This window comes from Bactrocera tryoni, chromosome 1 (assembly GCF_016617805.1).
Source record: "Bactrocera tryoni isolate S06 chromosome 1, CSIRO_BtryS06_freeze2, whole genome shotgun sequence".
NCBI lineage: Eukaryota > Metazoa > Arthropoda > Insecta > Diptera > Tephritidae > Bactrocera > Bactrocera tryoni.
The window spans coordinates 54,282,753-54,426,931 of record NC_052499.1 but is presented as its reverse complement, the minus strand read 5'-3'; the positions used below and the strand labels follow the sequence as shown (position 1 = coordinate 54,426,931).

The 144,179-nt window shown below is 37.0% G+C and overlaps 2 protein-coding genes across 2 annotated transcripts; one reads left to right on the top strand and one right to left on the bottom strand.

Annotated features, from left to right (window-relative positions):
- The first annotated feature begins 62,203 nt into the window (after window positions 1-62,203).
- On the top strand, window positions 62,204-62,876 carry LOC120782198. The gene has a single exon (XM_040114344.1). The coding sequence runs from the start codon at window positions 62,313-62,315 to the stop codon at window positions 62,793-62,795; it is 483 nt and encodes a 160-aa protein (XP_039970278.1). The 5' UTR covers window positions 62,204-62,312; the 3' UTR covers window positions 62,796-62,876.
- A 6,704-nt stretch (window positions 62,877-69,580) lies between these two features.
- On the bottom strand, window positions 69,581-128,764 carry LOC120782302 (limbic system-associated membrane protein). The gene is made up of 9 exons (XM_040114512.1): window positions 128,631-128,764; window positions 104,826-105,026; window positions 103,362-103,483; window positions 91,610-91,760; window positions 89,714-89,811; window positions 86,950-87,071; window positions 81,721-81,901; window positions 73,500-73,673; window positions 69,581-72,975 (listed from the first exon to the last, which is right to left on the bottom strand). The coding sequence occupies exons 1-9, from the start codon at window positions 128,749-128,751 to the stop codon at window positions 72,742-72,744; spliced, it is 1,404 nt and encodes a 467-aa protein (XP_039970446.1). The 5' UTR covers window positions 128,752-128,764; the 3' UTR covers window positions 69,581-72,741.
- Window positions 128,765-144,179: the final 15,415 nt, after the last annotated feature.

Here is a 144,179-nt window from a genome sequence, read left to right as displayed (position 1 = left end):
TTTATTATTCAAATAGATGAAATATATACGCAGGTTTCAAAGGACTTCTCAAAATTTTTTTGTTGACAAATATGGCGGCTTTCCAAAAATAAAAGTCGTTTTTACTAAAAAAAATTACACCTAAAATTGGAAAAAAATATATTTTTTATCAAAAACTTTATTCCTTTTATCATTGCCTGACAAATATATGACCGAATGTCATGAAAAATTTCAAGTTGTTGGTGTATAGCCCTTTTGGAGAAATTTTCCTCACCGACTCCGAAAACAGCGCTTCGAAAAAACATTTTTAAAAGTTTGGCCACTGAAATTTTACTAAATACGCTTATATCTGACAAATTTTCCGGATCGATTTCTGGTGAATATTTTCAAAACTTTGTATAATCGATATAACGAGTTTTAAAAATTCACAAGTGAATGTAGCCACTCCGAGTAGAATTGGCAAAAATGTGAAGACAAAGCAAACTTACATTTAATGACCACCCTAATGGTAGGTTGCTCTAAATATTGTTGACCACTAAAAATTGCGTCTTCAAAACTGTGAAGTTAAGCAGAGATTTTCCTCTAAATAAATTTGAATTCTTAAATTTCGCACAATTTCTATGTCCTTACTCTTCAAAATTGCTGTCGCTTATAAGTTACAATAGAAATAATGGACCGCCAACGCCGCCGCATGTGCAATAAATTATGCAAATACAAGTGTTTGAAAAATACAAAACCCATTAGGTTAAAAGGAGTTGAGCATACAAGGAGACGACCTTTCTAATAGCTGACGCCGCCAATCATATATCATGACGGAAATTTATATAGTCATTAGTTTTGCCGATTGGCTAAAGTAACGGTAAGGCGCTTTTATAATATTTTTTGTTTGAATAAAAATATGTAAGCCGCCGACTCGCTCCAACTAAGACGCCGAGAGCTTGCTTTTGTTTCAGTAAAGCATATGTTAGGGACATAAACACACACACATGGACATGCTCATACTGTCACAAACACACATGCGTGGCCTTGCCATAGTTTTATGTTTTACGCATTTCGTGGCGCTCTTTCCGCCAATAAAATTGCCTACGACTCTGTTGATCTTCACTTGGAATCTCATAAACAGCAACACAACAAAATAAGAATAACAACACCAAAACAACAACAACAATAAACTATAATGTATGCAGGCAATTTTTAAGCGCCATTCAATGTGTGTTTTTATATGCCAGCCGTTTTCCGCCAATTTATTTACGCCATTTGGACCGTTTTTTATTGGCATATTTCGCATATTTTCGCAAGCAAATTGTATTGTGTTAAATGTTGACGCAATTAGGGTGATTTGTTTTGTTATCTGTGTTTTTGTCCGAGCGTGGAAGGATTTGCGTGCGAAAGCTGGGGTTAGTGATTTAATGGCTTTTCTGCTTTAAATAAATGCCCACGTTAGCTTTACGTGTGTACGTGTGTATATAAGTGTGTGAGAAATAAATTATAAAATGAAAATAACGAAAATTTAAATACAGTTTTTTTAAATTTGCCTACTTAAATCTTTATGCTCACGTTATGCATACAAGTATATGTAATATTATTGCAAAGGCTGCCAAATAATTTAGCAAAATTATTATTATTGAAAGTATTGGAATCATTATGGCCAGGTTAACTAAACAAACAGTGGAAAAATATTTTAGTTTTAAATCTAAGTTAATGAAAACAAGAAAATATGGCGCCTTCGGCTATATCAGTGGTTCCCAAACTTATTTTGTCTACTGCCCACTTTGAGAATAAATATTTTTTTAGAGCCCCCATTTTTTCACCTATTTAAAAACCACTATAACTTCAAATTAAATTAATTAATTATTGTGACCTATATATGTATATTAACGGAGAATTTTAAGCGAAACTTTTACTATAACCCGCAACTTGAAACCTGAGCGCAGTAGGTAACATAGTACAACGGCGCTTAGGTCTCAAGTTAACTCTTACGGGCTCCACCTGCCAATAAGAATGATTATTGAAACACAACTTTATAGTATTAAAACAGAGAATCTTTTATTAAAAATAAAACTAAAATAATTGATCCTTATATAAAAACTAATGTGAAGGATGTATCTGATGTTGTTTAATAAGTTTGTTAATATCAGGTTCCAATTTACTCAAGAGCAGTCACAAGTCACCACGTTCGGTAACAAGCAAACGATTTCTATTTTTAGTAAGCAGTGTTGTCACAGCACTAAATCCACGTTCACACAAATATGACGACGGGAATGCTATCAAGAATCGTTGAACGATTGACCACAATCCAGGGTACAATTGCTGGATCGGTTTTTGTAGCCAAAATTCTTGGTAACCATTTTTGAACTTGATTTTTATTTCCTCGTTTGTTGCCAATTCTATAAGTTCTTCGTCCAGCTGAGGTCACATTGCTGTGTTGACATTTGAAAACGGATCCAACACCCAGTCTGGTATTTCCATGTTCAAAAAGTCCTGGTATCGTTCGGTGAAGTCAATGTGGAGGTTTTCCAAATGTTGGCAGTAGGCAAGCAATTCGTCGTTACTGCGTGATACTGCAAAATTTGGAAAATTGTGAAACTCACGTCTGCCCAGATTCATTTTGTGTAGAAGCAGTTTGGCTGCGAAAGCAGCAACGACGTTTTTTGTTTTAATTAAATTTAGTATATCGCCTTGCAGTTGGTGATTCATGTCGTTGAACAATTTATACAGGTCTGTCATGTAAGCTATATCATTCTTTGATGTTATGAGCTTGTCTTGCAATTCTGTATCTTTAGTTTCCAAGAACTCTATAACAGAGTCAAACAGGTTGTAGAATCGAGTCAGACAATTGTCTCTTGATAGCCAAGGAACTTCAGTATGAAACAACAAACGGTTGAAATCGTCAATAGTAACACAAAGCTGATGAAATATTTCAATCATTCAAAGAGCTGTTGCGGATTTTATTGACTGCTTTGATGACATATTGCAGTGATTGAAATACAGTAGTTTTTCACTTAAGTTTCTAGAAACTAAATGTTGTCTATGAATAACGCAATGTACACCAAGGACATCTGGAATTTTATTTCTTAAGTACGCTATGAAGCCTTAATGGCACCCTGTCATAGCCGGAGCGCCATCCGTAGCAACTGAAATAATATTTTTCAAAGGAATCTCTTTCTTTTCCAATATATTGAATATGGTTTCGCCTTTTGTATCGGTCTCTAAATTTCTAGCAAATAATAGTTCTTTACATATTTTCTCATCTTTAATAAAACTCACGTAAGACAACTACAATGCTTCATTAGTTGGTAAAGTGGACTCATCGAACTGAATTGAAAATTGACTTGACCTCAGGTGATCGCACAATGATTCTTCAATGTTTTCAGCCATTTCATCAATTCGGTTTTTCACAGAATTATTACTCAAAGGAATTTTTCGGATAATATCTGCGGCCGGTTTATGAAGCACAGTAGTTATTACTTCATTTATTGCTGGCAATATTAACTTTTCTTCGATGTTATGTGGTTTGCCTTTTTGAGCAATTAACAAAGAGATATTGTACGAAGCTCGAAGTCCGCCGAAAATAGTTTTCCTACAGAGTATTATGATTCTTCTCTAGGTCTTGAAAATATGCGACATTCTTGTCTTTCTTATCTGGATGCATTTTATTCAAATGATCTTGCAGTCTTAAAGGCTTCATTGCTTCATTCGAAAATATTTTTAGACATAAGTAGAAGACACAAAGGCGATGATGGGTTCGTGGGATTTTCAATGAATCCGAATTTAATGTATTCCGCACAGTATTTCCGTTTCTTCTTTTTTACTTCCGACATTGTTTAGCTTTGAGAAATACGTTCAACTTCGCGAGTAGTGTAAAGGAGGCGAAAGTAATGCTCATCTATTACGCGCAAAACCACAAACGAATATAAAATAAATATTACATTGTTTATATAGGAATGCTTAAGCAGAACCCACCGACAGGAATAAAACAAACATGCATTAGCTCGTTTATCCCACTCGACGCTCAATCGTACACAACAAGTCCGAACAAGTATACAATGAACCAGCCGATTGATACGGGAATGCACAATTTGAGTTATTTAACAAAAACTTGTTTAAACATGATAGATATCTACGAGTACTAATAACTATTAAAATGCGAAAGTGTTAAATAGGACAGATATATGAACTACGCGGAGAGAAATATAGAACCGAGTTTGAGCAATCTTTTAATTCATATTAGTTGATGTTCACAAGTTGTTGTTGAGAGTTGAGAGCTCATGCAGTCGTTGTCTAAGAGGCCTCCTAGCTAAATAAAATTACAAATCACCCTCCAGGCCTCTACAAAACGCCCCCATTTTCTTTCTGGGTCTCTTACCGCCCCCCTTGACACCTGCAGAGCCCACAAGGGGGCGTTATCGCCCACTTTGGGAAAGACTGGGTTATATCGAAGCTAATGAGTGACTCAAGTAGAGATCCTCCTTTCTAACAGATCACGAGTCAGTCGTGTCAACCTGTCATGTCATTTTTGTTAAGTATTGTTTGGTATTTCATCATGGAAGGACCTACAGCTGAACAACATTTACAAATCCTACAACTCGCACTCGCACCACCATCACTCATCTTGAGACTCAGCATTCATTATTGGAAAATATTTCACCGAATGGACCGCGATCAGCACGCAATGATGGAAATTTAACAGCCGTGGCTGACAGTGTACGCGAAGACCGTGAAGAGTCGATTCGGTACCGTTCGCAGCAACTCGGATCGCCGTAGGAAACAACTTTTTATATGGAAATATTAAATTGAAAGGGTACAAAATACAGCCTGTGCCAAATACAGCCGGGGCTCTGGAAAAGTTCCAAGAAGATTCGACGTTTTCGAGTCAAATTTTCTTCTGCGATGAGACCTACTTCTGGCCAAATGGGTATGTAAACAGCAAACTTGCCACATTTGGAACCTGAAGAGATTCCAGTACAGCCATTTTGACAAGAAAAAACAATGGTTTGTTGTGGTTTATAGAACGGTGGAATTATCTACCCATATTTCTTCAAAAATAATGCCGGTGAGAACGTTACCGTCAATGGCGACCGTTAGTGCGACATGATATCCGACTATTCGGTGCCTGAGCTCGGTGACATTTGGTTTCAGCATGCTGGCACCACTTCCTACACAACGGATCAATCAATGGATTTATTGAGTGATTATTTCACTCCAGGATGAAGTGATATAACACAGTTAGTCTTTTTTCTGTGGGGATATATGTACTCGTATAAAGTCTAAAGTCTATGCGGACCATTCCGCATCGATTCATGCATTGAAGCTAAACATCACGCTTGTCAATCGCCAGTTAACAGTCGAAATGCTCGAACGAGTCATCGAAAATTGGACTCAACGGATCGACAATCCGCGAAAATTATTTGAAATAGATAATTTTCAAAAAACAAAATATATTTGAAATTTTTATGTTTTTCCTTTAAAAAAGTGGGTAACCTCGAAATGGATCACTCTCTATTATTACCCATTTCATAAAGAAATTATTTGTGACAAGAGCTTGATTCCGATTGTTTAGTTTGTAACCCAGCTATATATTATAGTCAACCGATCAGAATAATTTCTTCGGAAATTGCATCACTGCGTTAGGCAATAAGCCATGCTTAATTTCTTGATGATATAACGTCAAATAAATGAGTTTTCCGAAAAGAACTTGATTTGGATCGTTCAGTGTGTATGAGAGCTATATGCTATTATGATCCCATCAGGACAATTTCTTCAATTTTTGCACAGTGTGTTTTGGATAATAGTTCCACTCAAATTTCGTGAAGATATCTTGTTAAATGAAACAGTTTTTGACACAAGGATTTTGATCGTTTATTTTGTATCTAAAAAATTTCCTCAGTTATTGATTGTTACTTTCAACAGTAATTGATGCCAAATTTGATGCAGATATCTTTTCAAATAAAAAAGATTTCTTTCTTTTGCGTGCTCACTTTGAATGAGAGCTATATTCTATAGCAGTCCGATATCGGTGCTTCCAAAACATGAGCATTTGGAGCAGTGTTTGGAGATGAACCCGCTCCAAACACGTGGAAAAACTCAATAGTCGTTATGGCGTTCGTAATTTGGGATGCGCTTAGAATAATTTTTATCGATTACCTTGAGAGAGGAAAAAGAGTCAACAGTGACTATAACACAGCTTTATTGGACTGTTTGAAAAACGAAATCGCCGAAAACCCCCGCATTTGAAGAAAACGAAAGTGTTGTATCACCAAGCCAATTCATCGTGCCACAAGTCAGTGAAAATTATGGCAAACATCCATGAATTGGGCTTCGAATAGCTTCTACATCTACCGTATGCTCTAAATCGGACCCCTAGCGACTATTTCCTGTCCTCACTTCTCAAAGGGATACTCGCTGGGATGAAATTTTCGTCGAGTGAAGAGGTTTTCACCGAAACTGAACTGAACTGCCTAGTTTGAAACAGCGGACAAGTCGTTCACAAAAATCGTATCGAAAAAAAATTTGGGTTGCTATGGTAGGTCGGGAAATTGTTAGTTGTTTTGATATATGACATCCCAGTTTTACTGCATAACTAAAAAGTGCCTTTATGGAACATTTTCGTACCTATACCTATAATGAGGCGTTTCAAATAAAATTGAACCGTCAAACGATAGATTAAGCCGTAGTATCGACTCTCGCATCAAAACTAACGTAGAATCAGCAATTAAGGTGAAACCAAAATTTCTGTGTATAGACTATCGCTCCCTTATATATGACTCTGGGTCAGAATGAACACACAGCCACACAAAATTTGGTTGTTAGCCAGCCATTGACCCTTGAATTCGAAAGGTAGTCGATATTTTTAGTGATGCAAGAAGTATCGTAAGCATTACTTTTCAACATGATATTTAAAGTGAAATTTTCCAGAAAACACTCCAAAATAAGCTTTCACAAACATCTTAAAGCCTCATTCGCAATAAATATTTATAAACATTGGCGGGTCAAGGCTAAGCAGCGATCACTGTATAATTAGGTCACATAGCTCGAATCAATAGCCTGGACGCAGCTTCGAAACATAATATGAAATGATACCAGCAATCTGATACAGATATTTTAGTTGAGATACTTCTCTTAGCTTATTGTATTTGTTATGGATTGAGCTAAAAGAACAAAAAAAGGATACATATCATAGAAATCTTTATCCTGGAGCAGAGCTTAAATTTTAAACAAAACGATTTATACAGATATAAGTTCTAATTGCTTTGATCCCAAGTTTTAAATTAATCAGCTGAGTGTAAAGAACCAACAAATATTAACAGAGAGTTCCGGAGGGCATACAATATTTTTAGATGGAATTAAGGACTCAGAAGCCAACAGCTTATGTTGTTTAAAAATAGCAATTGAATGTTACTCTAACTAATAAGATAATCAGAAAGTCCAAATTACTTTAAAACGGCTCAACTCTGCCTTCAGTTTACACTATTTTTCACAGATAAAATCTGGAAGTCATTTCTTTCTCTGCCCTGCAAATTAATTTTTATAATCAATAATCTATAAAATTCTCTACACTTCTCTTTGCCTTTTATGGTGTTTAAATTCTTCCAATAAGTGCATTCTAAACTTTCAATACTTTCAACAGTTCTCTTTTTCGACAATCTCTAGTTTGCTCGGCCATCTTCAAAGTTATTGCAGCGTAAAATTGAATTAATTTCCATCAAACTTTGCGATTCATTTAAATGTGCACAAAATTATAATTGTAAAAGTTTCAGCTCATTTTCGCACGCACTCGGGCATAGTTTGACACTTTTGCATAGAAAATTCGGTGGTCGTTGCCACCGAAGTGCCTTCGGCATATTGGCCATTAATACAATATACTTATTTGCTTAAAAGTATTCGCTGGCTTTTAATTAGCTCATTATTTAGTTGGCCGTGGGTGATCCTATCATTCACCAACTTTCGCACAATTCATTTTCATTATTTCCATTATTCATATAAGCAATGTACGCCATTCTTCCTTTGTACTCCGCACTGAATTAATTATAAACTTTTTGTATATAAGTCTTGTTTGTTGTTTGTCGCTCTAAATCTCTAAATGGATGGCTAAAATTTGATATCGATATAAATTTGGTTGGTCGATTGTGTTTTTGTTTAAAGTAATGGAGTTTTGATTTAAAATTTGATTTTTATGAAGTGCAAGCTGGGAAAGCTGTAAGTTCATAGTTGTTTTATTAAACTTTAGCTAACCAAAACCAAAATTTTTTAGGTTAGAATGTAATTCGTATTTTCCAAATCTTCGAGTATTTCTTCAATGGTCTGAGTTTCCAAAATATGAAATTTAACACCAAGAACTTTCTAATTTTATGCCTGAAAAATTCTTGTTCCTTCTAGAATGGTCCCTTGGTGGCAGGGAGTTAGAGATGGCTAATATGGTCAAATATCCGGATCTCACGCTGGATTCCACACTTCAGTATTGTGGATCTGACAATAGTCAAAGCTACAAAAGGTCTCAAGGTGAGCAATGTGTAATAGCCTTTTTGGGATACCCTAGGACTGCAAGCCAAGGATTATCAAATGGATCTGCGCATTGAGTGCAATGCTTACGTGCCCGACTGCTGCATTAGAGATCATGCTGGAGCGCACATCGCTAGCAATCAATCAAACAGCTAAACATACAATGCTTGAAATGAAAACATAACAGTTTAGCAGAGGGAAGGTAATATCGTCTGACTGGAATTACGGTACGCATTACGAACTGACCGGTTATCAAATTAAGTGGTACACCGACGGCTCGAAAAAGTCAGAAGGAGTTGGTATAGGCGTCGCAAGACCGCGTACTACACTTTCCATATCCATGGAATGTTTTCCGAGAATCTTCCAAGCAAAAGTATTTGCAAAAAGTCCAACGCAACTATCGCAGTGAAAGTATCCTCATACTCAGCAATAGCCAAGCGACACTTAAAACGATCGCAGCTTATGCGATTAAATCGATACTGCTGCAGGTGTGCCTAGAACAGCTGAATAACCAATCAAGTCGCAGCTAAGTGTAACTAACACAGGTGCCAGACCACGGGGGTATAGCAGAAAATAAACTGTCTGACGAGCTTGTCCGCTCTGTAGCTGCTAATGTTATGGTTGGCCGGCAACCCCGTATTGCAGTTGCTTCACATGCAACAACCCCAAGGCATCTCACTACTTGTCTCATTTTACACTGGACAATGCAAGCTCAAGAAGAACCCATTTATTATGGATTATAGCCTCTTATGCAAACTGACTACGACATGGTGCCGGAAACAGCAATCTGCAATTGCAGGAAGAGCAGAGGTCGACACTGTTCAGAAAGATAGCGAATGGCACTCCAAAAACGAGCCGAAAAAAACAAGTCAAAGTCTACAAAACACAAGGTGATGCTAATCGGTTTCTTTAATTACTATGGTGTGGTTCTTCATGAATTTGTTTCAATTGAAAAATTATTGCAATGTTTGTATTGGCTCAGAAAGGGCACATTTATAAGGAGATAATAAAGAAGTTTATTAAAATAAGTGAAACAATTTTATTCATGAGACCAGATTAAATTTGAGTGGATGGTATGTCAGCGTAAAACCAGACCAGGAAAACTACAAAGTTTATTAGATGGCATTTCTGGAAGAATTTACTTATCTCTGGTCACTTCAGTGGTAGTCTTTTTAAAGTCATTTCAAGTTTTCAGCATCTATATTTAAAAGCTTACAAAAAAGTCGGCCTAACTAATATCGTTTTTTGATCGAGTATTACTTTTTGATATTCTCCAACAATTTTTCCAGCGACGAATCTGAAAGCGTCGAATATGACAGCTTAATGTTGTAAACTCGATACTGAGAGTTTACTATTCTTCTTCTTTTATTACTATTAAGTTTTATATCAAAAAGCTTCCTAATTTGGTTGACTCGGAGAATACACAGTACCATTCTAGATGTTGTCAAATCTGGGCAGCTATACCAATCAGAAGATTTGGTCCTGCCAACAAAGGTCCTTTGCACAAATTTTCTTAAACAACTTGATGTGGACATATGGTGTCTAAAGCTTGGCTTTATGTATTTTTATCTTTCGTTGCCACAATGTTTCTTATACCCAAAAAGAAACCTTCTTAATCGATTAGATTATTGCTGTAGGTGTTATCTAAACCCTCTTAGGTGTTGTAATCTAGAGTGTGGACCAGAAAATAAGCAGTTTTGACTGAATCAGACTATAAGAAAAGGGATTTTGGAATTGTTATTTTAAACAGGCTAGTGCCACTAAGGGACTAATTTACTCAATTCAAGGGCTGGTAATTTGACAATCTACCTGAACCTCTTTTTATAATTTCAGAATCCAAACTAGTATAGTTTTTAGAGTTTAACGTTGGAAGACGAGATGATTTACGTGTGTCATAAGGTTCGTGGCTGTCTTAATCATTAGTCTTTCTATAGCTCCCAAAATTCAAAGCTATGAGAGAGGCCGAAATGCGTGAGTAATAAGGGCTTGACAAGCTGTTCAACAGGGGTAACGCTCGAAACTTCTACGAAAATATGCGGCGACTAACAGCTCTGATGCCCAGAGCATACTGAGTGAAAATTTCTCCAACCTGATGAATGACAGTGAAAGCGCAACACCAGCAATTGGTGAAACCGACTTCCCAATCGATGATGATGAGCAGAAGTTCGAATAGTAACTACCCGCCTAAAGAACAACAAGGTGGCAGAGGACGACGGATTGCCGACTGAGCTATTCAAATACGGCGGCGAAGAACTGATAAGGAGCATGAATCAGCTTCTTTGTAAAATATGTGCGGACTAAAACATGGCCTTTTAATTTAAGTGTGTTCTGCTCAATCCACAAAAAGGATCCAGACTGCAAAATCTGAGCCAACTACCGTAGGCTAAGCCTTCTCAACATCGCATATTAAACCTTGTGTAAACTGACGTTGGACAATACCAAAAGCTCTGTCATGGTCGGAAAGGACCTCTTCGGGCCGTTCGATACTAAACGATCTTTCAGACAAGGCTACCTTTCGTGCGACTTCTTCAATATACTCTGGCGTACGCGATGACATCGATATCATTGGCCATAACAACCGCGTCGTTGGTTCTGCTTTCTCCAGGTTGGACAAAAAAGCGAAGCAAATGGGTATGGTGGTGAGCGACGAAATATCTTCTGTCATCAAACAAAGAGTAATCACATTCGCGACTCGACTGTTGACAGTCATACCTTCGAATTCGTCTATCTTGAAACCAGCTATAACATCACCAAAAAGGATAGTCTTGAAATCCAACGCAAAATAACTGAAACTAATCGTGATCGTTATCGTCTATAGTCTTCTCGTCTAAGATTTCGATGTTTTTCAGCTTTTACGAGCAGATATTTGGGCATATGATATTCAGCATCGTTAAAACGCCCGAGTTTCTACGCATCTTTAATGATACTCCAGTGAAAAGCACGAAAGCTCTCGTTTTGATGGAGTGGATCAAGCATCTGGAAGCAAATTAAAATAAGCAAGTGGAGTTGTAAACGTTTGGGTTGAAAAATCCGTATATTACCACAGAGAGTGAAGCAAATTTTTCCATTTGACAGTTTTCTGCATTGATTACGAAGATATAGGCTATTTTCTTGAAAGACATCACTTTACATATAAAAAAACAATAAACTCGATAACCTTATGCCTTTGAAGCGTTATCTCTGTACTGCTTTGTAATTTTCTTCGCCCTCCGAATAGTATTCTTCATTCTTAACTTTAGCAGCTACCTCCTCCCTTCGCGCGCACACACTGCCTTGTCTTGCTATTGAAATTCAAATGAGGCTTTACACTTTTTGCTGGTAATTCGAAGAAAGTGCACAACGAAAGTTGCCTGAATGCCATCTGCTGTGCCGTTAATGGGCTAAGACTGGTGAATGGAGGGTGTAAGCTCTTTTTTTTTGTTGAAATTTTCCGCGCAGCAGCCACCGAATTGTATTACAAGCGCTATTTTGCTCTTTCACTTTTACCTGATATTCGCTGTTGCTTAACAATTCCGTTTTGCATTTTCGCAACCGCACTATTGCCAACTATTTTGAATTTCTAATGTTTTGACTATCGTGCTTAACGCCGCAGTATATTCAGCATATTCTATGGCACCAGAGAAATCTTACAAAAATGCGCTTGGCGATTGAGAAATTCTTCGTGTTACTCGTTATTGTTTTTTTTTTACTCTCAAATACTTATACAACTTGCATAGAAATGGTATCTTGGAAAATATGCAATTTGATATTAAATTTCCACCCTCCCCACGCGCTATCATCCTACTTTGTTATGCAGCTTATACAAGTTTGCATTGAAAAAATAAAGTTCAGCTAAATAAAAGTTTATATCAACGCTTTGTTTGCTCACAACATGCTATTCGACGTGATTTAGAAGCCAACAAAAATAATCACGAAAAAATTTAAAAAAAGGAAACCGACATAAAATAATAATAACAAAGGACTTGAAGCTCGCTTGCAGGCGCACAAAAACTCTACGCAGCATTTCTCAACAATGAAAATCTAGGAGTAAAAGAACTGGCATTTTTACCTCGCATATTGTGCAAAAGTTACTCCAATCATCGTCATTGTGCTCGTATTGCTTCTGTTGGTGCTCCTTTGTTTTTGCTTACGGCAGCATGCGAGCCGCTCCAAATGCTCCAGCGCACTCGCCGCGCGCCGCAACGACCCTGACGCGGCAGTGACTCCATTCATTTCCATGTAATTGCTGTCAATTCCCCACATTTATCTCCGCAGTACACACACTTTGCTCCGACTCACCGTTCTCGAAGCTCGCTCCTACCTCCAGTTTTGTTTTGCCACCTTTTTCCAGTTTTTGCTCACCTTGTCTACTTAACGAAGTTGCGAATTGGCATGGCACTGCATTGTTCAGTTTCACCGCAAAGTTTCGTCAATGCGGGAATAACAATAAGGATAATAATCATAACTGTGACACGAAATGGATGCGCACAATAAGTGAAAATAGCATAAAAATTGAAATAAATTAGTATCCTGCGTCTACTTAAATATACACTTCTTTGCTGTAACTTTTTGCCAATTATTTACCTTTCCTCCCCACCGCTGTGTCACTGCTAGAGTAAACATAGACAAAAAATAAGTGAAGCTAATTAAAATGCAACATTTCAGTTGTTCCAGTCGAATTAAGTGCGCTTGCTGTGGTGGAGCGTGCGGTAACTTTCGTGGGAAAACGAGTTCGGTAATTCTGAGGTATGCAGCTGAGGGGTGGTTACAGATCATAATTTAGGAATTCAGGTTAGCCAAGTTGTACACCAAAAGTACAAAATCAAATTAGTGAATAGCTTACTAAAGTTCTACATTACATCTACCTAAAACAAATAAGTGACGTGTCGCTTGCTTTTGTTCCTCATACTATGAATTAACATCTTTTTTACGTCCCACATATGTGTCTTAGAGAGATCGAACATTTACCTATTTAGTCAGCCAAAATGTGTAATAATGAAGAACTTGAGTTGATAAATTACCGGCTGAGTTATTCAAATACAGCGGCGAAAACTGTATCACCCTCTTTGCAAAATATCGTTGGATGAAAGCATGCCGATTACTGGAACCTAAATGTGCTTATCTTAATACACAAAAAGGGGGATAAGCCTCCATAATATCCATAATACCGCATTATCGAGCATAGTGTGTGAAGTGCACCATCAACAAAATGATTGGAACTTATCAGTGTAGCTTTAGACCTAGAAAATCTACAATCGACTAGATTTTTACCATGCGTCAAGTCTTGGAAAATATCCGTGAAAGAATTATCGACTCATACCTTCTCTTCGTCGATTTGAAAGCGGCCTTCGACAACACGAAAAAGAACCGCGATGTCTGAATTTGGTATCCCCGCAAAACTAATATGACTGTGTCAGCTTCGAAATACAAAGCAGAATAACTCTTGCCAACAGGTGCTACTTCGAACTGAGTAGGCAATTGAGAAGTAAAGTCCTCTAGTCGCTGGCTAGGTCATGTTGACGAAAACACTCCGGCTCTGAAAGTATTCGACGCAGTACCCGCCGGGGTAAACAGAGGAACAGACCTCCGTAATTCGGCCAATAGAAAATCAGCGGTGATGACATTTTGAAAAATTCAAGTTTAACAGGACTTTTGACTTTGGCTTTCTTGATTATATTAATTTTTCCATTACAGTTGTGCGATATGTAAAAAATCTCAAATCATATTAATCACGATTATCTTTCCTCAAACCTAACAAAAAATAAAAGCCACAGTCTTTTTGTTAAGCCTGACTGTGAGGAATTAAAATCGCTCACGTTATTCGCGCAAAAGTCGTGTCACATTGTTAACCAACAGTAATTACAAGCTACATAGTATCTGGAGCCACCCATTCGTGAACACGCAAGCTGTGCTGCAGTGGCTGGAATGGCTTGTTGTCAAACAGTGTTTCTATTTCAAATATCCCACTCTCATCAACAAAAAAAGGACAGAAATAGCGCCGACCCTAGAAGCCCATTTAAGTGGCTAATAACTGGTTGTAATGCGACGCGTAAATTTTCACTTTTCAAATACAACTACACGACACCATGAAACCATAAATTAAAAAAGTCATCGCAATATGTGTAAACGCTTTTGCGCGTGCAGAGAGAACTACCATTGTATTACCGTCACTCGTAGTAGTTATTAATGTTATGCTTGCTGGAGTTAGTAGGTTTGAGAAAACAGTGACTTCGAGAAGGAAGAACTTTTTGTTGTAGAAACGGGCTAATTTTTATGGTAATCTATAAATGTAATAGATTGAAAATTAAAAAAAAAAATATTTCCGATTATAATCTGACTACAATGAAATGTTGTTAATGATATTGAAGATTTCATGATACCCGAAAATATTGACTTTAGACATCAATTTCTTCTTCCTTTAATCAGAAGCGAACTGAATTATGAGATTTATTTATATCTTCTGCCTTGAGATGTAAGTTTTTAGGAAGAAGTCCACGTCAGTTAGGTTAGGTAAGGTTGGGTTAGGTTGGGTCGTATCTTTAATCTTCGCTCAAAATGTGGCGATGAATTCCACTTTATCAATACAATAAGAGTAGCGCAGTTTGTTAGGATGAAATTGTAGACAAAAATGGTTTCGGAGATCCTGAGGTATTTTAAGTGATGGACAAACTAACCTTGGCTTCCCTTAATGCAAATTATAGTGGGGTTTTAAACTATTATGAAAATTTCTAATCATTTTAGGTTCTATCATAGATCGTCAGAAATGTTGCTATTTTTTTAACATTAAGTATTTGGAAAGGGCTTTAAACTACCGCAACTTTTTTTTAAAACCTTCGCTTTGCAACATCCTGCACTTTTTTGTTCTACATATATTGGTATGTGCTTCTCCTGGTCTTGACGGATGACTGGTTCTGGAGCATTTTGAAAGACTTGTTTGCCGTTTTTTGGAAATTGGTGCCAAGTGCATTGATTCATTGCTGTTACCGCCTTCCGTAGATGACTTTAGTGAGACCTTTAATGGTCTAACTTTTAAAATAAATAAGGACGCTTGGTGAATTGGACTTCTATAGTCACTCATAAATTAAAATGCAGATGATTTTTCTTTGCAACTCGTTTAACAGGCTTTCCTTCCCTCCAGGAAAAAAATATATTTAATAACGAAATTTTCCGTAATTTTCAATGGGAAGGTGATCCAATTCGTGTTTCCTAAAACACAAAACCTTGAAATTTAATGGGGTTTATTATCATTCAAACATCTCAGATGGTTCATCCGTTGAGTCCAGTTTTCGGTAACGGTTCGAGCATGAATGACACACGTGATATTTTGCTCCAAGGCTTGAATCGAAGCTGGAATGTCCGTATAGACTTTAAATTTTACATATCCCCATAGAAAGAAGTCTAAACGTGAAATTAACTGCTCAGCGAAGTGTTTTCTCAATAAATCCATTGATTGATGCGATGTGTGGGAAATGGCATCGTATTGTTGAAACCAAATCTTGTGAATCTCTTGAACCATTTGATTATTCGAAGTAACTTCAGTTCAAGGAAATTAATTGAAACAATTCTGAATCTTTAGAAATATGGATAAACAGAGCTTGGCAAATATTTCTGTTGCATTGTTTTCCACTGTCGATCCAAAGCTCAGAATTTATTCTTTCTCATCCTCCGAAGTTTTAAAAATGATCAAAAGTCACGAGCAATAAAGCCAACATCGTATTATCTTGAATTCGCAACCACTGAACCGCTTCTCCTTTCACTTAGTCAGCTAAGTCAGTTTACTAAGTCCTCGAATTTATCACAGTCCTTGCAATAATTATTGCGCTTTGTGTGAGGATTATTTAATTTTCAAGTTTTGTTTTGTGTAACTTTCACACAACTCAACAAATAACGAATGACACACACACCCAGACACATTCGTACACGCCTTCATAGTTTGTGCCAATTTTCATCGCCTGTTTGTGACTCATTTGTCGTAAAAGAGGAAAAGTGCTACACCGTTGGAGGCTTTACATGCTTTTATGCAACACTGGACGTGCATGTAAGTATGCGTGTGTGTGTTCATGTGCGTGTGTTTGTGGCGAAATTGCATGCGTTGCATTGTGTTGTTGAACAAAGTTCGCTTATCAGGCGAGAACATGAACTGGTGGAATTTCATTAGGCTTAGGTCATGTCAACCTAGTCGAATGGTCATATGTCACGTTTACCCCACGAACTATTGCCCCCTTGCTGTTACGAGGAAGTTCAAACTGCAATGAAGCATAGTTGAAGTTTAAATATTTCAAGTGAAAGGACTTTAGTACTTTTCGAAATCATAGTTGGACTGATTTAAATACTAAAGAACTATATGCCTTCAAATTGAACTCAAACTTTGAGAGATAATCCAGTCTAGGTATGTTTTTTGTTGTCGTAGAAAATCGAATCGTCTCAGGTAATGAGAAAAGAAGTAAAATTTGGCACTCAACTTAATAAAGAAAGAATATTTCATAAATATCCATATCTTCGTTCTAATCGGTTAAATTAGCTGGGGTAGCTATTTGCTATCGTGATCCGTTCTGAAAAACCACTCGTTGTAGACTTGGCGTTAACTAATGCTAAAATTTGTGAGAAATCATGTCAAATAAAAAAGTTTCCTTACATGAACTTGATTTTTATCGGCCAATTTGTATGGTCGATCTGAAGAATTTCTTCAGAGATTGCGCCACTGCTTTGGGCAATAACTCATGCCAAATTTCTTGAGGATATCTTCTCATATGAAACGTTTTCCATATAAGCTCTTAATTCCTATCATTCAGTTTGAATGACAGATATATGCCATAGTGGAGCGATATCGACAAATAAGTAGCTTCTTGAAGAACTAGTTCGCATATACACAGATGGACCTTGTTCAGAGTTAAACAATGCATAAAAGGATACTTCCTGTGTAATTTCTAAAATGAGAATACAATTTACTAGCTACATTAACTTGGCAAGGTACCACACCTGAACGACTTTCATTATTCTTCTGGCACGACACGAAGGAGCGGTATACAGAACTCTAAAAGGATATAAGTAAGCAAGAAAAGATGTTAGGATAAAGAGGAGAGAAAACACACAATTCCATGTCTGTAGGTTTCTACTTTACTTCTGCTACTCCAGAGCAGATAAATTGGATGACACTTATATCCCATATTCTGAAGCAGTCTCAACACATCTGCTTGATTGGATTACCAGTCATTGCGTTTCCACGGGTCTTATAAGCATCTTTCATATGTTTGCTTCTATGATCCTTCTATGATTAATTCAAATATAGAAGCATTGTGAAAACGATAATGTACTAGATTAAATAAAAACCCAAGGTCCTATACTGAAGACGTTTCCATCTCAACCCCCTTGAAATGCCAAACAACAAAATTAAAATCCTGAAGCATTATTAAAACGATATTGTAGTAGCCATAATGAAACACCAACCGCTCATACTGTTTATGCGACGCAGAAAAGAATGTTTGGTAGAAAAAGGAGCCCAAATTTTCATCTGCAGCCGAAAGTATTGAACTGAAAACCTGTTGTGGATCAGTTTATGAATTCAAAACTTCAAAAATTAGTAGCGACGGGCGCGAATCGCATAAAGTCCAAGTGGTTATAGTACAAATTATTTTTAATATGTTTCGTCATAGCCTTCTTCTCTTCTTCTTGTTATGATTACAACTCTACATATTCCCATATAATTCAAGTTTATTGGTTATACACTCGGTCACAAAACTTTCCGCAAATGCGTGCTAATTTTATGCCCAAATCAGTCTAATAAACAGAGAAACAATGTATAAAGCTCCATCAAAACGAACACAAAAAGAGCAAAAATCCTGAAACTAGTCGCTTTAACTGTACATACCACTTCTGTGGTGCAACTATAAATGAATTTTAGCATAAATTACTCGCAAAGGAATACACGGAAGTTCATTTATTTGTTTGGTTTTGCTTTTTAGTATAAAGGGTGGTTCAATTAGAACAACGAAGATTACAAAAAACAGGCTGAACCATTGCAACCACGTACGTAAAGGGATACGTAAAATATTTTTAGGTTTTTCATGCAGCATTTCAGATTAGCTTCTTTTTCCGAGAAGTGCGGAATTGACAATCATCTTTTGATGCAAAAGTTGGTTTGGAGATATTGTACTTAAAAATAATAACAAATCGTTAAAAAAGTTGAAAAGAGTTTCAGATGGCTGTTGATTTAGAGATCTTCTTGAAACTTAACAATAATCTCCTCTAGAAAGTGCATGCTCGAGCTACTCTCTTGTTTGACTCAATATAGTTTCGCAAACTTACGAAACGAGCGCCTCTGCCCTATTTTTTTTGTTTTGTGGAGAACTATCAGGCTCAATTAGCGATATTAGCAAAATAATACATATATAAATCAACTATATTAGGCTTTGGATCTGGCTGTTTGAGGATATTTCTGGTTAACGATACTCAAACACTCCTAAGTCCAACTCATCAGATGCTGTATGCACCATATAGTAGGACAGGAATGATGAGGTACTTCTAGAGTTTGGTCTTCGTCGATAATGAACTTTACTTTTCAACTGCCTCTTCAGTCCAAAGTAGCACCTGTTGGCAAGAGCGATCTTACTTTGGATTTTAAAGTTGATATTATTGTTGGTGTTGATGCTTTTTCCGAACGAATAGACGAAATTATCTGCGACTTCAATGCTATAACTATCAACAGAGACGAGCGCGCCAAGTCCCGAATGCAATGACTGTATATTTGATGATAGGAGATATTTCGTCTCGTGCTCGTTCAAAACCAGACCCATTTGCTTCGCTGCCATATCCATTCTGGAGAAAGCAGAACTAACGGCGCGATTGTTAAGGCCAATGATGTCAATATCATCAGCATACGCCAGCAGCTGTACACTCTTAAAGAAGATTGTACCTTCTCGGTTTAGTTCTGCAGCTCGAACTATTTTCTCCAGAAGAAGGTTCAAGAAGTTACACGAAAGAGAGTCGCCTTGTCTGAAACCTCGTTTGATATCGAATGGATCGGAGAGGTCCTTTCCGATCCTGACTGAGGAGGAAAAAAGCTTTGTGACTGTGTCGCTCGACGTAAGTACATATGTGAGCGTTGTTACCGACGAGAACAACAAAAATTAAATTAGGTTATTTTGGAAAACGGTAAGCTAGGCTGAATCGAGATAACTAACGCTCAAATATATAAAAGCTACGAGTTAGACATATCGCTTCTGCATTGGCCGTGGTCTCATTTCCAGCAACAATAGAAACTTAACATTACTGAAGAAAATGAGACAAATTTTGGAACAAAATACCAAGCTTAATTCAGTAATTACTCTCAATGGCAGCGGTGTTAAATGAAAAATTTGTATTTTGGAAACAAAAAAGCTTGCTACGCATTAAAAATTCAATTTAATGGGATACACATTTATCAGACTGCTTCGTTTTTGAGGTTAAGTCAGATCACTTGCCTTTCAAGCAAGCGTTCTTAAGAGTTTATAAAAAACTATAAGCGCATCTCGAGCATATTCATTTAACGAATTACCCATCTCCAATTTAAGCACCCTTTATTAATATCAAAATGTGGAAATAGTTGGTTTTTTAATCCGGCATTGTATAGATTGCATCATTTCTACAAATACACATTTAAATACTTATGTAAGTTGAATGTAATCACTCAAGTTTAAATTAACATTTCCCGCCGGCGATTATTTTAATTGAGGGACAACAAAGTCGGAGCGTAAAACGTCAAAAAAGGGACATGCACATCGTAGGCAACGAATTGCCAAGCATTTTTATTTGTACACACGGGAAGGTATATGCGTGCAACATTTCGAAATATTTAATAAATGCAATTTTTCATACTCGAAATGAGGCAAAGAAACAACAATAAAATAATAAATGAATCGAGCAGGGCACAGCGGTCCGCTGCAAATCCATACCAGAGCGCTGACAGGAGTTCAGTTGGTGCGCTGTACTCAAGGGCTTTGGAATTCCGAAAATTAGCATTTCATACAAATAACAAAGCATTTCGATTTTTATGCAAACAATTTGTAACGGCAAATAAAAACCGTGTCGTAAATAGGAAAAATGAAGAAAAAGTAAAAAATGAGCGCACGAAAAAACACGACTTTCACGAGTGATTCGCGTGTAACTCGCAGTAAGCTTCTTCTATGTACATATAGTATATACAATAAGTAGGTATGCTTTGCAAGCGTGTGGCATGCCTCATGTAGCGAGTCGAAAAATCAGTCAGCTTTCCTGCCGACAGCCACATGCAACCTGATGTCGCCAAGACACGAGCAACGAAATAATGCACAATTAATCACCGCAGCGCCGCGCCAGCGAACAGCCAGCGGCACGACTGCCAATGCAAAATGGTGGCGCACAGCTGTGTCAGCCGCCCGACTGCGTGAATAATTAAAATTTCAACTGCCGCAAAATAAGTGGATCCGAATTGGCTAATTCGGCCTTGGCGCCCAAAATGCGAAGTCCTTTCGTCTCTGGGGTGCCTTGGCTGGAGCGCGAAGCTGACAGCTTTTGGCTGCTGCTCAGCGACATCAACGAACAGAAGCAACAACAGTAATGTTGGCGTCAACAGGCGACTATTTGCACACTTAGCAGCCACTGACAGGCACTCTCAAGGTGCGCTCGCTGGTAAATAATTAAGTCGGGAAGTGTCCTATATACACGTTTATTCACTTGACAATTTGTCGGTTCGGTGTTCTTCGGTCACAATGCGCTCATCTTATCTAAATTGTGCCCAAATGCGATTTACATATATTAACTTAATAACGCTTCACAATGTTGTTATATAACACATGTACGATATGATAGTGATTTGCACAAGGGAGCAAGCAACTGAGTTGGGTAGAAACATTTGTAAAATTTGTACGACTGAGGAAGATAACGGTAAGTTTGTATATGTATAAGTCCAACCATACAAGTGTACATTGATAGTTGAACAGAGTGAGAGAAATGATCCATTTCGAGATTTCCTACTTCTTTAAAGAAAAAACACAGAAACTTTAAATTTAATGGGGAATGTTTATTTTCATTCGAAAGAACATGTTTTCATATTTATTTTTCGAAAATTATCTCTTTCAAATATTGGGCGCGGCTATAACTCAAATGGTCCATCCGTTGAGTTCAATTTTCGATGAATCGTTCTAGAATTTCGAATGCTAACTCGCGAATGACAGGCGTGATGTTCTGCTACAAGGCCTGGATTAAAGTGGGATTGTCCGCATAGACTTTAGACTTTAAATATCCCCCCACAAAAGTCTAACGTACTCAAGCGGCCCACAAACCACCCCATACCGTTGCTTTTCTGGAGAAAATAGCAGCTCTTTAATCTCTTCAGGTTTCTCTCCTTTCCACATGCGGAAATTTTGCTTATTTACAGGTACGTACCCACTGAGCTAGAAATGGGCCTCATGTTTGGAACTTTTCAAGAGCCCATAAAGCGAAGCGATGTCACTTGAGGAGGTCGAGCGACTTCAGTTCTTGTATTTTGCTGTATTTTACGTCAGTCCGAGTTGCTGCGAACGAATCGAATCGACTCTCCACGGTCTTCGTGTACACTCTCAGCTACGGCTGCTAAATTTTCTTCACTACGTGCTGGATGTGGTCTACTCGGTCAAATATTATACAATAATGAAGCTGGCACGTGATCTGCCAAAAAAGAGGCTATTGAACAAAATACCTTTACTTTGATTATCCGGTACTTCAATCCATATTCAATTGATGGAAAAAGAAGAACAATCACTTGTTCTCGCACTTTAACCATAAAAACTGTTCGCATTCCTTTAGAAAACAGAACAGATCGACTAAATCAGAGTCAGGACTTATTTGAGACAATCTCTTCATAATAGCCTACCAGCGGTCAATTGGTCATCTTCCGCGGCTTCTTCCGTGACACACTGTGAACGGTCATGAAAGTATCCTTTTCACTTTCCTTCTCCTGTAAAGACGTTAAGTCTCTTCAATGTTGTGAAAAGTGGTTAAAACTGCAGAGAAAGTGTACCAACACCCTCTTCGATGGAGAGCTTTGGATCTTCCAGCAATATTTCGCTACAGCACACAAGGCAAAAACCACACAGCAGTGTCTAATACCAATATTTATAGTTTGATAACTGTAGATAATTGGCCCTATTGAAGTCTAGGTTTGAATCTATTATATAACAGTTCGTTGACAGAGTTGGAAACCATGGTCTGTCGAGTACCAAATAAAAATTGTATTTTCATAGAGTATTTGGGTCGAACAGCTCAATATCCTCAATACCAATAGAAACAGTGCGTGCTACCATTGTACTTAAAAATAACCTGCTAACTCAAATCATATATAGAACTTGTGGAAGACTAAGAAGGAAACTGCAGCTTTGTAACTAAATTTCGGAAATAAGATTTGAAATTGAGAAAAACTTAATTATATATATATGGACTAATATATATTTGTTCCCTCTATAAGACCTATACGGTTGTTCCTCATACCATAATGAAGCTGGGAGGAAAAAGTAGGCAGGTAGAGATATTGGTAATAACTTCAAGGAATGCGCCACGCCAAGTTGCTAATGGGTTTAAAAATGTAATCAATCTCCCGAGAAACAAATTTCGGCTTGTAGCATTCTTCACTGGCCATTGTAAGCTTAAGAAGTCCTTATTTAACATGTGTTAAGTCTCTTAAGCAATCTGCCGGTTCTGCGATATTGAGCCGAAAGCTCCAGATTTCCTGTTGATAGACTGCATAACGGTCTACAAATGCAGGATTAAGGCGTCGAGATACATGTTTCGGAAGACGTATCACAACGTCTCAATAGCTCTTAGCAGTATATTGGAATTTATTAATGCGCTGGGGCTATGTGATTTCTTGTGACAGATAAAAGAGCACAATAGAAATTAACTCGGAGGGTAAACCTCATTTATCCATATATTTACCTTTTTGACCTAGATAATTTAATGAGACAAGCCAATATCCTTAGAGATAGCTTATATTACTATATGGAAACATTTTTTGCCTGACTGACGAGAAAATTTCTTTCATCTTACGAGTTCTGATGTTAACTAGAATACTGACAGTTTAGCGTTTTATGACATTTGAAACGTAATGATGATGGAACGTAAATACCTTCCATGTACACCAGACCTGAGCTGTCATACTAACATTTATGTTAGAAATACTTTTGGTCTTCCAGCGAGTCTTTCAACTACCAACTCATTGAATTGTTCTGGTCAGTGTCACAGTGATACGGAAAACAAGGAACCCATATTAAAACCATGCTCATCTGAAAGTAGACGAAAACCAAAACCACTATGTAATTGAAAAGAGCCACATATATACCATACGTATATACTCACTCACACCCTTACACAAGTAGGGCAACTACAATTATTCGTTCCAACTTAAAACAAAATAGCAATTTACATATTTTTTGTACAACAAGGAAGCAATAAATTTAGTTTTCGGGTTAAAAAAGCCAAAAATTTCACCATAAAGATTAACATGGCATGTCGAGAACAAAGCGAACAAAAGCAAAAGCAAAATGTCCACCATAAGATAAATGAAAAATTCTAATTATTTTCTTTAACGTACATTTTAGAATTTTTCACTGGCATTTTTGTTGTTTGTTGTAAGTTGTGTGTTGTGTCTTGTTTTTTATTTCGGTGCAACTTTGACTTGGCTGAACCATTGGCTATTTCGAGCTTATTACCAAGCGGCGCAAAAGGCGGAAACATTTTTCAAATTTCACTTAAAAAACAGGAGAGGAAAACAAGGAGAATTGTCGTCCGTCAACCTCCCTCCACCTCTACGAAAGCTGAATGAAATTATAAAGACTGGACAGGATGTGTAGGAGAAGCGACTACAAACGACGCAATAGCAACAAGATGGACGTACAACAGAGCAACAAAATGCCAGCAGCCACAACAGGCGGATGCAAAACAAAAGCTGTGAAACACACACACACATATATACACATATTCATTCGAGTATCGCGAGTGTGGACGCCGGCTAGTGACAGCGACAGCGACAACGGCTGGAACAGCAACTTGTCATGTTAAGTGGAAATTATGTGACTAAGCACATGCGAACGCCGCATCGGACAGCGGTTAGGCGTGGTGAAGGACGGTGAAGGGACTGTGGGGCAGATAAGAAGCGGTTTGGTGTCGCTATGGGTAAGCAGCTGCTCTGACTTCAAAGCGGACCAAACAAAGCGTATGAGATTGTACAAAGCACATGGCGGCGAGTGACCCGGTAAATTAAAATTGTAGCAACCGGACACAATGCGCCGAAATGTATACTAGCATTCTTGATAGTACATGTAGTCGCTCCCAAAATAGCAACTACAGCAGAATTGACCTTACTTGTGGTAGGGAGCATGCTGTAGGTAGAAGAAGATGCGCCAGTGCCAAAGCATCATAGACGCAGTTGAAACAGGGTTCTGAAGAAGGATGCTGCATTGCTGTAAGCAAAAAATCTAAGCTCATACGATCTTCATGTTGAATGTTGTGTTTTAACAGACGAAAGCACGACTATACTAATAACGATAAAGTATGTTATGCCGACCAATCGTAGAAACAAAGAATCAAGTTCCAAATTCTAGTTCTATTCAGTTCACCAACTGTTCATAACCTTAAAAACTTGTCGGTATTTGAGGGTCCCTATCAGCGTTATTTACAAAAAAAGTTATTCTGCTGTTCATTTGGGTTAAAAATATGTATATAAGTCCAGTGGTAAGTAGCTCGCAGTAGTTGTGATGCTTCTTCCATATTAAACTTGTTTAAGTGCTAGACCACAGCGAGGACCTCGGAAATTGCAAAACAGGTGAGCTTGCAAGAAAAGGCATCTATCTAAAATTATCCTGTCTTCGTACATTCGGATGCTGGATTTGTAGGATAGCGCGAGTTCAGCAAGTGTTTGTCACTTGCAGGATCGCGAAAGTTGTATGGGTCAGAGTGGAACATAAAAGATCCATTAAATTATTAGCCCTTAGCAAGGCTAACATTGGAGCAATGACAAGCGTCCTAACGGGACATTGTCTCATTGGCAGTCACGTGCTGAGGTCAAACATTGCAGAGTCTGCGACTTGGTAAAGTTGTAATGAGAAAGATGTGCTAGAAACATCTAGACAATTTCTCCCCCACTGTCCAGCTTTCGTCAAAATAAGGTTAAGAAATCTCGGTTATCATACTTTCTACGATGCCGGCGACTTGGCTAGAGTAGATATCAGCCAGCTCGATAATTTATGGCAGGCTCTAGACGCTTTGGAGGTACATATACGACACTCTTAAGATATCAACTGAACATGCATGGCTTTCACGAATATTGTTGTATAAGAAAGATATGTGCAAAGTGTGTGCCCGCGAGCTCACTTCCGACGAAAAGCAATGATGAGTTCATGATTCGGAGGAGTGTTTGGAGATGATAAAGCATAACAAACAAGCTTTTTTGCGTCAATATGTGAAAATAGCTCCATCTTTTCCCTCCGAAGAACAATACACAGACATCGGAGTGAACAGCACACGATGAACCTGCTCCAAAGCGTGGAAAAACGCAACAGCCGGCTGGTAAGGTTATGGAGTCTGTATTTTGGGATGTGAAAGAAGTAATTTTTATTGACTACCTGCGACTATTTCATGTTTTCAGATCTCAAAAGAATGTTCGATAAGAGAAAGAAGAAGAAAGGTCGGCATTTTCTTCTTGAACACTTTCATCGGATATTAAGATCTCACAAGCCTATGCCTGTCATCCATATGGTCTCACACTCATCTCGATTTTATATTAGTGCAATTATATTTTTTTCACCGAAAACTTACAATATTTTATCGATTCCTTACAGAAACCACGAAGAACTCAATGAGCCTTCCCATCATCGACTCACCTAAACTAAAACCAATTGGTGGACCCTGCATACTATGGGCAATTTCACTACAAGCAACGCGTTTTGGCTTTTGGTCCACGAAAACTATGATCCTTTCCCTCACGTGGGTATGACACACACATCAACATACATAGATAGATGGATAAATGAGCAAATGAGCTGGTCAAACAAGCGTTGTCTTAGAAGGAGCGACGCAATACTTAACCGCTGTGAATTAACAGTAGCGCCCAACTCTCGCCCTTCCCCAGCACTCAGCGTCGGAGGCAACGCATTAACGTCTAGCTTTTTACATTTCCCAGGCGAATGCGACCAGCTCGAGAGCCGTGCGGGGCCGCTATGATGATTTGGGCGTTTTCATGCAGATTTATGTGCGCATTTATGCATGTGTGCGTTGGCGCTGTGTTCTACATAAGTACATTTAAATGCGTATTTATGAGATTTTCCATACCAACGCGTGTGTGTTGGTGTGTGTGTGTGTGGCATATTGTTTGCGGCATTATTGTCCTGCCAGCGCATTGTGGCATAAGTGGCAGCGGCGACAATGACATGAAGCATAATGCTTCAGCGGCGTCAAACAGTAAGCGAATATGACAGTGAAAAATAACCCACGCAATACGTACTATTGTTGTTGTTGCTGTTACTGTTGTGAGCCTATAAAATCACTTTCAACTCGTCAGCGGTGGCAAGTGGCGCTTTTGCGTGTGTTGCGAAAATGCGGAAATGTAAAGAGCGGGAAATATACAAAAAGGGCGAAATGAAGAAAGGAAAGCTTTACTCGTATATGGCAAACATACAGTACGTCGTAAAACTGATCGCATTGAAACAATGTTCGCCCTGTAAGGGATGATATTTTTCTGCCGGGCTTAAACCTTGTTCCATTCGGAGTTATGTACTTGATGGGTTAGAACGGTCTAGAACGGAACGGTCTTTTCAAAAGTTTATATTTTTGGCTTAAAGTACACTTTAGAGTCATATAAAATTTATTTAATGAGTAAAATAGTTAAAGTAAATTTATGAGTGTAATTATACAAGAAAAAAGTTCCATTTTGTGTGCGGAATCAAATTCAAATTATTCAAAAAAAGTCGAGAACCCGTTGACGACGAAACACGTTCTGGACGGCCATCAACATCAACTGATGATCAACACGTCAAGAAAAAGAATTGGTGCTTGAGAATTGACGCTTAACAGTCAGAGATCTTACTGGTATCGTTGAAATATCGCAAGGATCAGTGAAAACCATTTTGAAAGATGGGTTCCGAAATCATAATATTTTTTCTAAAAACAGCTGCGCGTTCACGTATGTGAAACAATGCTATCCGCCTACCAGGAATTCATAAAAGGTATTATTACTGACTATGATCCTTGAATCTATGCTTACGACCCGGGAACAAACGATTAATCGCCCGAATATCGTGGAAATGGTCAGCCGAAGCCTAAAAAAACACGTCAAAAATCAAGATTATGTTGACAGTTTCCTTCGATTATCGAGTTTCGGTGCACTCCAAATTCCTTCCGACCGGCCAAACTGTCAATAACGATTATTACTTTGAGTGTTATGCGTCGTTTGTGCGAAGCTATTTGTAAAAATAAGCCAGAATTATTGGCCGACAACTTTTGTTTTTTTTTTCACCACGATAATGCCGCGTCGCATACTGCATTGATTCTTCCTGATTTTTTGTCAAATTTTGAACCAATATCGTGTTGCAACCACCGAATTCGCCTGATTTAGCTCCATGTGACTGCAGCAAACTCAAATGACCGCTCCGGATATACCGTTTTGAGTCAGTTAGACATTAAATGTGAATCGCTTTCGCAATGCTTTCTATACAGAAAGTCTTACTTTTTTTCTGTTCTGAATCATTCCTTCGGAGATTTTACCGAATCTTTAAATAATAATTTTCGCCAAATTTAATCATTTTATTTCGATCGTTTCGTTTTTATGTCAGCTTTTTGTTATAGTTGTCTGATCTGAACATTTTTTATACCCTGAACAGGGTATATTAAGTTTGTCACGAAGTTTGTAACACCCAGAAGGAATCGTCGGAGACCCTATAAAGTATATATATAAATGATCAGTATGTCGAGCTGAGTCGATTTAGCCATGTCCGTCTGTCTGTCCGTCTGTCCGTCTGTCTGTCTGTATATATACGAACTAGTCTCTCAGTTTTTAAGATATCGTTTTGAAATTTTGCAAACGTCATTTTCTCTTCAAGAAGCTGCTCATTTGTCGGAACGGCCGATATCGGGCCACTATAACATATAGCTGCCATACAAACTGAACGATCGGAATCAAGTTCTTGTAGGGAAAACTTTCACATTTGTCAAGATATATTCACGAAATTTGGTATATGTTATTTTCTAAGGCAACAATGTAATCTCCGAAGAAATTGTTCAGATCGGTTAACTATAGCGTATAGCTACCATACAAACTGAACGATCGGAATCAAGTTCTTGTATGGACAACTTTCACATTTGACAAGATATATTCACGAAACTTGATATATGTTATTTTCTAAGGTAACAATGTAATCTCTAAAAAACTTGTTTAGAACGGATTACTATAGCATATAGCTTCCATACAAACTGAACACATAGTTACTAACAGAAATGCACCTGTGAAGGGTATTTAGCTTCGGTGCAACCGAAGTTAACGTTTTTTTTTGTTTTTGGATATGGTGGCGCTGTCTCAAGTAAAAATCTTTGCCAAACTTTATCTTTTTCATACAAACATCAGGTTTCGATTATTCAATTTATATGGCGTCTTCTTTATAGAGTATACGATGCTACCTTTTGGGTATTATAAACTGCGTGGCACACTTCGTATACACGTTAGCATTATTTTCCGATTTAGTAAAAAATTTGATCATTTCAGGTCCATCATTTGTAAAAGAACATATAGTATTTTGTGCTTTTGGATAACAGTAATTCTTAGAATTGCCGCCGCCGTGTAGATCCTCTTGAAAAGCGTGATTCCGAAGATTAGTTAAATATCCGGTATTTTGAATTAGAATGTCAATTTCCATTTTTAATGCTCTCAAGTGCATGTGCAATGAAGCCTAAAGTAGGGAAATTCGATTCCTTATTAACCCTAAATGGGCCTAATTCAATGGCCTCCAGCCAATGGATTATGGAATTAAATCCACGTCAAACAACGCATTAGATCTATTAGATCCATCAGTTTATAGATTGCTCTTAATGTTATCCAAAAAAGTTTTATTCCAGAAGTTTTAAGCCAATTCACTGCTGCAGATGAGTATATATGCAAATATTTTTGGAGCCAAAACATCATTTTGAATTCAAGAACCTTCAAGAATTTGACTAAACTAGGTTAGCTTAGATTGTAGTATCTCTCGAGAAATCTAACTACAGAACTGGCTGTTTATTATTAAAATTCAAAAGGATAAACTGCAGAATCTCGTATAAGTCTCGGAACTCTGATTTAGTTGGTTTTGGAAGTTCACAATACTACTTTTGATCTCTACTCGATCAGAATGTATTTTGTTTTGCGTTACCATATACTTTTATTAGTCATTGACAGATTACTTCTTCTAGAGCAAGCTGCATATGATCAGACGAACTCTATTTCAAATGATCGAAACTTCGTCAAAGGTACCATTAGCAATTTACAAAAGATTTAGTGCCATACTTTACACAACTCGAAAATATATTAGTCCGAAGAGCTCATGCCGGAAAAGACAAATCCACAACTAGATATGATAATCTGTGTTATATTATGATATTGCCGCTGACTACTGGATATCCATCATTTAACGACTGAGCTTTAGAAGCTTTCGACCAAAGCATTAATCACAAATATAACATACATATATGTACATATATTACTATGAGCTGATTTCTTTCGCCTCTTAATTTAGAATTTTTTTAAACTCTTAATACGACGAAGATAGTTTGTAGTCGAATTTGATCTATAATTTCTATTCTCAGCCAGATCTTGCTAAATTTTTACACATTTTTTCTGCAAAGCACTGTAAATACTACTTATATACCCATGTATGTATATTGTACTTATGTATATATTTACATTACATACGTATTGCTTTCCTTTACATTCGCCCTCGCATCCTTCCTTCCTTCCCGGCTTACAACTGTTCGGAGTTGCGTCGGAGTCGCGTCGGCGTCTCACAGCTGCCGCTGCCGCAGAATTGTGGGTTAATATGATTTATGAAAATTGTCAGATTAACATATTTAAACATGGAATTACACAAACAACCAACCAACAACAATAATGCTCACATACTATATTGGACGGTGTGATATCAACAGTCTCAGCAGTTGCGCGGAGCATTGGCTCATTTGTCCATCAACGCAATGCGAACGCTTTAACTTGGTTATGTTGAATGGATGAGCCCAGTGTGGGTGGCGTAAAGGCATGTAAAAGCGCTGAGTGATGGCGTACACTATGATTTGTGTTGCGGCTCAAAAGCCACTTAACGTAAATGCGCCTGAGGATGGAGGTGTTACCCACAGTCGCGGGCCGACCAGGTGACACTTTTGTAACCAAATTCAATTTTTTCTTAACCTTTAATGGAGGTCGTCAGTCAACTCGCACTAAAAATATATTCTTTCCGGATTTTTACACTTGCACTTAGATTCTTTTATGTATATAACGTATATATATGTATATGCATATATGTATATCCTCGTCCCTTTTTGAGATTGTTACCGCTTTAATTTTTCGTTCGGGTTTTTTTCTGTTTGTCTCTTTTTTCAAACCTTACCCGCCTACTCGGTGTCCCCACATCAGTTGTGGGTTCAGACGTACACAGAGGTCAGCGGGAGTGCCGACTTGAGGTTACAATGTCACATGTCCTGTATACATTTCATATTATCATTGATGTGACATTTATTGTGGAGTCCCTTTGTGTCACATGAAAAACGACAGTTGTCATTACACTTCTTATTTATCCATAACACACACATACATGCGTACATTCACTGGCTTGTTGGCCTTTTTATGCTCTACTATTTACTGTTATGTAAATAGAGAAAAGTCAACGCAAGCCAAGTTGGAAGTGTCTCATGCGGAATGAATGCAGGTGTTTTTGGCAAACACAAACGTACGCATTTTAAGTACCGTTATTACCACATGCAACTTCACATACACATATTTGATTAGTTTAGATATTCCTATATACACATACAATATACTTAGTGTGTACATATATACTCATGTTTATTTAAATAAAATTTACCAAATATTGCCACAGTCGTAGTCCACAAACCGCACAAAGGACATCTTGTGTAATGTGTTATTAAATTTGTTTTCATTTGTGTGTTGATACGCAGTTATGTGTGTAAATATGTTGCTTGGCCGAAATAATTCATCAACTCTGTTGAACTTTTGTAAAAGTGTGATATCGGATTTCCTTTGTGTCAACAGATTTGGGTCAGAGATACTTAAATGCGTTTCATTTCATTTCAAATATGTATGTAGACATAGGCTGTCTTTAGAGTGTCATATTTTGTTAGTATGAAAATGTAATGATGACGCTATTTAGTGAGTAGCGATCAAAATTCACATAAATACTTCAGATATAAGATATATATAGAATAGAATATACGGAATCATTAAACATGTTGCAGAAGTATTATTAAGAGTTGTAGTGGCATACACCTTTCAGTGGAGGTCGTGTGATCATCGAATATTGGTCTCATGCGAGTCGTCAATCTACCTCCATTAATGGCAATAACATCGAAAAAGTTAAAATAACAATCCATAAAAATCGACGCATCATAAAGATAAGATAGGATCTGAACACCTCCTATAGTTGGACTCAGCATATTTTGGTTAATGATTCGGGAATGAAACGTGTCAATGCCACGCTTTTACCAAAAGACCTGAAAATTTTGCAAGCACTATATGGAGTAGAGGTCACAAAAGGTTAATGACAACGTAGCTAAGAACCCTACATGAAAACGCATTATTTGTGTTGAAAAGACCTGAGTTTATAAATATGAAATTTTCGAAACTGTCCAAAAAAATCTAGCTAATGACGCTCCAGAAATTACGTGATCAAATTAAATTAGAATTTGACATGCTTGTATAAGCTCAGAAGTATTTTTTGAAGCAGATAATAAATATGTTTGTTAAAATATGTGAAAATGTAATCAGTCCAGATTTAATTTGACGAGATAGTGTGATTCTCTTTTGACTGTATTAGTTTTATAAAACAACTAATTTTTATAAATATTCTCTTCGGCTCAATAGTAAAATACTTTTCCCGTTATTATCTCGACTAAGACAGTTGCCTTCGAAATATTCGCTCTTAGCAAGGAACATTGATTTCACGTACCTCCGCAAGATATAAGCTAACGCAGTGCAGTTATACGGCCTACTAGAACCAGACATGTAATTTGACATCTTTATCGCTTGTATTTATCTTGACAGTTGGTAAGGCAGTTATTTCTTTACGAAATTATATGCCTCCCTCTAACAGGTAAGTCAGCCTTAAGGCGGCCTTTAATAAATTGTCACAAACTCATAAGATATTTTATTTTTGCCTACAACTTTTATAAAACCCGTTAGATAATACATCAACTCACATTTACTTAGTATCAACAAATGTATTGTGACGCTTCGTTTTGTTGTTATCGTCAGTTGAATGCAGAAATTCAGTGTTAAAGTTCAGTTAATTCCAGCGCCGATTTTAAAATTTTCAAAGTTAAAATAAAAAGTGTTTAATCGAAATATTCATACGGAATAATTTTTTTTTAGAATAAGTAAGTTAATGTACTTTTTAATAAAAAATATAGAGTATTTAGAGTTTTAAGAACGCAAACATGACGAACGCTTCAGGGCGGCCTTGCCTGTTAACGCGAATTTTTATACTCTCGCAACAATGTTGCTAACGAGAGTATTATAGTTTTGTTCACATAACGGTTGTTTGTAAGTGCTAAAACTAAAAGAGTCAGATATAGGGTTATATATACCAAAGTGATCAGGGTGACGAGTAGAGTTGAAATCCGGATGTCTGTCTGTCCGTCCGTCTGTCCGTCCGTCCGTCCGTCCAAGCTGTAACTTGAGTAAAAATTGAGATATCTTGATGAAACTTGGTACACATATTTTTTGGCTCCATAAGAAGGTTAAGTTCGAAGATGGGCAAAATCGGCCCTCTGCCACGCCCACAAAATGGCGGAAACCGAAAACCTATAAAGTGTCATAACTAAGCCATAAATAAAAATATTAAAGTAAAATTTGGCACAAAGGATCGCATTAGGGAGGGGCATATTTGGACGTAATTTTTTTGGAAAAGTGGGCGTGGCCTCGCCCCCTACTAAGTTTTTTATACGTATCTCGGAAACTACTATAGCTATGTCAACCAAACTCTACAGAGTCGTTTTCTTCAGGCATTTTCATATACAGTTCAAAAATGGAAGAAATCGGATAATAACCACGCCCACCTCCCATACAAAGGTTATGTTGAAAATCACTAAAAGTGCGTTAACGGACTAATAAAAAACGTCAGAAACACTAAATTTTACGGAAGAAATTGCAGAAGGAAGCTGCACCCAGGCGTTTTTTAAAAATTGAAAATGGGCGTGGCCTCGCCCACTTATGGACCAAAAACCATATCTCAGGAACTACTAGACCGATTTCAATGAAATTCGGTATATAATATTTTCTTAACACCCTGATGACATGTACAAAATATAGGTGGAATCGGTTCACAACCACGCCTTCTTCCAATATAACGCTATTTTGAATTCCATCTGATGCCTTCTCTGTATAATACGAGTATAAACATTAGGAACCAATGATGATAGCGGAATAAAACTTTACAAAAATACCTTATTTGAAAAATATGTAAATGACGTATAATGAAATCTCGATTATCACTTTATCATGCGAGAGTATAAAATGTTCGGTGACACCCGAACTTAGCCCTTTCTTACTTGTTACTTATATTTTTTTAAGAAATGGAGGACAGGAATGGCAGAAAATTTAATCCAAGTAAACTTAGTGGTGAAGAGTTGTTCCAGTTAATGGAATCAGTTGAAATAGAGGAGGATTTTAATGGTTTTAACAGTGACGATGAATTGGACGACCGCGATTATATGCCTGACGAAATCTCTCCGGAAGATAAATATGCTATTTCAGCGTGTATTCGTAAAATGAATGAAGCAAGTGATTCATTTATACAACTCACCTATAAGTTATGTATAAGTTCAATTGATGATATACCTGTAGGATCAACAACGCTTACTAAAATACCTGAAGCATTTTCCTTTACCGCAGCAAGGTCATTGACAGCAATATATTTCAAAGCAGATAAAACACCTCGATCTCCATTACCAACCCTGGAAACTACTGGTCCGTTAGTCATTCCCTCTTCTGGTAGTTTTAAATACATTGGCGTATGTTTACCGTTATCCGAATTTGGAGAGCTACTGGGGTGAAAATGCTAAAAATGACGGTAAAACAGTTTTTGGCCATAAAAAGATATTTCTCTTTTAGAGATGAAAGCGAGAGGATTGGACAAGGTAAACCGGGATATGATCCATTGTTTCGTATCCGAAAATTATTAGTTGAACTCAACTCGATTCTGTTCCAAAGCCTGCTCGCTTTTGCGTCGATGAGCTAATGTGTAGCACGAAATTAAAACATCATCTTCTCAAGTATATGCCAAATAAGATACACAAGTGGGGAATTTGCGTATCGCTTCGAAGTTTATGGTATAACGGCGCTATCGATAACATCATTTTACCAGGTCAGCCGGATCCTGTGAGAGTGTAAGTGTCGTTGTACAATTATTACAAACAATACCTGATTTTGCTCATCACATTCTCTACTTCGACAATGTATATAAATCGTTACTTTTGTTTGTATATTTACGCGCAAGGTGCTTGGGCATGATACGAGCGAAGCGAATACCAAAATTCAAGCTTCCATAGGAGAAGGATGTAAAAAACGAAGAATGGTGCTACTCGATTGTGGTATGGTGTCGATGTTAACACGGTTTTGTGGAAAGACAACAAGTCAGCCCGATTACCAACAACTTACGTTGGCATTCAGTCATTTAAAAGAGAAAATGAAAACAAGCATTCGGCCAAAATTGCACGCTATGATCGAAAACAAAAGCAACATATTTAAGTAGATTGTCCCCAAAATATACGGAAATATAATATCCATATAGGGGAAGTAGACTTAATGGATGTACTTATGGGTCGTTACCATATCCACGCAAACAATCGAAATCTGCGACAAATACTTATACGTCTGCATTTAGAAAATGGCAAGAACAATCTATCAGCACAAGATGACAAGCTGTTAAAGTTGACTGAGTTTCGTGAAGAAATCGCGGTTGGTCTTGTCGTTTACAAACTCAATCGTTCTGCTGGTCGGCCAAGCTTGACAGCATCAACACCCGTAGAAAAGAAACTAAATGTGGGGAAAAGTGCAGAACATCCAGTCGCGGATATCGGATTTGATTGGTTTCCTAAAGATGGTGGAAATCGATCTTCGCTGTTTTTTAATATTTAGAAAAAAACTTCAACAATTTTTTTGTACAAAATTTATTATAAAACATAAAGAGTTGTACACTCACAATGAAACAATCTGAATAACAAAGAAAAATATTAATTTTTACTCGAATACTCTTCAGTCTTTGAATTTGTCTTATATCTTTTGGCTTATATCTTTCATAAAAATAGTCATAGAATTTAAAGATGCACTTTTCTAGCTTTGTCTAGCGACGTGTCACTCTCACAGTTACCCTATGCTTTGAATGTAGCAAATACTTTTATTTCTCCAAATTTTCAAAAATTGTATTTAAAAACTCCGAGCAAAAATTCCTGCAAATTGTGTCAAAAGTGTACAAGATATAGGGCGAAAATGGGTTTTTTCTATGTCTTTTAATAAGATGTCTTGTAAGTTTACTATCAATTTCCTCAAAACCGTATTGTCAGAGTTTTGGAACTTCAGAATTTCCGTGGCTTCTAGTTCCTAAATTTTATATAGTTAATATATAAGATATTTTGTAAAACTTCACTTTTGTTCGAATCACCTCATGAAACTTTCAGGTAAGTAGATAAAGGGGGGCGGCAGAACATCCTTGGCCCCGGGCGCCCGAAGTTGTAGCTACGCCACTGTTTGTAGTAAAGTGATGTAAGCAATTTCTTTTATAAATGGATAAGAATTTCGAGACAATTTTCAATCAATTTGCATCAAATCGGCATATTGATCGTCTATTGAGAATGCCGCCATGCTTTCGAAATGTTATCTTAGCAACAGATATTTCGGATTGTAGTGAAGGTCACTCATTATACCATACTCATTAACGACATTGACATAGATGAATCAACGATTGTGAGACTTTGAGAAAGTATAAAAATATATGTATAGTATATTTAGTAACAACCGAAATGGGTTGCTCCATATTTGACGAAACTTTTTGAATTAAATGAAGTTATAAAGCCTTCAAATAAAGACATGTGACTAAAGTTTTCTTTTTTTATACGGGTGACTCGCTTCTTTCTCTTAATTTGATTGTACCCTTCTTAGTTCAAAATAATATATGGCTTCTCTATTCTGTATGAATCATAGGAGTAATCTGATCAATCTAAATATGTTCTCTTTATCGATGTGATGGGAGTCTCCTATTCTATTCACGTATCCGTTAGCGGTCTCTGAAATACTTTTTGTTTTATTCTTGTTGTTATTTCTTGTCTATGTTGTTGTCGTTATTAATATAAATTCTGTGCAATTTAAAGGCTAAGATTCCATAAAAAATCAACACAGCAACTATGTAAGTAATGTTTAGAAAATACTAAACAACGTTGAGTGCTAAAACAATATCTATTTTGTCCGTTTATGTTTTGTGTCTTTAAATAAGTCCAACCTACGTTAATTCTTTAGTTTTGTATAATACCTCAGCCTTCTCTACCTTTAACTTACATAACCTCAGTAGAGAGATATTTAAAGCACTAAACGACTCTTTCTACAGTTATTTAGTTGCAAAGTAAAATTGTAAATCAAGTTTCTGGTCACATTTTCGAACCAAGGTGATAAATCAACGCACCTCTGTGGCATGTGTGAGTTGTTCACATAAGAGTGACATATTTCCATCACACAGTGATGTGGCTTGCATAGCAATAACGGTAAAATTGTGCGTGCGGCCACGTGATGTACACTTTGTTAGGAAATCAAGTTTAATGAATTTAAATGTGTTAGGTCTCTGTCTCTTGTGTTTCCATGTTATATTGGGTCTATTAAACAAATACAGCACATATTCACAACTAAATGAAAATGCTTGGGAAAATTGGGATCATTTATATACTATATGTGGAAGTAGTGCTGTTTTGGTAAATAGACGTATGAGACAGACACGCTTACGAACTTACGTATGTATGTAAGCTTGTCGGTATTCGGTTAAAAAGAAAGAAACATCAAGCAGCTTTGTCGACAATGCTGTTTATACCAATTTTATCTCTCTAAGCATTTATTTTATTTTATTTATCTTAGAACTCTCTTAGAGATGAATATATCTTTTCCTAAACTCTGCGACGAGATAAAATATGAGATCTCAGGATGCAATGTAATTAAGACGATTATTTCTAGAATTAAAAGTCGGTTCGTTCCTGCATATTCGAGAGGATTATAGAATCTGGTAGAGTGCGCCTTAATTGATATACAAAAAACATAGAATAACATATGTCGCAGCGGTGATGTGGCGTCCCATCGCTATGTTCGGGATGCAAGTAGAGGTACTTTCTTCAATAGCCTTTTTTTTACAGACCACGTATTGTTTGGCATTTTATAATGGAAAAACTCACCCATAAGCAACGTTGACAAATCGTTCAAATTTATTGCGCAAAAACATTTTCTGGATAACGTCCAGCACGCAGTGAAGTAAATGTGGTAGCCATAGCGGACGGAACATTTGGGCATTCCACGTCGATATCTTAAATTGAAAGCGTACAAAATAAAGCTTGTGCAAACACTGAATCCACTCGACTTTCTCAAGCGACATCGCTTCGCTTTATGGGCTCTTCAAAAGCTCCAAGAAGATCCGATGTTTCCAAGCCAAATTTTGTTTCTGGGTCAATAGATATGTAAACAAGCAAAATTTCCGCATTTGGGACGAAGAACAATCTGAAGAGCTTCAGAGCTGCTATTTCATCCAGAAAAAATAACGCTTTGGTGTGGCTTGTGAGCAAGTGAAATCATCGGTTCATATTTCTTTCAAAAACAAGAAAAAACGTTAACTTTGGCTGCACCGAAGCTGATATACCCTTCACAGGTGCATTTATTTTAGTAACTCTGTGTCCAGTTTGTATGAAAGCTATATGCTATAATAATCCGATCTTAACAATTTCTTCTGATATTACATTATTTCTGTAAACAATAACTCATACCAAATTTCGTGAAGATAACACGTCAAATGCGAAAGTTTTCCATACAAGCACTTGATTCCGATCGTTCGGTTTATATGACAGCTATACGCTATAGTAATCCGATCTGAACAATTTCTTCTGACATAACATTGGTGCCTTAGAAAATAATCTATAAGAAATTTCGTGAATACATATTGTCCAATGCAAAAGTTTTATTTACAAGAACTTTTTTCCGATCGTTCAGTTTGTATGGCAGCTATATGTTATAGTGGTCCGATATCGGAACTGCACAAATGAGCAGCTTTTTAAAGAGAAAATGAGGTTTACCACATTTCAAAACGATATCTTAAAAACTGAGGGACTAGTTCGTATATATACAGACAAACGGACGGACAGACAGACGGACATGGCTAAATCAACTCAGCTCAACATACTGATCATTTATATATATACCTTTTAGGATCTCCGACGCTTCCTTCTGGTTGTTACAAACTTCGTGACAAACTTAATATACCCTGTTCAGGGTATAATGAGGCCGGTAAAAGGTAACAGTCAATGGCGACAGTTATCGCTCCATAATAACCGACTATTTGATGACTGAAATTGAAGCTCTTGATCTCAACGAGTTTTCGTTTCAACAAGATGGCGCCACTTCCCACGCATAGGATCAATCGATTGATTTATTGAGAGAACACTTCGGTGAGCAGATAAAGTCAAGTTTTGGGCTGGTCGATTGGCCACCACTATAGTGTGATATCATATCGTTAGATTCTTTTTTTAGTTGAATGGGTATGTTTGTAAACAAAACTGTCGGATTTGAAGTGATAATAATATGCATTCTCAAGAATTTATCATTTGGTGTATTATATCGATGACTCCCGGTCTATATTTCTTCAAAAATGAAGGCATCTTTAACGACTTTTTCATGTCTGAATTGACTGATGTTGATGTTGACGACCATTGGTACCAACAATATGGCGCTACAGGCCACACAATCAATAGAAGGAACAGATAGAATATAGAAGAAAGCTTGTTGTAAGCGCATAATCTTGCATCGTGGGCCTGTGGTCTTCAAGACTGTACAATTTAACACAGCTGGATTATTTTTGTGAAGCTTCGTGAAGTCGCTTGGCTACGCATATGTATATCCTCGAGACGATTGACGATTTGAAAAGATATCAGATCATTCTAGCATATTGCTGCCATACTGACTGCCATTCTAACTGTCAAAATTAAGACAAAGATCGTTTTATACCCTTGTACGCTATAAGAAATGTACCTGAGAAGGGTATATTAGCTTTAAAGATACCGAAATTAACATTTTTTCTTATTTCTATTAATATAGCTCCCCTCTTTTTATGCATATAATTATCACGGAAGTTTTCAAAAAAATATATTCTCATATGTAATTAAAATTCACATTTTCATCCACATATTGAATAAAGCTTCAGCAGTTTTATAAGAAAACGTATAGAAAATTTCTGCAAAATTTTCATCTAACGCAATTATTAGCTCGAACATATTTTCCTTTTATTTGCATTTGTTCACAAAGAGTTCTGTGTTATCTATGAATGCAAATTTGGCAAAAGGGTAGTGAGAAAACGTGAAATTTGAGCGAATAATGGAACAATTCCACGCCCAGAATTTGGAATTTTTCTTTGGAAGTATTTCTATTGTTGTCAAGCCAGGGAAAAATTTTAATGATTGCGCTGCCAGTAGCCGATATTATTAGTGCATTCAGAATTTTCGATTTCATATTTATCGCAATTTGTGTTTGATAATCGAATAGCGTTTCTACAAAGATGTTGCTAAAACTAGCAACACTGCTTGATAGCAACAATAAAATAAAGTGAATGCACATTTTGCCAAGATAAAAAGTTACAATAACTTCTTTTGTCGGCTGTGCTGCGCAACTTTTCAAAGATATCTGAGTTTCAAAGTTGAGTTGGCGCGGCCTTTTTACTCATTAGTCATTAATTGCTGTGCTTCGATTACACCTCGTTCGCTCTTTGGCATTGGTGGAGTAATCATTAATCATTACTCTGATGCTCAATAACGTTTAAGAGAATACTCTTGTAGAAATCATATACTTAGGGCCTATTTGTTGTCTTTTTCCCGTAATATTTTTTATTTCGATTTTCCACATGATTAATTGCTGTGTAATGAGTTGAATTTTTAATAAATATTCATTCTGTTAGACAAATACGCTACATAAACAACCTAACTTTTTTATATATGTTAGACTTAAATGCATTTTGTATAACATTTGAAAGTTATTTTCTTGCAAATTAGTTCCATTAGACGAGCAAAACATTTGGAATAATCAACTAATGCAGCCATATACCAATGGATGGCTGAGATGTCATCATAAAATGCCCCTTTCATGTTGGTTTTTAATTTAAGTAATATAAAGTAGTCACATGGTGATAGATCAGGCGAATACGATTATGAGAGAAATGCGTTTTTTTTTATCAAAAACTCGTTCACTTTTTTGTTCGTAACATAATTCAGGTGGAACAAAACACACACAGACATTTTTCGTACTCAAATTTTCAGTTAAAATTCTAAAAACATCGATTTTACCCTTATTTAATTCCTCAGCCAACATTCTCGTGGTAAAATTTGCATATGTACATACCAATGATTTACCGTATGTTTTCCATCATCTCAGCGTGATTATTAATTACTGGACGAGCTGAACTTTGACCACGACAATTTTGAAATCATGTAAACTACGTCCAGTAATTGTCACCAGCACATTTTTTCATCAATTCGTTCAGTTCATCTAATTTTTTTTCAATTTCAATTAACACTCAATTAACACACAATTTTATATTGGAGCAAAGGGCATATCCACATTTTTGTGCGTAAAAATTTGCCGCTTTGAAACTAAAACCCATATTAAGGCTTTATTACTTGGAAACTATCACATTTAGATCACAATTCAAGTCACAAAATTGTGCATATTTGCGCTAAGAATAAGACTGCAAACTACTTAGTTAAAAAAAATAATCTCTCTCTTCTTTGTTGGTAGTGTTAGACAGTTACTTATGATTTGATTTTAGGGTAGTATCGACCCGAATTCATCTATTAACTATCATCGTGCCACATACTAAAAAAATATTCCCTGGGTTTCATTAAGATACCTTACATACAATCAGCAATCATATGGAGTAAAGGAAGCCAGATGTTCGAGAATTTTTATATTAGTTATATGGGGGCTAGGTCAAGTTTTCGCCCAATTGTATTTATTATAAGCACAAAGATATACTGTTCTGAGCAAAAATTGTCTGCAATTTTCATTGAGATATTGGCCGACACATCCAACATAAAGTCACCTGGAAGTTCAGTAATCTTTATACTACTGTGCCAAAAAATAAGGTGACATTTGAATTTAAACTGCGCGCGTCGAAGGATTTGGAGAATTATTTTTTTTTCAGGTTGGTAGTACTATCAGTCACATTTATGTCAAATTTCCTGTCAAAATATTAATTAGTGTTTGAGATACGTGTCGTTTTGTGAGCTGCTAAAATTGAGTTTTTCGTTTTTTGCGATGTCGAAATTTGTTGAGCAAAGAATTTGCATTAAATTTTGTTTATGGAATCAATTTTCAGCTGCGGATACGTTTAGAATGGTGCAGAAAGCCTTTGGTGATAAGGTTATGTCTAAAAAAAATGTTTACAAGTGGTATAGTGAGTTCGAAGCCGGCCGTGAACGTGTCGAAGACGAAGAGCGTCCAGGGCGACCATCAACCTCAACCGACGAAGCTCACGTTCAACAAATCAAAGATTTGGTATTGAAAAACCATCGATTAACTATTAGAGACCTTTCTGATGAAGTTGGCATATCGAAAGGCTCAGCCAATATCATTTTGAAGGATGTTTTGGGCCTCAAGCGCATCAAATCTCGACTGGTACCGAAAACATTGAAAAAGGCGTCGCGTTGAAGTGTGTGAAACGATGCTTTCCGACTACCAGGGTGTCAAGAAAGGCATTATAACTGGCGATGAGACTTGGATCTATGATTAAGACTCCGAAGCAACCGATCAATTGAGCAAATATCGTGCCAAAAGAGAGCCGAGACCAAAAAAATCGGGCCAAAGGCGCTCAAAAATCAAGGTCATGTTGACTTTTTTCTTCGATTATCGTGGTGTTGTGCATTATGAATTCCTTCCAACCGGTCAAACAGTCAACAAGGAATATTATTTGAACTTTATGCGTCGTTTGCGTAACGCTATTAGCCTAAAAAGACCGGAATTGTAGAAAAACAATTCGATAATGCACCATCCCATACTGCCCTCGTAATTCGTGATCATTTCGCCAAAAAGTCAACCCATATCGTTCCGCAACCACCGTATTCACCTGATCTGGCGCCATGCGAGTTCTGGCTGTTCACCAAGCTCAAAATACCACTCCGGGGACACCGCTTTTATACGATAGAGGAGATTCAAACCGCAGCGAAGACGGAACTGAAGGCCATCCCAGAAAGTGACTACAGCCAGTGTTTCGAAGATTGGAAAAACCGTTGGCATAAGTGCATTGCATCGGGAGGGGATTACTTTGAAGGGGGTGAAATTGATTTGGAAGAATAAATAAAGAATTTTCAAAATAAATACAATGTCACCTTTATTTTGATACATAGAGAAACTATTGCCAGGAAAGTATTCTCCCTGAATTTTATTAGTATAGCCCATTCATTGACCGACATTTTTGGTCAAAAGTCAACTATAGTTACTAGTATCCACATATTCGGTACCTTCGGGTCTTGAAGAGTTTTTGTTGGATTTGGAAAATTTTTGGTCACAAAGTGGTATATTTTAAAGGAATTATTAGTGCAAAGATTTAGCCTGTTATATCAAATGCTCCCTGGGCGGTGCTACGTTCATTGTCCAATTTTCACACCGGCTCTTACAAAGCCCTCTCATGGCATTGTGAAGGTAATATTTAATGTCTCTGGGGTATTTAGTTATTAATTCAACGCGCTTTTACTAGTTTTTAACGGTACCGTTAAATGGGGAGTGAGCGGGGTTATCTTCCGATTTAATCCATTTTTACACTATCGCTAGAAGTTCTGGTAGTATTTGTGCTGGGCGAATTTGGTTGTTGTAGCTTTAGTAGTTTCGGAGATATGTACCTACTTTCAACTTATTAGAGGGCAGAACCACGCCCACAAGTGCCCCTTGTAACTGCGATTCCTTATGCCAAATTACAGTTTTATATCTTAATTTAGTGCTTAGTTATGGCACTTTATAAGTTTTTGGTTAATGGTGTTTTGTGGACATGGGCATGGCAGGTCCAATTACGCCCATCTACGAAATCTGCCTTACATTTTTGCCAAAGAGCATGTGTAGTTGTATCAAGATATCTCAGTTTTTAGTCCAGCTACATCTTGCTTGGACGTACGGACACGTTTGAAAGAAAAAAAATTTTTTTTTTGGATTTATTGCAGCGCGTGAGACTGCCATAATCTCATTTTATAGCAAAACTTTTGTAAAGGTCATTGTTGCATACTTTTCGGCAATCAAACAAGTTTTTATGAAGAATTTCTTGGAAAATAATCCATGCCAACTTTCGCGAAGATACCACTTCAAATAAAAATCTTTCTCATACAAAGACTTGATTCCGAACAGACAATCAGGCATGGCTAAACGACTCAGCTCATCACGCTGATCGTTTATAAACATATACTTTTATATAGTTTTGGTTGAATAAAAAAAATTTTCGCATTAAAAAATTGCCAAATCAATTTACTCTGTTCGTACTACATCGAAAAGTCATAAAAAACTTTTCCAACAGCCTTTCGAGTAATCAACAAGCTAACATTGTAAGCCACGATTTCAACAATTTTTTCGAACTTTTCATTATTTATACAAAATATTAAAGTAAATTCGGACATCTACAATGGTTTTAATCACGCCAATGAAGGCGTGCGCAAAAAATTAGCAATGTGCTCAGCCCACTGAGGCGTATGCAAATTTCGGAAATAAAATTTATCGTCACATTGATAAGAAATTTTAATTAAACTGCAAACAAAAAAGTGAACATCGGTCGATGCGAACACATTCAATAGCGAAAATCAAGGCGGTGCTTAAAAGTGATGACACGGCGGCATGGCGCTGCGGCAAGCGGCAGACACGGCGATTAATTGAACAGCAGGCGCATCGCACGGTGTATATGAGTATTTATGTGTTGGTGGGCGTGTGTGTGTGTGGGAGAAGTTGCTGGCAGGCGTCACCTTTTGAATTCTCTTGATAGGTTGACGCTACCGCTGATGCAATTCATTGAATGGACTTCAATTTATCGAAAATTTCATATCGGCGCAGAGAAAGCGCAGACAATTACGGAGATTCAAGTCAAAAGCAGTGGACACATTGAGGCAAGCACACTGTTGCATTTAACGGCTGCAGCCTGTGGCAGCATCAGGTGAGTTCTTTGATTTAAATAAATTGGTTTATAGCTTAACGCACTTGTGCCTGTGTAGGTGTGGGTGTGCATGTACGCATGTTGATGTCGGGTTTTTGAAGCTTTAATTTTCTTTAATTAGTCGCTCTGCTACACATTAAGGGGCACACGGAGTGTGACAGCCTAAAAATATGGGACTCTAATACATATAATATTTTAGGAATGTAGAGAAACAATTTGAAGAAGAAATTACAATTTTTTCGATACGCACGCGTTCTTCAAAGGCGCTAAAAAAAGTTCTCTATCGCTGCAGTGATTTTGACTCATTGGTTATGTAAGCATAATTGCAGCATTTGGAACGAAGAGCAACCTGAAGGGATTCAAGAGCTGCCATTTCATCCTGAAAAAACAACGGTTTGGAGTGGTTTATAGGTTGGTAGAATCATCGGCCCGTATTTCTTCGAAAATGATACTGGTGAGACAGTAAACGTCAATGGTGGCCCTTATCGCGCCATGATAATCGACTATTTGATGCCTGAAATTGAAGCTAGTGATCTCGGCAACATTTGTCTTCAGCAAGACGGCGCCAATTCCCACACATGGCATCAATCGATGGATTTATTGAGAGAACGCTTCGGTGAGCAGACAATTTCATGTTTTGGACGGATCGATTGGCCACCAAGATAGTGTGATATCAAACCGTTAAACTTTTCTCTGTAGGGTTATGTAAAGCCTAAAGTCTATGCTGACAATTCCACTTCGATTTAGGTCTTGGAGCAAAACATTACGCGTGTTATTGGCTAGTTATCAGTGGAAATGCTGGAACGGCGGCCATCATTTGGAACAGATTATCTTCAGAAAATAAATTGCAAAAAATGTTATTTCGAATGATAATAAACCTTCTGCAATAAATTTAAAGCTTCTGTGTTTTTTTCTTTAAAAAAACATGGAACCTTAATTGGATCACCCTTCACCCACTTTTTGAAGTTTTTCAAACTCCTCCTTAATATATTTTTTTTCGATTAATGGCGTTTTTTAAGCCTGGCACTGGTTCGATTACGTCCATCTACGAACTCGTTCTTACCTACACAAGGAACTTGTGTGCCGAGTTTCATCAAGATATCTTATCTTGTACTCAAGCTTGCACGGATAGACGGACGAACAGACAGTCACCAAGGTTTCAGCTGACAAGTAATTCATCTCGAGTCTAAGAATTATCGAAATTGGATCATAGTACCCATATCAGATTTTTTATCAGCCAATCTGTGCGGCAAACTTATTACTGAAATTCGGAGAGAATATTTTATACATATATTAAAAATGTGTAAAATCAGGTCAATACTTCCAATAATCGCCATCTACGCAATATTAAGAATCTCGAACTTCTGATTCACTTTATACCGTTTATGCCGGTCAATAATATAAATGAGACATCTTAACTAAACACTGAGAGAATTTGTTCTTGTTGAAATACCAAAAATTTCTCCAAAGATTGTTGCTTTTAGTGTCAGCAATACCGGTAGTTTGTTTTCTAACAAAACGGTGAATGTTTAATGTTTTTTCCAGGAGCCACGTACGTGTCAAAATCATTACCTTGTCACCGATATATTTTTTCCGTTTATCAATTTTTTTCAACGTCGCAATATTGTCATTCGCAATATTAGTTTCCTATTTCATTTGACATTTCCGATTGCAAAATATCAATTGCTCTTTGAGCTCATTCGCCGAAAGGGTTGCCCCAAAGACAAGCGTGTGTGTTACACTCTCTGGTGCCAATATAAATGAGTATGACCAAAAGACATGCCAAGTCGGCGATAATAAAGCTGAAACACTTCAAGTAACTACTTCTTATTCGGACGATAAAAATTGACAGCAAAAAAAGGTATTCTCGATGATATAAGAAATGTCTAGCGAACAACACGAAATATTGACAAAACAAGGAAGAACAAGGCGACAAGACGCGGAAGACGCAAAAGACGAGTCTGTTTTTTGTCGCAAATCGCATGTCTTTCTCACATTTCATTTCAATGTCCTACGCCGGCTTGTGGTGGTGGCAACGGCGACGGCAGTCGGTCGGAGCTGTGAGTAAAATAAAGTGTTTGCAATTTTTGTCGCTCGTTCATTTGCAGCGCATTTCCGTTTGTGCTTGCCACAGTGTCTGACAACATTAAACTGCAATAAAACAAATAGCAATTTTGGCATCGATATCAATAAGAAATGCACTTCGGGATGCGGCGTGTGAGAGTGGAGTCGGAGAGCCGTCGGCTGGCAATGTCGGTGTCCTTTGACAGGTGTTTGTTGAAATTGTTTTCTGTTATTGACAATTTTCCATTTTCATACTCGCTATTGTTGTTGTTGTTGTTGTTGCGAACTCTATTACGCAATTGCTTTGGCTCGTGTGCATACATTTTAAGTGGCAATTCATATTCGTTCATACAGTTGTAGCTGCACTTCGAACTAAATGCGGAATTTAAAATTATGCAACAACTTGTTCGCAAAGGATTAAGATAAGCAGTAATTACAGTATATAACAAAGAGAAAACGTTAACCTCGGCAGCAGCCATCGGTCAATTTGTAAGGCAGGTATATGCTATAGCGGTTTCATCTCGACTCGTCTATTTTGGTAGAGATTGCATGGTCCCTTTGGACATACACAGTTTCAAATCGGGACTTCAAAAACTGAGGGACTACGAAAAGAACATTGTTTTCCACTAATTTTTTGAAGATTATCTCTTTCAAATGTTAGCCGCAGCTTCGTCTTAGATTGTTCCTCCGTTGAGTTCAATTTTCGATTACAGATTCAAATTACCAATCGAACTGGTGAATGACAAGCATGATGTTTTGCTCCAAAGCCTAAATCGAAGAAGGATTATCCGCATTGACTTTAGACTTAACATATCCCCACAGGAAAAAGTCTGACCGGGTGATGTCTCACGATCTTGGTGTCCAATCGACCGCCCCAAAATGAGAAATTATGTGCTCACCGAAGTGTTTTCTCAACAATCCCTCGATTGATCCGATGTGTGGGAGTTGGCGCCTTCTTGTTGAAACCAAATGTCCCCGAGATCACGAGCTTAAATTTTCGGCGGCAAATAGTCGGTCATCATGGCGCGATAACGGTCCCCATTGACGTTTACGTTCTCACCGGCATCATTTTTGAAGAAGTATCGACCGATGATTCCACCGTCCCACAAACCGCAAAAAACCCTAGTTTTTCTGGATGAAATGGCAGCTCTCTACGTTGCTCTTCGTCCGGAGAACGGTAGTTTTGCTTGTTTACATACCCATTCAGCCAGAAATGGGCCGTATTGCTGAAAAAAATTTAGTTCGAAAACGTCGGATATTCTTGGAACTTTTCAAGAGCCCATAGAGCGAAGTGATGTCGATTGGGAAGGACGAGCGGCTTCAGTTCTTGCACAGGGTATATTTTGTACCCTTTCAATTTAAGATCTCGTCGCAAAATGTGCCAAGTCATTCAATATGTCAGTCCGAGTTGCGAGCGGCGCCGAGTCGACTCTCTAGATTTATTAATTTGACCCAAAATTAGTGTTCCACCACTGTGTTCTATAAGCTGAGAGAATGAGAGAAAGATAGGTAGGGTGGATGTCTCACGACGCACCTAGGTCTTTAGGAAGCCCATTGTGAAACCATCGGGACAAAAATTCCCTCACTCTATTACGTCTTCTCTGACCCTCCCTATGCTCCTGACGAAGTTAGTCAACACACAAAGTTTTACAGACATCGCCAGGAAACCCCCTATACCGGTAGTTGCGACTATATTCGTATACAAAGCCTAGCATTCACAATACACAAGGGCTCTACAATAGGTATAGTATTTCCAGTCTACTGCTATGCCTGCCATTTAGTCAACATTCTGTTAGGAGTACTAGAGTTCCATTATTATTCCTTTTGAATTTGATTTGAATAGTCGGCATGTGCAGCCCATATTCCATTCATGCCACGTTTGCCTTCTTGTTGAGCCAGCTAGGGATTAACTCCACCGAGAGTCATCTGTGTCAGAAGCATATTTATCGATTAAATATCGACAAGTAATCGGAGTGTAATTGTAGGGTGAGACCTGTTCTGGCAGACTCATCTGCTTCACAGATACAAATAGGATGTTGATTCACTGAGGGATCAAGACATGTTAACAAATATTCTTCTACTACCCACTGATTAAATTATTCCTAGCTATATTAGAGAGCTTGTTGGCTGATTTTAGATGAAGTGTAACTATGTAACAAATAATATAGTCGTATTTCTCGCATAATCCTCTAAATAACTGCTTCGTAGGACACAAGGAAAGAACTCATCTTTGTATCAAAAAGGAGTTGCTGATAATCCATAAGACCACTTCACTTAGATTTGAAAAATCATGTTTGGAAAAGTTAATATTTTTGCCACTTCTGTATTGGAACTGAAAAAAAGTCAGCAGATGAATTCTTATGTATAAAAAAGTTAAAAATGACTGTAATAAAAAAAATTTGGGAAAAAAGTAAAATTGCAATAAAAATAAAACTTCAATTTGCAAGTAATTTATTCATTAAATTATACTAACAAAGTTTAATGATTGTATCCGATTTAAATTTATTGCGGCATATCAAATTTATTACCTTGCCAGATTAAGCAAACAAATTTGTGAATTAATTCGATGCAAATTAAGTGGAAAAGAAACAAATTTCCAATAAATAAAATAAAATAAAGCCAACAATTTGCGAAGCATAAATTGTGAAAGCCCATTCACGGCTGTATTATCCACCTACAAGCTCAATTATATATAGCCATGCGATTGAATGCAAGTTTATATAATGTATTTGACAAGCAGTTGATTGCAGCAAAGTGCGTATTTTTATTGCATAGGAGTTCGTAATATCGCAATGAAATGAAGCCTTTTAGTATCCTGGCTCTATGAGGGAAATAACTTCGACCAGTTCTAACCGACCGTATCTTTTCAAGGACTTTGACGGAGGCAAAAGCATATAAGTGAAATACTCTGAATAACCAAAAAAAAATCATGAGCTCCGAAATATTCTTGAGGTTTAACTGCTATGAATGGAAAAAATTGAGATTGAGAGAATTTGATTGATCAAACTTGGTATGTGGACACCACAGTACAAAAAAAATACGAGTTTGTAGATGGACTTAATCGAACAACTTCTATACCCACAACACGCCATTAACTGTAAATATTATAAGAACTCCTACCGACAGTGTGAAAATGTATAAATTCCGATGATAATAGATTAAATCGGATCGATACTACTCCAACTTCATATACTACTTTAATGATTTCCGTTTTCGAATAAACTTTATGCCGAATATGTCGGTCAGTGTATAAGTTATATATAGGATATGTCTGTATAAATTTGCTTGGATTTCTCTGGTTGACGATTTCCCTGGCTTTGATTTCTGCAAGCTGCAAGAGTATAAAATCTAAATCACCCCAATTTAGCCCTTCCTCACATTTTTTTTGTAATAAACCTTCTTTAGCTATTTTGACTTTTAATCATTATAGATATACTAGTTCTAATTTTGTAAAAAACCATATTCTTCTCATTCTATTATCGCCTGCTGTGACTTTAATAGCTCCGCTTGCTGGTGTTGTGCCTTCTTATACGAAAAATCATCAAATAATTTAAAATCGTTCCTGAGGTCGTCCGTGCATATTGATCCTTAATTTCATTTTCCTTAAAATGTCTATGGTTATGACTTTCATATGTGAATCGTGCTACTCAAGGACGGTCCGATAACTGAGCCTAACAAAGAAACACAAAATTTTTGAAAAAAATGGGGATTTACTTCATCGCATAGTCTTACTTAATTCGATACACTGAAACCGTGATACTTGGGTATCTTAAACTGATCTGAAAGAAAATAAGTTTTATAAAGGTAGAGATGTTCTCCTCATTCGTCTCTTAATTCTCCCCAGCGTTTAACTTCTTTAAGTTTGGCTGAAAAAAAGTATTATCATGACGCCGAATCTGAAGATTACACCTTATGGATCAGCAGTCTGTAGCCTACACCGATCAATTAACGCTTCTTTAGCTAAAAAAATAAAAAAATACTTCGACTAGTATTGAGTTTTCGGCTTCTTCGCAGCAGGTTCGTAAAGTTCTAATTTTCGCTAGTTATTTATATTCCGGTGTGTACCTGTTGATCCGACTTACCGAACGCCTCTCGTATCTTTTTATGTACTTATTTTCTAAAGTAGGACTGAGGGAAAGTTTCGGAGAACAGTAGTCTTTCGTCAAAATTGCAACTATTTAAAATGATTAAAATTTCCAAATTCGTAACTCAACGGGTTATCCAAGTAAAGGAACTTTTTCCAATCGCCTGTTTTTGACAGCGCATGAGTCGTGTCAAGCTGTCATATTTTTTTATACAGTATTGTTGGCATTTCATCGTGGAAAGACTTATGCCTCAACACTATTTACATATCGTTCAACTTTGCTACGAAATTTCACGTTCTGTAAAGAATGTGTTTCGGGCGCTTCGCTCAATTTATGGTCAACATAATCGGCTCACTGAGCGTACCATCACCCATCTTATGACTCCGCATTCAGTTCTGGACAGTATTCGATCGCATAAACTAAGTACGTACAGCTTGCAGTGAAGAGAATATAGCAGCTGAGAGTGTACATGAAGACCGTGGAGAGTCGCTTCGTAACAACTTGGACTGACGTGTGGAACGACTTTGCGCATTTTGCTTCGAGATCCCAAGCGACATCGTTCTATAAACTTTTGAAAATTTCGAAGAAGATCCGACGTTTTCGGACAAAACTTTTTTCAGCGATCAGGCCAATTTCTGGTTCAATGAGTGTGTAAACAAGCAAAATTTCCGGATTTAGGACGATGGGCAACCTGAAGAGATTCAAGAGCTGCCATTTCATCCAGAAAAAATAACGCTTTGGTGTGGTTTGTGAGCAAGTGAAATCATCGGTTCATATTTCTTTCAAAAATGATGCCTGTGAGAATGTAACCGCCAATGGCGACTGTTATCGCGCCATGATAGCTGGGTATTTGAAGCTGATGATCTCAGCGATATTTGGTTTCAACAAGAAGGCGCAAACTCACACACATCGGATCAATCGATGAGTTATTAAGAAAACACTTCGGTGAGCACATAATTTCTCGTTTTGGAGCGGTCGACTGGCCACCAAGATCCTGTGGTGTTACACCGTTAAACTTCTTCCTGTGGGGATATGTAAAGTCTAAAGTATATGCGGACAATCAAGCTTTCGACTCGTCATTCGCCAATTACCAGTCAAAATGCTCGAACGAGTTATCGAAAATTGGAGTCAACGAATGGACCAACATTTGAAAGAGACAATATTCAAACAATAAATTCAAATAATGTTCTTTCGAATGATAATAAACATTTCCCAATAGATTTGATGTTTGTGTGTTTTAAAAAGCAGGGAACCTCAAAGTGGATCACCCTTTATGTAAGCCCTTCTTTTGTACTAATGTGCGCATATTATTCGCCACACAGCCATTTATTGAATACGACGTAGAGTGCTCCACATTATGGTAAACCGTCTCTTTTGAGCCGCAAATCCGTGTCCGGCTGAATTGCAACAGCAATTGTTGTTAGACAACAACAAAGGCTTGCAGCTGTCAATGAAATTGGTTTAGAATACGCGAGCGAACTCATTTCCTCATTTACATATTTATTAAAAATCTACAATTTTTAATTGCACACACTGCTGTGGCTGCGGCCTGCTCGGCTCCGGGTGCTGTGCTGTTACTGCGGAGCATATGCTGGTAATCAACTCATTTGCATTACATTATGATAATAAAATTGACATTAACAATATATTACGCATAATTTGACGGCAACTAAACAAAATAACTGCCTAAATCTGATGTTTGCCGAAATATTTGATCTATTTTGAATTTCAATTCGATTTAAGCGCGCGAGTGTAGGGTCAGAAATAATGAAATATCATAAATTGTATTTGTCTATATAAACTACGCTGATGTGGTTGGCAGCATAAATTAAATTTCAATTTTATTTTTAATAATGCAAATTGCAGTGTTGGGGAATGTATTTTCATTTTTTTTTTTCAAATATTATTTAAATGATATTTCATATTATCCTTTTACAAATATTCTTCTTCTTCTAAATTAGCCTAGACACCGCTTACGCGATTATAGCCGAGTTAACAACAGTGCGCCAGTCGTTTCTTCTTTTCGCTACGTGGCGCCAATTGGATATTCCAAGCGAAGCCAGGTCCTTATTATCCTGGTCCTTTCAAAGGAGTGAAGGTCTTCCTCTCACTCTGCTTCCCTCGGAGGGTACGACATCGAATACTTTCAGAGCTGGAGTGTTTTCGTCCATTCGAACAACATGACCTAGCGAGGATAGCCGCTGTCTTCCAATTCGCTGAACTATGTCAATGTCGTTATACATCTCATACAGCTCATCGTTCCATCGAATGCGATATTCGCCGCGGCCAACGCGCAAAGGATCATAAATCATTCGCAGAACTTTTCTCTCGAAAACTCGCAACGTCAACTCATCAGTTGTTGTCATCGTAGAAAACTCAGCACCATATAGCATTACGGGATTAATGAGGGACTTATAGAGTTTGGTTTTTGTTTGTCGAGAGAGGAATTTACTTCTCAATTGCCTACTCAGTCCGAAGTAGCACCTGTTGACAAGAGTTATCCTGCGTTGGATTCCCGGCGGACATTGTTGGTGGTGTTTACACTGGTTCCTAAATAGACGAAATTATCTACAATTTCAGAGTTATGATATCAATATCATCGGCATACGCCAGCAGTTGTACACTCTTATAAAAGATTATATGCTCGATTAAGTTCTGCAGCTCTAATTATTTTCTCCAGCAGAAGATTGAACAAGTCACACGATAGGGAGTCGCCTTGTCGGAAACCTCGTTTGGTATCGAACGGCTCGGAGAAGTCCTTCCCGGTACTGACGGAGCTTTTAGTGTTGCTCAACGTCAGTTTACACAGCCGTGTTTTGCGAGGACACCAAATACAGACATCGCGGCATAAAGGCAGCTCCTTTTCGTGCTGTCGAAAGCAGCTTTGAAATCGACGAGGAGGTGGTGCGTGTCGAATCTAATTTCACGCGTCTTTCCCAAAATTTGGTGAATACCTGGTCGGTTGTTGATTTGCCAGGTCTAAAACCACACTGATAAGGTCCAATCAGTTTGTTGACGGTGGGCTTTAATCTTTCACACAATACGCTCGATAGAACCTTATACGCGATGTTGAGGAGGCTTATCCCAGGGTAGTTGACGAAGATTGTGGGGCCACCCTTTTTGTGGATTGGGCAGAGCACACTTAAACTCCAATCGTTGGGCATGGTATCGTCTGAAAGTATTTTACAAAGAAGCTGATGCGTGCTCCTTATTAGTTCTTCGCCGCCATGTTTGAATAGCTCGGCCGGCAATACATCGACCCCCGCCGCTTAGTTGTTCTTCAGGCGGGTGATTGCTATTTGAACTTCTTCATGGTCGGGCAATGGAGCGTCTGCTCAATCGTCATCGATTGAGGAATCGGGTTCGCCTTCTTCTGGCGTTGCGCGTTCACTGCCATTCAGCAGGCTGGAGAAGTGTTCCCTCCGTAATTTTAGTATGCTTTTGGGCGTCGATCACTACAACACCTTTGTCGTCCAGCTTGTCAAGCTCTTCATACTCACGCATTTCGGCCTCTTTCGTTTTCTGTCTGCAAATGCGTCTCGCTTCCCACTTCAACTTTCGGTATCCATCCTGTTTTCTCTCCGTTGTGACACGGCAGTCCTCATTGTACCAGCTGTTCGTGTGCGCTTTCCGAAAACCATTGGTTTCGGTTGTAGCTGTACGTAAGTTGTTTGAAATGCCGTCGCACTGTTCCCATATACCGAGTTATTGACGAGTGCTCTCAGAGAGCAGGAATGCAAGCCGGGTAGAAAATCGTTCTGCTGTCTGTTGTGATTGCAGCTTCTCGACGTCAAGCCTTTCTTCTGATAACTGATACCTTGAAAATTTTATTAATGTCTCAAACTGTAGCTATAGTATATTTTGTCTCGGTATTCAATCTCTCTGGTAATTTTCGACAGAAATGCCTTTTTAACTTATCTGTTCTCTCTATATGTATGTATATCATTCTCCCATTCTCACTATAAAATTCTTCTACTGATAATGCACTGTACTTTATGAAGTCTCAACACCAATTGATAGTACTATAGTAGTTATTTGTTATACTTTTCTATTAAATATATCTGGACATTCACATATGTATGTGATATCTGGTTAAGTTAGTGATTTTTAGCCCTTAATGCATTTAATTAGGTAATTTTCGGTCAAATTTCAATTGGTTAATTTCAAAATTATATATTTATTAATTTAGAAACAAACAGACATACACAAACATATCAAAAATGCCGCCCCCATAAGTCCAGGTGCCACGAACTGCGCTTTGTTGGCGCGCCTACAAAGCCTCTACTATAAAAGCAACAACAATTAGCGATTATTCGTTTGCAATTTACTGCGGTTACGCCGACATAATTTGATTATATGCGTACGCTTGGCAAATGCTTCGAATTAGCGTGCAGCTTTATGCAACCAAACACGCACACAGAGACAAATTTATTTAAATGATGGACTGCAGCTACACAAATATAGTTGCGCTAATCAAATTCAGTTAATTACGCGCAGAATATTGACCACAAAATACCAAATGCATTCGCTTGTTTATTGGCACGTTTTTATGGAAATCTGCATGCGGTTTCGCTTATCGCGCCGAGCAAGCAAAAATTACGGCATTAAGGTGATTGTTAACGGAGTGTTGAAAAGAAATTGTTAAATTATTGCAAAATTAGTGATTGTTTTTTAGGATAATGCTTAATTTTTCTACGATAATGTATCCACATGTGTACGTTTGGAATTATATTACGGCATGTCTGCAATGTGGAGTGGTCTCTAAACTGTAATGCCGATAAGATCACAAAAAAAGTAACAGTTACACAAATCCCAACACGATGTTAATGAGATGGGGTGCCCCTGCCTTCAATCCTTGGGGCGCTGAATCTATGGGCTTCAGCAATCAGCACGTTTGATCCGTACAAAGGACAGGCGTTTCTAGTTACTCAAGTTGGAACTATTCATGGCCACACGAAAAATCAGCATATTTAATAAGGAGTAGTCATGTGCAGAAGCTCACGCAAGTGAAGAAAGTTCTCTAAGCGCTATTCACTTCGGAGTGACCAGAAACATACATATGACTCAAGCAGCTCACGACTTCCGGTCTTCAGACCAATTATCCTCTGGGTAACAAAAAACCATTCGTTCGAAGACGACCTAAAGTGGCATTTACTGCACTGGACATTTAAGGTGAGCAAATTTAGTGATGAATTCTTGGTGTTAGAGAAATATAGTACGTTTTATCTATAGTGCCAGATTCCAGCATAAGAAAATTCATCAGGCTACCTGGCTATCTCCGGATCGAAAAGCCACTAGCCAGATCGATCATGTTGTGATAGAACGAAGATCCGAGGTCCTAACATCGACTCACTATCTTGTGGGAGCCATAATACGAACCCGCCTCTGTGCAGCAAAAAATGCACGTCAACAAGCACAAGGAAGGTTCGACAGTAAAAAGCTGCAATCACAACAGACAGCCGAACGATTTTCTACTCGGCTTGCCCTCCTGCTCTCTGAGAGCACTCACCAGCAACTCGGTATAAGGGAACTGTGGGACGGCATTTCATGCTCCTTACGAACAGCTATTGGTTTCCGGAAAAGGCAAAAGAACAGCTGCTCCGATGAGGACCGTCACCATCGACCACAACACGTGCGTCATGGCATAGATACCGAGAGTTGAAGAGGAAAGCGAGACGCATTTGCAGACAGAAAAAGAAACAGGCCGAAATGCATGAATACGAAGAGCTTGATCATCTGACCGACAAGGGTAATGCTCGAAAACTCTATGAAAAGATGCGGCGGCTAACAGAAGGTTTCAAGACCGGAGCATACTCTTGTAGAACACCCAGATGTGATCTAGTGACTGATGCCCAGAACCTAGTGAAAGGATAATTACAGGAGATGATGAACCCGATTTCCCAATCGATGGCGATGGATCATACGTTGCATTGCTCGACCAAGAAATAGTTCGAATACCAATTAAACGTCTGAAAAACAGTAAAGCGGCGGGGCCGATGGATTGCCGGCCGAGCTACTCAAATACGGCGGCGAAGAACTAATAAGGAGCATGTATCGCCTTCTTTGTAGAATATGGTGTGCTCTGTCAATCCTCCAAAAAGGGAGACCCCTCAATCGACGCTAAACTACAAAGGGATAATGCTCCTTAACATCGGATAAACAAGGTCTGTCGCAAAAGAAACAGAACTTTTAAATATAACTGTTTCAGGTGACGCCACCTATTGGTGGGTAAATGAAATAAAAAATGTGATCTCTTGTTGATATTTCGTAAAAGTTTTAAGACAATTGGATATCTACAATCGATGTTATCGATCAAAAAGAGACAGCAGATTTTGGTCATCGGTCGTAAAATGCAAAGAACTCTATTAAATTTTGTTTTAAACTCAAGAGCATTCCGAAAAATGACCTTAACCCTTGTGTTGCTACCCAAAAAAAATCACACTGTCTGCTGCCCAGGGTACCCGGGTACCCGTACGCAAATTGGTGCGTATAAGTGCGTTATACGTAAAAATAATCGAGTGCATTCTCTCAGGATCTATTTACTGACATCTTAGAAAGGTATTTCTGCTTGAAAGTACCATATAAATTATGTACAGACACCTACATAGTCCTAAATCAGCAATAAAACGCGCGCTGCTCTAATGTAAATTTCCCGATTCTGCGAAGGCCAGTTCCGTGGAATTCGAGTTGTGGGGAAACAGGGTTGTTCTTTGAATTGGTTTGTACTTCCGTTCGAGAGAGACGTTCGAGAATGCTGTAGAAACGAATATAAGCTCTATAGTTCAGTTTCTGTTATTGACCCGAAGAAGCCAGACGTATCGCTGTTTGGATAGTTCTTTAGCGTGTAATTGTATTTTATTTATATACGTCAGATAAATAAAAGGATGGATTAGTTATCGAAATCGCAGTTTTTGAGGTAACGTAAAAACAATAAATACACGATTTAGTTAGCACGATGAGTTTTTAATTTTATCGAAAATTTAATGCGAAAAATATGAATAAAATATTTTTTGATGCTATATGCAAGAATATACGAAAATACATTTTACATTACTGTATGTAGCCCACACTCATCGAAAAAAATTATTTTATTCGTATTTTTCGTATTCATATTGTTAAAACCCACCGTATATATTTGATATTATTCAAAATGTAATATTATTGTAAAACTCAAGTTTATTTTTATTTAGATTGAGCGAGGCTCAAAAAGAGGAGTATATCAGAAAATTGGATGAGGACGTTGACGCCGCGATCGACAGTGAAGATCCGTCAGACAGCGAGGACGACGATTGGTTTCCGGACGGTATTGAAGCGTCAGACACTGAAGATTACGAACAGGATGGAGCAGCTGGAATTGAAAAGGATACAAGTGATCGTGGAGCTCCAGAGGGTGAAGAAGAAGAGGATGATGACGACGATGAGGAAGAGGGCGACGACAATGAAGTAGCTGTATCGACTTCTAATGGTCGGTCAGACGGTTCAAGTGTTCCATCCAATACAAGTACAACATTTATGGCAAAAGATAAAACAGTTTGGAATAAAACCGCACGCCCAAATCATCAGATTCCTGCTAGAAATATTGTGAGGCAAAGAGCTGGACCTCATAGGAGTACGGAAATGTTATCAATCGCTCAAACATTAAAAAAAATTATCACGTTGGAAATGGTCGATATTATTGTTCGCTGCACGAATAAAAAAGCAGAAGCCGTGTATCGAGTTTACAAAAAATAACATCCAGAAAATGAACCTCGTGTATGGAAAAAAGTAACAGTGACAGAGATGTATTCCTTTTTTGGAGTATTGATATCTGCTGGTGCAAATAACTCAAACACAGATCATGTTAATGAAATTTGGAAGAAAAATGCTTATCCGTTATATCGTGCAACAATGGGACGAATGCGCTTTCAGTCGCTTTTACGGTTCATACGTTTCGATGATTATACAACACGCCCAGCTCGAGTAGCCAATGATGAAGCTGCTCCTATTTCGGATATATGGAAGATGCTGAATGCCAACTTACCTGCATTGTATCGACCAACGGAACACTTGACCATCGACGAACAGCTCTACCCTTTCAGAGGAAGAACTAAGTTTACTCAGTATATGCCATCCAAGCCTGCTAAATACGGTCTGAAAGTATTTTGGTTGTGCGATGCAAGTAATGCTTATCCACTGAAAGGGATTTGTATACAGGTAAAACAAGGTAATACTCGAGAAGTCAATCACAGAACGAGTTGTCAAAGACCTGGTCAGCGATTATAAAGGATCTTGCCGAAATATAACCATGGACAGATTTTTTTCACAACTTTACCTTTTGGCGGAGACTCATCTATGCAGGAAACTTACTATCGTCGGTACATTCAGAAAAAATAAGACGTTTATACCTCAAGAAATGAAACCGTCAAGGTCTAGAGAAGTACTGTCAACTCTTTTCGGATTTCATGAAAAAGTTAATATTCAAGCTCATACGTTCCAAAGAAAAACAAAGCTGTAATACTTCTTAGTACGATGCAATTACGGTTATGAAATTTCTGGATGGTGCTCACAAAAAACCAGAAATGATTTTGCTCTATAATCAAACAAAAGCTGGAGTTGACACCATTGCTGATCAAATGTGTTCGAGGTATTCCACTCAACGGCGAACGTGTAGATGGCCACTACTGGCTTCTCTTTTTCAATATCCTCGACGTTGCAGGTGTAGCTGCTCATGTCATCTATTATGGAAAATAACAGCATGCTTCGTAAGAAACGAACAGACGAAGACTTTTTCTTCGACAATTAAGTCAGAAGAGCAGTTAAATGCCGATGATCTGAAGATGCAGTGCGCCGAATCGGCAAATAATGGCGAAACCACTCTACTAAAAATTGCAGTCGAGAAAGTTTCCTTTGAAAGGCCAATAGTAGAGGTGGTACTCAGAAATGACCAACGTCGAGACGCCACTGGGAGAAAAGCTGTTATTGGATCTTGTTACATTTGTAACGAGCAGCCTATTCGCAAACGCCGAAAGACACGGAAATCCTGTGTTGAGTGCGATAAGCCCGTATGCGATCAGCATTCGGTGAACATTTCTAAATGTTTACATTGCAATAATTAATTTTTAATTTTTCTTAATTTTTTAATTAATTCTTAAAATATAATAATAATATTATTATTTTGCGACATGAAGTTACAAAAATTAATGAATGAAACGAAAAAAAAAAATGAAATGAATTTTTAGCTTTTTACATAGTGAAATATAAGTAATAATTTGAACAAAAAAATTGAAAAATTTTGAATGAAAAATCAATAAATAATTAGAAGTGAACATAATTTGTTATAGATAGCATATAAATACTTATTTACTCCTTTTAGATATAAAATAAAATTATAATCGTAATGTATTACACGAACTTCTATCGGGGTACCCGGGTGGCTGAAACGTGTTCTTATTTTAAAATGTAACATTTCCGAAGTTAGAAAACAATTTAAACTATGTAAAATGGGCAATTCGCTAGATAATCGATTAAACCATGGGGATCCAAGAGGATTTTAGCCTATCTTTTTTAGAAAAAATATTATTCAACAAAATACACTGCGGTGGGTACCCGGGTACCCGGGTGGCAACACAAGGGTTAAACAATCATTTGAAATGCTAATTGACCGGGCTAAACGCAGTATCGAAGCACAAGGAAACTACTTTGAATAAAAAAATATAACTTTTGAAAAATATTAATTTTTTTTTTTGACAGTACTGTTTCTTTTGCGACAGACCTTGTATGTAAGGTTCTATCGAGAGTATTGAGTGAAAGGTTAAACTCAAGAAACTGATTGGATCTTATCAGTTTGGCTTTTGGTCTGAAAAGAAAGTAGGTAAGAAGTAAAATCCTCTCCGGACGAACGGAAACCAAATTCTTCAAGTCACTCATCATCCTCGCCCTGTTATGTGGTGCAGAGGCATGGACGATGACAACATCTGCCGAAGATTTATGGTCCTTTGCGTATTGCCAATTCGTATAATTTTATTCTCCCAAATCGATGAAGCTATCTCATATTAATTTTGGTATTTAATATATGGCATTCAGAGGAATGCGTGGAGTGATTTTAGTTAAAAAATACATTGTGCTCAAAGCAACGCTAAGGAATATTTGTACCAATATTCTTCAAGATATACAAGTTTTTACTACGGTTAAGGCGTATCCAGAGAGACGATTTAATAAGTGGTCGCAAAAACCGACATCTGAAAATTAATCAATAGTAATTATGCTAGCCATTATAATAATTTTATAGAAATAAACTTAACTATAAGCCTTTCCCAATTTTCCTATGGGATACAAACAATTGTATGGTTAACAAAAAATAAATCGTTTGAAGCAGTGGTCGGCATTTCTTAGCACAATTGTGCAAACTAACTTCACACGTACGCTTACGCTCTATCGTTCAGTCGTTGTCGAGCCAGCAACGAATTAACATCACGCAAGACTATAGCGCAAAACCAAATATGCCCTGCAAGAAATATTTTATGATTCTAAATGCCTTTGGTGCCTTGCAATGGCTTTTATGTTCCAAGTATTTTAAAGATAATAGGGAATATATCCTTAAAAGACATTTTGTTAATTTTCATTATACTATTAATTATTTAGATTAGATGCTTAATTTTCATTCCAATTTCTCACTGGGCTACTTTTTTTTCGTGCTCACCAACACAGTGACAGATCCTCTCATGCCGACCACTGGTTTGAAGTTATCTTGGTGTTTAACCGATTTAAATGATATTGTTAAATATATGTATAAAAGCTTAATTCTTACTTTTTATTACTACATCACAAAATCCACCTTCTTTGCTCATACGCTCGCAGCATTAATCGTCTAATCTCGTCGCAAACTAATGGTCAAGGGTTATCGCGTTGAGCTTCGAGTACAGCTTGAGCTTACAGCTGCTGAAACATTTTTTCGCCTTCACGGCGTTCAGTAGCAAACGGAATATCAGCAAGATTAGTGAGCTAGCAAAGTTCTTGAAGAACTGAAAACTACTAGGTTATTTTAACAAATCTACAACAACATCTACCTCAGAAAACAAACAACATGCGTGGTTTATCGCTCTTGCACTTGGCCTTGGGTATTTTATTCTGTCTGCTTGCTGCAGATAAATTCGCTCTTGCATTACGCATCAACGTCCGTACTACTACACCGGCAACAACAACAGCTAATACTGAGGCAACTAGCACACCATCTTATCGACCCATCATTATCAACAACAACATACCAAACATCGATGCCAGCTGCATGGTGCGCTATAAGTGTACCGCGAAATTGAAGGGCGTAACAGTGGCGCCCAGACCTTGTACTAAATACTGTGTGAAATTCATTGAATGTCCGAATGCAGCGAAGGTTGCCGGTTCGGCTGGTCAGTGCTTCGAGCTGGATGAGGCCGCACTTCGCCAAAAATATGAGGGCGCAACGAAGCAGGGCAGTACAGTGCCGCTAATGGAGGTGGCTATGATAGATTTTCCTTGCCGTCCTGGTTTTTTGCCAGATGACTTGGGCCGCTGCCGTGAAGTATGGTGAAACGTTTTAACCAGTGTTTGTTTGAATTTTTTTAATGTCCCCAAAATAAAGCCTTGATATGTTTTTGTGGTGAAAAAAATATCAGTTCTGTTTTAATTTTAAATCGAAGTGCTTACATACGAACATAACAGATTATTTTCTGCTTCTTGTTGTTCATCAGGAGGTTGGTCGAGTCTTATCGCGTCTGCATGTTCAAAAAAACTCAAAAACAAACTGTTTGTTCGAAAAACCCAAACAAAATTCATGATTCTCATAGAGGAAAAGGGAGGACACAAATTGATTAAGACGAAGAAAAGTGTCTAATAAAGCTTGAAATAATACTTCAGACATTCAAAAATATATATAATTTTTGGAATTTTGAAAGAAAAAATAAAATTTCAATAACTTAGTGCACAGTTTATTAAGTAAAGAAATCTCACTCTGATATTTATGGTACTCAACAGTCAATGATATGAGAAAACCTTTAAAGGAAGGACGTCGAAATAAGCAGATGATAGATACATAAGCTTCACACGATGTACAAGGTTCAAGTCCAACAGACTTGTTAGCCAGTAACTTAACAGTTTAAACTAAAGCTTGTTCAGTCCGATTGAAACAATTCTTCAACACGCGCTTTTAATGTATTCTTTCTAGTGTCGAACTCCTTTTATATCTATGTTGATTCTTGAACAGAAGAAAACATAAATTCACGTTTGCGAAGACATACTGGAGAGCATATTTATACCATATTTAGAGCGAAATAGATGATATGATAGTGTGATAAACTAGGGGTAATGTCTTATTAAATTCAATTTTATAATAAATAAAACAGAAAAATCATCGACTTCGACCACAGCAAAGTTATAATATTCTACACATGTATATTTCTTATAGAAAAAGGCTATGAAAGACACCCTGATTGATTGATCGGCTATATGCTATAGTTGTTCAATCTGAAAAATTTGTTCACAAAAAAAAATATATTAAAAAATATATTTTTTTTTGTACCACAGGACTTGTGGTATTTCTCGAATTCATCGAAAAAATAGTCATAAAGCAATTCAGACAATAAGAACTGAGAAGAAGAAAGAAGAAAACAACAAAATATTAAATTGAATCCATAGTAATATAGTTGATGTTGGAATGGTTATCAAATCCTTGTTAGGGTGGTAAGGCTCATATAACACAGTACAACAGCTATGACCTTTTAAATTTTTTCGCTTATGTAGTTGTAACATTTTGGCAAAAAAAAAAAAACTTCGTTCTTGCCAAAATGTTACAACTAAGCGAAAAAACATCAAGATAAGGAAAAAATGTAAAAGGTCATAAAAAAAAACTTACACATACAAACGAAAACCCTTTGAGGGTTTTACTATACTGACCTAGTACCATCACTCTGACTTCGAATGTCTCACCCCCCAGACAATAATCCCAAAAATGTTCCACAGTGTAATTTGTCATCGAGAGCTTCAAACGGTAGGCCCAGGAAACTTGCTGTTTCGACGTGGGGTCGGACCATAGGGAGAGGGGTATCAGATGTGTAGGGTTAGCTGGGCAGGAAAAGAGGTGTTTAGAGTTATTCTGGTACTTGTTACGTACTGGACATATATTTGGTATGCCGGGGTCGATTCTGTATGAGTTTAAGCTGCTCTCTCGATTCTCGCGATCTCGTTGTCTGCAGCGGGTGGTAGTTTGTGAATGATGTATATACTGATCGTTTTCGCGCGATTATTTTTTACAGATTTCGTTGTGGATTAACTCAGCAAGAGTGCATTAATGAACTAAATTGAATTTTTGGCGATGAAGCTGTTCTACCAAATATGTCTTTGACATCGGGAAGGTTGATAAATCTTGGACTTACGCCTAACAAGGAGAATGGAGTCATGTGTAGAAGTTCACGCAAGTGAGGGCAGTTCTCAATTCAAGCTCCTTACGGACAGCTACAAATTGGTTTTTGGAAAAGGCAAAAGAACAGCTGCTCCGATGAGGAGTGCCGTGGCGCAGCGGAGAGAAACAGACTGCCTGCCTCGGAACGTTACGATCGACCACAACACGTGCGGGATGGGATAGATACCGAGAGTTGAAAAAGGAAGCGAGGCGCATTTGCAGACAGAAAAAGCAACAGACCGAAATGCGTGAGTATGAAGAGCTTGACAAGTTGGCCGACAGGGTGGCGGGGAACAGATGCGGCGGCTTACAAAATGTTTCAAGACCGGAGCATACTCTTGTAGAACCCCCAAAGGTTATCTATTGATCGACGCCCAAAGCAGATATACTAAAATTACAGAGGGAACACTTCTTCAGCCTACTGAATGGCAGTGAAAGTACAGCGTCAGGAGATGGCAAACCCGATTCCCCAGTAGATGACGATGGAGCAGACGTTCCATTGCCCGACCATGAAGAAGTTCGAATAGCAATTACCCGACTGAAGAACAACTAAGCGGCGGGGGCCGATGTATTGCCGGCCGAGCTATTCAATCAATCTATATCAGCTTCTTTGCAAAATATGGTCGGACGAAAGGATGTCCAGCGATTGGAATTTAAGTGTGCTCTGCCCAATCCACAAAAAGGGAGACCCCACAACTAACGAGCGATAAGCCTCCTCAACATCGCGTATAAGGTTCTATCGAACTTATTGTGTGAAAGATTACAGCGCACCGTCAACAAAGTGATTGGAAAATCAATAACCCACCAGATATTCACTATGAGCCTTGGAAAAGACCCATGAAAAGAGAATCGACACGCACCATCTTCTCGTCGATTTTAAAGCTGCGTTGCCTCTATGCCGCTATGTCTGAATTTAGTATCCCTGCAAAACTAATGTGGCTGAGCAATGCCAAAAGCTCCATCAGGATCAGGAAGGACCCTTCTGAACCGTTCGATACCAAACGAGGTTTCAGACAAGGCGACTCTCTAACATGCGACTTCTTCAATCTGTTGCTGGAGAAAATAATTCGAGCTGTAGAACTTAATCGAGCAGGTACAATCGGGACTTCTATTTGGTTTTGTTGTAACGTTTGCGTGAGAACATCCATCGGAAATGGCCGGAATTGTGGAAGAACAATTCATGGACTTTAAACGATGATAGTGCGCCATCGTGTAATTTTTTATTCTTCCTCGAACTGAAATTGCCGCTCTATTTAACTCGTTTTTAGGCGACCGAGGAGATATAACAAAATTCGCTGAAGAAGTTGAAGGTCATCCGAAAAAGAGCTTATGAAAAGTTTTTGAGGACTGGAAAATTTTTGGCATAAGTGTGTTACATCTGAGCATCTGAAGGGGATTACTTTGAAGGCGACAAAATGAAAATTGATGAATAATTAAATATTTCTGTGAACTTATAAACCTGCTATTACCTAAAAGTCTGTGTCCGATAATATACAGCAATCATAGATGATAATGTAATCGTCTGGCATACGCTGTGTGCGACAAAAGCTTTTAATCGCACTAATTTCACCAACTATTAATACACTAACCGAATGATTAATTACCGTAAAGATCTACGTACAACAAATAAATAAAGAAGCCACTTTTCATTTACATCTATTGTGTTCTTTTATTTATGTATTTATTCATCATTTATACATACATATATATTTTTATATATATACATATACTGTATATAGTATATATCTTTAGTTTTTTTTTTATCCGTAATCATGCTTACTTACACATACACATACATATTTATGCAATAATAGTATTAATTATAATAATAACACAATAATTTTAATATTTAAATGTAATTACTTGACTCACTTCGTGTTGTTCTTATTAAGTAATTAATTAAATCTCTTTTCATTACATTTAATCAATCATTTCTGTATATTTGGTTCGTTTGTTTGGTTGCTGGTGCTTCTAATGGCGTCACACATGTATTTATATACATAACTTTGTATTTTATATATTGTTGCCATATTTCATTTACTTATAAAATGCAGTAATTACGCGCCATATAATTATGCAAATATTAGTGTAATTACATTTCACCGCGTGTGTGTTATTACTCGGCTTTTTTCGGGTGGGGTCTCAGTGTGTATAAAGGGGGAGTGTGCATGTGTGTGTGTTTTTAAAGATGTATGCGCGTCTATTTCACTGCAAAATTAAGGTTGATAATTTAAATAAATGTTATTTACAGTTTGTTCGGTTTTGTTGTAATGTAAGTTAAGTGACTGCTGAGTGTAATAACTGGCAAAAATAAATGCTAAAGAAAAGAGCAGATTATAATTAAAATAATTTCATTTTACTTTATTTCATTAAATTTTTTTTCCTTAATTTTATGTCATTTTATTTAAATTTGTTAAATTTAATTTTACTTTTATTTGTTTTTTAATTTTAATTAATATTATCTATATTATTAATTTTATTTTAATTTTATTTCAAAAATTTTAAAATAATTAATGAATTAAATTAATTTTATTTTAAATAAAAATACTAAAATTTTTAAAAATTATATGTAATATTTTATTAATTAATTAGTTAATTAAATATTAATTTTAATTAAAAAAATTAAAATTAATCTAATTAATTGATTAAATATTTTTATTAAGTTTTTTTATTAAGTTATGTTAGATTCAATGGCTGATCCAGGGATCGTACTTGTACTAATATATGGAAATCTTTCTGAAACTACCTAAATAGAATCCCTGTTTCTGATCTTAAAGGTCAGCTAAGCATCTAGTGGTCATAACAAATTTGCTCAAGGCTTTAATTTCTAATGTCATCAGCTTGGTGGGATGTCTAAAAGCCAGAGCTCCGTAGTCTTTCAGCCTTGTTTTCGTGGTACAATAAGGAACATATGTTGAGATGGTTAGCAAATAGCACGCACGATCTCTTGCGTTTGATCTTGAGCTAAAGGGATCTTACGGCAGCGGTTGTGCCGACGGTAGCACAGTGCTGGCCAAACTCCCGTGAAGTTCAGCTACTTAGTAGTAGAACACGCGAGATGAATACAGCATCAAAACGTTTATATTCTACTGCTAGCGGCACTACGACGCCTTCTTTGCAGAATGGCACTAAGTGCCATGGTTGTTGTGGAGCTAAGCATAACACACATGCTGATAGCGTTCGAGTTTCCTAGCAAATGTAGTTTCTTCCACAGCCACCATTCCACCACACAAAGTTACCATAGAACATAATAGTTTTACTGTGGTGTTGTAGAGCCAAAGGAGTACTTTCGGTGTGTGACTCCACCTTTTGCCAATGACTCCAGCAGTACTACTTGCTCATTCTTCGATATTAGGCTTACACGAAGGCTTCCTATCTAGGACGAGCGCTAAATAGTTCACAGGATCTGCAGTATGAAGGGGGATGTTTACCAAGCATAGAACTGGTGCTTCCAGGATCTCATATCTGCTACTAAAGTTACCTTGCTAGTGGGTTATTGTTGAGTCCACGACGCTGGAATACCCCTGCGATCACTTGTACACAGTGCACAAGCAGTTTCCTTTGACCGCAAGTGCTCATCGTCCTCAATTTTTTCATTTTATTAAATGATTTTTTTATTTTTTTAATAATTTTATGTTTTAATTTATTTTTAATTTTATTTTTAAGATGTTTAGTTTTATTTACTATTTTGTATATGATTTTATTTCACCTTTTTAATTTTTATTTATAAATTTTAATTAATTAATTTATATTACTAAATTATTTTATTTTAGTCTTGACACAAAACACGCCCACATTTTTTTAATCTTATATTTTTAATTATTTATTTTTCTTTATAATATTTAATTTTTTAAATTTCTTTTATTTTCTTTTTTTCAAACTTTTGTATTTTAATTTATTTCTTAATTTAATTTAATTTTTATACTTGTTCGTTTTATATTACTTTTTTGTTTTCATTTTATTTAATTTCATTTTACTTTATTTTATTTATCTTAGTTTTATTTTATTTTGTTTTATTTTTTTATTTTATTTTAGTTTGTTTTATTTTATTTTATTTTATTTTTTATTTTATTTTATTTTATTTTATTTTATTTTTTTTTATTTTATTTATATATTATTTTTTTACGTTAGTTTAATTATTGAAATAAAAATGTATTTACTTTAATTTCTTATTTATTTTTTAACTTCATTTCACATAATAAATTTTATCTTATTACATTTAAATTAATTTAATTAAAAGTCAATATAAATCCAAACTAATTTTAAATACATAAAAAGTAACAAAAAAGTGCACGTTAGTTTCAAAATAAAAATCCTAGTAAAATATTCTAACCTATAATTTCAAAATAATATTGAAGCATATGCTAGCGAATAATTATTTTATTTATATTTACTTATACAGTTTTTAAAAAAATTTATAAACAAATGAAAATTATCTGATATAAATTTTTTGCATAAAGTTTCATTATTCATGATTTTTTTTAATGAAATATTAACGTCAACTAATTGCTGCTAGAATTTTTGTTCACTTCGGCATTAATTACGTGAAATTACTTTTTCCCACGCGTGTGCTTACATTTATGATTAATTTTTTATACAAATTTGTCTATGTTTAATTAATAATTTTTTCGTCTTTGGTTTCTTTACTTTGTCTATGTTCACATTCACTATTCTAATCTGCGTTTATTACAATTTCAATATTTATAATTTCGTGTTGTTGTCTTTGCGAGATTTCTAAAGTGCTTTTTTATCAAAGTGAAAGGATTTTTTCTATTTTCACGCATTACTTTAGTTCATTTTGCATATGCGTTGTCATGGGCCTAAGCAAAAACACACACCACAGTTGCAATATTCGCTTGATTTCATTTGATAAAGCGACTTTGTTTTGCGCTAAACTTTGGTTGTTGTTCTTTTTGTTGTTTTTTTTTTTTTGGTCAATAAGTATGTGTCAAAACTCACATAAAAGCGCTGCTTTTTGCGCTTTTCTGATTTTCTGTTTTTGCTTTCTGTTGTTGTAAAGTTGCTTGTGTTTGCTTATAATTACATATTTACCGTTTCTTTTGCATACATATATGTATGCGCGTGTGTTAATTACTTACAAACTAGCCGCAATATACAATAATACATTAATAATTATGAGCGTTGAATGGCTCCAAATGTGCCGCCATCGCCGTTACTACATACATAAATAAATATAATATTTATTATTTCCATTTAATATTTTTTTGGTTTTTATTATAAAACTATTTTTTTTTGCTTTTATTTACGCTGACTTAAAATGCTATTTACAGTGTTTATTCAAATAAATTACGAATGTGTTGAGTAAAAACTATTTCAAAGTTCATTAAATTTGCGTCTACAAGCGGAAAATGCTCCTTTTGCTACTTTTATCATTAAAACTCTGTTTGCTGGTGGTACGCTTTTTATCTAACTCCATGCACACACAGGCACACGCCATCATTTATGTGTGTCTTTGGTTGCGTGTGCGTCGAGTATTTCGGTTTCATTTCACTAATATTTCTATTTCTATATATGTATATGTAAGTGGTGTTCTTTTAATCGTAAAAAGTCGTGTGCATGTGTGCGGAAATTGAAATTCCCAATTCTATTTGAATAATCTCAGTGACCTTAACTCTATGGAATATGTTTTATTTTAAAATTTATTTTATTTACATACAAGTTTCTACTATCTAATCTTTTTTATTACTTAAATCAACACTCTGTATTTACAATTTACGTTGCATACTTCCAGGCCTTTCAGACCGCTGCTTAATTGAGTCAATTAGCATTTTTCTGTTATGTCTTTTAGTGTAGACAATTTGGTAATTGCCTGAATGGAAAAAATTTCAGATTTTATTCTCCCCAAATAGTTGCTCCAATGCATAAGCCTTGAACTTTGGCTAGAAGTAGGTCTGTAACTAGAATATAGATAATTTCGAGCAAAATCACGAAGGTCGTTACAAATTACGGAGCGTAAAAACTTAAGAATCCAAGACGACACATCTGAAGACAGTTATCCAGATTTCGTAAGTCCTCTTGAAAAATACCAAGAGGTAAACTGTTTAGTGCCCAACATGAATATATCAACAGACCGTCAGTCAACACTGCTTTGCCCGTTGTCATTGTTAGAGAGAGCGCTTATCCACAAAAAATTTTCTGTAGTAGTCACCTTTCTCGAAATCAAGGGGATTTTCAACAATATGCGGCCAGCGGCTGTGGTTAAAATCGCAAGCAAATCTATAGCAGTCTCAAGTCTTAATTGCGACAGAACGGTTGTAGTGAAGTGGGATAGTGGAAAGACATACCCGAAGGTTAACTGGGGCATCGCAATGGGCAGGGTACTTTCCCTAATGCTTTGGATCTTGGTGAATGTTCTTATGGTTAAAGTGAAATATGTCAATGCCATCCGAGAGCGAACGGAAGGGTATCTCAGTGTGATACTCAACTGGGCAAATAGAAGCGGCTTAGCTGTCAGCCCAAGTAAATCTGAAATTACTAAGGGAAATAGCTCTCCCCTTTTTTGGAAGGTCACGTCTTCAAACTATTGATAAGTTGTGGGACTTATTCTTGATAAAAAGAGACCAATTTTTAAGGAGAGCGTAAAGAAGGCAACGATTGCTTATTCTGCTGTAGAGGAGCCAAAGAGCAAGGGTGGGAACTCCCACCAATGGTCGTGTTTGGCTCTACGAAAGCGTAGTCAAGTAAATGATGTTTTATGGTGAAGAAGCTTGAACTTGTTCAAAACGCTGCTATGGTCCGGCTTCTCTAGTGACCTGCAGACAACAGAAATAATTGATCATTTTACATATGGACCCTCTTAGACAATACCGGCAGCGAGTTTTCTAACAATCTTAGCTTTAGGCAACTGGACGTCTGTAGTACTTTTCAGGTAGAAGTGACTACTATTAAAGTGGCGGTAGACATAGTGGATCGAAGTGCAGCTACATTCAGGGAGGTTAGCATTCGCTCTGACAGTAGAACGGCAATACTAGCGTTGTGCGCTCAAAGCCAGTCAAGGAATGTTTTTCCTCACTAGAAGTAGCATCTAACGCTTTAATCATCAGACTGGTTTCGATACCCGGTCATAGTGGAAACGCTTCCAGCTGTAAAGCCGCTACCGCAGAGGGTGCCCTTCCCACATTGCTCGCATCGGGATTGTTTAAAAAACTCTTAATTGTATCTCAAGGCTTTCTTTGATGATAATAAACTCGCCATTGCATTGAAACTATTTTGTCTGTGTTGTTTATGCTTTGGGCGGAGCTATCTAAAAATTAGTTTGACTGACTCCTTAAGAGAACGAAAATATATTTTTCAACACCAAATCTTATCTTCTACTGTCATCTTCTGCGACAAATAGAATATAAAGTCATATGTATATGGTATTCCAACTTCTATAGGAATATAAATCTATAAAGGTAGACACAAATATTGTTGATTTCAAATATAAAAAGTTTGCTCTTGATCTCTACCCATTACAGGCAGCATGCCCAATTAAGTCAATTAGCAAATTCTCTACACTGTTGCATTAGTTGGTGATTGACGCAAAAAATCTGTAGTCTGAAATGCCTCATCAATATCATTTTCACTGAAAGTATTTTATACATGTATTTAAATATATTTTGTTAATTCAATAATGAAAACCGTAGGCCGATAGTAGTTGCTTGTTAATGAACCCTTTGACATAAATTTCACTTTAGCTCCTGCTGTTGGTTGCCACACCTCTCGCAAAAATAATCATTGAACAAATTAATTAAAGGGCTCTTGACTCGCAACGATAACATAATTGCGGTTTTAAATTTAATATTTTTTTCTGCTGATACTTTCAATCATTTGCGGTTTTTCTGCTTATCGCAATAAATTTGTTTCCTTACTTTATCTTAATCTACATTTTCCACGTTTTTGGTATCTTTCTGCTTCAACTTTTTGTTGTTTTTTTTTTACTTGACCCTTTGCTTATCACTTAAATTGAAAATAAATAATCAACAAAAGCATCGAATTACATTTCTTACGTTAAATTAATTTGCCGCCCACGAAGCTGCACACATTCTCATTAAGACGCGCGCGTGTTCGTTTCGCTCGCTTATCCCACGTTGAGGCAAATTTGTCGCTGATGCCTGCGCTGCAGCAGACAACTCGCCGCAATGGCGAAGAGCGCACACCATGCCATGGTTCGGCTATGCGCGAGCGTTGGCAATTGCGTGCTGCCAGTGGCGGCGGCATTGCTGCGCGACTTGGAGCTGGCCACCACTTCAGCGTCCTCCGGCGGTATGTCCATGGTATTGCTGGCGACGATAAATTGAAAGATATCGCTGACCTGCAATCACAAACGAAAAAAGAGTAATGAAGTAAATGGACCACGCGTGAGTAAAACTGAAATAATTAATCGCTGCTCTATAAGAAAAGTAGTGAAGTGAAGTGTGCCGAGAAGAAGATTTCCACACAGCGCTCGGAAAAGTCCCTCGCTACGCTTTGCGGCATGGCAACTGAGATTTGTTGCGCTGCGAGTCGAAGGCGGTGCTCGTTCTGGCGCTAGTCGAAAGATTGAGATAAAGTATTTGAGTGAAGTTTACGATGTGCGTAAATAAAATTTATGCTTTGTTAGCAGCTGCGTTGCGGTCAGACAGTCCACGGTAGGGTGGGATCTCTGATGGAGAAGCGCATAGCTTAGTAAAGGAAATGGTGGGCGGGACATAAGGAATATGAGTAGTCTACGGCAGCTGAGTGCTAGTACTTCACTCTTTAGTGCATATACAGTTATTTATTTGCTCTCCATATATACATACATATGTATCGTTATAAAGTACGCATATAGTATGTTTGTATGTGTATTGTGCCTACCTCATTCCAACCGTAGCTATTTTTCGCCTGCACTATCGCTTCGTAGTAAGCGCCCGGATGTAGATTCTTTATGGTATAAGACATGATGTGTGTAAGTGGCTCCGATGCGGGACGATGTTCAGGTGTCAGTATGAAGTCATGCCATCTTCCTGGCTGTTGGAATGTGTCATTCATCTGCAAAGAGTTGAGAGATAAAATGTGAAATCTTATTACATACATGTACATCTAGAAGTGTGTGGAGGTAAAGTTAAAATTTTATTTATTATTCCTAGAAGATGGCGTACTTGTATGTACATATATTTCACACATTAGGGTTGTCCGCAAAATTTAATAATTTTCGGACTTCGTAAGATCACAGATTTTCATATAAAATTTTAGCAAGTGAAATGTACATATTTTCTTCCTAGATTAGTAACCACCCTAATGTATATTAATCCAGAAAATACTGAATTTTACTCTACTGTAGCTTGGAATACCCAATGTGTCCAAGCCACAAAAGCTAATATTATAGTGAAATAAATGAGCTGACTCTGAAGTCCTCGTATAAATTCGCAGAAAAAATTAGATTTTTTCATTAAAAATTGAGATTTAGGAACCACGCTGCATTCTTCTGAACATAGTAGTTTATTCTAGTTTTTTTTCTTTTGTTTCGGAATCTATATGTGAGAAAAATACTACGAATCGCTCGTTTACAATACAAGCTTCTTTTGGATTGGCTCTGTATCTTTTAATATTGTTTTTGAGCGAAAGTTTGTTCGTATTTTTCGAAATAGATGCCTTTTGAAGACAATCGGTATAGGTCTGAGGTCTTTCAGAGCTGAAGGTTATTCAGAAATTCTAAAGAAACAGCGTAAGTACATTCTGGGTTGGGCGCAGTTAGGAACACAATTCCTCTAAGCTGGCCTAGAATAGCTTTTTCAAAGACTGTTTGAAGCAATGTACCCTAGAAGAACACCTTAAGCCTTGGAACACTAGCAACACAGGACATATCATAAACTTTTTTTGGGGTTGTTTTGATGGGGGTTGACTAAAAACATCTTCTAGACTAAAGAACCCTTATTAGTAATGTAGGGGTCATCACAGGTCAACTAACCTTAAGATACCACCTTTAGATTCTGCGAAAGCACCCCAGCAGGAACTACTTAGAGACGAGTTCATTATGCTCCTTAATTGGGAGCTTACGTGCCTCACTATGCAGCTTTTCGACTGGAGACATCAAGAGGCATCCTGTCGTAGTTCGGAGAAAAGTAATCTGATATGTTTGCATCTTTCTCGTCTGAGTTTCACCGCATTTAAGCGACCATATTGGTGCGGAGTAGTTAAGGACCGGTCGGCCGATTATCTTGTATGTTACCAACAACGTTTTTTTTTTGTCTTTTCCCCATGTTCTGTCGATTAGCGACTTCAGGATTTTGGTGCAGCTATGTACTTTGGCAATAATCGCGGTCGCATGAGGAGTAAGGAAGGACAGGCAGAAGAAATTCACACCTAAAATTTTAGGGTTTCTGATAGTCGGATTATTAACGCCATCGACTGAAATATTTGGGTCAATTATGTATTCATTCGTCCAGCTTGTGAATATGATCGCTGTGGACTTAATGTGGGAGACTTACTTAGTACGTTTGAACACATATCATCGTTTCCACTGCGCGACATAATTATCAAACAATCATGATAGAAATTCCCTTAGGTGGTTGCGGGAGTTTCGATATGTAGAAGTTAAACAGTAACTGAGAGAGGACACCATCCTCTTGTTTAACTCTTCTCAGTTTGGAGTTCTTACCTTCGAGTTTTTACCTCGAAAAAGTAGGGATGATTGATGAACGCTCAGTTAGATCACAGTCCACATGTTCAGTCCTAGAGGGAGCGTAGATTTTTCGATGTCCTCAAGTAACGTTGTGTGATTGACTATGTCAAAGGCTTTTGACAATTCCAACGCTATGAGGATCGTCCTCTCGCAGGATGGTTTTTGGTTAAGGCCATGAACTATCTGTTCGCTAAGTGCTGTGCACTTTTCGGAAGCCATGCTGGTGGTTTGCTAGTTTAGAGTACAAGCTGAAGGAGTGAGTTTTGAGTCAGAATGCACTGTGAGAGCTTCATGGATCATAAATCCTTCCGAATTACTAGAAACTAATCTTTCTTTAAAAGCAAAAATTTGCGCAAAAGCCGTTTCCAGGTATAAATGTTTTTTATTTCAGTCTTTAAAGAGTATAATATTCAGTTAATTTTGCTCTCAAAACAAAGGTAGGGCAAATTAAATTTCAGAAAGTAAACAGTATTTGATTTATTTGTATTACTGGCGACCTTAACAGCTATTTGGTAGCCCCATTATTTAAAAAAATGTAATTAATATTACAGTAGTGAGAAATTTATTTTTAAACAATTTTTTTACTTTGTTCGCTAGCGCGTAAAGTCCTCGGGCAGCTGTCAACGATGGAAAAAATACACACACCGTCACGCTGCCCTGAATAATTGTCGAGCATTAATGAAGTATGTGATTAAAATTGTATTAAAACAGCGCCTGTGAGCTTAAATGCAAACATGCACACACACGCACACTCATGCGAAAATAAATTGCACACGAGTGCAAGCGATTTTGTGCCAGTAATATCTCAGCAACAAAGCAAATGAGATTTTACGCAATCGGCGAAAACTGCAAGCGTTCCTTGCATATACATATGTGTGTGTGTGTGAGTGCCTGAGTGCGAACGAAGCACCTGTGTGTGCGTACACCGGTGAAAATTGCACTTAATTATGGAAAATAAAAAAAATATCAACAACATATATGTATATATATAGGATATTTTGCCAATGGTGTTGTTTTTTTTTTGCTTTTGCACACGGCAATATGAAAATTAATAACAAGATGTAAAAGAAATTAATGAGATTTTCTTTTCAAAAAGTGTGGCAGCACACATATAATGTTGTTTGCGGCATGTTACACAAACCTACAAACCTATAAAACTGCTTATATAGCTATATGCATATAAGAATGTATGTATGTAGGCGCGTGCTGATTGGAAAATCGTAAAAGAGTTGCAGTGTAATTACAAAAACACAAACATGCTCACATTTACATGTATTTTTTATTAAAATTCGCTTTAAATAACCACCGTATCAATAGAAATCACGCACGCACACAATTACAGATACTGCAACAACCTGTAAGTGCGTTGTAAATCTTCCAGCAGCTTCTTAATACTTCAGCTTCTGCTCATTAGTTGGCGGTATTGCTGATTTCTTCAATTAAAAACTTGCCTGTCATCGATGTATTTACCTCAATTAACGGTATTTTAGTAACGTATAAAGCAATCGAAATCTACGACTTCATTAGTTTAAGCAAAATCTAACGGTTCAATGTCTGCTTTTTATCGGTAAAATTATTATCAATTTCTTTGCGATTTTAATGAGACTTCATTAACGAATTTCATGCAATGCATTGGCATCAGCTGAATATTGCTTTCAAAGAATCCACTTCGAGTGTGTCAACTTCAATTCTAAGTAAGTACTGTTGCCACAAATATTTAACGGTACTTAAAACGCATAATCGGACTCAAAATTTATGCAACTACTGTGAGGGAGTGGTTTCGGTACTTGTAAATAGTATAATTAATTAATGCTTAATTAATGAGAAATTCTCATATTTCTACTCAATAATTGATTAATCACTATTGCTTGTCAAGTCAAATATAATAGAAATGTGATAGAAATCTTCACTTGACATAATGAAGCTTCGAGAGCATTCGAAATGTATTTTGCAAAAACTTGTATTAAAATTTTCTGTCATAAGCTTGTGTTGAAAGCTTATCTAAAGTAGTTGAATGAGAGCTTTTTAGAAGCTTTTCAAAATATATTTGCCAATTAACTTAATTTAAGAGTTCTTTAAAGCGTCTGTCCGATCCTCAAGCTGGATAACAGTCAAATGCTGTCTGATCAAATTTTACTCGGACTGGTATATTTTAAAGCTTCGAAAGTATTTCAAGTAAATTTTGGAAAAGCTTGTGTTAAAAGGTGATCTAAAGAAGCTTAATGAGAGCTTTTTAGAACCTTTTCAAAATTTATTTGCCATTTCACTAAATTTAAGAATTCTCTAAAGCGTCTGTCTTATCCCTAAGCTGGATAATAGTAAAATGCAGTTGATCAAATTTGATTTGGACTTGGAAACTCTCGTTCCTTCAAACAGCGCAAACCAAATGGATACAAAAACTTTAATCACAATTTTCCAATAAGTGCCAAGGTTAGGTTAATCTGGCAGGCCAATGAGCCACTCATAGACCAGTTTTGGTTCTTTGTGATATCAGATAGAATTCAATTAGTAGTCCATAAGAAGTAGTTATCCTTTAAGATGTCTGCGGTTGACGGAAATATTAACAAAATCTGTGGCCTCACTATCGAAACCTCCTCCACAGTACCCCAGATGTTTCCAGCGTTGTCTTGCCAATGCAGGACAAGTGCACAAGAGATTATCCATTGTTTCTCTGGTGTCTTGAATTGAACATTTTCTGCAGCCTTCTCCATCTGTCAGACACATTCTGCGGGCGTGTGTCGTCACCAGACCAATCATGGTCCTACAACCTCTTCCACCGAGTGCCAATAGGTATTTCGTGTACTTCCGATCTACCTCTTTGTATATGCCTTTGGCAGTTTTGCATCCAAGTAGCACGTTCCATGGCGTTTTGCTTTTCTTTACCATGCTACTGTCCAGATCGGTGTTTAGACAATGCATGGGTTGCCCAATGTTGATCACGTTTTCGGGTGTTAGCCGAACACCATTCTTGAGAATCTTGACTTCTATTTCATTGCCCTCTACGGCTTTGTGACCTGGCACCCATTAGAAGTGAAATTTCTTGCTTCTGTCAACATCTTCTACTGCTGCCATGCTTCTCAAGGCACTTTTGGCCGATATGCCATACGAGGCCTTGATTGCTGTTGGGCTGTCTACGTAGATGTTGACTCTGGAATTGCCTGCAGGTGTATTAGAGGCCATGTCCGCAGCTTTCCCTATATCAAAGACCTCAGCTTAAAATATACTTCAGTAATCCGTCAACTTAAAAGCCTAACATTAGACAGTATATCCTCGCCCAAACTCCATCTTCGATTTTCGAGCTATAAGTATAAATGTTCAAAGTATTGCGCATAGCTAAGCGCCAAGTTCGTTGACGACGCGCAAAGTTTGTCTGACGATTTTTACCACGGAAAATTAAATGATCAACGAATTAGCATAAAATTTTGTGTTTCCAATGGAAACACAGTGTATGAAAATCATCGTATTGGCATCAGAGAGTTAGCAGATGATCTCAACGTTGCTTATAAGACGTCTGAACACATTTTCGTTAATATTTTGGGTATAAGGCGAGCCAACTCTACCTTTGTCTCAAAAGTGCTGAACCTTTTGAAAAATTATTTCGAATAGAGGTCGCAAAGAGTTGCCAGACATCGTAGCTGAGAGACGTAGCGAATGAGCCGAAATCGAAAAAATCACGTCAAAATCTGTCAGAAATCATCGTTTTCTTGGATTACCGCTGTGTGGTTCATCATGAATTCTGTACACAGAGTCAAAGAGTGGAGAGAGTATGTATACTACTTGGACATTTTGAAACGTTTGCCACCCAAGACCCGATTTGGGGACAAAAAATTCTTGGATTATTTACCTCGTTAGAGCACCGTCACATTCTCTAGTATTATTGCGACTAGCCTTTTGACCAAACACGAAGCAAGAGTCATTGCTCAGCCAACGCTTTCGTCCCACTTGGCTCCCTGTGAGTTTTTTTGTGTTCTCGAAATGGAAAAGCTCGCTGCGGGGAACGCACCTTGAGTCCATTGAAAACATCAAAAGTCATTTGCTGAACTCACTGAAGCCATCCCATCCCAGCCGAGATTTATGGCAACTGTACAGAAAATAGAAATAATCGGTGGTTTGGTCCGAGAGGAACCAATTTTGTTGGCGGTAATGAAGATTTGTATAAAAATATGTGAAAAGTAATTTTTTTTCAGTCCGGGTCAAGTTTGATCAGTTGTTAGATGTAAGAAATGCGAAATACAACATATTATTTACAACAACTTTATTTTGATCATGCAGTTGGTATGTAAGTTATATGCAATAGCGTGCCGTTCTGAAAGCTATGCCCGTCTGTCTGTCGGTATATACGCGAACTAGTCACGCAATTTGTGAGACAACGATCTGAAAATTTTCACACGTGCTTTCTCTCCCAAGGAGCTGTTCATTTGTAGCTACCGTCGATATCAGACCACTATAGCATATAGCTTCCATACAAGTTGAACAATCGGAATCACGTGCTTGAATGAAAAGTTTGAGTTTGTGCAGATATCTTCATATACTTGTATATGTACCATACAAACTCACCGATCAAAATCGCGGTATTGTAAGGAACTGTTTGTGCTTGTGAAGGATGCAACCGAAGTTAATGTATTTTCTTGTTTTAATTAATTTTTCGACAGGTGGCAAGGCTTCAACAAAAAAAAATTAAAATAAAGCATTCCTAAACATATTGACTAAAATTCCCTTAGATTAGCACTCGTTTTGAAATTGTAGCCCGGGAAATATTTTCCTAGGTGGCACCACTATTTTTGTATTTTATATTACTGTGTTTTCAGAAACCGTATTTGTACTTTCTCAAGGATATCTCACAGTAGTAATTAGTACAGTCAGTCTTAAACTTTCCTCACAAGAAAAACGTTGCATAATTTGTCTGTCAATATAAAGAGCCGATTTTTAATTGATAAAGTAAATGTTTTATATCTAAATGAAGTATGATTTTTATATACGTAGCAAGGCTTCCTAATTCACATGCGTACTTAACCTAAATTTTTACTCCGACAAATATTTTTGTCACCCGCTGTTACAGTGCGGATATATTTTGATGGTAAAAAAATTACAATTTGCTAAACAAATACCATTACCCATTTAATTACTAACATAAATCTGCATAATAAATAAACACTCAAAACCAGCTTACGGTTAGGAGAACTACACACTTATACACCACACGGACCAAAACGTGCATATGTTTTAGAGCGGGTCATTTTATAGGGAGCCAAAGGATCGAAAAAATCGAATATGCGCGAAATGTACTACGGATCATTCTGAACAACTTTGCAAAAGGAACTATGGGTCTAATACCGCTTTTGGGCCAGCGAAGATACATATTTAGGGATCATACAAATTTGTTTGTAAGTTTTTGAGATAGCCGAATAAATTTGAAACTCTAGACATATTTTGACATTCTATTGATAGTTTGTTGAAACATCAAAGAACTATATCATTTATCTTCTATACAGCCGATTATGTAGATTTTTTAAACTTCGCTTAAAAAAACGCTCGAAACCGATTTTAGAGTCATAGTCTCTTAAGAAAGTTGTTTAGAATGATCCACAGAAGACATATGTGATATTTTCTTTTTTTTTGGAATCTTTGTATTTAAAAAACGACCCGCTCTAACGTGCACTTACACACGCATCCATTCATATGCACTTAAGCGCCGTGCCGGCTTGGATCGAGGTAAAACTAAGCTATGCCATAAAATGCTATAAAAATGAAATCGAAAAATAACTGTACTGTGGTTAAGCGCAATATTTGTTTTAACAAAAGCATAACGGAAAAAATTACATAAGGAAAAGACAAAAAGTAATAATGAAAAAAATAAAACTGCGCAACTAGAAAAGCATTTCAAACGTTCGCCATTTTTCGACATTTTTCGGACAGTTTTCTCTTTACAATTTTTTTGTGTTTTTTATCTTTTTTTGATTTGCTCTTTTTTTTGTCTTTTTTATCGAACCAATAAAATATTGAGAAATAAATGGGTCAACGGTGTCGCTGTCAATGCTTTCGGTTTTTTGGCGAATTGCAGCTGCAATATTTGCAATTTACAGTTACCCATTTAAAATGGCTGTATGAGAGTGTGTTTGTGTATGTGTGTAAATGCTAGCATACTAGTCGCTTTTCTTTATCTCTACTCGGAATTTATTTATTTGCACTAAAAATACTCACACACACGCACACGCAGGCAAATATTGCAACAATTTCACTTTAGTTGCACTCTTCTATGCTGACCATTGCGCGTTTGTTTACATTTTGTTGGGTGCCTCATGTTTTATATTTTACATTTTTCACCTTTTTATAATTCGATTTTTAGCTAGTTTCGTTTATTCAACATTCATTTCATATACATACAAATACACACAAGTACATAGAGATACTCACCAATACACGCCGATAGAGCAGACGCACCTCCTGCAGCGGCGGATAGCTATCTATTTTCCATGTCAGATTGTAGCTGTCCGATGAGCGACCCCATTTCGGTGAGTAGAATTCAGCTGGGCCCGGGCGCCCAGACAGCTCCATGTACTTGCGCGAGCGTCCGAGTGAGTTATCGGCTACACAGCTGCAATGTAATTGGTATTTATTATTTATTTGTTATTTGTTATTGTTGTGAGTGTTGAGTGGATTAAAAGTAAAAAATAAAACGGTGCGCTGAAGCGAGGAATTAAGCACAGCGCATACAATATGTAACTAATGTTAATAAATTTCAAGTACATTCATATATACACACAGATATATACATACAGATACATATGTATGGCTTCATGAAGCAAAATATTTTATACCATGTGGTCTAGTCCTTCAAGTTTCGAGATATCGATCCGAACTCTCGCCCACCTAGTTTTGTTGTCAAAAAGCTGCTTTTTTGTCGATACTACCGTTATTGGACCTCCATAGCATGTAGCTGTCATAAAACTGACCGAACAAAAGCCAGATCTTGTATGGAGCAAAGTGTATTCAACAAAGTGAACTAAGTATATGACATTTAATTTTTCTTTACGCTTATTTGACATGAATGTTGTCATTGGCTTAACCCTTACATTTATTCAAAAATTCAAATTCGGAAATTCAGAAGTAAGCTAATTTCAAAACGAAAAACAATACTTTTTTAAATAACTGAATAAATTGCCGAATACTTGTTGCCTATGCAAAACAACTCATGGAAGCAACTTACCAATGATTTGTGCTCCAACTGACAAATCGCAACGGAAGGAATGGGAAAAAGTATGTGGCGTACAACTCAGTTTGTCATCGAGAATATGTGGGCTACATTTTAAGGCGGAGGAAATAAAAGAATCTCCCCTTAAAAGAAGACGACTAAGCCCCGATGCAGTACCCTCATTAAACTTACTTCCCAATCTTCAAGAAAAAAAGTAAGAAACCCTCATATTTTGATAAATAGAAATTTTACGTTTTTACTATTGATTAGGTCTCAAGACAAACTTGTTTACGCGAAAATTTTAACAACTGATCGGAAGCTATACATGCTGTGCTATAGTTTTTGTGGTAAGGAGTTTCTGGTGTGGAATTGGTATAAATTTCTGGTGCACATGAACGAGAACCACGCGTTTTTTAATAATACTCTTGCCAACGCAGCTGTTCAAACCGAGTAAGTTATTTTTGGTTGTCTAGTTTAAACAAGGCCATGCATCAAACCCTCTTTAACCTGTAGAGGAAAATTGCCTTGCAAAGTATCACATGAACATACTTGTATAATGAACATCATTTGAAAATATAACGCACAAACACTGATTATTTTACCTACATATGGTAAGATATCGTGGTGCCATGCGTTTGTATTAATACTCCTCGTTGTATAATGTGAATATACTTTGGGATGTCTTTAGACTAACTTTTAATGTGATATGGCTAATACGTTTACATGTAGGGGTAATCATTTGTCGGAACCGATTAAATAAAATGACAGTAACAAATAGCTCCCTTACAACATGTCATACATTTTGCGTTATATTTTCACCTTCTAAACAACTAATTGATCATACAAAACATGGTACTTATTATATGTTCATGAAAAGTATAAAGCCTATTAACAAATAAATTGGTTGTCTCTATTTCTATTACGTTTATATTTATCATATATATATATGTAAAGCAAGTGGTTTCATATTGTTCAAGATCAAAAAAAAAAAAACACACGGGTTAATATAAACAAATACATGAATTGTTTACTATTTTATTGTCAAATAAGCGTAAGTCAAATACTTAGTTCACTTTGTTGAATACACTTTGGTATGGAGAACTTTTTTATTTGACAACATATCTTCACGAAATTTGGCAAGAATTATTACCTATAACAACAGTACAATCTCCGAAAACATTATTTAGATTCGATCGTTGTTGCATATAGCTAGTTATATAGTGACCGATCACGAATCATGTTCTTATATGGAAACTTCTTTATTTGTGTAGGCTATTACAGCTTCTGTTCAAGCGCAGTTAACGTTTTTTCTTTTCTTTTTTAGCTGTCAGCCTTATTAATGTTTTTGGGGCAGTAATGGCGGCGTCAGGTGTGTGTGTAAATATGAAAATGTGCTTTTTATTTCATTTTATTTATTTACACGTGGAAAAAGGTCACCGGTTGCCTTAATAAATTATGGTCGGTAAATTGTTTTTGGCCACATTAAAGTTGTTGGCCTTTACTGGTTAATAATATATTGTATATTCCACAAAAGCAGAGATAAAATAAAATTAATAAGTTTTTCCCAAAGCAAACTACATTTTAAATACTTTTTTTTTTATAAAAAATTTCGTTTTGGCATCTAAAGTGTGCAAAGTGAGTGGAATTTTAAGGTTATATATTTTTTTGTTTACAACTTTGAGTAGAAAATCAGCAGTGACTTTATTTCTGAGTATTTCTTTGAATTTTATGACCGCCGTCGCATTTTTCTCCGTCGCCATTTCCTCGAACAAAGCATGATAAATTTAGCCACCAAAGAGAGAACGGCATTGAGAGAATTGTAATACGACTTTAATAAAGATACATGAATTCTAAGTCTAGCACTTTCGACCTTTAAAGAATATATGTACATACATATATGTATATTCAAATTGTCTATGTCTATCTCATACGGTGGCCTCTATCACAAGGAGATATGTTCATTTATCATCGGGAGATAATTTTTTCATATGAATAAAAGACGAGATATCTTCAAAAATTTTGCTTAGCTTCTTGTCGATGAAAATATCACAGTTTCCGAAGAAATTGCTCTAGATCGCATTTCTATAGAATATAGATACATATATTCGTTCGAATACAAGTTGATTGGTCGAAAGCAGATGCTTGAATGGAAAAATTTTCAGTTGACGAGATATTTCCACGAACTTTATTGTCCAAAGCCAATGATCAATCTACGAGAAATTATTCAGATCGATTCACTATAGCGTATAGCGCTCATATAAACTGACGATCAAAATTCTTGAAGGGAATCTTTAGTATTTGTGAATGGTGTTCTTGCTTCGGCGTAGGACAATTTAATTTTTTTGTTATTTTTGTGACATTTTTGGTAAGAAAAAGCTTAATGTTTCAGGAATTATATGTCTGGAGATATAACTTAATACTATCTTCTGTACTTGGATACTGGTTTTCGTAGTTGAAAGTTCTGACTCATGGCTGTCATGATTTTTATATTATTTAAAGGAGGAGTGGAAGAGTGTTATATGGTCTAAATATTCATGAAATGTTTTGTATGTGCCATGGTATTTAATTGCAGAGTGACATTTTTTCTCACTTTAGTATATCTTGAACGAAATTAATCTAGGACCTAGGACATAATGCTCCTACATATATTGGCTTTCAAAAATCATTACCGTTAACAGAAATTAATACCACAATCCATCAACTACAATATACTTTACATCAGACTTTTGCGAATATCTAAGTGAAATGAAACCCTCTCTTCTTGAAACTGAAGAATTTAAAAAAATAAACATACTTTTACATTCGTATATCACTTTTTAATGAAAAATCAGTTTCTGAAAGCTAGTCACAACACAGCTGGATGTTTGAATACACTATACAAAATGCTTGGCTGAGCGGCTAGATGGCGCTGCCGGCTGTTCAATGACTTCATGAGCTTAACTGCTATTCTGTATGCTATGTATATTTGTAATTTGGCAAAAACGGTTAATTGTGAGCCAATATTCACTCACTTCAATATTACTTAAACTTTTCTGTCCGCTTCTAACCTCTGCAGGCGCGCCTATATACACATGTGTTAAATGTGGTATATCGATATACTCGTTCACATGTATCAGCGTTCTTACAAACTCTTACAACTTTGCTATATTCCAGTTCATATGTGCACATATTTAAGTTCTTAATTAATTTATTGCCTTCCTCATGAACTTATCGACCAGCAGTGGACTGCACTGCTGGGTACTCAGCCAAAGGTTTACACATTCACAACTAAAAACTAATTTCATAGCGAAATGTAATTTCCTTTTTGATTTGGCACAGACAGTCACAGCAGACGCCATCCCCTCCTCCAGCTGCTCAAATGACAGCGCAGTCAAATCACAGACAACAGATAACGAAAAACGCCCGCTCACATGCGCACAGGTACACATATGTGAAGAATTAGGCTTATATATACATATCCATATATATGTGTTATTATATGTGCATATATAAGCTAACATACACACCCTGTATACGTCAATCAGCGCATTGGCGTGTCAGAGATTTAACTTGAACTTCACATCACTTCACTAATCTCGATGCCGTCGTCGTAGTCGTCGTGGTCTAACTTTCATGCGAAATGCTCAACAGCAGCCAATATGGCAACTTCCGTTGGACTTTCAACTTTTTTGCTTTATTGTTCGTACGATTTGTGTGTTTCTTTTCCATTATTTTCAACACTTTTTTTCGCCACGATTTTGTCTTTCGTTATTATGCTTCAGAGGCAGACAGTTTGACATTGATGTGAAAAAGTTGCTGCCCACACATGCATGACATGAGCACACACACACACACACCAAGAGATGAGTACACATATGTACATATGTACATGCAATACCATACTCGTGGTGTCACCTGGCGGCATTGACTTGCGCTGACGTGCGGCAAGTAAATGGAAAGTCAGATGACGGTATCCATGATTTGGCTGCGAAAACTTTGTCCTCCTGTACGGTGAACAAAGGCGGGCAAGACACACAAAAAACAAAACCTAAAACCACCGCAAGCAAACGCAACAAAAATGTATCGAACAAAACAAAAAAGTACTAACTCGATTGACTAAATCAGCGCCGTAAGCGGTAACAAGCAAATAAGCGGGCGGACCAGAGCATGAGCAAAGATTTGTTGCAAAGCAGAGAGGCAACGTGGCACTGCCAGCGCCAGTGGCTAGTGGCTACAGTTTAGTTGTTTTATTTCCTCCTGTCTGTGTCCGCTTTCGTACTTGCATGTTGAGTCAAAACTGTTATAACAAGTCTGGCTTTGTCTCACTCGCTCTTCGCATCAATTTCGTTTTTTTTTTTTATTTTCTTGATTTTGTTTTTATTTTTCTTGATTTTTTTTCTTTATTTTTTTTTCCTCCTGCTTTTATTTACTTTTCCATTTATTTATACGAGTTTGTCCAACTCATCACTCACCTGTAGTTGCCGAAGTCCTCCTGCTGTATGTGTCGTATGGTGAGCGTATGTCGGTTGCCTCTTGTTGACATAATTCGCCTATCGGTCGTTTGTATCGGAAATGAGTTTTGGTACCAGGACACCTGCAATCGAGCGAAAGAAACAAAAAAGTTAGATTAGAAGAAATGTTCAAGCACAATTAGTTTATACTTGTATGGTTGTGTAAAAGTTAGGTTAGAAAAGAGAGAGAAAATATATTGAGAGTAAACTTGCGTCTATTATATTAGTATTAGTGATTTACTCATATAAAATTAAGGAGCAAAATTAAATTTACTATATCCATTTAAAAAGTTCCACAGCCTCTTAGAATATATTATGTCTAGCTCAAAAAAAGTGAGTACTTTTTAAGCAGGTTCTGAGAAATCAACAGCCGCAAAGCAAAAAAAAATATGTTGGAGAATTTCGGCCCCAATACCTTCAAGTTACACCCAATCCACTCACACACACTTATACATATGGTGCATATGACTTGGTGTGCTGAAGCAAAACAGACTAATGATATTAAGCTCGTAAAGGTAATTGACGTGTAAGGAAGAAGTTTTAATGGAAAACTGTTGAATATACAAAAACAAAAAAACTTCGAAAATATGGTTTTCTCGAAAACTTGAACCCTTAGCGAAGATATATGCTCAAATATTTATGAAAGTGTGTACGCTATATTTGTTTGAACTGAAGCTATACGAAAGAACTTTAATAGAATTTTATTCAGCAGTTAATGAAGTCTGACTACTTTAGAATAAAATATTGGCTATGTATAATATTTTGTTGCTGTTATTGTTTTACGTATCTAAATTTCTACTAAAGTTGGGAAATTTGGTGATTCTATTGAACTGCATATCCAAAAGTAGCAAGACATTTGGCAAAGATTAGACAGAAGGGATGAGATTTTGGATAAGGGAAATGTAGGATAAAAGCAATGAAGGAAAACCCACCTTTTCCTTACCGTTATGCATTATTTGGAACAACTTGAATAGAGGATAGGGCACAATAGAGATGAGAACAAATTAATCCATCATGTTTTGTTTAAGCGAATGGTAGGTTAGGTTTGGGGCAGTAAAAAATTGCTTGTGTAGTATTTTTAAATTCTTTTCCCACCAGCTCGGTTGGATGTCTAAAAGTGTGAGTTTCAAAATGCTTATGATTATCAAGAAGGAAGTGTCGAAATGCTTTCAACTCGTCAGCATCTCTAGCTGGAAATCAGTACGATTTTCAACTTTACAGCGTGGACTCCGATAGGGCTGTGTCCTATTAGAATCCCCAGACTTTAGTGCGACTACGCTTATTGACAATAGAGAGTTCACTGGATCTCTAACACTTTATTTTGGGTCAAGAGGATTTTGTGACCGCGCTTGTACTGATGGTAGCACAGCGCTGGCCAAACTCCTGTGAAGCTCAACTATCTAGTAAAAGAAACACGATAAGAGTGGAGCTCCAACGCCGTATCATTCTAATAACAGCCTGGTTAGTGTACCTCCCCTTGTCAGTTCTTCAGCTCTACAGTTACTTGCGATTCCGGTGTAGTCTGGCACCCACACTAGTCGTATGCCATTGATAACGAGATTAGACATTACTTAACCAGCCTGGAATGCAGGGTTAGTGAGTACAAATCTAGTATCGTCACCCTGTTATCAGATCAAAATAGTCACTTCTCTGCAGGAGGCTGCGCTCCGTTGTAGTAACCTAGTTTAATGACAGCAGCCGTAGATTGAACAACATTACAATAGTCAGAAAGTCTGAAACTAAAGTGAGAGTTGCTGACAATATAGAACTACACCAAACTTCGCGCCCATGTTTAGACTCATCCGTAAAGAAGTTTCTGAGTTTGTTTTTTTCAGATATTAGATTTAAATTCAAATTATGTTTATTTTAATATTAGCATTGACTAACCTAATATGAAATGTGTATAAGTATAATTGGGTGGCTCAAGGCGTATGAGTAACATTTTAGCTTAGTTTGAAGAGTCCAGTCTTGTGAAAACGGGATTTGCTACTCTTATTTGAGTAATATGATAAAAAAGTACTGAATTTTGTATAATTTAGTATTTAAAAATCTGTTGTTTGAAGTAGAGTTTGCAGTAAGTGCCACATTAAGAAGCGAAAGTGTACTTAAAATTGTGCAAAAATCTCAAAAATTTGAAATTTATTTCATTTGTTCGATTTTTCATGTGTATAGTAATGGAATAACACAAAGAATTTAATAAAATATACTTTTCATATCATACAATTTAGTTAATTTTGCGTAAGCTATACATAGGTACACCATGTCGTATGCGTAATATTATCGTTAAGGACATAAGCGAATTTTGTGAATAGTAAAGCAAATAAAAATATTCTACAAATATTTGTACATAAATATTACAGAAAAATATATAATACCCAAACAATATACATATTTATACACAGTTTTCGAAGTGACAATGAAATTGAGAAGTATGCTTACTACGATTGGCCTGTATAAATTCGGCGCTAGCAAGGTAGTTTATATAAAACGCGTTTAATTTACCTCACATAACTGTATATAATTTAGAAAAATTATAGATAATTTTTAAAATAATATTATACAATATAAGCCTAATTTGATACTACCACATGTATGCATTAAAAATTGGGTGCCTCTGCGTATGAGTAACATTTAATTATTGCATTTTAAATAGTTTTAAATGAGAAAATATGCATAATAATCTAAAAATCCACAAAAATGTAGAGCAATATAGCTTCAAACTCACCGTGGCCACCGGATCAGCGTAAACTATGCACACCAGCTTTGCTTCGAAGCCCTCACCGGAATGTATCCATGACTTCTCCACTTGTATGTCCGGTGGATCTGCAAGAAAAGTCAAAAGTAAACACTTTTAAGTGCTTAAATATTACAACATAAATAACATAATTGTCTACATAATGAAAGAAATGTAATAATTGTAAAATTATCTGCGCATTTTCGCCAAACCAAGCGTCAAGCACGCGCACTATACAACTATATAGCCGTATTACTCGTAAAAAGGGCGCAATAAGAGGACGTAAGAAATCATTTATCTGCACACGAGAGACTCGTTAAGTGTGGAAATTGCAACGTGCGCTTATATAATACTTTTCATGCAACAAAAAGCAGTAATATTTTCAGCATTTCTTATAATATGAAGCACTGCATGCAATTGCCGTTGTAACCGTGTAAAAAAGCGGTATAAAGAAAGCTAGCTGGCGTTATGTAGGAAAATATGTACTGTTCGCATGCGAGAATTCATGAAATTTCCAACTGATTTATCAAATATAAGTTTCCACTTTTCAATTTGAATGAGGCATGCAGCGTAACGAATTGTTCGCCGGAATGCATGAGAGCGAAGCCATGAGCGCGATATGTGGCGTTGAGAGGCAAAGTGAACATACACACATACACGCAGACATTTACATTTCTTGCTTTATGTGTAATATATATTTTTACAAGCCTTTATGCTACGCTTTTATTCCGTTTTTTTTTTTGTTGCCCCCGCCAACTCAGCGCGCAAACGACCTGCTGGCTTTTTAGCATTTTCGTTTGCGCTTTGGTGTTTTTGCACTTTACGGAAAGTTATTTGCATATCGCACAATGCTGCCACTTAAAATTTTTTTTTAGCTATTTCGGCACTCGCCCTCAACGGCGGGTCCTTCGCCCACGTTGCAACACATTCTTAGAAGAACATTTTCATTCCACTGAGGTCTTAAGTGTGTTGTGCGTGGGAAAATGTATCAACCTCATACATACATTCAAACCCATATGTGTTTTCTATGCGTCTGCTTCGACTACTTCTTCTCATTCCGCTTCTCGTTTGCATCTTTTTGCGTTGCCTTAAATTATTTGTACATTTATCTTTCGAAGCGCATAATCATTCCCGAAAGTCGCAGTAGTTGTAGCACACAGTGCAAAAAACAACAAAAAGTGAATTTTGAAAGTCTCAACGCGCTTTTGATGAATGGAAAAATGTCGGTAACGAAATGAAGTGAAGACGGCGAACTTAACTGCGCACAGAACTAAATCGAGTTGCGGCAGTGGATTTGGTTGCTTGCTGCGAGGAGTAGACTTTAATATTTTTCTCTTCTTGGCATATGAAATTTTGTTGCAAATATGCGCAGAAGACAGTTTTCTTGTCTCGAATTCAATGAAGTTGTTTTTGCCTGTATCTTGTGCTACTTTTAAGATAATTAAGGAATTGAACGTTTTTTTTAAAGAATTTGAGGGAGTTCAGTTAATGTAGCTAGCAAAATCTTGTAATCGTTGTCAAGGTATCGGTTCTTGTAATCGGAGAGTCAAGTCATCGGTTTGTATACTTATATACCGTTCGCCGTTCTTTTAAATTTTTTCTATGAAATAGCTGTATAAATGTATGTGACTTTTAACTTTATGGTAAAATATGCCGAATGCTTAGTAATTTTCGAGATCTTGGTTTTAATTTTATCTGACATAATTTTCAGAACTAAATATTATAATCAAAATAATTTGTGAATGTCTAGTTTCTTTGAACTTGCGGCGTTCATATTTGATTCGTACACTCAATCATTAAAAGTAAGTATTTTAACACATTCCAAATTTCCACTTGAATGCCTCATTTAATCTATGATGGGAAAGCAAATTACTGAAATTCACTTACATAAAACATCCAAGCGCATATCGACTGTAACCGGTTCACCGACTCCATTGTCTGCGGTGCATTGATATACTCCAGCCTGTTGACGCTCGAGTTTCTCCAGTGTCAGAATTGGACCGTCGCCAATGCGAGCTGATGATTTGCCAGCGCCACTCTATGAAAGTGCAAACAAATGAAAAGTGATTTACTTTCGTTGTATAATCAAAGATTTATTATATGTAAATAAATATATATGTATATTTGCTAAAAAAATATTGTGTTTTCGAGATAAATTTAAACACCCAAGATTATTGGTGTTCATATACTAGTACAAGTTTGTACTGTCACTTTCATTCTTACTACGTATGTATAATGCCAGGAAGGATTATATACTTCATATTTATGAACAAGTTGTACACACGAAGCGCCTATAAGGACCGCTGTGAATTAAGAAATGCAGAAGTAGACCCATGGATGCCGATCTGAACAATTTCTTCCGATATTACATTATTTTTACAAACCATAACTCATACTAAATTTAGTGAATATATCTTGTCAAATGCAAAAGTTTTCCATACAAGAACTTGATTCCGATCGTTCAGTTTGTATGGCAGCTATATGCTATAGTGGTCCGATGTCGGCAGTCCCAATAACAGAGCAGCTTCTTAAAGAGAAAATGAGGTTTACAAAATTTCAAAACGATATCTTAAGAACTGAGGGACAGTTCGTATATATACAGACAGACGGACAGACAGACGGACATGGTTAAATCGACTCCGCTCAACATACTGATCATTTATATATATATATATATTTATACATACTTTATAGCGTCTCCGACGCTTCGTTACAAACTTCGTGGCAAACTTAATATACCCTGTTCAGGGTATAAAGGCATGAAAAGATCACAGTTCCATGCCTCCATACTTAAAGGAGATCTTTTAGTCTACAAAAATTATTTAAGAATGCTGAAAGGTTTAGTAATTTGATTAAAAAAATATTTTCTTTTTTGGGACTTTCATCAGACATCAGTCTTCGGTATTTTCGACAATACCCAATTGTTATATCTATAAGCGCATATATGTTGAAGTATTTTGAATAAAGAACAATGTGGACCTTATGATAGAATGTATAGTTAGAACGTATCTCGATAAAACAAAATTTCTGGGTATCCATAGCAGTTGAGTCAATATAACCTGCATGGAGACGGATGCTCATTCGACCGAGGGACAATTTTACGACATTTCTTTAATTAATGGGTAATATGTTTGATGCCTACTAAAACAAAAACAATATTAAGATGTTTATGATTAGGTAAAAATTTTATTTATTTATTTATTTATTTTTATGAACTATAATTATAAATAATTACATTACATTTAGCAAGGTAACTAGTAACTAAGACTATCGGCCTGACTTATTACTAAAAGATTTTATATTTTTTTATAAAATGCTCTAGAATAAGATAATATTAAAAAATAAGTATCGAAGTAAATAAATGATTACACAAGGTACAAAAGGTTACTTTGGTAAATTAAGTTAAAGATTTTTTTTATGTTTTCAATATCTAAGGCCTTTAACATATTTGTGTGCAATTGATTTCCAAATATATTGACACGCGCATTATTATATTTTATACACTCATCGAGGATATGTTTTATGAACAGTGCGCAGTTGCACGCTGCACAATAAGGTGGCGGTTCCCCTTTTAACAAATATTCGTGCGTTAACTTTGTGTGACGCAGTCGTAATCTGGTGATAATACGAAGTTGATCTGCCGTCGCTGAGACCGGGAGCGTTGGCTTGATGTGATTTTGACTGTAAACTTTGTATCCATGTTGATACGTTTGCCAGTTAGTCGCAGTTAGTTTCCTAATGTGGTTGTTTATTTCTCGAATGATGACTTTTTTTACCAAAGGCTCGAAGTATATACAGGGTGTCTGGTAGACTTCTTTAGGTGAGATATCTGCATATTCGGTTCCGATGATGCCACAATGGCCGGTTACCCACATGATTTTTATTTTTGAAGAATGTTGTATCAACAGATCTCTTGAACTTTCAATAAGAGGCTCTTTATTGTGTGGGTTTTGCAGCGCAGCGACGGACGACTTGCTGTCAGAGCAGATTATGTATTTTCCCTTAGTTGTTGTAGAGTGCATAATAGCATGGAACGAGTATATGGCGATTAATTCAGCCCCGAAAACCGAGCTGTGCGGGAAAAGCAGTCCCGTCTTGATAACCTTCCCTTTCTCAGGTACTACTGCAAAAGACGTCGATTGACTTGTTTTGAAGCCATCCGTAAATAAGAATTTCCAGCTTTTTCTCTCTGAGTTGCTTTTCAATTCCAAAAAAGTTTTTTGATATATTGTGGGGCTCGTTGATTGTTTAGGGTAGTCTAAAAGTTTCGAGATAAAAACGGATGGAGGGAGCATCCACTGAGGAAATTTTGTTGATTTAGTAAGCATAGGATTGTAAAGGATGTTGGCTTCCTTCTCGTTCTGTTATGCATGATATATAGCTGAAGGTGTCTTCATCCGACGTCTTCGATTAGGTGAAAATATTATCGTAGATTGCAGTAGTCGAGTATACTAGGTATCATTATTATTATAAAAAGATTTTAAATTTCAGAATTCAAGCACGAGGCAGCTTACTTCAGTCTCAGTATGAACCAATTCACCTAAGGGACTATTATCAAATATTTGCCATTTTATGACCTATCGAATTAGTTAATATATTTCCATTATGAAAATTTTAAGAGTTACTACTGCATTTTGGACAGTATCGAAATATCAATGTTATATTAAATAACAATTTTTAATTCGGTAATAGGAAAAAAAGGTAAGAAAGGGCTGTTCGAGTGCAACCGAACATTTCATATACTTGTAACTTGGCAGGACCAAAGCCTTAAGGTGCAAAACGTCAAACAGAAAATTGGAATACAACAACCTCATATGTACATTTTTTTTTGAATAACGAAAATAATTACTGCTTATAATTTATATGTATATGAGAATTTGAGTAATTTATAGACCAATTTCACATATTTTTGGCACTAAACTATCGTATATCCAACATTATACGTGGAGATAATTTTGACGTAAGTTTCAAGATATTATATTAGGTATACAAGTATATGAGATACTATCGGTAAGATTTTATCTATATTTTTCCAAAATCGCATGCAATTTAAAGTCCACGGACTAATAAAATGCTACAAAGGTTTCATCAAGGTTCCTTACATACAATCACCAATCATATGGGGTAAAGTCAGCCAGATGTTAGATGATCCTGATATTAGATATATGTATGCTGGCTAGATCAAGTTTTCGCCCAATTTTATCCAACTTAGGCCCAAAAATGCACTGTTATAAGTAAAACAAACTCTCTCAATTGCATGAAGATAAATAACATATTGGCCGAGATATGCGGTTCGAAAATCTTTATTGTAGGCATATGGGAGCTAAGGGAAAAAATTGAACCGATTTAACCCATTTTTGGCACATATACATACTATTATCCGGAAATAATTATCCTGCATTTCAATTATACTATATATCTCATACATCTCCTGTCCAGGAGTATGTGATTTCAGCAAAAAGTGGGTGGTGCCACGTCCATCGTTCAAATTTGACTTAAACACGACGAGTTGGAGATCGCTGCTATAAGAGATACTGGACAACGCAGCTTCTATGTTCATCAAACTCATCATTTCTGAAAACGAAAAAATTAAGCGACGACGAAAAGTGATACTAAGGTCATTTCAGCCAAGGCATACAAGTGTAAGAAAAGTTGAGTTAAGCGTTGGCATGCTCCTATCGGCTCAAGAGTCTATTTCGAAGGCGATAAAAAAGATTTGTTTGAAAATGCGTGAAAATGCAGCATTGGTCAAATTTGACCCCGTAGATAGCATATAGCCGCCGATGGTGAGGATGACTGGAATAACATATCCTTATAAATGAAAAGAAAACCGGCATATGACTGAATATATTATCTTGTATTTGGCAATACATTAGGGCTGAGTGTAACACTTCGACAAAGACGGTGAAAAATTAATAAGAAATTGGAATATGAAACATTATTAGTTGGGGAAAAAAGAAACTGGAAAAAATTAAAGAGAAAGGAAGGTTGAAAAGGATCATTTATTTTCTTGCGCAGCATTCGATATAAAATTAGTTTATCACTAAAAAATCACCCTTTATATGTATACTAAATTATATTATACATATATAGCCACCTGAGGAAGGGCGAACACTAAATCCTGTTGAAAGCGCCAGAGAACTGACAATGCACATTCTCGCACACGCTTCCAGCTGCTGAAATGCTAAACTCAGCAAGACTGTCAACCAGTTCACCTTGCCTTTCACCACACACCTGCCAAGCCACGCCACACTACTACACATGTACATTGATAGACATTAGGGGTATATTATATGCAAGTGGACGTGCATGGCGAGGCTCTCGAGCAAGTCTTGAGATGGACGACAGCTTATCGCTGCGTTGACGTGGAATGAATGCAAATAAATCGAAAGGAACTACCGTTGGCGGAAAAGTAAAAATAGCATAGCCTCAAACAACATGTGGCATGCCACAAATGCTGCAGAGACTTAGTGGTGTTGGTGGAGTATAACGCCCCTTACTGGTTGCATGTTTGTTGAAAACTGCTGCTTCGCTATTGATTGAATGTGTGTGTGTGTGGAAGTATTTGCATAAAGAAATACATATGTGTGTGAGTTTGTGTTTGAGCAAAGCATATTGCAACGCCACGCTGCTGCACTTCATCACCTATCCTCTGTGAAGGCGAAATATAGACGAAAAATTAGAAAATCAGTAATCCACAACAGCTGTCGCTGGCAAGTGCTCCACTACACACACAACCAAATGTTCAAATGTGTGTATGTGTGAGTGTGTACGTTCTTTCATTGTTTCCTGCTCCTTGGACTCACATTAATTACAATTTGGCAGCTGCTTTATTTATTGTTGTTGCACAAACTGCTGCTGCCACTGTTAGAGAGCTGTTGCCAGTATTTTTCACTTATTTCTCACCTCCTCCACAACGCCCTCCTGCACAGCTATTTGTCTTGAGTTTTCGGTCTAGTTGTTTGTCGCTTACTAACCTCAGCTCAGGTGAGTGCAACGTTTTGTCCGGCCACATTGCCGAGCATACATCATTTGCCACAGCCACAAGTCAGCTGGTGCTATGACTGTGTTCTCGTGCGTGTTTTTGTGTGATTGTTGTTGCAATATTTGCCTCGACTTCTTTGCTGTCGTTTTGCGAACGTGGCAAAGTGTATGACATATTGACTTCATTGACATTTCTGAACCAGTTTATGCCTGACAGTGATTTAGTGTACTAAGTGCGGCATTATATCGTTGTATTGGTAAACAATATGCTTGTGTGTTAGCCGGTACTTTGCGCTCTTTGTGGTTCTGTAGCGATCTACATACATACATGTCCACATAGTATGAGTTGGCAGGCACACAACTTCTATGTGAGTTTCACTTTGAGTCAGCTGTAATGGAGTTGGCATTTTTCTCTGATAGCTTGACAAAGCAAAACGATGAACTGTGCCAAATTGAAAAATTTCTTAGGCGCATGCAAAGGGCGAAAGCACAAGGTTGCATATGTGACTACACAGAATATTAAGTATAAACTCAGTTTTGCTGCTGGTTTCAAATAGCTCAAGCTTTATTATTGCGATTTTGGGGTATTACACTATTCAACAAATCTAAAGAAAGAATTTGGGACTTTAGTGCAAAATTGTCTGTGGGGTGTTTTGATTTCGAATTTGAATTCAAAAATGTTCAATCACGTACAGCTATTTTTGTCATTTTAGTAAATTTTTGTGGTTTGATCTCTACACCTCTTGACAACAACACAAATAATCCTACGTGTTTGGAAATTTTTATTGTCATTTTCGGGGACTCTTCTGCTAGTATAATAATATAAACCAAAACAATATTCTTTAGTAGCGATAAACAAAAAATATGTCTCGAGTTTACGTAATGTAACTTAACTTAATTTAGCTTTACTTAACTTAACCAAACTAAACTTAACTTTAATTAACTTATTTTCACTAACTTGACTTAACTTATTTTAACTTAGTTTAATTTAACTAGACTTAACTTAACTTATTTTAACTTAATTTAATTTAACTAGACTTAACTTAACTTAACTGAACTGAACTTAACTTAACTTAACTTAACTTAACTTAACTTAACTTAACTTAACTTAACTTAACTTAACTTAACTTAACTTAACTTAACTTAACTTAACTTAACTTAACTTAACTTAACTGAACTGAACTGAACTTAACTTAACTTAACTTAACTTAACTTAACTTAACTTAACTTAACTTAACTTAACTTAACTTAACTTAACTTAACTTCACTTAACTGAACTGCACTGAAATCAACTCTATTAAACTTAACTTAACTTAACTTAACTTAACTTCATTTAACTTAACTGTACTGAACTAAACTTAAATTAATTTAACATAATTTGACTTATTTGGACCTAACTTAAATTAACTTAACTCTTAGCTCCAAGTTAGAAAAAATCTTATTTCCAGCTTGTATTCACTAAATTAACAGAGCAACACTCACCACACTACGAGCATGACTACTTGACCTTGTTAATGAACTCGAGCTAAATAGACAATGCCACCGAAAGAAAGAAGTAAAGAAGATCAAAGGTCTTTGATCAAAACCTCCAACGGCAAAATCACATATACCCTATTCAGGGTACAATTAGCATCCAATAATACATACATCTCCCTTAAACATAGTGGTCATGTCCAATAATTTCCACAAACGAGTATTTTCCATTTCCGTTACATGATTGGTTTTCTCCAACAGCAATCGAATCTTTATTTCAAGAAGTGCAACAAATTTTATACATAAGTATATGAGTAGGAAGGATCATATATGTACACATGTGGCTTTTTTTGGAATGAAGTTTCGATTGAGCAACGTCAAAACAGCAAAACACAAAAGGCTAATATTGAAATGTACCCAGCCGACCTTTGCTCATTCAAAACGAGAACACAAAATTCTTTGAGTCAATACAATTTCAATGTCGTTGCACATTGCCCAGACGTATAATTCCTCAACTATGAACAGCTATGCACTGCTATTCATTGTCCATGGTCCAATTTCCAAGATTCGATTGCAATGCAATAGTTTTATCTACGTTTCATTTGAACGCAATGAATCGTTTGTGTTTTGTGTTGTCGTTTTCAGGTTTGATTTAATTGAAATTACACAGTGAAGTCTTGTGTGGTTTCTGGTAAAAGTGACTGACTTTCCGATTGTAGCACTTCTACAGAAATGTGATGCTTTCTTTACGCCTTTGTGTACTCATTTGCTCAGTGCTAATGAGTGTGCGGCAATATGAGAGCTTATGATTTGTCTAAAGGGAGTATTGTGTAGACTCCGTCACTTCTAGCGGAGTTGACATTGAAGTGTTAAAGGAAAGTTTACTTTTAGACTGCCGCGTGAAGTGTTTAAAGCACAGTCTTACCATAATTGCGGTAATTATGAAAATTTAAATAATATTATATTAAGAAATCTTGTGCAAGTGTAAGGTTGATACTCTTCGTCGATTTCAAACTTGCTTTTGACAGCATGAAATGAAGCTGTTTTTATGCCGCTATGTCTGAATTTGGTATCCGCTCAAAATTAATATGGCTTACACAACTACTGACGTTGAGCAATACCAAAAGCTCCGTCAGAATCGGGAACTAGCTCTTCAAGCCATTCGATACCAAGCGGGGTTTCAGATAAGGAGAATTCTATTGGTGTAGAAAATAATACGAGATGCAAAGGTAAATAGAGAATGTACAATCTTCTAAAAGAGTGTACAGCTGCTAACATCAGCCGTTGATATTGATTACATTGGCCTCAACAACCGCGCCGCTAGTTCTGCTTTCGCCAGACTGGATAATTAAGCAAAGCAAATGGGTCTGGCAGTGAACGAGGGCAAGACGAAATATGTCCAAACAATTGCCGCACTCGCCACTTGGCTCTCACGTCACTGTTGACAGTCATAACTTCGAAGTTGTAGATAATTTCGTCTATCTTGGAACCAGCAACAACAATGTCAGTCTCGAAATCCAACGCAGGATAACTCTTGCCAACAGGTGCTACTTCGGACTGAGTAGGCAATTGAGAAGTAAAATCTTTTCTCGACGAACAAAAACCAAACACTTAAGTCACTCATTATTCCCGTTCTGCTATATGGTGCAGAAGCATGGACAATGACATCATCTGATAAGTCGAGAGAAAGGTTCTGCGAAAGATTAATGGACCTTTGTGCATTGGCCACGGCGAATATTGCATTCGATGGAACGATGAGCCGTTCGAGATTTACGATGACATTGACGAAAAGATTAGGTGGGGAAGCAACTGGCTTCGCTTGGAATCTCCAATTGGCGCTCTCGTAAATCCCATCGAATAGCTCATCGAAGATTTTATTTTAATAAGTGAAATCTCAGTAGGGCTATGCTGGCTGTTATAGGATTAGTAGGCTTAACTAAAATGATTATAAGGAATGCAGTCAAGTTGACAATCCTATCCATTTCTGAATATCTGATAATCGATTTTGGTTGTTGAAAATGTATAAATCGAAGATTCATTTATTAAAAAATATTTTCTGAAATTTTAAAGTTTATCCGGGAAATTGTTTCGCGCTTTTCTTAAAATCCTGCTCTCAAAGTCGGTGAGAAAAAGTTCTCCCAAAAGGCTGAACAGATTTGCTCAATATTTACACACAACCTTCTAGATATACATATTTGTCAGGTAATGGTCGAAGTAATAGTTCGATTTTAAGGGCTTATATACAGTTAGAATTTTAAAAAAATCTATTAATTTTATTTTATTTTCTGCACTGTGAAGTGTAAACTTTTTGCCAAAAAGCGACTGTTTTCTTTGGGGAGTAACCTTTTTGTCAAAACTCAAAATTGTGACTAGCCCTTCGATCTACATATTATGATCTACGGGATCAAAGGAACTCAAACTTTTCAAAATGAAACACCCATTAATAAAATACTTTATAGTCAAATCCAGAGTAAGTAATTCATATTTTTTCAACTACACATACAACATGTTAGTTTCCAAGCAAGACCACTCTACTTGTATTATGCGATAATGCCTCAAGCAAGTTTCAGAGAAAGGATTGAGAGGAATCCTTAATCCAACACCCATTCTAATCAAAGCAGATTTCTCAAGCTAAACTTCAAACAGAATTACACGTGAACTGAAATTTAGTGCAATTTTAAAAATGCGCATTCAACACCATTTTACAGCGTAAGCCCCTTAAATCCCCAAAGCCCTTGCAGAAAGGACTTGCAAATACATTGTTGTAACAAAAGCGTTCATATGCAATTTACAAGCATTAATGCACAACCATGGAAAACCAAATCGCATAATTATAACGATCTCTCCAACACACTCACGCCCACACACACACGCACTCACGGTCAAAACGCACTCAACCCAAGCCAGCCCACATATGCAAACTTCAATTCAAGCACGCATAAAACCCATCAAGGATTTGCGGTTGTCTTTATTATTGTTTTGCGTGTCTCGGCTATAGTGAAGCTTAGGACCTCAGTGGCTTGGACCAAGCACACTCGAAGAGCAACACATGCATACTCATATAAATTTTACGTTATACATGTATGAGTGTCTGTATGTATGAGTGTGTGTATATAGTGAGATGCGGCAAGACCGAGGCGTTTATGTATGCCGACCACATTAATATATGCATAAGCCTGCAAACAGGGACATATAAAACACACATACACACACACACACAACCAGAAGTTTGCACTAATGCATGTAGCATAATATATAGGTGCTCATATCTGGCAGTTGTTGCTTCCAGGAACTGCAATCCCGATAGAAATTACAATATTATTTTGGGCGTGTGTGTCAGACACGCACACACATACCTACACACATATATATGTGGCTCAGTGTGTAGCACATGCCTGTGTGTTAGTAATTTCGTATGCCACAATATTGATGTCCTTGTTGTTGCCTCAAGTGCGATAGTTACTAGTAGTGTGCTTTGTTTTTGTATTTGATGTGAGTATATGTGTGTGTGTGTGTGTGACCGTTTAACTGGCAGTGCACTTGTGTGTTTGTGGTCATTCGACGTTTGCTTACACACGTAAAATGCTTAAGTGATTACGTTATTACATTGTCTTTTGGTTGTGAACTAAGTCAACAGTGTCCTACTTGAGTGTTCATAGCACAGCACATAAGCGCACACACACGTACGCACCTCTATATAAGTAAATGCCCAACAATATATGTTCTTTTGTGGCATTTAGAGCGCAGTAAATTCAATGAAATCATTGAGGTGCATTAGTTCGGGTTGAGTGCGCCATTTAGTAACCGTTATATTTGTTACCTCGTAGTTATTGATACCACTGTCCTTTTTATGGACTTATTTTCGATTTTTTTTTTAAATAAAAAGTAGCATATAATTTCCGTCTTTTCTGTTTTCTAAATTATAAAGATTAATAAGAAGCACTAAAAACTTGCTATGGGTATAGGGTATGCTCTATTTTATTTTAATACCTTGATTCAATTAGGGTATATTGAGTTTGCTACGGATTTTGTACCACTACGAAGAATCCTTTGGAGACCCGATAAAATTCATGTATTTATGATCAGCATGACGAGCTGAATCGATTTAGCTATCTCTCTGTATATGTGAGAACTAGTCACTCAGTTAGATACTGTTCTGAAGTCTTGCACACGTCTTTTTCTCCCCAAGAAGCTGTCATGTGTCGGACCACTAAAGCATATAGCCACACAAACTGACCTGTCAAAGCCAAGAAAGAAGTCTTTTGTATGTTTGAAAGGTATTAAATCCTCAGTGCAACCGCAATTCACATTTTTCTTGTTTTATGTGAATATGGAATAATTTGAAACAAAAAGTAAGAACGGATGTAACCGAACATTTTATACTCCTGTTGCTTAGAAAGATGTCTTCACAAAGAATATGTTCCCAGAATTTCTGTACTAGGCCTAACAGATTGACCGTTATATTCGATAAAAAATCAGTTTAAGGCACTGGGATCCACATATGTACATCTTTGGTGTTTGGTTAATTGAAAATTAATAGTTCGATTTCTACAATTTTCGATTTTAAGATGAAATATCTTGATTGCTCTATTTTGGAAAAGTTTTCACCTCACAACTTGATATTTGATTTGTATGCTGTATTTAATTTGCTGCCCAAACTCTTTTCATTTACGAGATATATACAAAAAAATGGAAGTTTCGTGGAAAAATCAGGCTTAGAGCCCCGTACTACCTCGCCGGTGTGAGTTTCGACTTTGTAGCAATCAGCACTTTTGTAGAGTGTTCAATTCTGCGGAATATGTGCCTAAGGTCAAAGCGATGCCATAAAATGCCTCTGAGCTATAGAAATTTAAAGATAAAGATGTCGTGTATTTTCAATGGGAAACTTTTACATGACTTGGTCCAGTCCTTAGTGTTAATATCAAGGGCTCAAATTCTCAGGCAATTTTTTTTAGGGTATTTCCAAGGAAATTTCAGAATGGGATTGAAAAAAATTAATAGTTCAAAAAAAAAATACCCTAATATATATAGATACATAGTGGATTCGGCAACTTAGAATTATATAGCACGATATTATAAAGCTTGATATAACTTCTTAGAGAATTTAAGCAATTTACATGCAAATATATAGTTATGTTATTTCAACTGGAAAAGATTTTGAGAACTAAAATATTTCACTTACCTTCTTTGTCCAATAAATTGATGGTACGGGATTTCCAGAGCCTTTGCACTCCAAAGTGATTGGGCCACCCTTGCGTGCTTGCAATTGGCCGGAGGTGGGTATAGCGCGTACGCTCGGTGGAACTAAAAAGGATAAATGAACCAAAATTATCTATGCTGTAAGACAAGATATTATTACATATATTAATTTAATTTAGCTAAAAGATTTTTGCAACCTCCACAACGTATTTTTTTTATGGTATAACAACCAAATTCGCTCATGGCAATATTTTTTGGTACCCATAACCACTTTGTGAAAATATAGTGCGTTCAATCTATAAATAAATTCACCATAGATATAAAATTTTACATCCGAGTTGGTAGCAGAGAGCTTTTCAGGAGCTTGTATCAAGTTTGGACTATAGGCATGGCACGGACCGTCGGGATCTACTCGACCGATTTTAACGAAATTCGGTAGTCAATACTTTTCTGACATTCCTACAAGTTCGAAAATAGGCAAAATCATTCAAAAACCACGCCTACCGCCCATAAAACACAACTTTAAATTCCATCTGATTCTTTGACTTACCATTGTACAAATCAAAAAATGGAACAATATAAAACTTTTCACAAAAAATAAGCCTTCACATGCCACCAGTTCTTATGGCAAACATTTCTGGAAAATATCGATACAATAATTTAGCGATTCAGAGTAAATCCTTTTCTGATAATAGGATGTCTTTACGTTAAAAATGGGTTGAACCGGAGCAATAACTACCTTAGCCCCCATATTGCTTATACGTTGATTATGGTATGTAAGGTACCTTAATGAAACTCACAGGGCATATATTTCTGTTAATAATAAATAGCAATCCAAAACTTTGATAAAATCTGTTCAATAGGCGTAGCATTCTATTCTATTTCGTGTCATTTTACTATCGAAAGGTCAACTTAATTTCAAAAAATTATTTAATTAACTTTAAAGAAACTCAACAACGAACATTTTGTCATTTCCAAATAAATTTTCTCATTAGTTAATTTTGGTAGAAATTAAATGCGCAAAAAAATTGTTTAATACTAGTATCTTCTTCGAAATAAATATTAGCTTGTAGCCTCCAATGGCAATATTCTTTGTTAAGGTCAAGCCGAACCACAAAAACGAATTGCTTTTCACTCGCTTGTTTATGTGTGCGATGGCATTAGAGATAGCACTACAGCAACAAGAAATTACTTGAGCACACTACAACAATGGGCAATTGTATGTTGTTGCGACAGATTGCTCACTACACAATTCTCGCATGCGATATAATGGCATTGTTGTTGCTAATATTGCCACAGGGCATAATGTTCACAACCACTACTTCTTTATGTGTGTATTATGTATGTATATGTATATATGTATATTTGTAAGTATGTATTTATGTATGTGTGTAAGTGTTAGTGTGTGGCGCATAAGTAAGTGGCCGGCCATTGTGCGCTGACTTACCCAATATTTCCACAGTGTGCACTTGATCACGATTTATTTTGTCACTGATTTGACATACATAATCCCCAGCATCTTGTGGCTCTAAATCTGATATCTCTAAATTATAACCGTCTATCAGTCTTATGCGCTCATCCCTTGTCACCATTATATTGGAGGCAGTGAGCACGTTGATGCCGCGTCGCCACAACAAAACGAAATTTCCTGTAATGATACGAAAAATAAGAGCAAAAACACACACGAAATTGAGTGAATAAGTAAAGACATTGTTATTAGATATATATATATATTAGGGTTGTACTTAAATGTATCCAGTTAATATTTTATTTTAAATAAAACTTATGTAGTAATACTTATATCAAAATACTTACAGCTTTGTACAAAATAATAATAATAAGCACCATGAATATATGTATAAATAAATAGTTTATTTGAATTAGGGTGGTACTTAAATTTAGTTGAGAATAATTGAAAATATTGCAAACAAAGCAATTACAGTACATTTTGAATTTCCAACATGAAATGTAAGACTAGGGCCCTGGTCCACAATCATTACAAATTTATACTTCAAAAATGTAATCTTCGCAAAGCTGACAGAGAAGTAAAGACTTGATAAACGTAAATTCAACTTTGAATTGCATACCTAATTAATATTAATGTTGGAAAAAGCGTGCTTTGTAAGAGGCGCAGAACTTTTATTTCACATAAGAGACAAACTAAAGGTCCACCGCGTCGACATTGTCGACCCGCCACTCAACCAAGACGAGGTAAAAACTGCTTTTAAGTCGGCAGTAAAGAGCTGGAAAGTCGCTTGTTCTAGCTGCAAAGCATTATTTCGTCGGATTAATACAGCCACAATGGTTGAAATGCGAATATACTCTGCCCTATTCGCTAATTATGACAGGATCAGCCTTCTAAATAGCACATCTAATGTTCCTTAAACAGTATTATGAGAAAAACTCAAGCCAATTGTAAATAAACTGATTGGACCTTATCAGTTTGGCTTTAGACATGGCCAATCCACCAAAGGCCACAATACGTCAAGTCCTGGAGAAAACCCTTGAAAAAAAGACAGATCCACTTTTTGTAGATTTTAGCCGCTTTCGCCTGCACTGATAGGAGCTGCCTATTTTAACCTTGTCTAAATTTGGTATCTCTGCGAACTCATACGGTTATTCAGAATGACGCTGAGCACCACCAACAACTCCATCAAAATCGGGGAAAGACCTCTCAGAGCCGTTCGATTCCATATGAGCTTTCAAACATCGCCCTACCCTCACGTGCATTTTTTTCAAAATAATGCTGAAAAAAGTGATAGGTACCGCTAACCTGATCCGCATTGACACTGTCTGCGCAGAGACATGGACGGTGACGACCCGAGACGAGAAAACACTTAGATCAATTGAGAGAACTGTACTTCGCCAGATATTTGAAGCCGAAGATGGAACCATGAACTGTATGAGAACTACAGCGACATGGATATAGATAAGTGCATAAAAATCCAACGAATGCAGGATAGATCATATTGTTCGCATGAAAAAAGATGATCCGTTGAAATGCCCGTACGACTCGAAACCCATAGTTGGTCAGTGGAAGCAAGGGCATCGTCAAATTCAATAGATGACCACTGGCGTGACCTCGCAAAGGCCATCTATCCTTGGCTAACTGGCTAACTTTCGTGTTCTCGGCCTAGACCGACCCACGGTTGTAGTGCCAAAGAAGAAGAAAAAGTTTTTATTGCGTAATTTTCATAGTATACTGAACATAACTGTCAAACATTATTTTAACAACCAGTTTCACAGCTGCCCCTCTTGGAAATTGTATACGTCTAAAAAAACACCCTATATGAGTATATATACAAGAACCTATACATATTCTTAGAAAAATATGTTTATTTATGTAAATAAGAATCTAAATGATCACAGTCTACAAGTGAGGCTTACTAACCGCCTCGCGTTCATATAAAAAAAAATTTGTTGTCGAAGGAAAGGCAAAAAATGTTTTTGTAGAAGTAACAGGCGTCTCTACTCGAGTGCACACCAAAAAGGCCAAAGCAAATTTAAGCAGCCACAAAAGCTCATTCATAAATAAAAAGCGAGCACACACAGTCAAAACGGAAGTATGATAAATTCGCGCATTAGCAGGGGGCGGCAAGGAGGGTGGATAAATGAAATGTTGAAATATGCCCATTGAAAAGTGACGTTGATGAGCGCGCATGGTGTACAAAAGCGCTAAAGAAAAGTTGTTTTCAAATTGTTGCTACATTATGACTTCCTCACCGCAGCAATGTAGCCCTGCCTCGCAGTTCCGCTTCACTCTGCCACCCATCAACATGCCATAAGTAACGGTTTAACTGTCGCTTTGCTGAATTGCACTTGCTTTTAGTTTTCTTCTTTGACAAAAATATGCTTTTGCTCCGACTGCTTGACAAACTAACCGCGATTGTGGTTTGTAAATATGTTTCACACATGTGTTTTCAGCGCTATTTGTGTGTATGTGTAAGTGTGCGTATGAGTGTAAATAAAGTTCTCATGTGTGGACGTGGTTTATGAAAGGAAAATTGTCGCATAAACACAAATGTTGATTTGCTGATGTTTATTGGTGTGTGTTTACTTTGCAGAAAGGAGATGATTTATGCAAATTTATGAATGACAAGAGCACCTGTTAGGCTCAAAAAAGTATTTTTCGTTATCATATTCCTTTATACGTTCAACTTTAATGTTTTGCTTTGATTTGTGGTTGCTTCTTGAATAAAATATGCAGATATTTGAGGCTCGCATTAAAGTTGGTGTTTAATGTGCTGCACTTTAGGCTGTATCTTTATCAATTTTCTAACTTGCTCACATTTGAATAGAAGAAAAGTGGGTTGATAAGCATATATAGTATTATTAAAGGGTGTTTTATTAGATATTTGGCTTTTGAGCACCAATAAAAAGCATATTTCTCTAAATGATCGTAAAAGATTTGATATTTTATTTGATATACCATTGAGTTTCAACGATGTAATATATTTTGGTTTACAAGAAGAAAGAAAAAGAGACTATCAAAAAGCGTTGTCACTTATTTCTAAAAGGAATAAATGTTATACAAACGTTAACTACTTGGGGCTGTAAGCCAAACATTCTATGATGGTTAATCACCATGTTAGTCAGACCAATCATACAAGTATATGAAATACCATCATGTCGTATTATGCCTTGAGCTGATTCTGGACTTCACTCCATTCCATATCGTTGCGGAGATATTAGCAAAGAGATCTATTTTAGTTCTACTGTCATTAAAACAAATTAAGAACATGACAATAGGCGCTCATAAACAGAGTATGATTTCCTAGAGAGAAGATTACCAAAATAATTTGAGAAGGGAACCAAAGTCCCACTGGGCAGCAAATGTAAATAACAGGACTCCATCTTCGAAGAGTTTTTTCGTTATTTTTACGTTTTCAAATTGAGGTCTATGGCTGCTCTCCTGAGGTTATGCTAAAGAAAAACTAACAGAAGAAAGAATTGCCATAGTTAAGCGGATGGTACGGGAGTGCATAAGAATCAACAAGGTTGCCACTGAAAGTAACATCGTACTGGAATGGATCCCTGCGCATAGTGGCATCAATGGAAATGAACTAGCTGAGTTTCTGGCGAAAGAAGCTGCGGCAACCAGTCCAATAGGATCAGAACCGTTTTTTGCTGTGGAATATGGAGAACGTTAAGAAATACCTATCGCTAGAGTTATGTAGCTTAGACTGAGTATGAAAAAGCGATATAATTTGTCAACTAAACCCTCCAAAACTCTAAAGAAATTGAATGTGAAATTTATAAATATATGAGGAGGTAGTTATATGACCTATTAATAATGACCTGCCTATTAAAAGAGGACTAAGCATTGTTAAAATAATATCTTGACAAAAAAAACATGATTTTACTGGATTTTTCAGACGAATATAATTTCGTAATCCACGGACAATAATTTCCTACTGCGTTTTGCCGAACCCTCTGAGCCATCCTTAAAGAACTATTAGTAAGCATTAAATTGGATGAAAGTAAAAATTAAGCACTCTATGTTGTATGCATTTTACATAACCTCAATTATTTTCCTGTATTGGACAGGAAGTAATAGATAGATAGATTGATTTTGGATGTTCCCTCTGCTTCCAAATCCTCTAAAATATCTATAAGTGAAGCCCAAATATTCAATAACTACACCAATAATTATTCGAATTACACTATTATTGCATATGTGTAACAAAAATCAGTCTAAATTTTGGAAAGGCAGATTAATTATTTATTTAAAAGTATTTTAGAAAACACAGCTCCTCTCGAACTTACTACATCACTTAGGATCAATTAAAGTTTACTGCCAAAAGAAACTAAACCTCCATTATTGCAAGCCCTCTTAATCTCCGAATTTTCAAATAAATATTTTATTACCCGAATATGAAATCGTTAGTTTAAGCCGCTTTAAGTGGCAAGTATATAATTTTATTAAGTCGTATTTAGGTTGTGACCGTCGAATAAAGTGCTTAAAGTGTTTAGCAAGGAATAAAGCAACCTTTTTGAATCACCTGCTGGCAAAAAATCGACAATACGGCAATACAAGTGGAAGTCATAAAAAATTATATGCAAAAAATGTGCTGTGACCGCAAAAGGGAGGCACGAATGCACAGAAGAACAACTGACAGACGCACAACACTTGTACAACAACAACATATTTCCAGCTCAATGAGCAGCAGAAAAAGATTGGTAGGTGAAGGCAGAGAAACAATGTGGCAGCGCCCAGTTTGGCTTTTCATAATGCCAGCGCACAGGTTATACTGGGCGTATACGTGATCTGCCTGCACGACATGTATTGAAGTACAAGAATATGCATGTGTGGAGTGTGTATTTATAAGTGTGTGTGTATGATGCATACATGCGTGTTATGTTATATGGGGTGTGTACGAAACTACCAATGTTGCATGCCACACCACATACAAGTGTGTTTGTGTATATGCGTGCCAATGTGTTTATTTTGTCAGTGTATATTTTTATTGTTTTCGATTATTATTGAATGTTTATCATCGTAAAATAAATTCTTATTTTATTTTTTATTTTTATCTGCGCTTGTTTCGTATTACTCGCGTTGTAAATATTTTCATTCGCGTCGCTCTCCGCTACATACAAGTATATTCATATGTATTTATTATTCTGTCGATGTGGTTGCTGAGTTAAGTGCACTTCATTTCACTTGACTTCTTTTCAATTCATTCGTTTGCCAAGTGCCGACACATACACAAACAAGCACATACTCACACATATATAGTGATATTCATCTCTATTAGCCATAAAAAGCTCAATTTTATTGCTCAATTATTATTTTCTTCACATAACAGCCACTCTTAAGCGAACAGCAGACGGTTAATGCTTAAATTTGCAATTTGGCTGATTTCCGGTTTGATTGCGAATATTTTAATATGCGTTTATTTGTTATTGTTATTAAATGAATTATTTCATTTGAGGTGTCTAAATTGTTTATGAGTAAGATCGGCCTATTTTTGAGAGCGTAAAAGAACGATCAAAATGCGTATAATTTGCTTAAGACCTTGTAGCTTATATTTTTTGCTTTAAGTATGGTATTATTTCTTAATTCCTATATCAATTAACTTAATAATCCACTTATTTCAATAATCATGTAAATATTTTCATATTTAAATAAATTTTGGGTTTACAATTGAATTGTTGAAATTATTGATGATTTAATTATTATTAGGCACTGTAAAACGGGAAGCGAAATCTTTGATTAAATTTAAGTCCAAATGCTTACATAGAATTCATTAATCCGATGTAAGTCTAGAGTCACTTGAATTAAGCCTGTTAATTGTCTACTTGGCGAGGACAGTTTTAATATTAATCGGCGTAACCTGTTAACTTTATTGAAATGTACGATATATTCAATGATAATTGAACTAGAAATTTTTTAAGGGTACCCTTAGTGAGTTAGCATAAAAAACCGATTTTTAGCAATTTAAAAAGCGAAAACAATAACATCAATTATTCAATTATTTTAAGTGTATATTTATGTACTTATAATTTTAGATAATACTGTAAATATTTTGAAGAAAAGTTTAAATAATCTTCAAGTTACGAACAATTTGGGACGACGCTTAAAAAAAGTTTTCACTCTTGCAATGATTGCGGCCTTCTCCGTTCATAAAAGCAATAAAAATGAACTTTGAATTCTGAATACTACACATAAGTATTTATATCTGACTATCCTATATCGGATTCCGTTGAAGACAGCCGTCTTGCCTTTAGTCGGAGCGTAGCAACAAAATTACACTACGATATGGTACTGTCTACCTCTAAAAAAGCCAACCATAGTACACCTACAGTCAAATAGAGGCGCAGCGCTAAAAAAGAAATAAATCTCAAAGTCAACTGCGGAAAAGCCGGTAATAGAGGGCTTTGTATTCGGAAAGTTAGCCGAGGACCAGGCCACTGACACCTCAGCTGACGAAGAAGAGATACAGGGATAGAGACAGATTGTGAAAGAGGAAACAATGGTTTCAGGCTTAAAAGGATATGTGAAGCAAGTATGTGCTTATCTTATATCGCAAGAAGCTGGAATAGAGTTACCAAAGCCAGGAAGTATAGCATATGAAAATACTAAATAGATCAGACTTTATTCTTACAAGGTAAGATTTCAATAGTGACTTCTAGGTGAGAAAAACCTCTAGACGAGAAGAGATCTATTATGGGAGGAGAAAGCTACCTCAATATTTATGGAGGAATAAAAAATGGAATGCGATGTAGGAAGAGGCAAATTCTCCAAGGATGTTGATATCTCCTTTGTTGATCGAGCTGTCTGCCCGTCTGTCCGTCTGTTCTTCTGCATATTGAAATGGTAACTCGATACGAATTTAGGTATATTTATAAAACTAAATACGTTGTTTTTTATCAACTGTGGTAAACATAAGATTGCATATGGACGCAATCAGACCATTGCCACGCCCACATATCAGCTTTATTTGAAAAGCTGCTATGACTTTATCAAATTTTAAGCTACAAAATTCAGTTTTGAAAGAGCGAGTCATAGTAGGAAGACCTAACTGTCGAAACAGCATTGTTTCACAGGTCAAAATTAAGGAAGGAAAAGGGATAAAAGAGAAGAAAGATATGAACAATACTTTGCAAAACTTGTACGAATCATAAGTGGCAACCCCGATCTAAAAGTAGTCGCTATGAGCCTTCCACTTTCACTAGTCCACAAATGCTTATGGTGAGGAAATTCGCTTTTTCAATGGACTTTATGGCGCATATCCGATGTGAAAAAAAGTAGCCTCATTAATTTAAATTTCGCGCGAAAACCCATTCGTCGAAATATCTTTTTTCATTTGGTATGACTGTTAGTGATATCTGTGCCAAATGTCATATCAAAGCAATTAGTAGTGTTAAGTATAAGCTAGTTTTTTCGAAGTACCTAAAGTGCGTTGGGCGATTTTTACGATGAGGGAAATTATTCATCAAAGAAGTTCCATAAAACTATATATATGGAATCCATATGTCGAAACTTTCAGAATATCGGAAAAGGCCTTCGGTTATAAGAGTTTTTTTTTGAATGATTGCTACAAATCATTCAAAGAGGATCGAGAACGCGTCGGCGACGAACCACGTCCAGGAAGGCTATCAACATCAACTGTGGATCAACACGTCAACAAAATAGGAATTGATACTTGAGAATTGACGATTATCAGTCAGGAATCTTACTGACATCATTGGAATATTGGTAGAATTGGTGAAAACCATTTTGACAGATCATTTGGGCTTAAGAAAAGCATCGTGCTAACGTCTGAACCAGGTCAAAACAGGTTATGTTGACAGTTTACTTCGACTATTAAGGTGTGGGTCCTTCCGACCAGTCAAACGGTCAACAAGGAATACTATTTGAGTGTTATGCTCGAAACTATTCGCAAAAAGAGATTGGAATTATCGGCCGACAACTGCATCGGCCGAAAATGCATTGATTTTTCGCGAAATTTTCAACCAATATTGTGCCGCCCGATTTAGCTCCGTATAACTTCTAGCTATTCAGTGAACTCAAACGCCCACTTCAGGGAGACCGTTTTAGGTCAATTGATGCTATTAACCGCGAATGGCTATGCGTATTGAAGGTTAGTTCGGAAATTGTCTTTAACAACTATTTCGAGGGGTATGCCATACATTTTGAAGACTAAATAAAGAATTTTAAAATTGTGAACAAAGTTTTACTATTTTTTGCTCTTATCAGTACAAATGTAGAGATTATTATGAGAAATATATTAATCGAATTGAAGAGAAAATCAGCTTTGGGGCACAATATGATTATGGCCATTTTTATATGAAAACTGCCATCCTTTTTCTTTATAACTACTTCCGAATCAATCAATTCATGACATCGTATGAATTTCAGCTTAGCATTCCCTACAAAACGAGCACCATGATTTAAATGAGATGAGATTAAGATTAAACCTCAGCAGCTGCATCGCATACCACAGCTCACCCAAGAGCACAACTATTTTTGCTAAGGTTAACTATCTAAGAAGCCCTCACTAATTACACGATTGGACTCGCTTTTGCATTACTGATTTTGTTTTCAATGCTCATTCGCACAGCAATAGTCACGTAATCACAGTGACTAAGCAAAAACAAAAAAAAAAAAACAAGAAAAAACGTTAACTTCGGCTGCACCGAAGCTAATATACCCTTCACAGGTGCATTTCTTTTAGTAATTATGTGCTCAGTTTGTATGGAAGCTATATGCTATAGTAATCCGATCTGAACAATTTTTTTGGGAGATTATGTTATTATCTTAAGCAGTAATCAATGTCAAATTTCGTGAAGATACCACGTCAAATGCGAAAGTTTTCCATACAAGCCCTTGATTCCGATCGTTCGGTTTGTATGGCAGCTATATAAGCGATCTGAACAATTTTTTCCGATGTTACATTATTTCTATGAACAATAACTCATACCAAATTTCGTGAAGATATATCGTCAAATGAGGAAGTTTCCCATGCAAGCATTTGAATCCGATCACTAAGTTTATATGGCAGCTATATGCTATAGTTAAGCGATCTGAACAATTTCTTGGGAGCTTCCATAGTTGCCTTAGAAAATAATCTATACCAAATTTCGTGAATATATCTTGTCAAATGCAAAAGTGTTCCATACCAACACTAAATTCCGATCGTTCAGTTTGTATGGTAGCTATATGCTATAGTTAACCGATCTGAACAATTTCTTCGGATATTACATCTTTGTCTTAGCAAATAATCTGAACCAAATTTCGTGAAGATACATTGTCAAATGTGAAAGTTTTCTATACAAGAATTTGATTCCGATCGTTCAGTTCATATGGCTGCTATATGTTATAGTGGTTCGATATCGGCAGTTCCGACAAATGAGCAGCTTCTTGAAGAGAAAATGAAGTTTCCAAATTTTCAAAGCGATATCTTAAAAACTGAGGTACTAGTTTGTATATATACAGACGGACATGGCTAAATCGACTCAGCTCAACATACTGATAATTTATATATATACTTTATAGGGTCTACGACGCTTCGTTCTGGGTGTTACAAACTTCGAGACGAACTTAATATACCCTGTTCAGGGTATAAAAACAAAACATGAAGAGAAAATAACTTTATTGCAACAAATGCAAGAAAAGTACTGTTATAAATTACTAATAGTGAATGCTGGCAGCAAAGCAAACTCGCAACTAAATACCATTAGCAGCAGCGCCTGAAGAAGCGTGTTAATAAGTGCTACTTTTGTATGTGTGAGTGTGTGTGTGCTTTTATGTATTTATTTGTATGTGTGCGCCTGCTTACACCGCCATTAACAACCGGCATGACAAGTGAAACAGCAATAAAATGTAATTAATCTGCAATAATAAATCCCTGCTGCCGACGGACCAGAAAGTGGAGGGCGAGGTGGAGAACAACGCTGCTTTATCGGGAGCGAACTTAAAGCCGTCAGTTAAGCTGCGGCAAAAAAAAGTAAATTAAAAACTATAAAAAACTCAAATGTATTTTCCAACAATAAAATATGAAAAGAAAATGTATGTGCGTGAGCGGAATGCGGGAGAATGAGGTGAAAGGTGAAAAGGAAGCCTTGCAGCTGCGCGATTAAATATCATTAAATTCCAATTTGTAAACGGTCAGTGGCAATGTGAGCAACTGGAAGGGTGCCCAGCGGAGTGAGTCCGCAGTAAATAGTGCATTGTTTACTAATTTGCGCTGCTGTTGCAATTGTTGTTGTTTTTCTTTGATTTGTTTTTACATTTCACTGCGCTCCTACGTTGTTTTTTCGCCCGTTTTGCAGTCTATTTACAAATCGTATCAGCAATCAATCTGCGTGGAGTGTAAATAAAATCACACTCGCACACACACACATGCTTACTTAACACTGGGTCGCTGATTGCGCTCTTCGTTGACTCTTGTGTTGTGAATGGTGGCGTCGCCTGCCGGTGGAAAGTGCAGTTTTTTGCACGTAATTTCATTTATTGGATTAACTGTGTCCGGCAGCAAAGAACAATAGCAAACAATAACACGATTGTTTCTTTCCCTTTATATGAATTTGGGCTCTGATTTGTACGAGTGAGTCTTGATAAGTCCTTGATGTTTTGCTTAAAAGTTGTACTTAAAAAAAATTTACACATTTATCATTTGGTTGCACCGAAGTTACAATACCCTACAAATGCAAAAGGTTTCTACCAAAATTTGATTGCGATCGTTCAGTCTGTATGGCAGCTATAATCTATAGTGATCCGATCTGAACAATTTTCTAGGGCATTGCTTTATTTTCTTCGAGATTCATACGTGCCAAATTTTATAAGGATATTTCGTCAAATTAAGAAGCTTTCCATACCACACAATAGCTTGTATTTGATCGGTCACTTTGTGTTGATCTGAACAATTTCTGTGGCGATTATAGAGATGCTTTGTACAATAATCTCTGCCAAATTTCGTGAAGTTATTTTGACAAATGAAACAGTTTTCCTTACTAAAACTTGATTTATTGTTGTATTGAATTGTTCAGTTTGTAGATCAGCAGCTATGTACTATAGTGGGTGATATGAACCGTTGCGACAAATGAGCAGCTCTTGATGAGAAAAAGGCGGTTGGAAATTTTCAGAAAGGTATCTCTAAAATTGAGGGACTAGTTTGCATATATGTATATAGACAAACGAACATGGCCAAATCGGCTTGGCTAGCTGATCACTTACTTATGTATATACTTTATTTATTTTATACTATAGTTCATTCATAACTCCTTTTGGATATTGAAAACATAGTGGAAACTTAATATACTTTTTTCAGGCTACAGCTTTTTCGTTTTATTAAAATCGTTCCATTCGAATCTCTGAGTTCCCAAAAAAATATTTTCTCCTCTTCATATTACCAGAATTGTTAATATTCTAGAGGACGAAGATTTGCGAACTCTAACGTAGAAAAATTTTACAGATTGTGAAGGATACCAAAAGAATCCATAATTGGACAATAATCCTAAACCCTTGCCGAGACGAGGCCATATTGTGATTTGATAACTTCGACACAAACTCGATAAACTGTCAATCGAAATCTTCGAAACAAAGTTGATAGAATATATTATACTCTGGGCCGGTACCCCGAAAGCAAGTGCGTTAGAATGTGGATCGATACCTTCGACACACAGTCGATAAAATGTAAATTGATGTCTTCCAAAAAAAAAAAACCAAAAATGGTTAAATCGATTTCTTCGAATCAAAGTCGATAGAACGTGGTTCCATAGCTTCAAAATAAAGCTACAATGTGGTTCGATACCTTCGCGGTAAAGACAATACAATGTGATTGGTTAAAAAGTCGATAATTCATCTGAATCAATATATTAAATTTTTGACAATAGCTGCAATTATTGATTTTGTATCAAAACGCAATCTATCGACTTTATCTTCCTTACGTTCAACTCAATAGAAGGATGTTTTCTATTTTCAAGCAATATTGTTGTGGTTTAATGTAAGTAAATCTAAAACAATAATTCGTCGTGAGAACCAAAGCAGTTTAAATTTTTCAAAGACGAACGAAGAGTGCGCCGCTTCCAATTTGTTGCGGTTATATTCCATTCAATACTACAGCTTCCTGTACATTTTTGACTTATAACTTAGAGAAGATAACTTTTAGTTCTCTCTTGGAAACAAATTGTGTTTAAAAGCTGGAAAAGCTTGAAAATAGAAGTACTGCCAAAGAGAGCCTCTTATATGTCTAAAGAGCTATTATAGGGGAAGAGATAGCATGCCTAAGTCGAAGGAAAGGACTCCACTTTCAACAAGTCACTTGTGACAGATATCGGCTTAGCGTACTACATAAGTTTTATGAACAAGTTCTGGTATGAAGATCAATCAATCAAAATCAATGTGCACTTTAGTTTAGTGCAGAGTTTCTCTGTTGTGTATGCAAGCAGCAAACTGTCTCAAATACTATAAACTCTCAAAAGGCTTTTCGAACTACCCCCGTATGTAAATATACATTTTTTTCGCATAATGACAATAGACCAAATTACTCACCCAAGAACTAGAAAATTTCTATCTCCGTTTAAAAGTTGTTTTCTTTTGCAGTCTAAAAATGCTTTACACTTTTTTCCATAAGACATTAAATTGTTGAACTAGTTTTTTATCTACTACAAGTATATTAAATCTTTTTGTATTATTTTGTGCATTGTCCACTTCTAGTTCCAAATAAACGTGACTCTTATGATTTACGGTTAATTTTCTAATCCGTTCATTTTGTTGGCACTGAATACAAGTATATCTAAGTAGTGTTTTTGAAATGCTTATACTTGCAATCTCACACGCATACCCATACTTTTATTGCCAGAAATCCACTTTTATTGTTTACGCACGTATGTGTGTGTGCGCAGGTAATTAAATTGCTATTTCAGCTCATTCTTCGCTTTTCGAATTTAGCTTTAATTTAATAGAAGAAAAGTGGTGGGGCGTAATAAAAGAGGTCTCTTATTATTTTCGATGAGTGTGTGTGTGTGTGTGTGAGCAGCTTAATAAGCACACAAATACATTAATAGTTATATGTATGGTATATATATAGTCATATAAGTATATACTCAATGCAAAGCTTTGGGTATGAGCGCTAAGTGCACTTTTATGGCTTTTCATTGAACTCCACAGGATTTACTGGTCAGTTTTAAAAGCTCCAAGGTGAGTGCTAAAACTTAAATTGAAATACGTTTTTTATGGAAAGCAAAAAATTAGGTTTATATTTAATATACATATGTGCGTAAGTTTGTTTTTCATGACGCACAATAATATTTAAGAGCCTAGTTTTCAAAGCCTTAAATGTTCTAACGGGTGATCCACATACTTTTTTCAATAGCCTTTTTTGTCAGATCACGCGTGAGTCGGTCAAATTGTCCTGCTATTTTTGTTCAGTATTGTTGGCATTTCATTATGAAATGACTTCCGTCTGCACAATGTTTACAAATCGTTCAACATTATTATGAATATTCACGTTATGTAAAGAATGTGTTTCACGCCTTTCACTCAACTTATGGTCAACATAATCGGCCTGGCGAGCGTACTATTGGCAACACCATCAACCACCTTGAGACTTTAATTTTTGGCTAATACTGGACCGAATATACCACGACCAGCACGCGGTGAGGAAAAAACGTAGAAGCCGTTGCTGAGAGTGTACACGACGACCGTGGAGAGTCGATTTGGCGCCGTTCACAGCAACTCGGCCTGACGTCGAGATCTTAAGGGGTTACATGGGTAAAAAGTGGCCTTTGTTAAACAAATTTTCTCATAAAAAGAATTAAATTTTTTATTTCAATTTGTTATTGTTACAAAAATACACTATTAACAAAGAAATTCTGAAATTAAAAAAAAAAAATATTTTCAACTCTGACATTGCGATGCCATTTCCGATGACCCCTCGGAGAAAAGATGCGCCCACGTTGGCAGGATAATTCCTTACAGGATCGTCTGAAGTGAAAATACGTATTTCAGTTAAAACCTTAACTTAGGACTTGAACGAAGGAAAAAAACTGAAAATTGGATTTTTGGCAGATATTTTTGCAAAAAAATTAAAATTTCAGTGAATTTTTTTTTCCAAATAGTTGTAATCTAAAAAAAATCAATCCTTCGTCAAAGTCTTTAGGAATTGTATCTTAAAGACCTGTGTAAATTTTCATGAAGACCGGTTGAGTAGTTCTCGAAAAATCTTGCGAAACACAGTTTCAGGGAAAAGCGCGTTTAAAGATGGCGCACTTAGCTTAGCCAGCCTGGGGCGCACATATTCTCAAGGCTGTATCTTCGAAACTATTCTTTGGATGAACTTGAAAGTTTAGGAAAATATTCTAGAGATATTAGTCTTTTTGAAACCCGTAAACTCATATAATCCCTAAAAAAAGTAAAGTTTCATTTTCAAGCCTTTCTTTCTTCCAAATATTCACTAATAACGAAAAATTGAATTATTAAATTAATCTACCGCACCGTCATATGTGCCGCAACTGATTTTACTCACTCAAGCATTAACTCGCCTAAGTATTAGTATTTAGTATGAAAACATGTAAAGCGCAAAAAGGAAAACACTTTTACCACAAGCTCAGATTAGGCGGCTTAGAATATTTGATCGCTTACACGAGCTATTACAGTTGGTCAAAGTCAAGCATGCACAAATCTTACGGCAAAATCTACTCAATCTGCTCAATCCGCAAAGTTGTAGCTGATGAATTATTTATATATTTGCATACAATATGACCAGGCTATGACGGCCGGATATGCAGGATTTGCTGCTAATTTCGTATGCTGCTTGCCAGTACGTATGTATGTGTATTCATTGGCGATATATGTGTGTGTGTGTGTGCCCAATGAGCACAAATAAACATTTCGATATGTATGTGGAAATGTGTGTGTTTCGGATAGTATTAGAAACACAATAATATTCAATTTCCGTTGAGGCAGGAAAGTTAGCGAAAGAAATACCACAACAACAAAAATAGTAAATGTTTTGACAGCAGATGTTCACAAATATACATATGCATGTGTGTCTATAAACATCCTTCTGTACATATTTATTGTCAACGATGGCAATTTGGTGCACGTGGCGCCACCTGCTGAGCGAAGTAATACCAATAAGGAAATGACATTTATTGGTAGGCAATAAATAAATATATATATAATGTTATATATGAATATATTAGGGTGTTTCAAAAATTTTTTTTTTTAATTTTCTTTCAACTCTTACCCCCTCAAATATTAGTGTGACAAACAAAAAATCCTCCCTCAAGCCACGCAATGGAGCTTAACTCTAAGGGGTCGCTATTTTTTTTTTTAGGTTCCCATACATTTAACAAAGGAATCTTCGTTTTTTCATTCAAACTAAAATTTCAACAACTAATTTTCGTTTCTCAAAAATAACCATCACATATTCAGAAAGTTCACTTTTCAAACTTTAAAAATTCCTGCGACAAATGACAACATGCTAGTGTACCTTCGAGACCTTATAAAGTATTTAGCGTATAATGACTGAAAGAGAGCTGAAGGTCGCAGACAATTCCTCCCGGACACGGAGTTTCACATTTTTTTCTGCCAAAATTGATGGACCAGGGAAGTCATATCTCTGGAAGCCGGTTTTCTCTTTCCGACCCTGTACATAAATGATCAGCGTAACGAGCTGAGTCCACTTAGTGTGTCTGACTGTCATTATGTGTGTGTATATACGCGTACGAGTCCCAAGTCCTTTCCTCCCATGATGCTTATTTGTCGGAACCGCCGATATCAGATCACTATAACACATAGCAAGGGCTAGGCCTGCAGCGAGAGCTACATATTTTCGAAGTTCATTCTCAACAACCGCTACTCCAGCAGCGTTTCTCATCCTCATTATCAATACTTACCGCCAAAAGCAATAACGGAAATACAAGTGAAGCACTACCTGCCACTCAGCTCAGTACCAGCAGCTCTGCAATCGCTCATTTTATTAATTTTCATTCGTAGATTTAACGCTGACTCATAAAGCATCATGTTATCAATATTAATTTTATATGTGTACTTAACACAATTACCAATTAATTGCGAATGGCTTTTCAATAAAGCTCAACTGACTAAGTGGCGTCGTGCCTGACACACAGAAAAAGGATAAATTGTGACCGCCCGTAGCAACAACAACGCTTACAGCCTAAAGAACAGCCGAGGCAATAAAAATGAAATGGGTAAAAATTAAAAAATTAATCAGCAATATGATGACAATATGAGCGCACTCACACACATAAACACACAGCCATATAATGGTATTAAAGTGGCTTGCCGCACTTAATACATACACACATATATACATGTGTGGGAGAGGCAATATCGTTACAGAGGCACTTAATACTTATTGAAAGCCCAATAATGCGCACGTCAATTATGGAAATAAAATTTCGCAGATTTTCTTTCGTCACTCAATGTTGGAGCCAATTTGTTGAAATTGTACTAGCAATAAAATAAAAAAAGGTTTTACAGGGAATCGATTGGTTTGTCCATGAACTGATTGTTTATTTCTGTACTTAATTGACAAGTGACATATGACAGAATTACTGTATTACCAAAATTCTGAATCGTGCCTACGGCGAATTACGTGCAATATATTCAGTTCAGCAGAAAAATGTAGTGGTAATGGTAAATTATCCGCTTAAATGTGTTATATTTGCAGTTAGCTCTATATCGGTTAATTGAAAAGAAGCCTTAAATTATTTTGAATACTCTCTCTTCTTTATATATCTAGAGTTTTATATTATATTATTATAAAGTGAAGAATATCTCCATTTTTGATCCTCAGTAGTGACAGCAGAACCCGCAAATACTCACGCAACGATCGGATTCGCAACATTTCGGTTTAAGCCCCTCATTAAACTTTAGTGTTGGAAGTCTCGCTTTTGTGACGAAACAAATTTTCGACGTTTGAAAAGCATTTTCAAATACTTTAATTGAATATACTGTTCGGCAAAAATTCCTCTTAGCTATATTCTCCGTGCGACTCTGCAATGGGTGTCGCTGCTTACAATGTCATGATCTCAAGCTGGCTACTGTCAGGGTCATTACATTACAAGCAGATGGCTACTAATGAAGGCTGACGTACTTTTTCCAATCATCCCCTTATGTTGGACTGCTTTATGTGCATCATCAGAAGTACGTGAATGGGTAATACAACGGCCACTGGTAATGAGGTAATTGGCGGTAGGTATTAAACCCTAGGGGTGGAGATCTCCGAATCAAAAACTCAACATGACATTAAAGGAAAGAAACGGACTGGGATATCAGACCAAACGTCGGTGGGAGACGAGCCTGCTATCAGCGGCGGCCACAGCGATCTTGTGAGCTCTGTCGTTAGCGGCCACACCTTCACAGCAATGGGAATAGGTTGCGATGGTTGTAGAACTACTGCCAAACCAGCTTTACAGTGTAGGAGTGCCACAATCCATGAAGACTCGGGCCAAGAAAGCGCGGTAAGCATTAACACAGAAAAGGAAGAAAAGCTTCTTCACTCTTCTGTGCAGGCGACCGAGGGTTCCTACTCTGGCAATAGGAGAGTCCAGGAGAAGCGAAAGCAAGGAGGGGTTGAAGGCAAAAGCGAGGTACAAGGCGGCGGTTGAAATATCTAACCGTTTCGAGGCAAGTCCAGCTTGAAGGAAGAAGAGGTGAAACGGTTGGTTTTTTCTAGAGAGAAGGTGAAGAATGGTCGGTTACATTTTGCCATTTGAAATTGGATCGTATGCTGTTCGCATTGAGGAGCATATCGCTGAAAAGAGGCAGCGTTCGACGGAGAGCGAACCGAAGGCGGCCCCAAAAGAGAGGAAATGCAAAGATGAAGCCGGGAAGCTTGACGTCAAGCTCGCGAACAAACCGTCAACGCACAAGGCAGCGGCGGTAGCCAATGAGGTTGCGAAACGGTATATCACAGTAGCGTTGGAAAATAGTGCAAATGAAGCTATTGAAAGTCAAAAACTTAACGATGGCAAACTTGTGAAAAGGAGCAAACCTGGAGGTGGTGGACCACAACAGTATTCCATCGATGCCCAAAGCGAAGGTGGGCCCGGATCATGAACTGCAGCTGCTACAACGACAGAATCCGGACGTGCCAACTAGCGACTGGAGAGTGTTAAGGGTGGCAAAATCAATCAACGAAGATGGAAGCCAAAGCCGGATCAATAAGACGGCAGAGGATATTCTGCACGCGACGTTCGGGAAGATGATGTGAATCTTTGGAATCGTGTTCCTTCGCCTCAAGAAGCGCATCCCCGCGGACGTCAACAAAAACACGTTGGACATGGGTGAAGTAGAAAAGTATCACGGCAAATAAGAGATCATGTCTACTTCACTTGTCCTACAAGAGGTGGAGATGGTGAAAGAACCCAGTCAGCAGCATGATGGTCCAAAACCAAGAGCTGAGGGCACTCCAAATGATCCTCCTCAAAAATAAAAATACCTCTGCAGAGCTTATTCTCAATTTAGAGGAGGTCGGCTACGACGAGGCTATAGTCTAGGAACCATGGATTGCATGGGGTAACGTGGTCGCTGGGCTGAAGTCACAAAATTACATAACATATACCTCGAGTGTACATAACAGGTAAGATCAGCGATATTGGTAAAGAAAAGTCTATTTTCGATCGATGGGACTTTGCGAATTTTGTTCAGCGATGAGGCTCAGCTTTGGTTGAATGGGTATATTAATAATCAAAACTGACGCATTTGGAGTGATATTAATACAAAAGTCAAGGTGGGACACCGATACATTTCTGCAAAACTGAAACCGGGCTTAACGCTCTAGAACCATGATTAATGACTGTTTGAAAGATATTGACCTTTGATGACCTTTCGTTCCAACAAGCCGGTGATACATGCGATATAGCCAATGAATTGTTGAGCACATACTTTCGGTCGTGGGTTTGGGCCGTGGCTTCCAATATCGTGCAACTTAACACCGCTGGACAATTTTGTTAAGCGTTATATGAAGTCGTTTGTCTACACAAATAAGCCCAAGACAACTGACGCTCTGAAAAATAAAATTCGCTGACGGTATCAACAGTTCCCGCAAATAAGTAATCAGTTTCTTGAAGAGGGAAAAATATCATATCGATAACTCAAAAACTCATGGACTAGATCGGGTATATACAGACGTCGAGATGACCGATAAATTATTTGTAAAAAAAAAAGAATTATATAAAGTAACCAAACAAATAGCCTTGTATGAATACTAAAAGTGGAACGCTTGTCTCGAGTCAACGCTGCAATGCATTTAAAACGCAAGAAAATTGCGCATTTTACTTTAACAACATTTACATTCACGCTAGCAAACCATCCGCAGTTATTTTCAACTTTTTTTAGTATATAACTGCAAGTGCAGCGGGTAAGTGAGTTGCCCATTAGACTGAACGTTCTGCAAGCGTCCTTGCCGTCCACCGCATTTGTACTCAAATTACACAGCAAACATAACGGTGCAACAGTAATGGCTAGAGCAGAGCCAAAGTGGCCGACACGGCATAGAGCAGTCAGTCTGTCACTGCCATGCACACACTAGCCTTTTTGTGGTCCTCTTCACAGCGCACTTCGCACATGCAACACTTTTCCATCATTTCATGTGATATGAGCCATGAACTAATGGAGTTACTTATGGCACGAAATATTTATGTGTATGGACGGCTGCAAAGGAAGGTGTGAAAAAATGTTTTTTCGCACATATGTGTGGGTGTTTAGATGTGCAGATGTGTGGTGGTGGTGTGTGGCAAGTTAATGCTGATAGTCTCGAATAAATTGCTTGCACAATGTGTAATTTATACGCTCTATTATCTACTTAGTGAAGCTGTTGCATGCAACAAAATGCATTGCAGCGCGTTGACAAGTGTCCTCCGCCACGCTGGCTGCACCACTTGCTTGCCTCTTGCCTCACACGCTCACTTGTCGCTTTGTCCATTACACTCTAATGCCATTTATGTCTGTTATAACTGTCGTCAACGTCAACGTCGTCGTCGACGTCGCCGGCATCATTGTATACGTCTTGCATGTTGTTTGCACCTTTTTAGCCTTTTTTGGTTACCTTATACCTGCCACCTCCCATTTGTAGAACTTGCAACACACTTCGCTGATACAACACAACATTTCAACTTGCCACTCCTTTGAGTAAATTTCTTTGCTGTCCACATTTGTTGCAGCTCTTTCGCTCTTGAATGCACATACTCAAATATGCCTTACACATACTTACTGAAACATATATTTATATACTAAATATATATAGTATATATATCTTTATTTGCATTTTTGTATTAACATTTTCATATCTTCTTATGTGCTCGCTTCGTCTGACATGTTAGCACACATTTATTTGACATTCTCTAAGGTTGTCTATCACATGTTGCCACACATATGTGTATATGTAAGTCAGCGTTTGTATATATGCATAGCGCATATATTAGATAAGTGCCCCGTAATGGGCAATTAGTCGTTGTGGCTGTCTCACCTAACACTTCAAGGCACCTCTATACTCACACACACATACGTCTTCCACTATGCACGTATATACATATATGTAAATACTTTTTTCACTCACTTTCTCATAAATTCTTATAAAGAAGCCTCGGCTGCTTGCGCTTTCCAAGTGGCAGGTGTGCCAGTCCTTGACTGTCGGCGTGTAGATGACGTTCTGCAAATATTTTTTACCCTGCCAATAGCTAATGGAATGGCGAATAGCGAGTGGCGAATGGTGAATGGCGGTGAGTGACAGCCAGCTAATTGAGATATATAACACTTGTATGTTTGTATTAGCATTTATTGTTGCAAATGTCCGGTATAGGTAATAACAAAGATATATCTATATGTATTTAATAATAAATCTTCTGGCATGTTTTCTCTATGCAAACCAGTTCAAAAATATTGGGTATGTAACTGTATTCCCCTAGTTTTCAATATTTAAGAAAACTAAGAATGAATCATGCCAAATTTGGATACCCCGTTCTGTTGTGCATTGTATTCCAGTCGGTTATCAACCGCAATAAATAGTAGTCAGAACGGGCTAAATATGGGCTAGATGAAGAGTAATTTCCCAACCGCCATTTCTACAAGGTGCGTTCCAAAGTAAACAGAAAACTTTTTGAATCTAGCGCCCCCTGGTGACGCCATCTATATTTCGATTGCTGCGTTAGAATCTGATCTCTTTATCGATCGTTCAGTGAAAATTTCATGATACTTCATTAATTGGAAGTGAAGTTATTGCATTTCAAGTGTCAGTATGTTTGAGTTATCGGTGCGAAAATGAGCTGCGAACAAAGAGCCAACATTACATCTTGTTTTTAAATTCGTAAAACTTTTACCGAAACGTTTCAATTGATGAAACAAGTTTATGGCGATGATTGCCTATCCCGTAGCAGAGTACACGAGTGGTTTCAAAGTTTTCAAAGTGGTCGTAGGGACATATGTAAATGACGATCAACATGTGGGCTAACCAAATCCGTGATCACCAGAAATTCCATCGAAACTGTGTGTGAATTTATAAAAAAAACAGCCGAAATCATCATTGAAATTCTTGGAAATGAAATTGAACATTTCCAAACCTTGATTTATCGTATTTGGTGCGACGTATTCGACGTGTTCGGCACGAATATCGCGTAGATGAAAGTTGGCGTTTGTTGTACGATAATGCGCCGTCTCATCGATCGACGCTTGTGACCGCTTATTTGACCAAAAATCACATTTAAACCATTAACGACGCCCCGTGTTTACCTGATATGGCACCGTGCGACTTCTTCCATGTCACAAAAACTAATTTTCCCATGAAAGGAAAGCTTTATGCAGACGTAGAAGCCATGCAAAAGGCTTGCATACTGGCGGCCATACCGGCCAACGAGCCAAAACACTCGTTCGACATGATTTTGGACCGTGCAAAAATAAAAAGTAATAAATCTTACTTTATGAATCCCGATCGCTCAGTATCCATTTCGAACTTCTACCACTACCGAAAGGTGGCCCCTGCAGAGAGCAAATGGTTCTCTAGACCTCTTGTGGTTCACCCTCGACCAGGAAAACTTTAGACTGCAGAGCTGCTGCTGGTTGACCAACGCTTGCTGATTTGGTCTGAATCCCAACATTCTAGTAGTGAATAACAAGTAACCAATGGAGATCACACCTGTTCTCATTCGGCAGTTATTGAGACTGAAATACCTGAACCACTGGAGCTAGGTACTTAAATTATCCTAATTATAAAATAACTAATGCTGAAGATAAGGAGTCTAGACATACTTTCACTAGTCATGAGGGCAATGTTCTCACAGTCAGCTCATCAACCTCAGAGCAAGATTAATATAGCTGTAATTAATAACAATTCTGAAGAAGGCTGCGCTCCAGATCAGTAGATCTACTGCTACCCTTAATGGCAATCACTTCCACTTTGAAGACGCAGCAACGATCAGAAGGACTAAAACTGGAAGTGATGAACCCTCTCCACAAGCTTTGATCCATTTGTAAAAATGCTTACAGTTTCTCCTTCTCATACCTTCGAAAATATGTGAGCAGAGAAGCCATACCCAGGGCTATGCTTGGAGACCTAGTAATCCAAGTAATTTGAAATGAAATTACGCGAAAAACTCACGAAGAATCAAGGCAGTATGTGACGCTACATTATCGTGGTGCAAAAAACCAAGAGTTCTCGGCCCATAATTAAGGCCTCTTTTTACGAATAGCTTCACACCTCGATAACCAAAGAAAATCGGCAGCATAACCTTGATTTTTAATCTGCTTTGACGTGGTTTTTCGGCTTTGGCTTACCTTTGCCACGATATTTGGCTGATTGGTTGTCTGTTTTCGGATCGTAAGCATAGATCCAAGACTCATCATCAGTAATAATACTTTGGAATCAATTGAGCTTTCAGTTCTCTTAGGCCTTCTCTTAGTTATAAACGAAGTCCTTTTCCAATATTCTGTAGGTTTCGGCACCAGAAATTTCATTGTACATACAAAGTTAATGAAACTTCTGTGTTGCATAATTTCACTCATCGTAAAAATTGCCCAATGCACTTTATGTACTACAGAAAGACAGGCTATACTAAACTCAAATGATTATTATGGTGCGATATCTAACACAGATTCCTCTGACAGCCATACCCACCTACAAAACAAATATTTCGACGAATGCGTTTTTACGCGAAATTTAAATTAAATAGTCTTACTATTTTTTGCTTACAGTAATACATATCTGGAAGTATTCTTTGTTCAAATTTGGAATTTAAAAATCGTCCACGAAAGGTATCCTAGGATTTTGTTTATTTTCCCTAAGCTCTTTTAGATCCATATGTCGGTTGATTTCTACGCAAGCTCGGCAGATTTATGTTTGCTTAAAACGCTTCGTCGATATGCAAATAGTGTAATACAAATTCATATTTTTTGTTTTGTTTTTGCAATTTTCTTCTTGACATTATTGTATTTTTCCATTGTAATCTCATTGCGAATCGACTACAAAGACTTATCTAAGCAATCAAGTAAGGGCCGAGAAAGAATACTGTTATCTTAAACTTTTGTAAAATGTTATAACTTATTTTAGCTGAAATATATAATTCTAATGCACCTTTAATTCTAAAATTTGAAATTGAAAAGAATTTGATTAGTTATTGGTTTAGCTATTTGCCACAAAAATAAACTAGTTTTTTTATGATTAAAAATTAAAAATAAGTTACTCTTAGTAACACAAAGTTCAATAAAAATTTCAACCAGCGATTAAATTTTCATGCACAACAACAAAAACCAAATGAAAACAAAATGCTATGAACAACTCACCCAAATTCTCGACTTGGCACGGCAGCACCAGGGTGTCGCCCACCACGGCGCGATATGTGTGGCCGCGCGAGAGAAAGTGCGGTTGCACACCCGACATGGATGACGTCTGCGAAGTGCTCATGGGGCGTGTGTTGGTGCCTGAAACATGGAAAACATAGAAAATTGTAGACATTTGCCAACAGGCACATATAAATGTATAAAAAAAAATATATATATATATGTATATATGCATATGAAAATTGGATATATAGTGGATATATCAGCAATTTATTTTCGTTTGCAAACTTTCTATTCATTTAATGTTGAATTTTTTATTATCTTGCGGTCCTCGGCGGCAACGTGCAACACCAAATTACGATTATCAAACCGAATGTGATGGCATAAAAAACAGAAAAACGCAGAGCAAATAGAAAACAAAAGGTGTTAAGTGCTTGCATTGGATTTGTTGTTGCGCACGCTCACTAACATCAAGTTTCGGAAAGGTCTTCGCCTCTTTTTGCTGGCTAATTTCCACTACACTTTTCTATGCGACGCACACATTTTATTTTGTTGTTGCTAAAATTCGTTTTTATTGCTAAAAAAGCGGCTGCTGCGAGCCAATTGTATTATTCCCGGCACGTGTGCGCCATAAAAATCATATTATTCACAGTTCGTGGAGCACACCTGCGATTTCTTAAAATTCCTTCGCAGTTTTTTATACTGCTTTTTGTACTTCTTGATTTTTTTCTGTGTTCTTCTTTTAATATTACATTTTTTTTGTTTTTTTAATGTTTCTCTTCGTGTATTAGCTCTCTCGTTTTATTTTGCAATTCGTAAAGCGCCGCTAGTGAAGCAGTTATTTCTGCGAAATTAGCCGATAACCTGCTTCTGTCACTGCCACACAAATAACTTCGCTGCACAATACTGACAGGCGCGCACAACTAGCGAAGGGAGCGGAAGCAGACGCCAGCTGCGAACTGGCAGCCGCTTTAACGTTGCGCTGGCAACGTCGGCACAAATCACAAACCCACTTGCACACACACATGGTCATGAAATTTATAAATATACTCAGAAATATCATATTTAGCCGAGAGCGATGAGCAGCAATGCAAAGGGTTTGTTTGCACCAAACTTTCAGCGGAAACGGATGTGTGGAAAGTTTCGGAAAACAATTTTTTCAAATTCATTTTTTTTAGTTTGTATTGCTGCAAGTACGCCTTCAGTGCGCATCAATTTGTGTAGTTCGCTTGCATGTAGTTTTCAATTTGAAAAATTTTGTAGGAGATTTTTCGTTTTGCAAATTTTGAGGTTAGTGTCAATTTCAGCTACAATTTTGTTGCTTAATTTCACTGGAAAATAAATTTTAATCGATTTGGGCAATGATTAAGTCGATCCATCGACCGACACTGAATTTATACAAAAAAGATTTCAAAAACCTGACTTACACGCTTACTTTCGTTATGCGTAGGGCTGTATTTTCGAGGATTATTAAATTTATTTCTAAAATAATGATTTGGATATTCGGTCGACACAATCGCCTAGTAGAGTTGATAAGTCGGCAACCATAGATCGATTTACGGACGCCATAAAATGCGCTTCTAAGACGCTATTGCTGTCAAGGAGCAGCGTATTGCAGAACACCCGAATGAATTCGAATATCCTGCGCCCAGCCACTTAATGGAAGATTTTGCGGAAGGTTCTTGGTTTAGCGGGATTAAAAAATCCAACTATTCCAAAAAGTGTGCGGTATCGTTGGGAATTGTAGAAGAGGCTTACGGTGATTCAGTTTTATCCAAAACACAATGCCACGAGGGGTACAAAGCTAACCAAAGGTCGAGAGATCGTTGAAGGTTGAGAAGAGTGGGTTATGTTGCTTGAGAATCTTCAGGCAAGTATTAGAGTTGCCATATCTCACTCAACATCTCTCGCGAGTCCATTCGAATAAATTTGGTGAATATTTTGGGTATGAAACGCGTTATTGCTCGATTCGTCTCGATAAAGCTGAATATTTTTCAAGAAGAGTATCGTAAACATGTCTTTTTGGACATGCTTGATCGTGCGAATTCCGATCCCACATTCATGGAGAGCATTATAACTGCCGATGAGACATGGGTTTATGAGTCTGACGTGCAAACCGGTCAACAGTCTTCGGAATGGAGGGAAAAAATTAACCGAAACCGAAAAAACTATGCCAAAGCCGCTCAAAAATCAAGCTAATGCTCATTGCTTTTTTTTATGTTCGTGGTTTGGTGCAGCATGAATTTGTTCCGGAGGGACAGACGGTCTAAAAGGAAGTTTGGCCATATTTAGTTCTGTTCAGCGTTTGCGTGAAAAAATTCGCCAAAAACGGCCGGAATTGTGAAAGAAAACTTCAATAAAGGACACGATGAAAATACACTATCGCATCTAGCCACGATTGTGACCGAATTTAAAGCCAAAAACGCAATGATTACCATCGACCAACCACTTATTCACCAGAGTTGGCTCCGTGTGATTTTTTCTTGCTCCCCAAACTGAAATTGACGCTCCGTGGAACCCGTTTTCAGTCGATCGAAGAGGTAAAACAAAATACGCTGAAGGCCATCACAAATGTGCTTATGAAAGTGTTTCGAGGACTGGAAAAATCCCTATCTTAAGTGTATTACATCTGGTGGAGATAACTTGCAGGCGATAAAATAAATATTGATGAATAATTAAATATTTTGCGTTTTATTTACCATTTCCTGTTACTTTCATAATGTACTTATTTCATATAATAGTCAGGAGGATTATAGATTATCCATAAAAGAATCTTGATTTCTCTCAAAAATTTTATGATTTTACTGAATGTTTCACCTTTAAATTTGAACATCAAATTCATGTATGAATTTCAAACAATATTTACATAACTACATACAATGAAATATATACGCTATTAACAGCATTATTTTCCACAGTTCAATCTACAACCCAAACATTGGCATTCATACGCCTCACTAATTTCCTTATGGCAACATTGAATGGATATGAATTTTATTGCACGAATAGTGGCCAAGCTGAGATCAATGGCAAAGGATAGGGAAACGGAATTACATAAAACGCAGACGAGCAGAGCAAAAGCCTGAATTTTATGGTTTGTAAATACTAACACATTCATAGCTATATATGTATGGGTGTATAAGAGTATGTAAGAGTACATTTGTATGAGTGCATGAGTATATGAGTATATATACAGTTATAAGGAAGCTTAAACACGTTCGTTCAAACAATAGAAGCTTTGCAGAAGAGTTGAAGCGTAAGTTTCTTCAACTGATTGTTAGTTTGTGTATACAAACTCATTTATGGGCGGTTGGGGAATTGAAGCGATAAGCCCGGGAGCTGAGTGCTGCGAGGAAAATCAATAGATAGGACAATGTAGGCGTCATTCACGCTTGCTACGCGCCAGATATAAAATTATCGGCAGTTGCCAGCAATATATTTGTATATGTGAGTATTGATGTATGTGTGTGCATGAGAGCACGATTTCTTCAACTTAAAAGCAACAGTCTGCTTTTACACAATATATACATATACACCCACTGTTGTAGACATAAATATGTATACATGTATGTGTGTGTGTGTGTACTAAAGTATTTATGTACGTGTATGTGTTTGGGTGCGTCTGCCAAGCATAGCGAATGAATGAGCGACATTTTTATGCTAATTGAAAGCAATTCGTATGGAAACAAATTGCCATCGATATGCCAGTTCGCATACCAATGCCGTGACATCGCATGAAAGCACACACACACACACACACACAAACACACAGAACAGCACGTATTTGCATACACATAGAAACATGCGTACACACTTATATAAGCGCCACACAGCAAGTGACAAGTGCTCGGCTGTGGTCATGTGTACTCGTCAGTTGGCTGCCCTGGTAACGGAAGTGGGTGGAAACGGAAACTCAGCGTTAAGCCATGAAGTGGTTATGCGATAATCATCTTTTTTCTTCCCTCCTCGGCTAAATTGATACCAAACCGAGCTGGTAGTGACAAGTGCGAGCGCTATAGGTGTGGGTTTGCATTATAACGGTACATGGCCATAAAAGATAATCAAATCGCATACAAATTGCAGAGATTTGTATTGAACTTGATTGTGACATAAAGGACACGCGACGGTCAATGAAAAACAAATGCATAAACAAACACTTATTAGCGTAAGAGCACACATACAGGCAGCTATTTGCATAAGTTTAAACTTTGCTTATATAATACATATACATATAATCATAGCAATTCATATACCAACACGGTATATACATAACAAGTTCTATGCAAAGTACAGGAGTATAGAAGACGGCACGTTTTAGTGCAAACGCTTAAAACACGCACACATATATACATTTCAAATATATCGCACATTTTTGTGTAGGCGCTGTTAGTATGCAAATCTCTTGTATAAAGAGTTGACCGTAATCAAACGCATGTTGCTAATAAATGCAAATAGGAATGATTCTCCTCTAAAGATTACAAATTTTTAATACTCCTGCCATTAATGACATGGAATTCTCGACGTTTGGCGACTTAACGTGGCATTATACAATTTAGCATTTATTTAAAAAGTCTGAATATTATTAAAACGCCAGCGCATTCCTTTCTACTTCCTTTACTTTTCTCTGTTAGCTTCGCAGAACTTTTTTTTCATTTCCAACCAAATGTAGGTGCCAAGATTAAGAAGAAACGTATCTTAATAGAAACTAGTTTGTTTCATAGCTAATATAAAGGTTGAACCATCCATTGAGTCCAATTGTCTATGACTCATTGGAGCATTTCAATTGGTAATTGGCGAATGACACGCGCGATATTTGAATCGAAATCAATAAATCCATTGAATGATGCAATATGTCGGAAACGGCTCACGAGCTTCAATTTCAAGCTCTAGCATTAAATAGTCGGTTATCATAATGCGATAGTGGTCGCTATTGAAATATGGATGATGGATGAAATGGCAGTTCTTCTATCTCTTCAGATTTCTCTTCGTCTCAAATGCGGCGATGTTTTCTTGTTTACATACCCATTGATCTAGAAATGGGTCGTATCGTTGAACAAAATATCCCCGAAAATGTTGGGTCTTCTTGGAAATTATCAACTGATATCGACGTAAAATGCACCAAGTCGTTCCATACGTCAGCCCTAGTTGCTGTGAACAGCGCCGAATCGACTCTTCACGGTCTTCGTGTACATTCGCAGCCACTGTTATATTTTCATCACTGCGTGCTGGATATGATCTATTCGGTCCAATATTATTCAGTAATGAATGCTGGGTCAAAGCATGGGCGATGTTGCGAATAGTACGCTCAGTAGGCCGGTTATGTGGACGATAAGTTGAGCGAAGCGCGTGAGACACATTCTTCACAGAAAGTGGAATTTCGAAATAAATTTGAACGATTTGTAAACGTTGCTCAGGCATAAGTTTCTCCATGATGAAATGCCAAGCAGTAATGAACAAAAATAACATGACAGCTTCACATGACTCACGCGATATTTGTCAAAAGAGGCTAATGAAAAAATTAACTCTACCTGAATGACCCGTTATAACAATAAAGGGTTTGTCGGGAAAGTAATAAGACTGATTTTCTTCCGCCGTGACTGTACTTCGAAGCCCCTGTTCAGTTATCTCCGAGCACCTGGAGAATCAGTACAAACATTTTTGCGCGACGGGTTTCTGTGAGTGGTGAAAACCGAAAATGCAGCGTTCTGATTGAAACTCGGTAAATCTGCGACAGAAACGTATGACCAAGCAAGTTTACCCAGATGTTGCTTTAGCAAGAAGTGGTGTGTTTCGATGGCACTGGGCCTTTTTGGAGGGCCGGGAAGAGATCGCTGATGACCGTGCTGGAAGACTTGCCACTTCGACAACCAATGCTGGCAGCGCTGCATCGACGCAGAAGGATCCTATTTTGAAATTTTTTTAAATCGACTCAATTCTATTACCTTCTGGACAAACCCTGTATATATTAGATATTTAAGAAGTCTTTAATTGCTTACTTAGATCGTTCTCATGCCATTCATGGAATTTTCATAGAACATATTACCGGCTTTTTACCAGTCTTTTTCGTGAGGCCAGGGATAATTCCACTTGGACATCTTGAGCAGAACTCTTGAATATGGATCCGAAAGACCGTCGCTTATCGACAACACGCCTAAAGCATACCAAGAAATTATTAAGACAGCTAATATCAATTCCAGCCAATTTGCTGGGTTCGAAAAATATATTGCAGCCGAGACGCTCCACCATAGTCTGGCGAGAGTAAAAGAGTTGAGGAAAAAGTTTCTAGTTGTTTTCACTTCATTCTGTTCATTGCAACTTTGACAAGTTTCGTTCTGCAAAATCTGAGTGATTGCTAATGGGACAGTCTTTCATTGCGGTCATCTGGACCTCATTAAGAGCCGTTAGTTTAGTGGATTTTTTACGTTACACTTCTCAAAACCACAAGTACTGGCTGCCGACCAATACTTGCTGAGTTCGCGCGAAGTCTATAGAACTAGCACCGGAATGCACGAAGACAGGAGAAGCACTGCTCGTTGCCATCGTAGTGAAATTTGGTAAGGGTGCCTTTTCTCGCTTCTTCTCTTAAACTAGTCGGGCTACTAAGTGACTTAGGCTTGAAAATAATCAAAATCTTTGGAATTTGTTCTTTTTATAGTGCACAATTCGGAGCTAATTTTAGATTTTAATCGCTGATGAACAATCTCAACATTTTCTCCTTGACTTCTCCGCTTTTGAGAGAAATATCGCATACTCTTAGATAAGTTGAAAGATCCAGCTATTCTAGTCTTCCATGTGTGGAAAATGGAATCGGTATGAGCCGCCCATAGAAGATATGGGTTTGTTTTGGCATCTCACTTATACTTATATATAATTGTCCCAGTGTGATCTCTTTTCCAAGCACCTCTAGCTGACCTAATCTAACCTAAATTATATTAGCAAGTTTGTCCGGAATTAGCTAACAGCATGCTCTGAATAGTGATAACCAATTACGACAGGACCACTAAGTCAAAGGCATAACTTTTTTTGAAGAATATTCAGTTTGTGGCTCCAGCCGTTTTTCTGGACTATATTTAATTCACCTAATGCGCTGCCATTTCATTCCAATATAAAATTTCATTCCCAAGTTCGAAACGCATCTACGATTGGTTGCGCGATCCTTAGAATACGAATAATCAAGATTCTCTCCATCAAAGCCTATGAATGATTGAAAAAAGTAAACAATTATTTACTGCTAATTTCGGTTGGGTGCGATGATGTCTTCACTGTGTCACTTCGGAAAGTGCAGTCACCAATTCCATAACTTTCGGTTCTTAGTCCCACACTTATTCTGCTCCTCTAACATTTGAATCATACTCATGCTTTGAGTTCGACAATTTATTCAATTTTCCCTCTCTATCTCTAATATTCACTCTATACCACTCTCTCTCTCTCTCTTTGTATTTTATTAAATTCAGATACTAAATTTTGTTATGGAATTTTTTGAGAATACCAAAAAAGGCCAACAAATTGAAAGCCGAAGCAAGTTTTCGTACAGATAACAATGACATCTTGATGGCAACTGCAGTCAATAGCGAAGTCTTCACAGCTTCAAGGTCCTTTTTGCCGCAATTTCCAGCCGTTTTTGCCACGCGAGTATTTTCAATTAAATTACGCATAAATTTTGAATGACAATGTGTTGTTGGAGGAACACACGAAAGATGCCAACAACCGAAAGCTTTACAGATTTATACGCCAGACAGGAGCGTAACTGTAAATACGTACGACGCAGAGTGGTAATGTCAAGTGAGTTACGTTGTAAGCCTAAATTCGCAAATGGCTGTGGACAGTAAAACAAGATTTCTTGAATAAATAACACTTCAATTTGCGACACAAACCAAAAGAGATCCAAAATAAACACGAAAAGTGCTTTAAAAACGAGAGCCACGACACAAGGACGAAGTGAACACGAGCAGATATAACAATTGCGGTGGGAGTTGAAGTGAAACAAATTAAAGTGAGGCTAAAGTATTAGACAGGCAGCCACTAACGGTATTGCAAGCACGTTAACTAAACCAAATTCACTAAAATGAAAAAAAATAAGGAATGCAAAAAGCAACAAAAATAATAACAAAATATCACAATGAAATTCTTGCAACTTGAACTTGAGCAGAACTGCTTTGATGTCGGTTGAATGAAAAGGAAATGCGATTAGGATAAAAGGATTTGCTTTGATCATCTTAAAACAATATATGAAATTAAAAGATAGCCTTGCGGAGAAGCAAATAATGTACGAATAATACATTATTCAATAGTTGAATGAATAAATAAGTGGATTTGTGTGATGCCAAGGCAAAAGGCCTGCAAGGATTGTTGCTTTTCGTTTCATTTTTATATCTTCAATAGGAAAATGCTGTGGATACTGGAAGGTCGACTACTTTGAGCAAAAAATAGTAAGACTCTTTAAACTAAATTTCGAGTGAAGACCCATTCGTCGAAATCATTTTATTCTAGGTCAAAATAATCATTAAAGTTAATATAGGCTTGTCTTTCTTAAATACATGATCGGCGATTTTTACGATCAGTGAAATTATTCATCAAAGAAGCTCCATTAAATTATGTATGTGGAATCAAATTTCTGACAAGTCACTGATAGCGTTGCAGCCACTTTTCATCAGTTATTTGTCTCCTCACACTTATTTTTTAAGCCACCAAATAATTAATGGACTATGTTTGCTATTATATCACTTTTAGAAACCAAGCATAGACATTTTATTAAGGGCTTTTATGTTTTGAAAGTTAGCTCTTCCTAAGAATAAAAATGGATGAGAAAGTCTTGCTATTGCTTGGCACCTGGTTGTTTGAATACGCGTCAGAGATGAATCCTAACAAAGAGAGAAAACCAATTGTCGAAAATATCGATAAAATGATGGAAATCGTTTATACCGATTGTCATCTAAGCAATATTTTCATTGTCTAGGAGCTAAACGTTTTGAACCATTACGTAGTGCTGAATATAACACGAAGCTCGATGGATGGGTGTCATATCAGTTAACGTAAAAAAATAACTTAGGATCGAATTATCATCTGCAAATTACTACAAATTCGATACGTTTCTGAAACATCTGTTTACTGGTGATGCAAGGTGGGTCATTTGTGACAACTTCAAGGTCGTAGTCGAACCGATTTGCTATGTATTTGGTAGGATTGGTGGAAAATCATTTAGTGTGAGGTGCTCTTAAACGACCACATTCTTAATTCAGGTCTGCTCTGTCAACAATTAGACCGTCTGAGGCTAGAAATCGTTGAGAAGCAGCCAGCTTTGGTCAAAAGCAGGTAGGTGTGATCCGTGAGTACAACGTCAGGCCATACACATCGATGCTGACACACCATTAACTTCGAAAGCTTTGAAGAGAGGTCTAATTTGTAGCATAGTTCGGCACCTGGTACCAAGTAATTATTACTTGTTTCTGTTTATGGTGAATGATATTGTTGCCGAAAAGTATCTTAGTTTACTTTCGCAGTTTTATTTAGTCAAGACGTTTATTTAAAAACAAAAGTAGTTAACAGTGCTGAGGAAGAAATTTCTTTGGAGCCTGATACCAGATTAGGTTAGGTTAGGTTCGGTCGTAGGGTTGATACACAATCTAAGGATTTCTCATGTACAAAGGACTATGGTTCTTTATGTCATATCGATTAATTGTTTCGAGCTTACCACAAATTTTAAAAGACGGTTAATCCTAGCTATTTCTCAAAGATTCCCAACAGCTTGTCTACCGTGATATTTCAATCTCAGTCATTCAAAAGCCGGGCAATAGAAAATAAAATGACAAGATGATTATACATTGTATTCCTCCATTAAGCTTTGTCAAAGAACCTATTGAACGGATTCCAGTCAGAACACTTCAATTGTGGCAATATTGTATTTGTTTAGAGTAATTAGTTCAGAGAACAACTAATTCTGATCGTTGACCAGCATTAGCTGAGCTCACTGGAGGTCCGTGGGGCTATCGCTAGAATTCAAGACATCGGAAATCCATATCGCTTCCAATCGGATAAAATGGCGAGCTCACCGGCGTTTCAGTTTGCAGCAACCGGTGTAACCAGGCACCCATATAAATAAGTATAATATGGAAAAACTCGAAGTTTTTGACAATGAGATCACGCACTACTCAACAAGATTTGAGCGCACAGTCAGCACGCTCAAAGCCAGTCTAACCGCTAGGCTATTAGGTTTTCTGAGCACCCACTAGCAAATAACGACCCCATACAGTAAAATTTCCTTCCAAATTAATGAATTTAGAATTAAACTCGCTTAGAATTTGAAATAAATGAGATACAATACTCGTTAGCGTTTACAATTTATCACATTCCTACTCCATGAAAAAGGATTTCGAAATTCTTTTCACGCTTTTACACATTTTATCGCCTAAGTGCGGCGGAGTGCTTGCAAACTCAGAATGGAACTGCGCTAAGCCAAATACCTGTAATGGTCGCTATGCGTCATTTTATTACCGCAATGAGATAACGGAAATACTTGAATCGCAGCTTAGAGAAATGCGCAAAACTACATTTCACCGAAGAAACGATATGAAAATAAGAAAATGAAAATAAAATGAGAGAAAGAAAAGAAATGAAAAAAATTAGTAATAAGAAAAGGCAAAGAAATAAAAGAAAATAAGAAGAAGCAAGTGAGTGAAAATAAGAAATGGAATTAAAATAAAGTAGACTGAAGTTAAGCGAACGAATGACGAGCACACCAAGGCGCACACACGAATGCAAGTAACCCTCTCCGGACTTTAGCATTCAAGCGCCAACAGCTCCGCAGGTGCACAATCTAATTGCACTGTACTTGCTTTCTTATCTTCTACGCCCTGCTTGCCCTCGCCTTCGCCATTCATTGCTGCGCCATTATGGTCATTCGTGTCAAATTCAACGTACAAATGATAAAAATGCATCGGTAATAAAATAAAATATAGACGACTGAGTACGAAAGGCAAGTAGGTGCAGGAGCGGCTTCTTGCGGTGAGCTGTCAAAAAAACAACAAAAATAAAAAAATAAAAAACAAAAAAAAGAAGTTCAACGAAGTCCAACGAAAGCAACGGAAATAAAAGCAAAACAAACTAATATCAGTTGGAATAAAAATGCGGAAAAAAAACAACTTTCATTTTACCGTTATAAAATGATGATCTGTGAAAATGTCTTTTCACGCTTGTTGGACATAAAGGAGCTCCTATGAAAATTTATTTACTTTTTATTTCAGTTTCTTCCACCGCACTGATAAGTAAGCAAAATATAAGGAGAAGCATTGAAGAGGGACAACAACAACAGCAACAATGCAACAGCAGCAGAAATGGTCAAAATGGCGCAAATTCATGAAAGCTGCATGTGCAACTTGTAAGAATTGTCCAAGCGTGCCATGAGCGCTGAGCAGCAAAGGAAGTGCAACGCCAACGCGCCACAACCGAGTACAGCAACAACTAGCATGGCCGTGTGGTGTGGCGCAATAGTTGAAATACAGCAAAACAGCATGAATTACACTGTCAGTGGCAGCGACTTGCGTGAAGTCTATCTTCCGGCGCTGCAGGTACAAGGACTCGCACTAGCAACAACAACAAGTAACTGCTGTTTGTGCGCTATGCTCGGTTGGCTTTGTCATTGTCTTTCCGCCACTTTGTTGTTGTAAACGTGGTTGTTGTTCTTATAAATGATGTTGTTGTTGTTATTGTTAAAACTGTTTTTGTCACCGTTGTTCTTCATAGTTTTTGTTGTTGTTGCTATTGTTGTGCTCGTTCTTATAACTATTGTTGTTGTTGTTATTATTACATCATAGTTGCTGACGTTAGCGCTTCAGTTTTTATTGTTGCAACAACACACACACACCAGCGCCATTCTATAACTTGTTTATTTCCCTGTAAAAATTTAAAAGTTAAGTGCCACACTATACATACAAACATACACAGGCTGTATATATGTATGTGTGTGCGTGCGTTTATAAAAATTGTCTTTCTGCTGGTCACACCCAAAGCGGATGCGCCCCGCTGCACTTATTTGCTGCTTCGCCGCATGTGAAAATGCACAAAAGGTCGGTCAGAAATTGCACTGTGTCCGTCCGTCCGTCCGCCTGTTCGTGGTAAACTTTCCACAGGGAAAACTTTTATCAAGCGCATTGTTATTGCCTTGCCGCTGGGCAGTTTGGCCTGCAACAGCGACTCTAGTTGTATTGTATTGTTGCTATGTTTGTTGTGGTTGTTGTGGTGGCGAAGGCGTGGAAATTGCTGTTATAAGTTGTGTTGCTGCCACTGACAATCTTGGCTAATAAGCTATGCCAGGTTGGCCATTTACTAGAAAAATCAAAGTGCCAGAATGCGGAGAAGAAGCAGCAAAAGCAAGAAAACTAGAAGAAGTAGAAGTGAAAGAATCATTATAAAGCGTAATCATAAAGTCGCTGTGCAAAAGTTAACTGCGGATGTAGAATTTGCCATCAAATGCAGTTGGAAGCGATAAAAATGTGAAATAATGGGCAATCGTGCACTTTAGCGGGACTTTGGTTCGAGTGATTGCGGCAAATCGGAAATCGATAAGCGCGTTATCAGTGAGCTTATTGTGCGTTTAGCACTGCTATTGGTGTTTATAGTGAGCGAGTGGGTAGATTGTTGGTAATTATATTAAAATATAGTATGTTGAGGCTTTCATAAGAAGAATATTTAGAAATTTTCTGACTGAAGATAGAGAAATCACATTAAAAAGAAAGCTGTGGAGTCCACAACCCAATAACTAACATAAAAGGATTTAGAAATTCGGAAATCAGGTTGATTCCGTGGAAATTTTATGAGAGGAAGGTTTGAAACATATTTCTGTAAAGTAGTAAATACGTATTTAGAAGATTGACGAGAGGGACGAACCCGTACTACCGAACTTGTTATTTTGAAAAAAAGGCTCTTACAGCGCAGGAGACCAAAGTACGTTTGAATTTCTTCAACGATATAAACTACAAGTTTCTTCAATTAGCTACTTAACTTATATAAGACTATTTCCGCCTCACAATCCATTGTATTCGTAAAGGGGTAGTTTTCCGAATCGATTAAATGATACAGCTAAAGCTGTCAGAAGAAACTTACCATTAAAGTAGCCACTAGGCTCGATTCGGAGATTTAAACTGAAACTGCGGGGGAGGAAGTTTTGCACTTTGGAGTCTGATACTAGATTAGGTTAGATTAGGTTCGATCGTAGGGTTGATCCAAAATCGATGGATTTCACTTCAACAAAGAACGATGGATCAAAGCCAGTCTAGCCGCTCGGTTACCAAAGTGAACGGACTCCTCTCCGAAGAAAGCTTCAGTTCCTAGCAAAACATCTACCGCTACCATGCTGTTAACCTGAAACTAGAGGTGATGAAGAGCTCCCGACTTTGTATTCTATCGTCCCTCTTAACTTCGATTCATACGTGGTAAAGCTCATTGCACCTATATTTCAAAGGTTTCGCATACAAATCGCTCGTGGGTGTGTGAGCAGAGAAGAAACCATCAGGAGAAGGTTCCGTGATGTAGTGATCTAAATAGTCAGGAATGTAATCGAAGTATAGTTAAATTTCAGTGCACTTTTGGGGTCCTCATGTGCTCAGCTTTCCTAAGTGTAATAGTAGCCTTCGCCACAAAGTACCTGTCAGCTATGTCTACAAGCCCACGTTTGCACTGCTGTCGATGAGGGCCGCTCTTTGAACACACTGGTTTTCTGAGCGCCCTTCACCAAATAACGACCGCGTAAAACACTATTTGCTTAACTATATTTTCATGAAGCCGGCTACATTTGGTGAGAAGAGCAATCTAAACATTATAAAAATTTCTAAAGCAAAATATTTAGTCGTCGCGATTCGACAAGTTTGCTTAGTTTGATTAAAAGTTAGAAAGGAAGCCTCCGAAAGCATTAGATAAAATCTTAAAAGAGCTTTTGGTTATCAATGACATCAAAAACTAGCCATCTATCGGTTGAATACCGAAAACACTGTAGTTCACTATTAAGTTCGCTATATCTTCGTATAAAAGTATTTTATTTTCCAATTTTCTAATTCTGCTGTTTATCCTCCTTGACACTTCTTGCAAAATTCGCTATTTTCGCAGTTTTCAATGCAACCATCAACACAATCTTTACAGAATGGAAACCAAAATAAAAGTCGATTGTCAAAGTAGCTGTGGCACAGTGCCCATTAATGCAATACTCGCAGCTGAAATTTGCACCTGAAATTGAGGAAAAAAGATAGCGGCAGCCAAACAACCAAACAACCAGCGAGCAACTAAGTGCAAGGCAAAGCAATTTGGTTAAAATGTGCACAAGAGGCACTCTGATGGGCGGTGAAGCGGAGAACCCCAGCAGGAAGTTCGCGACTAACGAACTGCTAGTGAATATTTAGTGTGCTAAAATAAGCAGCTATATGAAGTCAGTGGTATTTGGTCGTTTTAAAGTTCCCTCATAATTTCAACGCCTTCATGTTCTTTTTCAACCTGATGAAATAGTTGATATTACTACTTACTGTGAGATATTTAATTTTTAAAAATTTGGTATTTGTTACTGCATTAGCTTAAAGTGAAAAATCGTCGAAAACTTCAAATACATCCGAATACTCAAATCACCAGTTTCCCATTTACAAATGGCCCCCAAGTAACTTGTATGAGAAAGACTATGATTTTTGAAGGATCCTCTGTTGTCTTCTTATATGGAATATAGATATTGTGAAAGCTTCTGGACTTTTGTTGCGTCTCCATCTAGTCGTCGATCAATAGCATCTGCGATAAATTAATGAGCAACTTTTGCCTATGGAAGATTATTTTCAAGTTAATTGAAATATCTGTGTTCGCTGTCTTTTTGGGATATGAAAACCCTTCCTTTTTATAATAAAAACCAGTAAGACTGGAAAGTAGTTGGCTAATATCCACCGTTTAACCATCCTCTAGGGTGCCGACTGATAATAAATACCACAGTATCACGACGAAGACAGAGACGGGCGGTTGGGACGGGAGTTGGAGTGTCTTATTATGGTTGCAAGTACAGAAAGGGCTGCATCTAGTTATCGTATAACCTGTACTGAGGATCAACCAAGCTGATAGTCTCTAAATAGCCCGAGTTTACAGATATCTAGCGCCCTCCGTATTGAGATAGCTTTACTTGCGTAGCGGGGATTATGTGCAAGCGGTATTTTTAAAAAGCAGGAGGGAACAAGTTGTTTCGAGAAGAGAGTAGCGTTTTGTAACGAAGTCGGAAACAACCAGCACAAAGACACAAGCGTAGTTTAGTCTGGGCGCAAGAGTTGTCACTGACAAGGAGGTTGTATTTAACCTAACTCTAGAAGACAACAACGACAGCGGTAGTCAAAATCAAACATTGTAGTCAAAGTATACCTATTAGGCAAGGAGGTGAGGGAGATGCCGGAAATGCTGCTGCTAGTAGAGCGTCTGTCACGGAAGGGCCTATTTCAAAAGTCGATGACCTAGTGGAGGCAAGATTAGCAGGGAAGCGACCTGTTGAGAAGGTTGCAGCTGCAACCGCTAACCAATGAGGAGCTTACAAAAGAGCCATAA

Excerpts from the sequence above, each read along its gene's own strand:
- LOC120782198 (XM_040114344.1), top strand. The coding sequence starts at position 62,313 with ATGCGTGGTTTATCGCTCTTGCACTTGGCCTTGGGTATTTTATTCTGT.
- LOC120782302 (XM_040114512.1), bottom strand. The coding sequence starts at position 128,751 with ATGAGCACTTCGCAGACGTCATCCATGTCGGGTGTGCAACCGCACTTT. Across the intron at positions 103,484-104,825 it reads GCACACTGTGGAAATATTGG|TTCCACCGAGCGTACGCGCT; the intron begins GTAAGTCAGCGC and ends TATCCTTTTTAG. Across the intron at positions 91,761-103,361 it reads CAATTTATTGGACAAAGAAG|AGTGGCGCTGGCAAATCATC; the intron begins GTAAGTGAAATA and ends GCACTTTCATAG.